This window comes from Ictalurus furcatus, chromosome 22 (genome assembly GCF_023375685.1).
Source record: "Ictalurus furcatus strain D&B chromosome 22, Billie_1.0, whole genome shotgun sequence".
NCBI classification, from domain to species: Eukaryota; Metazoa; Chordata; class Actinopteri; order Siluriformes; family Ictaluridae; genus Ictalurus; species Ictalurus furcatus.
In genome coordinates this window covers 17,087,088-17,209,626 of record NC_071276.1, presented here as the reverse complement: position 1 = coordinate 17,209,626, position 122,539 = coordinate 17,087,088, and the positions used below count along the sequence as shown (strand labels likewise).

At 39.6% G+C, this 122,539-nt stretch overlaps 4 protein-coding genes across 5 annotated transcripts; all 4 read right to left on the bottom strand.

Annotated features, from left to right (window-relative positions):
* Window positions 1–4,305: 4,305 nt before the first annotated feature.
* On the bottom strand, window positions 4,306–23,940 carry castor1 (cytosolic arginine sensor for mTORC1 subunit 1). Its single transcript, XM_053610342.1, has 9 exons — window positions 23,608–23,940; window positions 15,681–15,751; window positions 12,422–12,615; window positions 10,556–10,691; window positions 10,284–10,407; window positions 8,349–8,456; window positions 7,171–7,253; window positions 6,736–6,830; window positions 4,306–4,818 (listed from the first exon to the last, which is right to left on the bottom strand). The coding sequence occupies exons 1-9, from the start codon at window positions 23,718–23,720 to the stop codon at window positions 4,750–4,752; spliced, it is 993 nt and encodes a 330-aa protein (XP_053466317.1). The 5' UTR covers window positions 23,721–23,940; the 3' UTR covers window positions 4,306–4,749.
* Window positions 23,941–25,874: 1,934 nt separating this feature from the next.
* nipsnap1 (nipsnap homolog 1 (C. elegans)) lies at window positions 25,875–35,774 on the bottom strand. Its single transcript, XM_053610565.1, has 10 exons — window positions 35,598–35,774; window positions 32,551–32,678; window positions 32,311–32,356; window positions 31,935–32,029; window positions 31,714–31,784; window positions 30,659–30,799; window positions 29,470–29,501; window positions 29,223–29,317; window positions 28,666–28,749; window positions 25,875–27,173 (listed from the first exon to the last, which is right to left on the bottom strand). Exons 1-10 carry the CDS (start codon window positions 35,681–35,683, stop codon window positions 27,109–27,111), a joined length of 843 nt encoding a protein of 280 aa, XP_053466540.1. The 5' UTR covers window positions 35,684–35,774; the 3' UTR covers window positions 25,875–27,108.
* A 1,353-nt stretch (window positions 35,775–37,127) lies between these two features.
* Window positions 37,128–51,761, bottom strand: lrrc74b (leucine rich repeat containing 74B). 2 transcript variants are annotated; one of them, XM_053610509.1, is made up of 11 exons: window positions 51,571–51,761; window positions 51,302–51,489; window positions 49,013–49,220; window positions 45,869–46,011; window positions 45,613–45,745; window positions 44,140–44,346; window positions 41,462–41,571; window positions 39,756–39,871; window positions 38,737–38,815; window positions 38,526–38,621; window positions 37,128–37,335 (listed from the first exon to the last, which is right to left on the bottom strand). In XM_053610509.1, exons 2-11 carry the CDS (start codon window positions 51,455–51,457, stop codon window positions 37,219–37,221), a joined length of 1,365 nt encoding a protein of 454 aa, XP_053466484.1. In that variant the 5' UTR covers window positions 51,458–51,489; window positions 51,571–51,761; the 3' UTR covers window positions 37,128–37,218. The 2 variants fall into 2 exon arrangements, with proteins under 2 accessions (XP_053466484.1, XP_053466483.1); XM_053610508.1 differs by having other exon boundaries at window positions 51,302–51,471; window positions 51,571–51,760.
* Window positions 51,762–57,636: 5,875 nt separating this feature from the next.
* Window positions 57,637–116,410, bottom strand: nos1 (nitric oxide synthase 1 (neuronal)). Its single transcript, XM_053654144.1, has 29 exons — window positions 116,322–116,410; window positions 114,408–115,111; window positions 108,267–108,393; window positions 100,340–100,471; window positions 97,737–97,879; window positions 97,469–97,631; window positions 97,232–97,323; window positions 95,581–95,722; window positions 94,940–95,079; window positions 90,819–90,993; window positions 87,715–87,816; window positions 86,601–86,795; window positions 85,271–85,356; window positions 83,696–83,840; window positions 81,460–81,564; window positions 80,367–80,422; window positions 78,864–78,980; window positions 78,383–78,557; window positions 75,961–76,099; window positions 74,016–74,094; window positions 69,657–69,850; window positions 67,913–68,082; window positions 64,178–64,388; window positions 63,373–63,460; window positions 62,879–63,000; window positions 62,623–62,771; window positions 60,852–61,046; window positions 59,388–59,506; window positions 57,637–58,548 (listed from the first exon to the last, which is right to left on the bottom strand). Exons 2-29 carry the CDS (start codon window positions 115,079–115,081, stop codon window positions 58,533–58,535), a joined length of 4,251 nt encoding a protein of 1,416 aa, XP_053510119.1. The 5' UTR covers window positions 115,082–115,111; window positions 116,322–116,410; the 3' UTR covers window positions 57,637–58,532.
* Window positions 116,411–122,539: the final 6,129 nt, after the last annotated feature.

Sequence of the window (122,539 nt, the reverse complement as noted above, 5' to 3'; positions counted from 1 at the left end):
TTATAAGAATGACATACTGTACAGAAGAGTCATCACTCATTCATAGAATGAATACCAAGAAATCTATTCAGCATGCCTTGTGACTTCTACGTATATACACAGAAAAATATTATTTACTTAAAGACAATATTCATAAGACCATATGGCACGTACACCAAAATGCCCTTTTATTACAACTGAAAAACATGCACTCACTGGACATTATGGACAAATCAGTGGACTTTATTAGGTACACCTACTCAATTGCGTTGCATCAGCGTATTGTGTAAACTCGTGCAGGTCAACAGGTCCGGTTCATTTCAGAGTGAGGATTTTTCTGTAGCATGACATCTGAGTCATTTATTTATTTTTTTTTTTGCGTGTGTGCAGTGTAATACTGATATTTTATGACTGCTCATGAAATAAGATGTCTGATGCAAGAGAAGCGGAACCCCTGCAATGGTGCATCATTGGCAGTGATGCACTTTTCTGTTGAAAAGCTTGTCTCGATTAATAATTCACCTCATGTCATCAAACATGAAAGCAGTCACCTTGGAACCCTAAGCAGAGCTAAATCTGTACCTGATGTTTGACGTTATTTTCCATCAGGGCCTTTTATGTGGTGAAGAACCGTGGTGTGCTTGCTAAAATTGAGGAAATTCCAAGTGAATGTAGGTGCAAGGTAGGCGTACTTAATAAACTGTGTATTAATGATGAAGGCTAAAGTCTAATATCTGTCAGTGGCTCCACAATGAAACCTTTAGGGTTGAGTAATGGGTTATATTACAAGTTGTCACTGATGGAATAATACGAGTGACGTGGCACAAACTATTACACATACTTTCTTGTGATTTTCATGAGTTAATCTGTAATAACGCCAGATTTCCTCCAAGTACGAAAGATGGAAAATTCATAACCATTTTTTGGGTGCAATTTATACTTTTATTGGACAATGTTTTCACTTTGAGTTTCTCCACCAATGACATTTTGGGGGCGGGGGAGCATTACAGAGTAAATAATCCAATTTGTTCACATGAATTACATCACCTACTATATTTCATGTGAACATTAGTAATTCTGTTGCACCCAGTCCCAGAAAAGTTTAGAATAAGTCACATTTGCCCATAGGAAGTCATCTGACGTGGGTGCCCGAAACCAAACCTTATATTAACGTCTCTTATGTTTGAAAAAAATCTTAGTCCTGCTAGCACATTTATAATCATTTCAAAGATACTTTGATATTATGATAAAATGAAGTTGGATACAATCTTCGTTTTCAAGAATGGCTTCTTGGTGATTAGCGTTGTGCAGAAATGGGCTTTGAGGCTTTGTGTTCGTGCCGCTGGATCTACTGTTTATGTTTCATTATAGGCATTTCCTCATAATTTCTTCATCCCTTTATTGCAGAACAAGCAAAAATAAATCTATAAAGTAAATAACACATGTATTGTGTAATATTTTGAGCTTAAACATATGGACTAATGCTCTCCTTACCCAGTCACTGACTTTTGGTCTCCTCTAGGCAGAGTGTGATTCTGTGATTTTTGTAAGAATATCATTATGAAACCCTGATTGATACCTTTTCCAGAACTTTGTCCCAGAATTCATCATGCTGTTTGCTATAGTATCTTCTCTAAGAAACAGAGCTCTTCCAGGCCCAGGTGTACTTATATGAAGACATTTTAACTGCACACAAGTGAAAGCAATTCAACTAATTATGCAACATCTGCTGGTGACCAGATTTACTGAGAATTTCACAGCAATAGGGGAGGGGGGGGGGAGATACTTATGCAATCATAACATTTTGTTTGTAATTAATTTTGCAAACTATATGGATTTTTCCCTCACTGTTCAATAAGATCAGAGTTTTGAGCATATTCATGACATATAATCCCAATGAATTCCATTTCAGTTCCAGGTTTTAACATTACAAACTAGGGAAAAGTTCAAGGGGGTGAATACTTATGCAAGTCCAGGAGTTTCTGAGAAAAAATCGATTATTGCTGGTTTGGTAAGAAGATTAACTAAATTGTTAAGAGATGTCATATATCCAAAAAAGTGGAATATTCCATGTTTATTTTATACAGTTATCTTGAAGGGTGCCAATAATTCTGATACAGACCTTATTATGACTGCTGTATCTTTTGCTCTAGCGTTTTACTCTTTGCAAATGTTTGCACATGTGTACACTTGCATATTCTTTTTTCTCTGCAAAAAAAAAAAAAAAAAAGTCAGCAAGTATTATTATATATGGTTTATATACTCAGTGGCCACTTTAATAAGAACACCTGTACCAGGCTCTGCAGGCAGAAGTGGCGTGTTGTTGAGAGAGCTCAAAGGAGAATCTCCAGACTGCTTCGAGCTGACAGGAAGGCTACAGGAAGTCAAATAATCATGCTGTACAACCGTGGTGAGCAGAGAAGCATCTCATGACATGCAATACTTCAGACTTTGTAGGCACAAGCTCGCCGAAACTGGACAGTTGAAGATCGGGTGACGTTCAACTGCCAGGTTCGATGCTCAGTGCGTTGCTGCCACATGATTGGCTGACTGGATAATTGCACGAATGAGCAGGTATACTAGTGTTCCTGTTCAAATAAGCGTATACTGGACTACGTGGATATATAACAGTGCACAAAAAAGACAGACTGTGATGTTCACGGTTAATTCTATCAAAAGGTTTATTAGAATACACAAACAGAATGATGCATCTTATAGGACCTGAACAACAACAACAACAGTCTCGCTTTTTAACGTCCAAAATATAGATGGTGAACATTTCCTGCTTTATCAGTGCATTTTGGACTTTATTTCATTATTTATTTATTCATTCATTCAATTCAACAACCCGATAACAGAATAACGTCGTGCAGATATGAATTTTGAATCACTTACATAAATAAGTCTAGTGTGCTTTGATATGGTTAATCGGCTAAACCACTAAAAGTGTATCTGTATGTGTATTTATATTCTGAGCCCATATATGCACAAAGCTACAGGAAAAAAAAAAAAAGAAATCAAACACTGATGTATCAAGATCGGATATAACAGTGAAAGTCACACGTTGCTTAGTAGCTCTGTTGCTATCGTCTCACCAAAAATCCCAAGCCAGTAAGGTGAAAGGTCCACAGCAGGTGAACATGGCGGGGGAAATGAACTAGTTGAACCTATGATGAACTTCCTGTTTTTTAAAGTAAAATACGTTAGAGGTACTTCCCTTCTCTCCCAAATTATACTGGTATAAGAATACAAATAAGAAAACCAGATTGGCTCACTTTTTATATATATATATATATATATATATATATATATATATATATATATATATATATATATATATATATATATATATATATATACACACACACACACACACACACACACACACAAAGACATCCTTTTGGGGACGGGGACGGGGAGGGGGACACCACCCATTTTGAGCAAAGGTAGTTTTCAGTAACCAAGTCTTTTTTTTTTTTTTTTTTAAGTAGACTTCTACCTGGGCGATCAGAAGGAAATCTGCTCAGTATGACACTACATCTTAAATGAAATGTTCATTTGGTGAACTAAATACATTGTAACAATACTGAAAAAAATCTAACACTGATAGTGTTTAACGTGACCGCAAAAAAAAAAAAAAAAAAAAAGACAAAACGAAAATGCTGACGACATCGCTCGTCTCTCGCTGATCTACGGATGATCCAAAACCACTGGAGGCCCACGTGTGCCAGGTCACAAAGAAAAAAAGGAATTTGCATAACATTTATTAATTTTATATATATATATATATATATATATATATATATATATATATATATATATATATATAGAAACAGCAGCATGTCAAAATTCTGACTTATAATATTAAAATTCTAGCTTATTATCTTTCGAACTTGATCTCAAAATAATGTGTACTCTCAAAATGTTAACATTTTGAAAAATTTCCATGCAGATAGCAAGATTATGTCAAAGTGCTTTGAACGTTTGACTTGGTACACCCGAAATAATCATGCATTTCTTTTGAAATAATAGGTCAGGATCTTGAGACCGATCAGAATTTTGAGATAAGTCGAAATTTCGATGTCAAGAATCGCGAGGTGACAGAATTTTGGGGAATAATTCAGACTTTTTCCAAATAAAGTAGAATGTTGAGTCAAACTTTTAAGATGAACAGAATTACGTCAGAATGCTAAGTAAGAAATTCTGAGATGGCTGAGAATAGTAAATCAGAATTTTGAGATAAACAAAATTCTGAGATAAGAAGTCAGAATTTTGAGATGAGCCAGGATTTTAAGAGAACTCGTCATGTTCTGGAATAATAAGTGAAAATTTTGAAAGATTTGACCGGTTCTGCTGCTGCCAAAAACTAATGAATAAAAAAAAAATGGGTTGCCATTCAAAAAAAAAATAAAACAAACAAAAAAACAACAACCTGATAATCTGCAACCAAAAAAATGGCCCAAAATAACAGAACTTCAACGCCTCTGACTCAGAAAATCTGTGGTGCCATTCTAAGCCCTTATCATATTACGATTCATTTGGTCAATAAACTATTCTACAATGTAAAAGCTACTTTTATGTGCAATTAGCATGGCAGCTTCATGGTCTAAAAAAAAAAAAAGCACTTTGCTGCTTTGTGATTAGACCTTGAGTTTGTGCTCTTGTGAGCCAATCCTAGCTTATAGACGTCATCAAAACACTTCCAGTGGTCATTGCAACACTGTCTGTGTTAATGCTCTTCAGGCTGTAGTGTCAGCAATCAGGATTGCATCAGCATCCGGCACCTTTCCTCTGATCCTGAAGCATGTCTGTAACCCTCACTATGTCCTCTTCTGGCACCTAAAGGAGAGAAACGTTTAATAGCCGAGTGTAAAAGGATACTGAAATTCACTGCAAAGTCCTGACATGGGTTTATAACGGGTTTTTAATAGGCTTAAAGGAATATTCCAGCATTTTCTTTTTAACCTAACCTCCCTTTACAGCAAAGATTCTCAAAGTGGGATCTGTGAATCATGACCAGGGGATCCATGTTTTGCTTGTTTTTACAATGTTGGACATTACAACCTTGAAGTTATAAATTTGAAATAATTGTTTTCAAATTTTTTCAGGCGGGGGAGTGGGGAGGGGTTTGGGGGCGACATTTTTTTTGTCTCTTTTTTTGCTATGTAGAAATAATTATATAATATAATATAATAATAATACATTTTATTCATGGGCGCCTTTCAAGACACTCAAGGACACCTTACAATTAATAAAGATACATAAGCAATATATGAAGAAACAACATACAATAATATACAAAAGCTATATCAAACAGAATATTTTTAAATTTTTTCAAAAAAAAAAAATTAGTTTTAAAAAATGATTTAAAACATAGTTCCGTTATCACATGTTGTTGCTATATGGCAACATACAATTAAATTTGTCTATTTAACAGAATACTCCAAATAGATTAACTTTTTAAAAAATGATAAAATGTTAACATTTCAGATAGTATTTTAATTTTTTTTTTTTTTTTAATGTAAGTAGTTTTGCCTAAATATTGAAATATCAAATATTGGCTTTTTTTTTTTTTGGTTATGTCAAAGTTAAAGCCCATTTCTCCAGTTCCATAGGAAAATATTAGTTTTGCATTATTACCTATCAAAAAAAAAATGGAGATAAATGAATTGTTGCCATTTGGCAACATGATGCAGTAAAAGGTCAAGAATAGTTTTGATAAGTCTTTCTCTCGTAGTTTTAGAGTAAACACGTCTTCAGTTATCTGCAGTAGTCTGTGGATAGAGATTAGCACTTTAAAAGAATACTTTAAATAAATTCAGATAAATACATTTATATGTATACGTATAACACGGCTACATTGCTCGTGGTATTTCTTACTGTGCAGAAATGCGATTGCAGTCTCACTTTCTAAGTAGAATTTTACTCGTTAATTCCAAAAAATCTGCCTTACAAGTTACTATCTCAAACCTCAACCACAAGTCTTATCTCTCCTTCCATCTAATGCTATTACTCTGAAATACAGAAGAATATGCCACTTGTAGTGAACTGTCAGCATGATTAAAGATGACTGTCTGACAAATTATGCACCGCTGTGTGCGTCTGAAGTGCTGTTTGTGCAGTGAGGGTTTTTAAAAAAAAAAAAGTTTTATGCACAACTTTTTTTTTTAGTAAGGGTGGAATTACTATATTAAATAAAATAAAATAAAATAATTTTTTTTAAAAAAAAAACAGAAAAAAAAAAGTACTCAAGTGAAAATGTTAGTATAACTCGCGTTTACTGTGTGGAAAATTTATCCACTAATAATAATAATAATAATAATAATAATAATAATAATAATAATAATAATCATCATCATGATCATCCAAGATAAAATGAAACCGCAGATGTCCTGGTAAGAAACACAAATGCTAAAAAGAAGACAAAATCAACAGGAAAAATAGTTTTACATTTTAAATTTTGATGCAAACCTTTATACGGCCTCCTCCTGTTACTTATCATGTAATCCATGAAACCGAACACACTGCATTTATATATTCATATTTCTATATTAAATGTCAATATTAAGCTTGTATTATTATTATTATTATTATTATTATTATTAATATTAATTCTGTTCGGTATGCAAATTTCTTTGTCGTCTTTATTTTCTGCTATGGGTATACGGATTCTCTATAGGTGTGAGACTGAACGAATTTTTTTGAAATAAAAAAAAAATTTAAAAAAAAAAAAAAAAAAAAAAAAGGTTGACTCACCAGGGCATGGTCGAAACTGAATGTACTGATATAGTAAGCTGAGATATCACAGTCTGCTAAGGGCTGAGAAATCTGAGCTACAATCCCACACTCATCTGAAAGAGAGAAAGAAAGAGAGAAAGTGAGAGACGGCAGTTAATCATTAACCGTACACTGACACCGCTCTGTGATAAACCATGTCTCCTGTCTGTTGTACAGAAACACTAAAACGGAAATCTACGATCTAAATTAAAACATAGCCAGCGTCTGGAGCTGTGTTGTTCTGGGACAAAGTTCAACAGCACCCCTTTCCTGCCTAGCACGATTATTTGCTCGATCCTGTCAGTACATTACGCTTGTCGGTTTTTATTATGTTCCATCCCAGCGTAAATGGCCTTGTTAATGTGTGTAAAGACGTCCTGGGGGGGGGGGGGGGGGGGGGGGAATCAGTCTCACCGAAACCGAGCGGCTGGCCTCCGATCCGCACCATCCTCCAGAGCTCGCCGGACGAGCTGGTGAAGAGCAGATCTGCTGGGAATCTGCTCACACACACACACACACACACACACCATTACAGAGTTTAACTACTTTCCCAGAGGGAAGAATTGATGCTTAGGTGTTACCAATGGAGACATGTAAACAAAAGCTATGTATTATTATGTTTACTGATGGATTGGATAAACCTCCTTAACAATAGCTTTGATACGACTTTCTCTCGTGTCTGTGTCATCCCAACACCTTTACTGTTATGGTGCGAGAGTGTTCTAATTTCTAAAGCGTGTATAATCACATGCTTTACTTGTTTGCTGATGAACTGTAACAGCTGCCTATTATGGTGAGTTTACACCTATACACCACGCCCCCATCCCCAAGACAGACGACAACAGGGTAGGTTTCTATAACCCAAAAAGAACGCCGCAGTGTTCAGCTCGTTATGTTTTGAAACGTTCGAAAAATTTGCTTCGGACAGTTTTTGAATACATCTCCGCAAATAACCACAGATATGGTACTTCTTGAATTTAGAAAGGGCAGGTCGAACGATCGTTTTACACCGCCTTAATGAATTCGAATCGCGACGAGGCCACGACGATCCGTTGCCGGGAACCCAAGAGGGCTAAACTGACCGTGCGCTCAGGGAGGGATTGGTGGGAAACTCTCTCTCCGCTATCAGTCATAGAGACGCTAGACAATCACGGGAATCTGTGAGAACCGGGCGAATAGTGGTTCCCTCAGACTTTGTTACGCCACCTCCTGAGGGTGCATGAGCAGCATCTCGAAAAGATGCGATCGGCTGCAGGTATTCAGCCGAACCCTGGGCCGCCACGTGAAGAAATTCATAAGAATACATAAGCATTCTCGTCTCCGAGATGCTTTTCAGCTCACCACGGTTGTAAAAACTGATTGCAAACATTTACTGTAGCTTTCCTGTAAGCTTTACTCGCTTGAGCCGACGTCCCGCCCGCAGAATCGCCGCTCATTGGATGTTTTCTTCCACCCCGCCCTCCCCCCGCCCCCCATAGCATTCTGCGTAACCTCTGGAGAGAAGTGTGTGTTAAAACTTCAAGAACACTGTCTGAACTCCTCAAAGGAGACACAGGAGTGCAGTACGACGTGTGCGGCGATGTGCGCCTTACTGTCGCTGTGCTTCTGTACCCATCACGAGGGAGACGTAGCCATCGATCAGAGAGAAGGAGAAGAACTTGCACTCCAGATCAGCAGTGACATTCGCATCTTCTTTAGGACTGCACACACGATACGAGAAAAGAAACAAAACAAAAACCAAACATTAACACACGAAAACGCACCGTATTTCCTATCGCTCCGGCAAACCGTATTACTCGGGTGGCTACGCGAAAACAGACGTTCGGTGTCGAGCTCAAAATATTCGCAATGCAATTAGCAGTGATACTAAAATGTACTTTGGCTAAAAGAAAATTCAAACTAGGAAAATAAATAAATAAATAAATAAATAAATCACAGGATAGTATAATAAACTATGATAATTCATGCTACTTATATTAGTATTGCACAAAAAGTGGGAGTTTTGTTCCCTTGTTTATCTCGGTTCCCACAAGAAAGGAAGCCACAGTGTCAAAATATGAACGAAGACGCATCAACCTCCCACACGGCCTCAATAACGTGCGAGAGGGAGTAATAAATGGAAGCATGGTGTGATGAGTCAAACATTAAAGATTTTTGCTCGCTTTGGTGCACTGAAAAACATACACACGCATCTCAAAAGTTAGAATATCGTGGAAAAGCTCATTTTTTCCCCGTAATTTAATACAAAAAGTGGAACTTTCCTATATTTTAGATTCATTACATAACGTGAAATATTCCCAGCCTGTTTTTGTTTAAATCTCGATGACTACGGTTTACGGCTCACGGCAATCAAAAATCTTAAAATATTCGAATAAAGGATTTAGAATACTGAAAAGTATGTTCATTTATGCACTCAATGGTGGAGTGTATAAATGAGTGCATAAATCTCTGCACTGGATTCCAGGGTGGAGGAGGGGGGCGCACGGTGGCTTAGTGGTTAGCACGTTCGCCTCACACCTCCAGGGTCGGGGGTTCGGTTTCCTCCGGGTAGTCCGGTTTCCTCCCCCAGTCCAAAGACATGCATGGTAGGCTGATTGACGTGTCTAAAGCGTCCGTAGTGTACGAATGGGTGTGTGGGACCAAATCCATATTAATGCTGATGGGCTTGGAAATGGATGTCCAACAAACTCATATAGAGAGAAAACTCCAACTGCAGCCAAAAACTGAAACATCTGATGGGTTTTCCCAGGCAGTCACCCGTTAATGATTCAGAAGTTTTACTGTATTAACAGTTGTTCCAGACAATCGTAACATTTTTAGACCTCCGGCTACTGACAAACATTCCCACAGTCGAGTGATGTAATGCGGGCAGGAGTGTGTGGGTTTCAGTATTGTCAGCTAAATGCTAGGTTTTATAAAACCACATGGATAATTCCGTGATTATCTGTCCTACTTGTTTTTAAAAAATAGCCTGCAGTGATCACATACTTTTTAGAAAAATAATTTAAATACAAAAGAGGGAGGATGTGCAGGACATGACGGCTGTTACGCAAACCGCTCCTCCATCGGTTATCATCTGATAAGAGGTGTGAACGAATTTCCTCACTCGTAGACGTTCGAAACGCTTAGTGCTTGGTGTAATGAATAAATCTGATAAATGTAGATTAGACTAGTAGTGGGTTTTATAGTTAAAATAAAAACAAAACAAAAAAAAAAACTTAAAAAAACAAAAAACCCCACAGTTTTGGTATATATTGTAAAGTTGAAAAAAACAAAACAACCTAAACATCTGTATACATGAATTCGGAGTGATTTCTTCTTCCTACCGAGCGAACATTCATATAGATACGTTTGCACAAATCTTATTAATCAGCCTGCTTACGTGAGCTAACCTGACAGGAATTTGGGTTATAAATTTGACGTCACAGTCATTCGTGCTCATATATCGACGCGAACCCATCAGACGTGCGTTCACTCGGAGCTGCTGTCATTTCCGTACACGGACTGAAACTTCAAAAGCAGCACACCTGTTGGAGTAGAAGAGGACGTCGATGAGCGTGGTGGCGATGCCTGGCAGCGTGTCAGGATCCAAACTCATCACACAGAACTGGTTCCTTGGGATCAATACTGGGTGTAATGTAGAACGAGGGGCTGAAAGCAAGTGCGCGTGCACGCACGCACACACACACACACACACACACACACACACACACACACACACACACACACACAGTGCACTCAGTGCTACAGATTCGAGTCATGTGTATGAATGTAGAAGGTTGGGTTTGCTCAGTCTCACCCTCTCTGCCGTTCCCATGCAGGCCGTTGTTCACATCCTGGCTATGCACCGGCACGGACTCCCCATCCACCTCCCGAAAAATGTTAAACTCCTCAGCCAGGGTGTGGATCACCACCGACAGGTCTTTCTCTCGCACCTGAGCAACCACACACACACACACACACACATCAGTGCATATACCTTCAAATATAAAGAGTGATTGTAAAGCCGAATAATTATTGGTATTTTAGCTGACCTTTGACCTTGTCAGTTTCTCTCTCACTCACTCTCTCTCACTCTCTTTCTGCCCATTCATATCCATCTATCAAACAATCTCTCTGTTCATCCAACCAACTGTCTGTATCGTTCTATTCGTTCATCCATCTAGCTGTCTATTCATCTACCCGTCTATCCATCCATCCATACTTCCATTAATTCATCTATCTATCTACTTATCCATGTCCATCTATCCATACATTCATGCATATATCCATCCATTTGTCTGTCCATCTATTCATATATCCATTCATATCATCCATACTATAACCATCCAACCATCATATCCAACTATCTATCCATACATCCATTGATTCATCTATCCACTCATTCATCTATCAGCACCGATGCAATCTGAGGAGTGTTGGGCCGACTGATAGATGGATACAAAGATGGATGGATGGGGAGGTAGATAGATGGATGGGTAGGCAGATAAAGAGATGGATGCATAGATGGAGGGGGTGGACAGATGGATGGATGTATAGGTGGAAAGATGGGTAGACAGTTGGATGGATAGATGGCCCATCCATCCATCTATCAATCAAGCTTACCGTCTGCTGCCCATCCATCCATTTAATGATCTGCCTGGCCATCTGTCTACACATCCATCTATCCATCCATCTTACTATCTGCCTGCCTATTCATCCACCCGACCATCTTAACATCTGCTGCCCATCCATCATCCATCCGTCCGTCCGCCCATCCCACTAATTTTATGTGATAGAGAAGAACTTCTACTCAAAAGATTTATAATTTGAAGGAATACAGGTCTATAACGTACAACTGAACACACCTGTGAATAACACCTGAGCAATTATCATGCAGCAACAAGTCAGACAAGAACTGCCAAAACAACAGGAGTACTAAATGCACCGAATTATCACAGCTCGAATGCATATTTAATTTCCTTCACTGTAATTAAACAGTAACGCTGCATTCCTGTTCAACTTTAAAGTTAAAAAAAAAAAAAAAAGTCCCATAATTATAACCTGAAGCACTTTGTTAATAAATCATGTATAAAAGGTACAGCATGCTGACGCGACTATTTAACCGCTCAGGTTTTATCTGCTGCTGTCAGCACCTTCCGTTCCGCCAAGAATGGTAGGAAAACATTTATATTTACGTGACAGCTTCGTCACTAATTCCAAACATTTCCGATGACTACCTGAATCGTTCCGCAGGTTGGTGATCAGCACATTTTCAGGTGTTTTTAAAAAGGTGTTAATAAAAATATTAAGAAATCGATTAAGATGGATGTTTTTAAACGCAGCAAGTGGTCTTGCTAGTAATAAAAAATAAATAAATAAATAAATAAATAATAATAATAAAAAAAAAACAATCTTAATGTACGCTGTATAAATAAATCACAGAAATAAAGATGTCAAATCTAAATCAAATCATGAGGAGCCTGGAAATTCCCAGCCCTCGTTCAGAGCCTGGAGGCAAGATGGAGGAGTTGGAGGCACACTAATGACATCAAGATGGGATTGACTGAAACAACAATTATTCAGGGACTCGGGGACACATCACTGAAATGACATCCGATGAAGAACGTCCATTGGAGGACACTTCTCATTGTAATAATGTTGGGATTCCAATCCACTTCCATACCAGGATGAAGTCCGTCTGATAGGTGGAGAGCATGAAGACGGACACGTGCTGCTCGGCCAGCGGGGCGATGACGGACTTGGCGATCTTGGTGACACCGACGGCCTGAGAGCTGCTGGAAGCGTTGCCATTGGAGACGACATTGAGGGGCAGCCAGGTGGAGCCTTCCACTTGCAGGTGCTCAGAGGGGGGAAGATCTGGAGGAAACAAGGGCAAGGGAGGTGAGGTACGAACGTACAGTTGAAGAAATCAAACAAAAGCAATTGAAATAGTTCAACACAACGAATGCTTCAAGTGCGTGCAGAAGTTACATTTTCAGTTGAATTTGTGGAAACCACTTGAAGCATTGGTTGTGTTGAACTATTTCAATTGCTTTTGTTTGATTCGTTCATTGCAAACAGCTGAAAGTCTGTACATTTGGACAATAAACCTGATTTGCAGTGGTCATTTTGATTGCAACTGTACGTGGGGTATGTGAGCGCTAACATGCAAGTGCAACAAAAAGACGCTGACGCTTTGAAGAAATTTCGAGGGAAGAAAAAAAAAAACAAAAACAAGTGCTGGTAGTCATCATAGAGCGGATCTAATCAGAAGGCAATCAGAGCAACAAGGTTCTCTCAAAGTTCAGATGGTGAAATCTCTCATAGCAAGCTTGTGATCAACCAGAGTAGGTGGCTATTTATAAAAATCAACCAGAGGAAGTCGAAGCAAACGGCTTATAGTGAAAACCGTCACTTCTCACTGGCAAAAAAAAAAAAAAACTGCTGGTGTGCCTTTGAACCAATAACATGGGGAGAGACGCCACCGTCTGGATGTGTCATTGTGTACAGAGGAAAACATACGCATTCATCATCCATACCTCTTTCAAAAACTGTCACGAAGGCCATTTTGACGATTGCCGATAAATATCTTGACACGGACCTGCTTCTACAAAACGAAACAAAAAAACGAAACGCCAGCGCCTAGAGTGCATGTTTTCCGTCGTTGAGAAATTCGTATTCGATGAATATGCAAGTTAGAAGTAGGAATGTAGTATGATTCAATTTACGGAGGTGATTTGAAATAAACAGATGAATCAATTTGACCGGCGGTGAAATGAGGGCCTATTAGCCTAGAGTCAAACTTTACAACAAGCTCTCGTTCCATCTTTCCGGCTGAGCGTTGAATCGTATCGGCCCTCGGGTGTGACTTTTTGAACTAAACAGATTCTTCTGAACTTCGCCTGAAAACTGAATTTCTGAACTCATCGAATGAGTCATTCCAGTCACTCCAGCTGGAACTATTTGTCTTTACTAACGGCCCAAGCTCAAAAACAAGCTAGTTAATGTTTGTACATCATTTTATCTAAAACAAGCACTAGTAAGTGACTAACCTTAGGCCAATGCTGCGTTCAATTTCATATGCATGGCCAACTGCTGTGGTATTAACCCCTTTAAAACTTGTAACGTTTTCATAGCTCTGACTTCACACAGCGTTAATGTTTTTTCAACACGACGGAGATCATAAAAATGAAGTGTAACCGTTGAGTCTCTTAGTTTTTTAGTAATCTACCACCATATCTGAGGTAAATATTGATATTACCTATACTTTTGTGGTGTTTCCACTGTTATTCCGCCTTTACATTGCTTGTATAAGACATAAGTTACATGCTAACTGGTAAACCTTCAGCCTCAGTGCTGAGCATACAGTGTCTCACCTTACCATGTCTGGAGCACCAATTTAGTTTAAGTGTATGCACCATACTGGGGTTCTCAAACCTTAATTAATTAATTAATTAATTAGTTTATTTATTTAACAGCCAATGACCCGTTTAACTGTAAAATAAATTCCACAGATTCCACCGATTTATTTTACCAACACAATGCAGCTATTAAAATATTAGGCTCATTATTAAAACGACCTGCTCTCCAATTTAAGAAACACTGCCATAATTATTATATCGCATAAACCAGGAAGTCAAGGTCACTAGCAAGCAAGCTAACACTAGGCTAACTATTAGAATGTGTAAAACCAAGTACTGGCAAGCTAGTTAATGCTAGGATGAGTATTTAATTGCATGAAACCAAGGCTGAATATTATACCGTGTAAAACCAAGCATTAGCAAGCGGGCTAACACTAGGCTAACTATTATATTGGGTAAAAAAAAAAACACGTACTAACAAACTAGCTAACACGAGGATAACTATAATATAGGGTTAAAAAAAAAAAAAAACAAGTACTAGCAAACTAGCTAACTCTAGGCTAACTATTATATTGGGTGAAAAAAAACAAGTACTAGCAAACTAGCTAACACAAGGATAACTATAATATTGGGTTAAAAAAACAAGTACTAGCAAACTAGCTAACACAAGGATAACTATAATACTGGGTTAAAAAAAACAAGTACTAGCAAACTAGCTAACACAAGGATAACTATAATACTGGGTTAAAAAAAAACAAGTACTAGCAAACTAGCTAACACAAGGATAACTATAATACTGGGTTAAAAAAAAAAACAAGTACTAGCAAACTAGCTAACACAAGGATAACTATAATATTGGGTTTTAAAAAAACAAGTACTAGCAAACTAGCTAACACAAGGATAACTATAATATTGGGTTAAAAAAACAAGTACTAGCAATCTAGCTAACACTAGACTAACTATTAAATTATGTAAAACCAAGCTAGTGCTAGGCTAACTATTATATTATGTAAATCCAAGCACAAGCAAGCGAGTTAACACTAGGCTTACTATTATACACTCGATGTCCACTTTATTAGGAACCTGCACATTCATGCAGTTATACAATCAGCCAATCACGTGGCAGCAGCACGATGCAAAAAAATCACGCAGATACAAGTCCAGAGCTTCGGTTAATGTTCACATCAAACATCAGAATCTCTGTAACTTTGTAACGTGGCGTGATTGCTGGTGCCAGATGGGCTGCTTTGGTTATTTCAGCAACTGCTGATCTCCTGGGATTTTCACACACACACACACACACACACACACACACAACAGTAACTAGCGTGTACACAGAATGGTGCGAAAAACAAAAAACACTGAGTGAGCGACAGTTCTGCGGGTGGAGACGCCTTGTTGATAAGAGAGATCAGAAGAAAACGGCCAGATTGGTTCGAGCTGCCAGGAAGTCTATAGTAACTCATATAATCACTCTTTACAACCACAGATTATATAAAGTATAATTTATTTGTAACATATTTAGCTACAACCAGTAAATAAAAAGCTATATTTTTATCTAAATCTGTGCACGTGTGTTACCTTTAAATCCTTCCTCATCGAGGACGACGGTGTAATTTTCTGGCGTTTCTGTCAGACTGAAGAATTTGCATCTAAAAAGGAGAAAGAGTGAGATAGCAAGAGAGGACAGAAGAAGGGAGAGAGAGAGATAGAGAGAGAGAGATTAGAAGAGTCAGATCGGACATGGTGTAACTAAACAAAAACGATGACAGATTGCTGCTAGGAGTTTTCCCATGGTGCAACAGTTATGGCTGTGAGCTAGACACATGGGCCCAGTCGTTCAAAAAATTTAATCTGGATCAGAATAGTCCGGATTTGAAAATCCCACATTTTGCTATCCAGGATCAAGTAATCCATCTTAGTTTTGTGTCGGTTTTTCAAAGCAATATTGGATTGGATCACCCAGATCCAGATATACTGGTATATATGATATACTGATTACTGGTGCTCTAAATCGGACTACGTGTCACAATGTAAACTACTAGCTACGTAAAGAACAACGGTTGGTTGATTATCCGGAATGGGGTCACTAAGTGTTTTTATTTGAAATGCGTTTTATTTGAAACGCAAATACATAGTGGATATTTTAGACACGTTTTAAATCATAAAAAGTCTGAATGTCCGATAGTTAACGAAATAAGAACGTTCAGCGTCCTTCGTGTGTGGAGAGCAATAAGGGACGCAGTTGTACGAAAATACTTGTGACTGGTTCGTCTCTGATGATTTTTTCATTGTAATTAATATACAGTGAAAATTTTAGTTAAAATTATATATATATATATATATATATGTATTATTTTTGTTTGATATTGACAGCTGTTTGAGGGATTATTTATGAGGACAAAATGGATGGATGGATGGATGGATGGATGGATATACACTATATGATACAAACGTTGTATTATTGGACCAGTTTTATTACATTTTGTTCCCGAAATCCTCCCTGAATGCACCCTTCTGCTGGGGATCGGGATAATCCTGACATTTTTGGATGACAGGTATCCCAATCCTACTAAAAAGTTTTGAACGACACATACTGAAGGTTTGATCCAGATCCAAAGCAAGATTGGATTACGTGATCTAATCATGTGCCGTCTTTCGGAGATGAAGATGCTCCGACTGGCTGTTCTGCTGGAGAATAGGCAAGAAGCCATCTTCTGATTAATACAACATTCAGTGACAACAAGGGGACATGGGGTGCATGTGTGTGTGTGTGTGTGTGTGTGTGTGTGTGTGTGTGATTACATCATCTCAGGCACTGACCCAAATTTTTCAAGGGAAGGCAGTGAAACCGAAGAAAACATGGTCTAATTTATTCAGATCCATTGTCTCAGAACCATTTGGGTTGAACCATGTCTACACAGGGGGTGGGGGTATGGGGGGGTGGGGTGTTTACAAGCGAAATATCTAATGCTAGAAACGTAAATGTTGAACTTTTACTTGTTACTAGGAGTAGCAACGACAGGGGATTCGACTCGTCACGTTATTACATTTTAGCTGTTAGATAGATAGATAGATAGATAGACATTTTAGCTGCGTGTTACATAGCCTAAACGTTTTACATTTTATCGGTCTGGTAGTCATGCAAACAGTAAAACGCAAACATGAACTATCCCCCACGACCGAATCTGATTTTTAATTTTTTTCTTTTTGTGATGAAAATAGACTACGAAATTATTTCCGTCATATTTTGGTCATTGGACTATTAACTTTCGGCTAGATGATGGAAAACGACAACAATCTTACTCAAATAAAACTGAACAGTCAGTGGGTTTAGTGTTTTATTTTTTTTTTTCCCCCCTTCTTCAATTTTTTATAAACATAGAACAGCACGTTTGTACGACTACGAAGAACGTAGAACGTATACGCAGATCAGAGAAGACCATTTAGCATTTCGTCTAATCTAGCAGTTCGGTTCTGACATCCTCGCCTTTGTTTTTATTCGTTGTGGAAAATTATGTCAGGTTTCGTTATATATTTATTTTCACTAGACGGGGTGAATTATTATATTTAGTTATCGTCTAGTTTACATGACGCCAAAAAAAAAAGGTTGCTGAACATGTTTTGTCTTGGTTTTAATCAACGACGTTAAACAACCATGAAGCAAAAACTAAAAAAATTTACTAAACCTCATCATGTACAACACCAATATTAGCGTGTGGCAGGATGTTATGTGATGTTACGACAGGACTGATGTGTTCAATAAAAAAAATAAACATTACAATTTGTCTTCAAGAAAAAGGATTATATATGCAGCAATTTAATTATTATTATTATTATTATTATTATTATAAGGAAGCTTATTGTAAATAAATGTGTTGACTGACTACATACTGTATATTTATAAGGAAACAGTTACATAATCGTAGAATGTAATGATTAATCCTGATCAAATCCTTTCCCTATCTGAAATAAAACTTGTCCAATCTTGTTCGTAAAATGAACCGGTATAAATAATCGTTATTTCAAAATAAAAAAAAGACACAATCACATCATAACATATAAGCACATCGCTCCTCAAAAGTTCCTCTTGTGCACCATTAATCCATTCATCTTTTGCTCTCCCATGAACCGGCGCCCCGCTGAGCAGCTGAATCCTGTTTGAAGCGCGACTCAGCAGAAGCGAGTCCAACAGAACCGGTGTTCAAGCAGAAGGGGAAAGCGTACAGCTCCTCCCGCAGAGCTGACTCGCAGCAACAGCATTGTGTTAGCTACCCTCACACTTCCTGTTCACCCCCGAGAGCCCCTAACGCTGCACTTCCTGCGAGTGCTCCAAGCCCTTCGCACGATCAGAGTCGCAAGAAAACATCCTTTAACACACGAAGATGACGAGAGAGCAGAAAATAAAGTCATGGTGACATGACAGTCTCGTTGTCTTCCTCGTCACGCCATGATCCGAGCGGTTTCATTCTTCAACTCTTTGCATTTCCTCAACGCAAACCTTCTAGTAGCTCACGTCGGCAGTAATGCATACCTGTGTCATGTAAATAAAACAGAGTCGTATAATGTTTCTTGGCGTTCTGAAAAACCCTGGATCAGCTTTTCCAAACAATTTTGCGAAACACACCCAGAAGCAGTGAAGAAAGCATCGACGAGCTTCAAGCCAACCAACTACGCAACAAATATGGTGTTCCTGTGGGCAATTCCATGCAAATAGCAAACTTACGATGGAAAACAAAACCTTCCTTCTGCATACTGCCAATGTTTATAATTACTGAGCTGGAGAAACCAGTGCAAAGTACTTCAAACTGTACTTCCACCTTCAAGATGCGTCACCAGGAAATGGTTTTCTAGTCTAGTACACAGATGCATAACACCAAAAAAGTGTCATCCATTCTGCAAAAATTTCACTTGTGTAAGGCTAAAACATTCCCAAGCGTAGCGTGAAAAATGGGCCATCTTAACGCGAAAAGGTCGCACGCGTAACTACGCACACCTTTTAAAATGGCAGGTTTTCGTGGTGTAAAAAAATTGGACCTCTTCCCACCCTTGACGTTTAAAAATGAAGTGAAATACAAATCAAACATTTTAGGCAATAAATATTCAAAATAAATAAAAAGTTGCAATAAACTGGTTGTATAAGCGTGAACACTCTTTCAGAATTGGGGATGAGGCTGTGTTCGGAATGAACCGATCACATTCGATCTCACGTTCAAAAGTAATCATCATACCTCGGTCAATAATGAAATGATTCTGATTAACCCTAAAAGAAGACCATCTGTTTCTAGGATTTTCTTCACATCTTCTCGGTTTCATCCGACCGCTGAAGCCATGGTCCGCAAAGAGCTTACAAACCAAGCATGCGTGGCTTTGCACATGTTTAAAGACGACCGGGAGACGGGTATTAAAGGATTTTCAAAACGTTAGATGTGCCGTGGAACACAGTAAAGGCCATCATCAACAAATAGAGAAAATAGAGCAGCAGAGTGACATCACCAAGAACAGGACATCCCTCCAAAATTTACAAAAAAACAAGACAAAAACGTACCAGGGAGGCTGCCGAGAGACCTACGGCAAAACTGAAGGAACTGCAGGAATATCCGACAAGGACTGATTACTCTCTGCATCTCACAACATATTCCTGTATTCTTCACATGTCCGGGCTATGGGGTAGGACGGCTAGACGGAAGCCCTTTCTCACAAAAAACACAACAAACAAACATCCCAGCTCATCTAAATCACCCCAAACCATGTGGCAAAATGTGTTATGGTCCGATGAGACCAAATCCAAAAGGTATAATAATTCCATAATTCCAAAAGGTATGTTGTTTGGTACAAAAAAAAACAAGCACATCAGCAAAAGAACACCATACCAACAGTGAAGCATGGTGGTGGCGGCATCATTCAAGGTGGAGGGATTAACGAATAGCTACAAATACCAGTCGATTTTAGTGCAAAACCTCCAGGTGTCTGCTAATAACCTGAAGATGAAAGCAATTTCCCCTTCTTTGCACGACAATGATCCAAAACTTACACCCAAATCAACAAAGGATTGGCTTAACCAAAAGAAGATCGATGTTTTTCATTCATTTCAAAGAAATGTCTTGAAACGTGTCTTCTTTATTATCATATAACGCCTTAAAAAAGTCCACAGGAAATGTGATCTCATGGGTACAAACCCTCACGTCACATCCATACCACCAATCAACTGCAATATATCTTTGATATACAAGTAAATATCGTTCTTTTAAATATTTAGCTGGATGTTCTGGAGTTTCCATGAAAGGCTTCATCATATACACCAACATATAGAGACCGTTATCTATTCCCTTTGTTTGATCCGACGTCCAGAAGTTTGGACTTTCACGTCTAAAATCGCGAAACATGCTGCACTGGTCATCGATGTTGTATTTGAGCCTTAATAATGCTCTTAAACATCATCCGAGGGACAAGCAAACCCGAACACATCCACACATCCACACTGATTACAATGTGAAAGAGTCAAACAAATCCCTCAGTCCGCCCCTGAACTATACCACAAAGCCACAACCTGAATTTCTACAAACCAGTCTTTTATATAAGCATGTTTATTCTGTGCTCGTTCGATTCGCTCTGTTGACTTCAACTATTCACCTTCAAGTCTTCTCAAACTACTGAGTCATCCATCTTCAGAGCAATGCTGTGAAGATATTGTGCTGGTGTTGTGCAACAGGACGTCCCAACAGACGCCAGGACATGTTCGTACATATGATAATAAATGCAATACTGAGCATCAGTGTCATCAGACAAGAAGCACTTCTGTATTGGACATTTTTGCACGGACATTTGCGTTGCAAACATCCGCTAAGTTCTGTGAACTTATCTGAGGAACCCAAGAGGAACGGTCATCAATTTCTGCATTTCTTACTTTAACACACTAGAGTAATCTGTCATAGGTGAATACTCAGATATGGTCGTTGGATTTCTAAGCTACTCTAGCTTCTCAGGACATATTGCTAATGGTGATATTTCGTGAACAAGCTGGAGAATCTTACCCAACGTGGTGCCAGGAGGCAGCTATCTGGTCTACAAACAAAGAAATCTTACTCTACACTACAGTATCACCACTGCAACAGTCAAGTAAGCATGTTTACAACATAGCGATTGCTACATTTTTATTCTGGCCAGAGTTTCCCTTTAACCACGTGAATGTGTAATTTCTATAGTCTGTGTAGAATTGTTCCAAAACACAAAAAGTGTGCCATACCTACCACCAAAAGGTGCCATCAATTACACAAAAAAAAAAGTTCCATCTGTAAGGCTAAAACACGCCAAGCCATAATGCACAAATGTCCCGTCAACAACACACAAATGCCCCACCTGTAACGTACAAATCTCCCACCCATAAGACTAAAATGGTCCCACCGCCAACACACAAACGTCCCACTTATAAAGCGCAAATGTAAAGCGCAAATACCACATGAATGTCCCATCTTTAACGCACAACTGTCCCATATACAGTGCCCTCCAATAATACTGGGATCCTTTCTAAATTTTATCAAAGAAGGCTGTGAAAAAAAATGTCTTTATTGTTTAACCTTTTGATCTTTTGTTCCAAAAATAATCTGCTCTCATGGATATCAAACAATTGCAAACACAACAAAGGTTTATCAAAAAAGAAACATTTGATAAATGTGTGTGCAACAATTATTGGCACCCTTTTAGTCAATATTTTGCGCTACCTCCCTTTGCCAAGATAACAGCTCTGAGTCTTCTCCTATAACGCCTGATGAGGTTGGAGAATACATGGTGAGGGATCCGAGACCGTTCCTCCATACAGAACCTCTCCAGATCCTTCACATTTCGAGGTCCACACTGGTGGACTCTCCTGTTCAGTTCACCCCAAAGGTTTTCTATGGGTTTCAAGTCAGGGGACTGGGATGGCAATGGCAGGACCTTGATTTTATGGTCAGTAAACCATTTTTGTGTTGATTTTGATGTATGTTTTGGATCATTGTCCTGCTGGAAGATCCAACCACGGCCCATTTTAAGCTTTCTGGCAGAGACAGTCAGGTTTTCATTTAACATCTGTAGATATTTGATAGAGTCCATGATGCCATGTATCCTAACAAAATGTCCAGGTCCTCTAACAGCCCGAAAACATTAAAGATCCACCAGCATATTTAACCGTGGGCATGAGGTACTTTTCCATATGGCTACCTCTCTGTGAGCACCAAAACCACCTCTGGTGTTTATTACCAAAAAGCTATATTTTGGTTTCATCTGACCATAGAACCCGATCCCATTTGAAGTTCCAGTAGTGTCTGCACACTGAAGACGCTCGAGTTTGTTTTTGGATGAGAGTAGAGGTTTTTTTTTCTTGAAACCCTTCCAAACTACTTGTGATGTAGGTGACTTCGGATTGTAGTTTTGGAGACTTTCTGACCCCAAGACGCAACTAACTTCTGCGATTCTCCAGCTGTGATCCTTGGAGATTTTTTGTCCACTCGAACCGTCCTCTTCACAGTGCATTGAGACGATATAGACACACGTCCAATTCCAGGTCGATTCATAACATTTATAGTTGACTGGAACTTCTTAATTATTGCCCTGATGGTGGAAATGGGCATTTTCAATGCTTGTGTATTTTCTTATAGCCACTCCCCATTTTGTGAAGCTCAACAACCTTTTGTCGCACATCACAGCTGTATTCCTTGGTCTTACCCATTGTTATGAATCACTAAGGCAATTTCGGCTATGTGTTACCTCATATTTATACCCCTGTGAAACAGGAAGTCATGGTTGAACAATTTCCTGTGTACTTAAAAAAAACAAAAACAAGTCAAATCAAATGGGAATTTACTTCAAATATATTTTTCTCATATAAATTCGTAGGGCTGCCAATAATTGTTGCACACCTATATTTAACAAAGTTTTGTTTTCTGATAAACCTGTGTTGTGTTTGCAATTGTTTGATATCCATGAGAGCAGAGTATTTTTTATGGTTTTTCTGATCAAAAGGGTAAACAATAAAGAGAAGTTTTCACTGCCTTCTTTGCTCATATTTACCAACGGTGCCAAACACCCTACCCATAACTGTCTCGTTCATAAGGAACATATATCCCACCCATAATACACAAACATCCCACCTCTAATTCACAAATGTTCTTCCTATAAGACACACACGTCCCATCTGTAACACACAATATGTATCATCCCTAACACCAAATATCTCATCCCAACTCTATATCTGCAGGCTTTAATCATGGTTTCATATGGAAACTAACCATCAAGATTGGACACAAACATGTTCAAAGCTGTCTCTACAGATGAACAGATCCTATAGAAGTCTGGGGTTGAAGAATCTGGACCCTGGGCAATCATGAGCAAGGTTTCAAAACAAGCTGCTTTGAAGTGAACACACTCCAGTGAAGGCTGAAGGCCACAGAGAGAATCATCAGCAGTAAAGATCATGCAAAAGCACAGGAATGGAGTCATGAAGGTGAGACTCCGAGAAGAACAACCTCACCTGGTTCTGTTCCGCAGGAATATTAGTTTGATCAGTGGGTGGGTGTAATGCTGCAGCCCACTTCTGCTGATGCTCGTTACTCTCAGTCTATGATCTAGTATGTGCAAGTCCATCGCTTCTTCTCGAGAAGGAGAAAGAGAAGAAGAAGAAGAAGAAGAAAACACCACGTGTTCAAGTCCCACAACCACAAGTATCAGCCTTAAGGATGGATCTGCTCGTGTAGCTCCGCATTCCCGAAATATATACTGGCTTGTTTTTTTTGTTTTTTTTTAAACAGCCATTATTATTTGCCAAAGGAGACACGTTGAGACTCAGGAACTCCACAGCAAAAGAAGGAGGACCCAAACCACGCCCCCTGTAGTTAAATCAGTAGTCAAACTAAATCCCGCCCCCTTTCTTTTAAAGAGACAGCGTCCTTCTCCTCCTTTTCTCATGAACGGATTAGCCTACACACCTGTGTGACAACTTACCGCTGTCAAAATTGGACATTTTCTACGATTTATTTCTTAAAAGTCCATATCGTCCTCTAAACTGACATGTTTTCCTGAACTAAAACATGTTTCTCTTGTGTACGTAGTTCATATCACAAGCACAAAGTTCTAGCATTTTTAAGCTAGGTTACACCCGAAAGTGAAAAAGAAAACAATTGCATTTAAAGATTTCATTCCATTTGTAATGTAATGTAAAAGTATTTTAATATATATATATATATATATATATATATATATAGACGTTTTGAATGGGATGTTCTGGCTTTGATTATGAGGCACATCCATAATCAGACTGAGGTAAAATCACCTGAGGTAAAGGTCACACAAAGGGCGTTTGAACCTGAGCCTCAGTGTTGTCTGTACAGAGTGAATAAGCTCTCTTGTTTGTTTTGTTGATGATGGGATGGCACATCACAAAACATTTTGAGAGCAGGCGTCTGATTACGAACTAAGTTGATTCGGCGTATGTCCATTTTGCTATGGCATTTAACTATCCAACAACCTTGATCATGAGAAAAGCACACCTGGCTAGCATAGTTTGGCTAGCAACGACTGTGTTCGTTAAATTTACCCAACGTGACCTTGTAGGAAGATCGCCAAGGCGATGTTAAAAAGAAACGAAGCGAAATAACCTAAATAAAACATTTCCACATTATTTTTGTACGTATTTATGTTTTCCAAAAAGTAAAGATGTCAAAGTATGTCATTGGCAGAAACATTTGGGGCGAAAGCTCCCGTTTTGGGCTGTTTTCTGAAATTCAGAGAAAATGTATGGTTTGTAAAGAAACTTTATTGATTTTTGGTGCGTTTTATTTATTTATTTATTTATTTATTTTTTGTGCTGTGAACACAACTGGACAATATTCTGCACTCTATTCCCTACAAAACACACAGTGCATTAAGTGGTATTCTTTACCTGCTGGGATGCATAACATGGACACCTTTTATAGGGAATCATAGGATCACAGTGCTTTTAACAAGATATACTCTAGCATGCTACGGAATGCCAAAACTCCCAAAAGAATACACCGTATAGCAAATTGGGTGCTGTTTTGAACATACCATTAGGTTATTATACTGTGTACGTTAATACCAGTAAATCCAGTAATAGCAATATATATATTCCAACTCAATGCAATAAGACCAGTTGCACCAAGAAGGCGTACACTTTGTCATGAAATACTGGACGGGTGAGTGAAGTTCCTTAGAATCTCAAATTACACACTTCTATTTTCTACTCCCCAGGAGCTATAATTAAAACCACAATGTACAACACTGTGATGGTTTGCTGCAGAGCAAAGAGTTTGTACAGTTATTATATTTATTATTATAATATAATGTTATAATCTATTATATATTTATTATAATGTAAAATAAGGAAACCAGAATAATCCTAAATCTTTTATGGAGTCAGTGTTTGTACTAGTTTTAAGTGAACTGTGTGGTAATTACAGGAGAGCCAACATTGTTGTACATATAAGCATTATTTGTCAGGCTAAAAAGAAATTATAGATTGATTATTAGATCATTGAAGCATTAGAATGTCCTAAATGTCCGCATGCTGTTAGTATGGACTCTTAACCATATTTTGTTTATTTGCTGATTCTACGTTTAAAAAAAACAACCCTGTTACTCATTTAGCTGCCAAATCCAGCTGTTGTTTTTCCTTAAAAAAAAAAAAAGTTGAACTTTCGCTTCATCGCCATGACAGCAGGCAAAAATGTTTTTACTGAAATGGCTATAACGCTTGAATGAAAGGAGATATTTTCACCAAACTTGGCACATTATATAGATTTATACACACACACACACACACACACACACACATATATAGGCTCCATCTGAGGTCACATGCACAAAATGGCAGAGCTTGTCCACGTGGTGGTGCTATAACAGGACAAAACATAAAAATTGGCATTAAATATAGAACCACTGGTCCAATGGACTTTGTCACGTCAGTGTCTATGAGGACAGTTGTGAATCTTGAAAAACATGACCGCCATCAACCAATCAGTGTTCATCAACTATTAAACAAGGTTAACGAAGGCCGATCAAAACAAAAATTGGTGGGCCTGTTTGACTCCCTGCCCCTGAAGTCTATGCAAAATTTGAAGAAGAAAAAATTGCCACCAGGAGATGCCATTTATATGCTATATGCTATATTGTATAGTATGCGCACACAGTATTGAAATCATATGTTTGATCTCCTCGTTCTGAACAATTTTTCCTCATGACTCACTGGTGCCAATCAAATTGTTCATTAAATGTTTGCGATTTGTTTTGAATGGTTAAATGCATGTTTCCTAGATTAACTGTTGGGAAAATGATTTCATTTTTTAAGAGTTAGGGCTAAATGGCACCCGAATTGTGGAATCAACGATAAATTTTATGTAAGAGTTTTAATACAGTCCGCTGTTAGTCCATTTTTACTCCCAGCTTTTAATTAAGAAAGTTTTTGGTTCTAGAGAGACTTCTAGAGAGACTAAGACTATTTGTTAGGGTCTCATAAGCTTTCTAGATCTTAGCCGTGGTCTTACTTGATAATAAGCAAAATGTGGCCTGGTTGCGCTGGAGCAATGCATCTCCAAACCATCACGATTAACACCGCCATGCTTGACATTGTTCACAACATTTTTATTGTTGACTGCAGTGGTTTTCCTGCAGAGGTATTTTCCTGAACACATTACCCTGCTCCTCTGCAACCTCCAAAAAGACCTGTGCAAATTTCTTATGCAAAAATAAGGCAGCAAATTTGACTGCAGCAGATACCTCTGATATAGTACGTAGCCCTGTTAGAGCTGTACTTCATGATAATACAGAGTAAACACTGGTATCGTTTAAAAACTGTGGACTCACAGGAATATTCATTTTCATTCGATATTTTACGACAGATAAATGATGGTGTAACTGATTGTTCTTGTGGCTGAAGCTGTCAGCTGCAGGTATAATGCAGTCCAGAGGAGATGAGAATCCACCCGATGGTCACCGTGACACATGGCCAGCCTGTGGGTCACTGCAGAGGTGAGCTATTTGTGGGGATCAAGATCCTTGACTCCATACTCTGGATTAAGGGTACTGTAAAGAAAATGAAAGTGTTCAGCTTCAACTAAAGAACGTGTGAAAACAAGCTGTCCCTTTTGGTTGTATATCAACCAAATAAAATGTTAAGGAAGTAGACATACGTGACGCTGAGGCTGTCTTCAATAAATTTGTCAATAAAATTGTAATTGATGGCTGTATGTGAGCAATAATACTCTTTTGGATGTGCTGTTATTTGAAAATAATCAAATTTGGGTGGTAACAGTTGAATATTTTCTTATAACCGCATGTTCACAAGAGTTTTATTCCTTACTTAATGCATTCCTTTTTTTTTAAAAGTAAGATCATGTAGCTTAGTAATGTTATTTGTGTTAAGTCTATGTAGATGTAGGTATGTTTATGAAAAAGACATTGGGTGAGACAGACATCTGGTACTTGATCAGATTTGGAGGTCGAGTCAACACCTTGAACTCTTTGTCAAGTTCCTCAAACCGTTCCTGAGCAATTCTTGCAGTGTAGCAGGGCGCATTATCCTGCTGAAAGAGGCCACTGTGATTAGGTTTGACGTTGCTATGAAGGGGTGTACTCGGCCTGCAACAATGTTTAGGTAGGCGGTAGGTGTAAAATAACATCCACGTGAATGTCAGGACCCAACGTTTCACGGCAGAACATTGCCCTGAGTATCATACTGCCTCTTCTGGCTTGCCTTCTTCCCATAGTGCATCCTGGTGCCATCTCTTCCTCAGGTAAACGACACACACGCACCCGGTCGTCCACGTGATGTAAAAGAAAACGTGATTCATCAGACCAGGCCACCTTCTTCCATTGCTTCATGGTCCAGTTCTGATGCTCACTCACATGCCCATTGTAGGTGGTGGACAGGGGTCAGCATGGGCACTCTGACCAGTCTGTAGATACGCAGCCCTGTACTCAGCAAGCCGTGATGCACTGTGTGTTCATAGCCAGCATGAAGTTTTTCAGCAGTTTGTGACACAGTAGCTCTTCTGTGGGATCGGACCAGACGGGCAAGCCTTCGCTTCCCACGTGCATCAATGAGACTCTGTCTGACTCCCACAGGACCTGCCGTTTTGGATATGCTCCGACCCAGTCATCTAGCCGTCACAATTTGGCGCTTGCCCATTTTTCCTGCTTCCAATACATCAACTTTGAGAACTGATCGTTCACTTGCTGCCTAATAAATACATCCCACCCCTTGACAAGTGCCATTGTAACGAGATAATCAATCCTATTCACCTGTCAGTGGTTTTAATGTCGTGGCTAATCATGTGTACATCAGCCTCATAGCTTTAGTGCAAAACTGACGAATCAAAAATCAGACACCAGACTTTATTTGCCCACATCTGATTAATACCACTAGATGGCACCAACACTTTGTCTAAAACCCACGTCCCACGGCAGTGACGAACACAGTGTGTGTTGAATGATCCAGAATACTAAACACTCAAGGAATGTAGCCCTCCAGGACCTGTAGTTCACATCCCTGTACTTAACAGAGTGTGTGTCTCACCTGTGTAATATACACTGACATCCCAGCCCTCTTTCAGCCACGCCGCGTTCCTCGTCTCCTCTCTGGACTGCAGGTCTTTATAGGCTGAACAAGGGAAATAAATATGCATTAAATATGCATTTATTATTTGGGAATAAAATATATTTTTTTATATAAGTAGGTTACAGGATCAAAACATCATCTAAAACAGTAGTGCCATCAGCATTATATGGAAAACTATGTTAATAAATTAGTATAAATGATTATATGAATAAATATTATAAATGATTAGCTTTTTTTTTTTTTAACCTACCATCTATAAAATTAGTAAGTAATAAGATAATAGTATAACACACTAAAAAAAACAAACACAATGTAGTTTTTAATGAAACCAGTTTTAACGTCTGGTTAATTTTATTATTATTATTATTATTATTATTATTATTATTATTATTATTATCATTAATTTTTATTTTGTTTTGTTACAGTTTATACCGTATGATACCGATACTCATGTTCAGCGTTCTCAACGCACTAAAAGTTGGTTCTGAATTTCAGCAACCCGAAAAATGACATACCCCAAAGATGGTGAACGACATATAGCTCTCCAATCTGAGTGAAAAATCCTCCCACTGCTTCGTTGTTTTCTTGGCGGTATTTGATTGCTCGAGCCCTGTCAAGCAGAAAAGATTTGGCGACTTTAAAACTGGAGTTTTTCCTACAGGACGATATAAAAGAGTTCAAAGAAATGTCACGCAAAACCACATTGAAACCACGCTCGTGCTGAAAAAGTGTCATGCGATAAAGCATATACAGCAGGCTTACCAGTGATTTCCCCATTCTATCATTGTGCCCGGCTTTCACGTTTCACATGCACAAACCAAAAGAAGGAAATTATTACATAATACTGCATTTTGAATCATTTAGATACAAGCAGAACAAAACGAGATCTAATAGTACATATCTACACTGGTACCATTTTACATCAAGGACCCAATACTAACATTAGGAGGTCTAACTTTGTTAAAAGGCACATGGAGTACATTGTTTATTTCATCTACAGAGTGTGTGTGATCACCACAGACAAGAACTGTGGAAGAACAGAAAACCAGGTCTAAGGACAGTTGTTGGAGTGTCGATTTATATGTTCATGTTTATGTCAAATGTCTTTGTATAAATTCTATACAATTCGTATAGTTAAACACAGACGTAAGAGTAATAATGTATCACAGCGAGCGCATCAATATTAATAATAATAATCAGACGTGGATTATTTTCCCGTAACAGTACATCCTGAAATGTTTTATCGCGTCAACTTAATGTTTATTAATGAAAAGTACATTGTGCTTTTTATCCGTTAATAGTTACATTTAATGTTGTAAATGAATGTCCACGAAACATGTTATTACCAGTTACCAATTACAGAAGCTAGAAATATTTGTTCCGTCACCGCTCTGTTTTTGCTCTCACGAAGTTACTAAACACACGTTTGTGAGAAACCAGAAAGCACAAAGTCCTTTGTCTCGAACTATCGGAGTGGTACAATTTGCTGACACTGAAAAGTCCTCGCAGAACATTTAGCAAGGATCGCATGTTTTTTCTTTGTTAAATGACACGTTTCTTATTAGCCATAAATGATAAGCATATTAGAATGAGCGTATTAAAATAACGCTGTGATTTGAATTACGTCCGGCACTACCGTCAGAGCTGCTGTGACCAATCAGCATTGAGAATTCAGTAGGTACAAAGAAAACTTCTGAAGTTCTGAACATAGACTAGTCGTTTGTGGATACAATACTGACGTAAAAAAAAAAAAAAACTACACATTAAAACGACATTTTCATTCAGAAATAAATGTAAACATTGGCATTAATTTCACTATTTTACAAACTATACGTATGCCTTCATCCAAACATGTTTTAAATAGTGAAAAGTATTCATTCATTCAAGTGGGTAGTAGTGTACTGTAACATTTCATAAATGGAGTAAATTAACAGGTTTTTTTTTTGTTTACCTTTAATCTGTATGTTCTCAGTTCGTATATATTCGGACCGGGTCGGGGTATAGGATCATTCCAGAAGCTGAACTCGAGAAGAAGCTGGTTCTGCCTAGAGATCAGCATCTTATTCCTCTCTTTGCGAAACTCAAGATATACCTGGACATATCAGAGAAGTATGCAAGAAACAAGATAAGGAATGGATTAAAACACCATACTGAAAACTCAACAGGATATAGAGATCCATCCATCCATTTTCTATATCGCTTATCCTTCCTTCAGGGTCACGGGGAAACCTGGAGTCTATCCCAGGGAGCATCGGGCACGAGGCGGGGTACACCCTGGACAGGGTGCCAATCCATCACAGGGCACAATCACATACACACTCACACACCCGTTCATACACTACGGACACTTTAGACATGCCAATCAGCCTACCATGCATGTCTTTGGACTGGGGGAGGAAACCGGAGTACCCGGAGGAAACCCCCGCAGCACGGGGAGAACATGCGAACTCCGCACACACATGGCCACGGTGGGGGATATAGAGATGATTAAAAATATTCATTCATTTGTCTTCAGGGAACACTGGGTGTGACACGGAAACATACCCTGAATGCGGTGCCGGTCCGCTATGGAGTACGATGTACACACACATTTATACACCCATTCACACCTACAGTGTTTACCAGCGTGCTGGGAGGAAACTAGAGAACCCAGAGGAAACCCACATGGACATGGTGAGAAAATGTCAAACTCAACGCCACACCACTGAACCATCTTCTGATGAGCACCCGAATGCAACGTTATGCATTTTTTGTCCTCCAGTAGGAGGACAAGGGGATGTATCGAAATTTGCATATCATGCATATTTATAAGCCCAGGCAATTTTTTTTTTCATGATATTAAAGGTTTAGAAATGTTTCTAATCGTTTCCTAGCCAATAAAGAAAAAATATGAAGCAATTTTAATATGATCTCGAATTATTTTTTTGATGTATAGCGATATGTTTTGAGGGGATTTTATTTTGTGCTTACAGACAAAACATTAATGAGTAATACATATTAAAATACCTTGTTTTCTTGGACTTTGTTTAAGCATTCCGTCAGAGCTGGATATCCACCGTAGTATCTCCAGAGATGCACTACGAGAACCAAACATCAGGTGTCACAACAGCACCGTATAACATGTTAAAGCTGATAAAGTATCAAAAAAAATAATACTCAAAATATCTAACTCAAACCAGCTACAGGAATAAAGTTGATGTTATTTTGAAAAAGAAAAAAAACCCCACCTGCTTGGTCCTGTTCTCCGTACCACGTGTTCCAGCTTCCCACAACTTCACAGGGATAATCTGGATCATTGTGCAGCTCTCTCTGAACTTCCGTTCTCACAACACACACACCGCGTTCACTTTCTTAAATGTGTTTCAATGGCTAATGTATTTAAAGCAAACGCTCCTTCTGTACTTCTGGTCCCTTCCTATTTAATCATGCATTCGGCTAGTTAGTAAACTTTGTCTCGTGGATCATGAGACGAAACCGAATGAGGTCATGACGCCGCATGATGTTCTGATAACAACTGCATTAAGCTTGAGTGATAATAACAAACTCAAGGACAGGACATCCTGAAAACTCAAGTGTATTCACATGAAGAGGAGCTCTACTCACGATAGCTCGTTGTAGGCCTCCAAACAGTCGGGCTTGACGTTGTGAACTGGAAGGAAAAATACAACCGTCGTGGATTTTAAGCAATGATTTTTGCCTAATACATTTCTGCATAACTCGCTTTATTCAAATATTCCTGCATGAAAAAAAAAAAATAAATAAATCACACAAGCGCATTTGTTTAATGTCAGGCTAAAATAATTAAGCCCATCTGCTTTGACGGTTTTATAAAAAACAGCTTACACTGGATTTTGTAAAGGCCACTGGTCGCTTTCTTGGACAGCAGATTGGAGTGGGCATCTTTCCTTGCATCCACTTTGTGTTCAAACACAGAGCTCCACCAACCACCATCGCTCTTATCCGCCAAGCTCCTAATCAGTTTCAAAGCAAAGCAAGGTTTATATAGCTTATTAACATTTTTGAAAGTTTATATATATAATGGCTGGAATGATAAAATGTAGGGTTTAAGTTTGCCAAAAAGCCAGATGGAAATGAATAAATAAATAAATTCATTCATTCAGGGCTACAGTGGATCCAGAGTCTATCCCAGGAACACTGAATGAGACACCAGTCACGTTCACACCCTCATTCACACCTAGGTTCAATTTAGACTCGACACGCCACCTAAAGGCATGCTTTTTCGAAAGTGGGAGGAAACCAGAGAACCCAGAGGAGACCCTCGTGGACATGGAGCGAACATGCAAGACTTCGCACAGACAGTAACATGAGCTCAGGATCGAACCCTGGACCCTGGAGCTGTGAGGTGGCAACACTAATTATACGTTCATGTAAGTGGTGAGTCTCAGTAACTACATATAATCTGAAGAGTAATGAAGCGGTAGTTCTGACAGGTGGTTACATGACTGCATAGTAATTTGTAATTATATCCATAGTGCAAGCTATACTGCATACTATTATGATGAATAGCGTGTATAATACAATAGCATGCGCATCCCACCTGTTCGTTCATGCCATTATCTAATCAGCAATTCAAGTGGAAGCAGAACAACGCGTAGAGAGCTTCAGTTAATGTTCACATCGTATATCAGAATAAGGAGAAAATGTGATCTCAGTGACCGAAATTGGACATTTGAGGATTAGAAAAAGACCAGGTGATGTTTTTTTTCCCCCAATGTTCAACTGTCCAGTTTGGGTGACCCTATGCCTACTGTAGCTACTGGTCTTGGCTGACAGGAGTAGAACCTGAGTAGAACCAGGAATAGACCTCAAGATTTGACATGTTGTGCTTTCTGAGATGCTTTTCTGCTCACCACAGTTGTAAAGCGTGGGTATTTGAGTTACCATAGCCTTCCTGTCAGCTTGAACCTTCCTGTCTGGCTATTTGCCTATGAACTCTCTCATCAACTAGACGTTGCTCTCTGCAGAACTGCCACTCAGCATTCCGTGTAAACTCTACAGACTGCTCTGGAGAACATCAGCAGTTTCTGAAATACTCAAACCGTTTTTCTGTTTGGCATTAACAACCATGCCACGGTGAAGGTCAACGAGATCACATTTTTTCTCTCCATTCTTCATCTGCGTGATTTTAAGCATTGAGCTGCTGCTACATGATTGGCCGATTGTACGAACGAGCAGGGGTACAGGTGTTCCTATTAAAGTGGCCAGCGAGTGGATAATGTGTTCAGTAGTAGTTTATAGCAGCTTATGTATATCCTCAAACTTTTCGAACCTCTACAACCTTTAACTTAGTACAGATATGTATACTTTATGAACATTATTTAAATGTGTACAATAATTTGTCTACTTATTAGAACCATGAGGTTTTCTATATACCTGACCGTTCCACAAACAGAACCCTAACCCTAACCCTAACCCTAGGTTACTTGTTTTTGAGTTATTGAGATTTGGATTAAACCCATTCAATTCAAGCGACTAGTCCAAAGGTTAATATTTATAAGAACTGAATAAGAAATCTTTAGTAATGGTGGGTTGTAATTTCCAAACACTGAGACCAAAAAAAAAAAAAAAAAAAAATCCTGGGCCCCACTTTGAGAACCGTTGATGCCACTTGGAACAATTTGGGCTATAATGCAACCAAAACTGCATGCTATCATAGGTTGCTAAATAGTGTGCTAAATAGTACGCGCCACAGGTGCAGTAATTACTGAGTAATTATACTTAAATGAAAGTATAAATAATGTGTCGGAATCTTTCTCAGTTAAAAGTAAAAGTGAAAGTAAAAACGTTTACTTTTTAAATGCTTAAAAAAATTTTTTTTAAAATGTTTTTAAGTAACGAAATGAAGCTAATATCATGTTTTCATGTGGAAATGAAACATTTATCGCGTAACTAAAACTTTCCGAAGGTTATTTTCATTTTAAAGCAGCTACGCTATTTTTGCCTGAAAACATCATTCAATCTCTGTAAGTTTGCTGCTCGTACGTGCGACTAACGCTCCGTAGTTTGCTAATAAATAACCAATAATAAATAACCAATTGCTTCCTAGCTGATTGTTAGCTACTGGAATTTTTGTTAGTCTAATTTGGCATTAGCAATGAAAACAGACTACAGGCAGTTAATGTTAGCAAATTAGCTAAACCTATCTTAACATGCTTAGATGGAGTTCATGCCTTCTCGTGAGGTAAAGGAGACGCCTCATTTTATATATTTAAGTCTTTGTTTATCCAGAATATTGAGGTTGGGCCAGGGGCGCTCGTCCTAAAGTTCCACACTGCAGTCCGGTGGCTTAGCCATATTCAGATGCACATGCACATGGATACTTAGCGTGCTAAGTACATTGTGTAGCATGAGAATGTTACAGCAGATGATGAACTTGCATGGTTCTTGGTCATTAGCTTCTAACCTGAGCCCATTCTATGATATTTTCAATGAGTACTTTGAAGCTTTTTAAGTAGTTCAAAGTAAGCTTTTTCTTTTTTTTTCCTTGGAAATGTACTCAAATGTATTCAATTTCAATAACACTCAAGTAGAGTATAAATATGGTCAAATACCATACTTAAGTATACAACAAAGTACAACTAGTTTCCACTGTTGTACTCTGCTACACACTCTGTAGTATACTGATACATGTAACTTATTAGGATCTAACTATTTATTAGAGCAGTGGGAGGTTTTAGATGGAGCCCCAGCGCTCTGTGACAGCATGAGCCTTGATGACGTGCCGTTTTGACGTAAGGTAGAATTTAGGATGCTAACACACGCTTTGGGATGCAGCCACAGGTATAGGAATCTATAATTAGTGTCACATGTAATAAAACCTGTAACCATGATCCAGTTGTAATCATTCAGAGTGGCAGAGTGGAGTTTACCTGTGCAGCTGAACACCTGGGCGGAAGAAAGTTCTCCATAAACCCCTGGGGTTCCGGAGCAGAGTCAGACAGCTTGTTGGTGCCATGATTTCAGTTTGTCGGTTGCTTTAGAAAAAAAAAAAATCCCTGCTCTTCTGCCCTAACAGGTCGGGGAGGTTTCCAAACACTGAGTGTGAATGATTAACCAGTTTTCTATCTGTGCGTTTAATCACTGAGCCGTGCAGCTACCTTTGCACTTGGGCAACCAATCCTGTGACGTAACACACTTTGCTTACTTTGAACCCAGTGCTTTTACATACAGCGCCCTCCCCTAACACTGGCACCGTCGGTGAATATGAGCAAAGAAGGCTGTGAAAAATCGTCTTTATTGTTTAACCTTTTGAGCTTTTGTTCAACAAATTCCCCAAATTACTCTGCTCTCATGGATATCAAACACAACACAGGTTTATATATATATAAAAAAAAATCTTTGTTAAATATAGGTGTGCAACAGTTATTGGTACCCGTATGAATTCATAAGAGAAAAGTATATTTGAAGTAAATTCCCACTGATATTTAAAAACTTTTTAGTACACCTGGGTGACTGGGAACAGGAAATTGTTCAACCATGACTTCCTGTTTCACAGGAGTATAAATATGAGGTAACACATAGGCCAAATTCCCTTAGTCATTCATAACAATGGGTAAGAGCAAGGAATATAGCTGGGATGTGCGGCAAAAGGTTGTTGAGCACAAGCATTGAAAATGTCCATTTCCACCATCAGGGCAATAATGAAGAAGTTCCAGTCGACTGGAAATGTTATGAATCGACCTGGAATTGGACGTGTGTCTGTATCGTCTCAACGCACTGTGAAGAGGACGGTTCGAGTGGACAAAAAATCTCCAAGGATCACAGCTGGAGAATTGCAGAAGTTAGTTGCGTCTTGGGGTCAGAAAGTCTCCAAAACTACAATCTGAAGTCAACTACATCACCACAAGTTGTTTGGAAGGGTTTCAAGAAAAAAAGCCTCTACTCTCATCCAAAAACAAACTCGAGCGTCTTCAGTTCGCCAGACACTACTGGAACTTCAAATGGGATCGGGTTCTACGGTCAGATGAAACCAAAATAGAGCTTTTTGGCAATAAACACCAGAGCTGTCCGTTCATTGCTGTATATTTTCCAGGGTTTTTTTTTCTATCCTTCAATTTACACTTGTTGCCAATCGACATCTTGGATTATGCTTGGATCACAGTTGAACACTACAGGGAATCTTTTTCAGCGTTTTTAAACGATTTCCTGCTTTTTCTAAGCAACTAAACGATTTTATTCCTTGCTCGATGCCACCCAACGCTGAAGAGGAGAAAAATCAGCTGAATATGTGGATGTGTTGGAAGTCTACCTGAGGTTATAAACGCCATCAGCACGAGAGCTCAGTCATGCGTGGGAACATCGCTGTGTATAACAGCTGTTCGTATTACACACAGCAGGTGCCGCTCTCACTAACCCTTCAGTCAGTTACATAATTGAGAATAGACGTCCATGCTGCTCTGTTTCTTTGCGTATTCTTTGCGGTTTTTAATACATTCAGGAGACACAGGTGTACAGCAAGTGACAGATTAGAATCGACTGCTCTGGCAGAGGTCAGCTCTGTAGATTTTGGAAAGGTCTTATTTTGCCACCGTGTTTCACTTGGAGGTTTGGTAGAGTTTCTTTGATCGAGTTGAACAAGTCTTCAAACTCTTGGTCCACGCTAACGTCCTGTGGAAAAGAATGACAAGAGCATGATGTCATCATGTAGTACTATAAAAGACACAGAACAAGAGGTTAATGCTTTAAAAATGCTCCAAAATGTCTACAATATGAGGACTGAAAGATGGCCAATTTCTCTCGAAGCACCTTTAACAGGAATGTAGAAATCATTGCGAGCTAGTTAGCCAGCTAGCCATCGTGCTATAAAGTGAGCATAGTTTCCTTGGGATCTATTTCAACCAGCAGAGCAAAAGACAAACAAATTATTTGGCCATATTGTGTCTTGCAATGTCAGTTGCTTGATGTTAATTTCTTAATTATGAAACTGTGGTATAAAAGCGATATCGCACTCACAATACTGTGCTGATATTCAGTATCAGTGCACTCTCGCGTGTGCGATAATATTTCATTAGAACAAGTGCATTAATATAAACCTGTGATTTGCCTTCTACCCCTAATGCTTCTATCCCTACAGAGCTTCTGTTTAAGAAAATGATCCAACAGTTTCTGACCAATTCGAATCAAAACATCAACGGCGCCGTGGTTTAAATGATGAAACACAAGGGGGGGATCTGAACATCGCATAAAAACTGATTTTGTGTTATTTCATCACAAGACGTAAGAGCCAATCAGGCTCCGATATGCAAATGCGGACCATATGATAGGGGTTTAGAATGTTGATAGAATCTGGATTTCTTGATGAAGAAAAAAAATAATAAATAAGAATAATAATACATTTAAAAATGTAATTAAAAAATCTGCACTGGCTCTTACACCTCTACTCTGTGCACTTTGCTCCTCTAGAACGCAATTAAAAATCTCGTATGATAGCACTACTCGAATTGTTCTCCGCTTGATGTATCGCTTTGCTTGCGTTTCCTCATTTGTAAGTGTCCTCTATTGAACGTGTCAGCTAAATGAATAAATGTAAATGCAAGAAAATATGTGTTTTTTTTTCTATATCAAGCAATTTCTTAGGCTATTCAATACAGAATTGTCTAAACCAGTGGTCACCAACCCTCTTCCTGCATCTCTAAACACATCTGTTTTAGTTGCACTTCTTAAGGCGATGATTAGATGGTCAGGTGGGCACGATTATAGTTGGAGCTAAAGTCTTCAGGCAGGTAGATCTCCAGGAACAGGGTTGGTGACCATTGGTGTAAACTATTTTGGGCTGACTTTAGAGGAAGATTACATACAGAAAAGTCCAGGTACTCCACTGAAGATGAAGGGTTTCCTTCTATGGCTTTAAGCACCGCAAAACATCCGGCCGACCGAACTGGATTCCGAGCCATCTACAATGCCATGAGAATCATTGGAATATTATTGGGCAAACTCTACGCGTTTAGTTTCGTTGATATGCCACTTTGAGTGTCAAAGTCTAGAGAAACCACATTCCTTCACTCTTACTTTAAGAATCCGAAGGTTGTTGTTTGCTTTGAGACCCACAGCTAAGTGGACTGCTCCTTCAGGAGGTATGCGGTTGATACTGTGAAAAGAGGAATTATATACATAATAAATAATAGTGTTTTATAACGACTGACGTACGTAACAAACTAAACTCGCCTTTTCACTACTGAGTCGATGTGAATAGCTTTGAAATGGGACTGATTCTGTCACTGCAAGAATCCATCAAATCAGGTCAAGACCCGCTTTTTCTGAGCTGTGCCCGAGGCAAATCATACATGACCTTTGTTTTAAGACATGGCTGATAAGTATCAGAAGTCCAATCAAGCTTGCTTTGTCTTCTCTCACTATCTATAATAGATACCAGCCAATCTGTTACACGAAATGCTGCAGAGATCTTATGGGTGATTTGATGATTTGGATAGCACTTTTCTAATCATTTTTTTTTAAACATTGAATTTAAGAAAAATGTTTAATTATTACTAAAAAAAAAAAAAAAAAAAAAAAAATCCTACTTAAAACTAAAAGTTGGGAGCAAAAAGGTACTAGCGACGGACTGTATTAAAACCTTTACATTTTTTCCCCCAATATTAAATCTAAGAATACATGCATTTAACCAAATCTAGTGTGTTAAACCCATCTCAGGCGACAATATTTAATTTTTCACGAAAGGATGACTTGAGGAAAAGGATGTTTCAAGTATAAGATGTGAAACAAGTGTTTTAATGATTATATTTCAAGGTAAAGAGCAGGAAGAGTCAAAAAATACTGTTTTCTAAGTTCAGTAAAGGTGCTATTAATACCTTTATGTTTTTTTTTATTGTTGTTGTGAATGACACTTTACCTGTGTTATTTATTTATTTATTTATTTATTTACTGTCTTTACCTTCGCTTTACATTGCCATTTGTAAACCCTAATCCCGGTATCACCCTTGTACTCATGTTCCAATGAAGTTCCATGTTCCAAGTCATAATGTGGCTTTGATAGTTCAACAGTTAAAGGAAATGATCAAAGAATGTACCTGATGTTCAATTCCTCCAGCGTGTTGTTGTCTTTAAGCCCCTCACCGAGAACCGATGCTCCCTCCTTGCCCAGTCCGTTGTAAGATAAGTCCACAGTTTGCAAGAATATGTTAGCCTTTCAACAGTGACAAAGTCATTGTGAGTGGATTATACTGATTACTGACCTTGCTTCATCAAGGAGTGTAAAAATGAGTCAAAACTATAATCATGCTAATCACGTTAGCTTGCTAACAAAATATCCTGAAGTATAAATGAGTTAAAATACACTGCAAAATACTGCAACTGGAAACTGTATTAAAAAAAAAGAAAGAAAGAAAAAAAAAGAATTGCAAAGATACAGAAATGTACTTTGTAAAGAAAACATGAGATCAGTGGTGCTAATTCGCCTAATATAGCTAGTTTTCTGGTTGATGTTAGCAAACAAAAGCGCTAGGTATCTTTCAGAAACCACACTTGGGATAAATTGTGAGACCTCTTTGGTTTCTAAAATGTTACTGTACTACAAATGTTAGCCTGATGTTATATTTCACTCGTTTGTTGGTAACAATGTGGCAAGATCATAGCTACGTCACGACATCGCTAGCTAGCATCCAACTCGCTGTCTAGCAATAGTGACCATGTGAAAACTTTATAACATTAAAAAAACGTCTATTATACCACAGCACTGTTGAATTCTTGATTCTGATTGGTCAAAAGGTTTGTTTTTTTAGCAGCTCTGATAGTAATTCTAGCTATAAAGGCAAATAACAGGTTTATATCAATGCACTCGTTCTATCATCTCTATATACATGTATAACAGCTTAGACAGTATGGCGGACACGCCATTTAAACCGATTAAAAATGTATATAATTGTTGATATGACGTTTGCTTTAAGATGTTGTCTCCAGTGTAAGCATTATATATTAGTCAGAGGTACATTATACAGCCAAAAGTATGTGGACACCTGACCATCACATCCATGTGTCTTCGTTGAACATTCTATTCCAGATTTAGTCCCCCTTTACAGTCATAATCACCTCCACTCTTCTGGGAAGGCGTTCCACTAGATTTTGGAGCGTAGCTGTGGGGACGTGTCTGTTTAGCCACAAGAGTGTTAGCGAGATCAGGCACTGATGTCGAGTCAAGGAGGCCTGGGGTGCAGTCGGTGTTCCAGTTCATCCTAAAGGTGTTCAGTAGGGTGAGGTCAGGGTTCTGTCCAGGACACTCGAGTTCTTACAATCCAACCTTAACACACCATGTCTTCATGGAGCTCGTGTTGTGCACAGGAGCATTGTCATGCTGGAACAGGTTTGGACCTCTTACTTCCAGTGAAGGGAAATTGTAAAACTACAGCATGTAAAGACATTCTATACAGTCGTGTGCTTCAAATTGCTTGGCAGCAGTTTGGGGAAGAACCACGTATACGTGTGAAGATCAAGTGCCCACAAACTTTTGGCCATATACCGTACATACACATAAACATAAGTATAATCTTCATGCTTTAATAAATATGAAATTGTACTCTTAGGTTAAACTGCTGTTGGATAAGTGTAACTTTTTCACAGCAAAATATTTGCTATGACCATCTAATAGAAACTTTTTCTGAACACCACTGTTTGTGCTGTATGAAGAGCTCTTCAGGATTAAAGTATTCAAAGTTTAATCACGGTTCTTGGGTTGATAAATATCTGAGTGGGTTCCTGAAAAAAGCGCTATCACGTTTACCGCAAGGCCTTTAGCTAAAGCGATGGCTCCTTTTCCACGAATGCAGTTCCAGGCCAGACTGAGTGACTTCATTCCCGTGTTCTCAGCTACAGCGGCGCCCAGAAGTTCCCCTAAGGGCCAGGGAGAGAGAAGAGAGTGAGAAAAAGAGAGAGAAAATGAACTCACACGGATGCTATTGAAGCTTGTGGAATGTGATCACGCTTCGGCATGTGATAATCTGAGCGTTCCCAGGTAAGAAAATGTTCCGAAATTTGCTCAGACATCAGTGGAATGTCCTCAGAAATGAAGAGCTTCGTTACATTTACCTCAGCAACATCTTACTGCTATTATCGAAATGTTTACAAAATGTAAGATTTAATATGTAGTTAGTGAAACGTCTGTCTGACGTTTTCTATGTAACGTCGTCTAGCAGACCAAATCCAGACAAGCACTATCATTATGGGGATGCTCTTTGCTAGCCAGGATAAAGGTACAAACATCCATCCATCCATCCATTCATCCATTTTCTGTTATTATCCTACACAGGGTCATTGGGGAGCCTGGAACCAAACCACTGTAGAGCACAATCACACACTACAAACAATTTGGAAATACTAATCAGCCTACAACGCATGTCTTTGGACTTGGGGAGGAAACCGGAGTACCCCCCTACCCCCATTTTAAACATATTAGGAGAAAATCCAATAATGCAGTTCAGTGTATTTCATTAGATTCTTCATTTCGGGATCCTGTTTACATTTTTTCCCCCAAGGCCAAAGGTTTGCTTGGAACAGTTACAGGATAATCATGTTATCCTGGTCGGTGTCATGGTGGATCCGGAGCCTATCGCAGGAACACTGGACACGAGGCAGGAATACACCCTGGATGGGACATTAGTCCATTTACCCACTTATTCCCTACTTATTTACACTCAAGGCAGTTTAGTGTACCCAGTATACTGTACCTACCAGCATGTTTTTGGGAAGTGGGAGGAAACCAGAGAACCCAGATACATGCTCAGAAACTCCACCTAGACAGTAACCCCGGATCAGGACTGAAAAACTGAAGATCCAGATGTACCACTGTGTTGTAAGGTGATTTCAGTTACGGGAAATTATTCATCACAATTGCAATTCACCTTACAGCCAGCAGAGGGCTCTAAAAATGGCAGCTTTTAAAAACCAATTAAAGTAGAAATAGATGAACTATGTAGTGTTTTTGCTTTATCATATTGCTCTATGTTTGTCACAGTGGCAGGAAGCTAAACATACGGCTCAGTGTATTTGCACGATAGCTTTAGGAAGACACAGATATTGCCATATGTATGATCAAGAGAGAGGTGCCAGTTGGATGTGTTCTGACTGTATGATTCATAGCTCTCTCGTGGAATATTTTTCTTTTTGAATTATACGTATCACAAGACACTCTTGTCATTCAGTGTCTCGGAGCCAGAAGGCTTCCATCCACAATCCTCCCACCTGACACACTTCTACGGCTCATCGTTCATTGTTCAGACTGTTTAAATCACTGCTTATATCGTTCCATACTGTCGTACTGTTACTGTGTTTCATTGAAAGAAAACACCAGTGTTCAGTCAATTCTCCGAAACTGGTAACAACTCCAATAACGGGCGGGGAGAAAAAAATCTGAATGATCCAATAACAAAACCTGTTTCTCGCTTAATTTTCCAGGACAAACAGACCTGGCTTTTGAGGAAGGGGAGCAGACTGCAGATTTTCTTTCCATCAAATCAAATAAATACAGAGGTGTGACGCTGAGGGATTTACCTGCTGCTCTCTGCCTTTGATTTGTGTAAAGGGTATGAGGATATCTGTGGCTCGTCTCAATTAAACAGCACAACTGAACCAAATCTAAATGTCATTGTGGACTTGTCAAGAATGTCTATTTTCACATGATTTATCTTCTTGTCCTGAGACTGCACAGCCTCAGGCCGGTCATCTGGCGAACGACTGGCTCTGTGGAAGCAGTCTGACGATATGGTTTCTCTGAAGTTGTTTTTGCGTTGCTGACAAACCAACAAGGACTTAATGTTTTTAGTGCTACATAATGCTAGTGACTAGCCCCATAATAATTCCTATTTAACGCACCTCAGTCCAAATGAGCGTTTAACTGGCAGTCGAAGAGGTATAAGATGAAGTACTATGAGTACCTTGATGTCTATACTCATTTAGATGATTTGTGACTGAAGGCACTGTACTGATCAGACAAATTGAAGTAATACAGAACTGCTTTTGGAAACTGAACTGTCAGTCATTCACCTTCAGCAATTCATCTTCAATGTCTGGTAACAGATGGCATTTCCACTCAACACTACACCGGACAAGGAGAAACCTTTAAAATGGAATCAGACTGAATTTCATATTTTGCTCCAAACGCCACCTGTAGCTTCCTAAACCTGTGCATAAAACCTCTTAAACGAATATGAAAAGGAGTTTATTTTGCAACTAAGACACAGTTCTGCATTAAAGGAAACTCTTGTGACCCTTGTATCCAAACCTTTGATACCATGAGGTATGAGGCGAGAAGAGACTGGCTGCAATTCGTCCCTAGGAATCTCAAAGGGAAGGACTCTCAAAGTGACAGACCACTACTTTCCTTATAATAAGAGCACAGGACTGTGAATGACTCTGAAATCAGCCTCTCATCGTTAGCTTTCATCTCCCTTCCTCAGGCTGTACCTGCTGCTTCTCCCAGCCGGTTGTGGCTCAGGTCCAGATGCTGCAGGTGCTGGTTTTTGGTCAGCGCCGGAGCCAGGTGTTTAGCCGCTCGCTCGTCCAGATGGTTCCCAGAAAGGTTAAGGGAGATGAGGGAGGTGTTCTCTAGCAGCATGCTGGCCAGAGCCTTTATCCCACACTCACCGAGCCTGTTCTCTGAAAGATCTATTTCTGCAAGAAGGTCAGCAACAAATGCTTTTACTGGAGTGTTTACAAGCACTTTTCAGGCATTTTCATATGATGCTTTCTTTAAAAATTGGTGAACCACAAAGTATTGTTAACTAGCCATGTTCTGTGTCTGAACTAAAAAAGGATAATGCTGCTTCACTGAAATAATAATGATAATTTCTGTAAATATTTTCATGCATCCACGTCTTAGCTGATGTCAAACACACACACTTGCTGATGTGGTTTAGGCCACGGTATGACTTCCTGTCATCTAGAAACAAAACCTCGGGTTGCCCCTGAATGGTGTAACTTTATGGGGGCGGCCATTTTGGACAGGAAGATGACAGAGATGAACTTAAAATGATTTGAAACTTAAAATGATAAGCATGAACTACTATTTTACTAAAAAAAGTTTATCCACAATGGGATTATGTAACGTGTGTAACGCCAGGATTTGTGATTTACAGATTTGGGGAATTCCAACAATCATAGTTGTCATAATTCCAGGCAGGGGTCAGAGATCTAGCAAACAACAGCAAAAAAAAAACCACAGAACAGGTGCACACATTAAGTATCAGCCCAATGACGGGACAGGGGCGGAGTCAGGACCAAAACACACGCCACATGGCATTAAAAAAAGAAATAAATAAAAACAAAAACACATGGAATCAACTCATATCAACTACACCGTGGGCTGAGAGGGGAAATTTATAACAGGTGATATATATTTGACGAAATTATATGAAGATATAAACAAATCCTGCTTAATGAACTACATTTGGAGTACATTTAAAATTCTGTGGAAAACTAATATATGTAAAATAGTATGTGCAGTTTTATAGTATTGTTAAATAAATAAATAAATAAAAATGAGATAGATGAATAGATTAAAAAGGTTTAAGCTTGCACACATAGTAGTAGTGCTTAACGTAAGTTAAGCTTAAGTTAGCCAATCGTCTTTATTCTCTTCAGCCTGAAATCCTTATTAAATAACAACAGTATTTTTTATATCCCTTAGACACTAAAACCAATCTTAGAAAACCAAACTGAGCAGGTAATAAGACGCCAAAAAAAGCAGCTGGAATGAAATGAAAGCTATTTCTGTCTAACTGCTAAAGATATATATTGACTTTTAACAAATGTGAGCAAAGCCAATAAGGTGTGTGTGTGTGTGTGTGTGTGTGTGTGTGTGTGTGTGTTGTGTGTAGACAGGGTTGACGTGTGCTTTGTGTGTACGAAGGAAGACGCTCGTGAAAGACAGAAAAGCACCTGTGATGTAAAGGTTCTCCTTCAGCATGTCAGCTATGGCGGCTCCACCTTCTCCCTCCATTCCATTATCTCGCAGATTCAGCTTCAGAATGGAGGTGTTGGTTACCAAGGGAACTGCCAGGGCTTTGCTACCCTACAGAGTGCACTTTATTATTTAGTCTCTGCTTCAGTCGTATGAATTGTGGGGAGACATCATTTAGATTTAATCTGCTTTAGATGCAATTTTATATACTGTTATCAAGAGTTCCGGGGTCACCTGAGGGCCGAGTCCGTGGTGCATCATGCTCACTTCTGTGCTCTGTATGTTCCTGAGGAAGTAGGACACTGGAACCACGTTGAACATCTCACACGCCTCTCGGTAACGCGCCTCGCCTGTGAGGTCGTACCTCCCTGGCTTATCTGCAAAGTGTTCATGACGTCATCATCATCATCATCATCATCATCAGCGTGGCTTTGTTATGTATGGAATAACACACAAAAGACCAAGCAGTTATCCGACAATTATAAAGAACGGGGTGGCGTGATACGCCACAACACGCATTGGAGTGCCACTCAGTGATGGGAATTCCAGCTCTTTTGATTGAGCCAGATCGTTACGTTCAGCTCAGCAATAAGAACCGGCTCCCCAAACGGCTCTTCATTTAGTACCACTTCTGGCTTTTATAATTCAGCCAAATTTAGCAATATTTTTTGACCTACGATTACTTCATGTGCACAGAGACCACTTAAATGATTCGCTGTGATTACACTACACCTTTAATCGTACATAATTGTGAATTATGCTTAGCAGAAAACCCTGGAATAAAGTAAAAACATCGAACACTATTACACATGTGTACTGAACGTTATATTTATATCGAATATTCCAAAACACAAACCGTTCCAAACAAATCACACACTCACTGCACCGTTGGACGTACAGTTCTGATAATATGGCTGTGAAGGTTGTCAGTAGACCCTGCTCCATGTGATAGTTTTACCTTACAGATTCTACATTTGGCCTTTATGCTGTTTTTTGTCAATATTCGGTCAGTGCGTGGCGTTCGCGTGGCCGAGCAATGTGGCGAAAAGATCATCCTATTAGTCTGTCTTGTATTCATTTACAATGAATAAATAAATCTGCTCTCAGGCGACTCCAATTGTTCACTTAAAGGAGCCGACTCATAGAGCCGACTCGTTCGCGAACGACAAATCACTAGTGCCACTGTCAGATCAGGGAATTCAACCACGCTGTGGTATAATGCTGCCTTTAAGTCCTTTTGGAGAAGTTTGTGCGTATAGTGTAAGTGTAAAGATGGGGATACAAAGTAGTGTGTGTTCAAATGGTTTTTGGTCGGGAAAAAATGGATGGCATGAGAAAACCTCTTCTGCTTAGATTATTTTTGTATCATCGACAACAAAAAGTCTTGTTGAAAGAAAATAAAGAACTGAACAGTTAATATGTATCATTTCCATTTAAATCTTACCGGCTGCTGTAGGCGTCACATTCATATCGGGGGCCACGATGACTTGTTGTTATTTGACACGCCCCCTACTCGGAAAGTCGATAGACTCATAGAAAAATACGGGTTCCTGATTTGTAATTATGACATAACGTAGTGACGTTCACGCGCTTTCACCTCGCAATTACGATAGAGTTGTGCTCATAAATTTACACACCCCTGGCAGAATCTGCAAAATGTTCATCATTAAAAAATGCTATTTATTTAGTACTGCCCTGAATAAGCTATTTCACATAACAGATGTTGTATATATACACTACAGGTCGAACGTGTAGACACACTCATTCTTTATTTTTATTTCCCCCCCCCCCAACATTTTAGAATAATAATGAAGTCATCAAAACTCTGGAGTAACACAAATGGAACTATGGGAATTATGTCGTGATAAAAAAAAAAAAATCCAAAATAAATCTAAATAATTTTAGCATCTAGTAGACATGCTTTTTGTCTAGAATTTCCAGAAATGTATTCTCGGCGTTTTCTCACCCGATTTCTTGAGGAATTCCCCTGAGATGATTTTTAAACAGTATTAAAGGAGTTCACACCGACGCCGGTCTCTTATCGCCTGCTTTTCGGAATATTTCTCTCCGAGTCGTCCATTGGAAAAATAAATAAATATATATATACATATACATACATATATATACACAAACACACACACACACACACATATATATATATATATATATATAGTAAATAAAATGTTAGTTTTCTAATGAAAGAAATGAATATGTCGGCTCGATTATATTTTTGTCTACGACACCGATTTCAAACATTTAATCACACACCTTCAGATGAGAAGCTTTTTAAGATCAAGATTTCAGTCGAGTGTCCACAAACTTTTGACCCGTAGTGTATATATAGTCCACAAGACACAAGACTAACTGAATTTACACAAATGAACCAGTGCAAAAGTTTCCACACGCTCGATTCTTAACCCCGTGTGTCGTTACCTGGATGATCCACGACTGTGTTTATGTTCTGTGAGAGTTCTTCACGAGTCCCTCGTTTGTCCTGAGAAGTTAAACTGCCCACTGTTCTTCAGAAAAATCCTCCAGGTCCTACATGTTATTTACTTTTCCAGCATCTTCTGCATATTTGACCTCTTTCCATCAGAGGCTATATGATGTTCAGATCCATCTTTTACCACTGAGGACGACCTAGGGACTCGTACACGACTATTACAAAAGGTGCGAACATTCACTGATGCTCACGAAAGCAACACTATACATTCATTTAAAAAAGAAAAAGAAGAAGAAGTATTTTTTCATTACTGTTTTTGTCATTGCTCATTGCAGCACTAAGCCTCTTTTTCTATATTCCTCAACACATTTACGACAAATCCGGGGTCTGTTCTCTTTGATTTATATTTGATATTTGATTCGATTCTCACTCGCACAATGAGCCTGATGTTTACGTTTTTTTGTTTTTTTTTAGAAATCGAAAAGAAAGCTCCGTTGTTCGTCATTAAGACGCCAAATTATGATAAATGAAGAAGAATTCCCAAGGCGTTCATTAAGCCATGCAGAGGCGCAGTGCATTAATACAGCAGATGGTCATCTCTAATAAGCTGAATAAACAGCCAGCTAGAGCTAGAGACAGCAGACATGCTACTGAGGGGGTTAAAACAGATTTATGTAGATAGATGTAGGAGACCGCGTAGGCGTCTCTGTATCTTCGGAACGAGCAGGTGAGAAATCGAGAGAGAGGGAACTTTGTTCACACTCTGTCTGAAAACAAAAGTATGACTCATGACTGTTAGGCCGCTTTATTTCCCTGTGGAGCATCGACCACACACTCTCTGGCCCTTAGCTTTCTGACACCATCTATCATAACAGAAATCGCCCACGATCTCACTCTCACTTTTTCACTTTTAATAAGAACTCCTGCTACATAACCTTCAGGCTCCAGCTCCGTGTCATAGTCTTCATCCACAGTGAAACACGCTCCAGCTCCCTCCTGTCCGTCAACCGCTTCACTGCTTCGATCGCATTCCTCCTCCTCCTCCTCCTCCTCCTCCTCCTCCTCATCAGCGCCATCATCATCTTCAGATTTCTCCCCTGCACTCAGCTCTCTCTGGCGGCAGCCACTTGCCCGGACGACTGTCTGAGACACACACGTTTCTTTCATTCCTATTAGTTTTCTGATTAGTTAGTTACGGTCTGCTTCGCCGGCCTTGAACTGATACAAAACCTCGTTTTTATTCCCTTTCGACTCTTATTCAGACTTGACATGAAATGAAACTTGACAAGATTTCATACTCTTGTAGCTTTGAGATGGATGAGACGTGAGATAATAGATTTTACATTATGTTTATTAACTTACACGTGAGGCGGAATCCAGTACAAGCTTAGATAAAGCTTGTTAAAGGAGTATTGTAGTGCAGAAGTTGCGTTTTAACGCTTAACATTAGCTCATAGCTATTAGCCGCTTTGTTCTGTAGTGAACCTCGACGTTAACGTTTGTGACTAGCGCCATGGTCTATGAACAGACGACCTATATCCGTTTTGAAATTGAAGCGGGGGCGGAAATAAACACTGCTTCTGTCATTAACTGTTTTCATCACTTCACTAATAAGACCAGCGAGAATGTATGTGAAATTTTCAAAAATCCTTTCCTTTCCTTTCTTGAGGGGATTGAGCATTTCAGCTGAAGCTAAGCGTATGGATTTGAGGATCTGCTTAGGATCGTGTTTTAAAAAGTGAGTCACGTAAGCTGTTCCCAAGTTGACTTAAGCGTCGACCCCATGTTGACGATCCCTGCTCTATTGGTTTTAGCTACACCATCTGTAGTGTAGAATCCTTATGATATGTGCATTGAAAAGAACAGAAACCTGTTTCATCCAAACTCCAAACTTATAACGGAAGTCTACGGGGCAGACGTTCAACTCTGTCTTTAAACGTTTCAAAATATTTCACAATACGAAACGAGAAATGGTCCAATGTCCTCCAATAATAAAGGTGATAGAATGAGATAGACTTATGATAGACATTTTTATATGTATGTATGTATGTATGTATATTTATATGTATGTATAATGTGATTTTCTTACAATTTGTTTACTTTTTTCCCCATGTACGGCGTCCCTACCCCCCAACCACCCAGCCCCAAAATTTTCTTGATGTCATCTCAGAATTTTTTTTCTTTGCCACTGTCATGTCTGGCCTGCTCCTTAAAGATTCAGGACTCAAATCAGTTTGATTTGTATAGCGCTTTTTAACTATAGACATTGACTACGTTTACATGGACAGCAGTAATCTAATTATCGACCTTAATCTGAGTAAGATAATAATGTGATTAAGGTGTTTACATGAGTTGCTTTTAGAATACTCCTGTCATGTTCCCGTTTTACATGTTTTAGAACATAATTAGATTAACAGCCCGCGTCATTACGTCACCGCGCCACGCCGTCCGACGTCCCTCCAGAATTTCACCTATCAACATACAGTTCGTCTTCGTTATGGTACCGTATACAGTTTTGGGTGTTTTTATTTATTTTTTTTTTACGAACGCTTTAAGTGCAGTTAATTATTTGTCATGCTGTACATGCTAATAGACAGCTGCTTGAAGTGGTGGGTGTGTCCCAAATCGCGTAGTTACCGTCTATATAGTACCGAGATACATGTATTTTTCCCCACTACAGGCCTATAGTAGGAAAGTATGCGATTTGGGACACAACCGAACTCTCTTGTTCGCCGTAAAACGTAAAACTGCCGTGTGTGATCGTGTCCTGTCGCAAAATGCGGTGAAAACGCCCACACGACATTCATAATGTGATTAAGGTGTTTACATGTCACTACTACACGTCCATAATGCGACTAAAACAGGAGTACTCCACTTGTCTTAATTAGATTATTGCTTACTTCGATTATGACCTTAATTAGATTAAGGTAAGTAAAAATTGCTGTTTACATGGTAGTTTCTTAATTAGAGTATGGTCTCAATCGGATTAAGAGCGGATTATTGTTGTCCATGTAAACGCAGCTAATGTCCCAAAGCTGCTTTCACAGATGCTGTAAATTTAGACCTATTTTGAAAAACATGTACAGTACATTTACAAATTTGGATGTAGCTTTAGATCCGTAATAAACGAGCCAGAGGGAACCTAAAATCTCAGCAGGATGTGAAGCTGGGATTTGATCTCACGACCTCCTTGCTATTGTTGCTCATTTCGATGCTGCACTCACCTGGCTGTCCACGCTGCCTCGGCTGTAGATGTTGCGAGGTCGGCTGGGTGGCCTGCTCCTGATCCCTCCTAACGTCTCCTCCTCGTGACCTTCATCACCGTCATCCTCATGAACTGAGGGCAACAGCGTCTCTCTCGCTACCTTTCTACCCACCATCTGAGTCTCGGAGTCTGTGTGCAGGGTTATCACTGTGTTATAAATGAAATTATACTCCACATATCAAATCGTATACATATAGTAGGTGTAAAACTTCCACAGACTTGTCATACCTTCAACCAAAAAGATTTGAAGCGTCCAACCGGTGTGTATTTTAGGACCGCTGTGTAAATAAATCAGTGCAGTGCTACCACAGTGACACACACACACACACACACACACTGACTAACTGCACAGCTTCAGCTCTGAACTTTACACCACATGCTCCAATCAGCAGGGGGTCTGAACAGATGAGGGCGGGGCTTGTGTTCAGCTGGGTTCACTTTGTTGACAGGTTGCCATGGTGCTGATCCTCCACTCACACCTCACTTTCTCATGTTTGGGACTGAGAACAATTGATATGATTTTTTGGAACAACTCAATCGCTAAGAACTGTTACAGGAACTATTTAAGTAATAATAAATGCATAGATCCAGTTCCCTCCAGAATGATTGGAACTTTTCATTTAAAAAAAAAAAAAAAAGTTTTAAAAATCATTTAAAAAGAATTTCATAATTCAAATTTTCCACTCAAACAATAGGAGAAATTGTTTATCATAATTGTTTATTTCACAAAATATTTAACGACATTATAACAGTTATTTTATTTATTTATTTTTTTTTTAAATAATCATATTTTCTCTCCAAAATATGCATGACGAATTATCGACACCAATACTGAATAGTAATTGCAAACAAACTGTTTATGCTGGGGTTGGCAACTCCAGCTAACCAAGATCCCATTGCTCATACACAAACAAACAATACGGCACACGATGATTTCCCACAAGTCACTGTGATGTGATATTTTCAAGCCCTTGCATTTGAAAATATCACATATAAGAGGTACTTGGGGGTATGCTGTTATAGGAAAATGATCAACAGCAGGATGTTTATTATTTCCCATTATCAGCACTTCACGAAGTGTTATTCCTCTTATACCGTCGCAATTTGTGTATGATTGCACTTTTTTAATACATTAAAGAACCCCATACTTTTTTTTATCCATTTATACTTAGTGTTATCACTTACAGTCCCCTCCGAATCTATTGGAACAGCATGGTCAATTCATTTGTTTTTGCTGTACGTTTGGGTTTGAGGTCAAAAGATGACTATTTGAAAAGAGTTTAGATTTTCGGCTTTTATGTCCTGGAATTTACATATAGGACTTTAGCAGGGGGAGAAAAGTGGAAGGTTTTAGACTGGCCAAGTCAATCACCAGACCTTAACCTAACTGAGCAGCATTTCACCTCCTGGAGAGGAAACGGAACAGAGACCCCGCCCCTGAAACAAACATCTGAAAAGAGGCTGTGGTAAAAGCCTGGAAAAGCATCACAAAAGAAGAAACCAACAGTTTGGTGATGTCAGTGAGTCGCAGGTTTGATGCAGTTATTGCAAGCAAGGGATATGCAACCAAATATTAAATGTTATTTACTTTCATTTACGTCAAGCCTTATCTGTTCCTATACTTTTGCTCACCTACAAATTGGGTGGTCTGATACAAAAGGTTCTATGTTCTGTGTTGTTTAACACGTCTAGATGAAAATACCAGGAAATAAAACTGAAATCCTAAACTCTCGTCTCATATCCATCTTTTGATCTCAAACCCAAATGTCTTTGGTGTACAGCACAAACAAAACCGAATCGGCCTTGCCGTTCCAATAATTTAGGAGGGGAAGCTTTAACCAGTCCTTCCCTCATCAGCATCTCGTTCTTTCCCAGTCTTGAAATTAATAAGACAAAAAAAAAAACCAACACAGCTTGTCGTGTCATTGAAGACGCTGAGATCGCAAACTCCTCCATCTTGAAGACTCCCATGGTAGAAAACCTAGTGACTGTTACAAAGCACTGACACTGGAGACTCCTTTACATGATAAACCAACTTTAACTTCATGTCAGTGATTATACACGTTTGTTCAATAAACAAACAACTTTTATTAGGAGTTTTAGATGATGTGGAGCAGCCATCATACAAGTCTCATCAAGTGTAAGTTGCTACTATAGAAATAATAACATATTAGTACGAGAGCATTAATATAAACCTGTGATTTGCCTTGGAGCCGGAACTACTTTCAGAGCTGAGATTCTAGAAAACTAATCAACACCTAATCGAAATCAAGAATTTACCAAAGCAGCAATAAAAGACATGGCACTACAACTCATGACATATAAATGTTATTTTATTATTAAGTAGATGCAAAGTATTCTGGAATATGCAATAAAGAAAATGCGTTAAAATGGCAAACGCTTCAAGGTTCATGTGTTGCACAATTTGCAGGTTCACAGCAGTGACTAGAGTTCTTTTTTTTTTCTTTTTCGTTTAGCAGCAGCGGAAGAAACAAAAACGAAAAACAAAGAAATAGTCCCTCGAGCTTTTTTTCTGTCATGATAGTTGACTAGACACAGTGCTGAATAAGAGGAACAGGACACAGTGGAGTCATGCATTTGCTTCAGATTCTCCAAAAGCAAAAGGAAAAATTAGAGACTAGACATCAGATCTATATCCCCCACCCCATCTTATTTCTAAACGAGCAACATTTGACCAAACCAAAACCCCAATACAGGACCCATAATCAAAATACATTCTTAAAAAAATTCCCATACAGGTCGAATATATTGATGTAGCCTCAAAACATGTATATATAATTAGCGTATATGCACTTTTTATATCATAGAATGGATGGAAACAATCGGTCGCAAAACAGCAATGACAAACAGAGATGCTCGTAACGAAACAAAACGAGTTCATTCAAGAGAACTTGATATTTTGGGTAAAATTAGACTTCAAGGATTTATGATGATACAAAGTAAAGCACGGCCAAAGAAATATATGGCAAAAAATATCACTATACTTGAAAAGCATTTGATTTTTTTTATTATTATTATTATTATTACCATTTATAAGTATGTAACTGAATGCAAGAAAAAATTATATATCAATAAAAATAAAAAAAAAACATCCAATATCTTCTTACTATGAGTAATCATGAAGATCAGGGCTGAAGCTAAAATATTCTTGATGCAATTGGGCAGAAGGCTCCTATTTTTTTCTTTTTTGAGAATATATAAAAAGCAACATGAAAATTAGATAAAACATAAACAAACTAAAATAGATCAGTAAAGGAGAAAATGTCTTCTTTTTATTTTTGCACTTTAGAGAAATGATAAACATGTCATTTATTAACCAAGCCATTATAGCGCCTGTGTGATGGTCTGGTTGTGTGACATTAACTGAATTTCCCTCTGGGAAACTCTGGTGTCTATATATCTTTCGAAAAATAATCTCCAGAACGCCATTATGTCGTAGGAGTGTAGGGAAGAGCCTTCGATATGTCTCAGAGCCCTTGGAGGAAAGATCTAGTTATGTAATTATTGTTGATTCCTCAATGGATTCCATGGCAAAAAATTTAAATAAAATAAATTACAATTATGAACGTATTGCCTTCACACACCTTTTAAAGACGATCGCAATTCAGTTATACACTTTCATTCTAGATCAAATCTTTTGTAGCTCTCAAATTGATATTAGCACTGACCTGTCATGTCATATATTTTCTGCAACATGTTAGATAGTCTAGTAAATTAAATGTTCATAGGGTTAAATTAGGCTTGCATAGGGTCTTGGTGACGTCTGACTTAAAACTACGTAAGCATTTACGAAGGCTTATTCCAACATCTAGAGTCACAAAAAGACTGCTTTTGTCCATTTGTTGTCAAATTGACATAACGCCTAAGTCAAGTGACCTAACACTTCCTGATCTGATTTAAGTTACAATGACAGATGACTTTGTAGCTCACATTAATTCTGGTACAGTTCCCTCTGAAACCATTGGAAAGGCCAGGCCAATTCATCTGTTTGGGCTATGCACCAAAGACATTTAGGTTTGAGATCAAAAGATGGATTTGAGATGAGAGTTTAGGATTTCAGCTTTTATTTCCTGGTGTTTACATGTAGACGTGTTAAACAACATAAAACATAGAATCTTTTGTCTCAGACCACCCAATCTGTAGGCGAGAAAAGGAAGTATAGGAACAGATAAGGCTTGAAGTAAATTCAAGTGAATGACACTTAATATTTGGGTGCATATCCGTTGTTGCAATAACTGAATTAAGCCTGCAACTCACTGACATTTTGAGTTAGCAGTGTGTTTTGGATCGTCGTCTTGCTGCATGATGAAGTTCCTGCCGATTCATTCGGATGCATTTCTCTGTAAACTGGCAGACAAAATGTTCCTGTAAACTTCTGAATTCATTCTGCCGCTACCATCAGGAGTTCCATCATCAATAAAGATTAGTGAGAATGTTCCAGAAGCAGCCATGCAAGCCCAAGCCATAACGCTACCTCCACCATGTTTTACAAATGAGCTTGTATGTTTTGGATCATGAGCAGATCCTTTCTTTCTCCACACACTTTGGCCGTTCCATCACTTTGGTAGAGGTTCATCTTGGTTCCAGAACTTTTGTAGCTCGTCTCTGTATTTCTTTTTGCGAATTCCAATCTGGCTTTCTGATTCTTAATATTTCTGCTATCAAAGTCTTCTTTGAACGGTGGATTGTGAGACCTTCACCCCTGCCCTGTGGAGATTGTTGGTGATGTCACTGACTGTTGTATTTGGATTTATCTTCACAGCTCTCACAATGTTTCTGTCATCAGCTGTTGTTATTTTCCTTAACTCACCCATTCACTGTCTGTTACTCAGTGCACCAGTGGTTTCTTTCTTTTACAGGACATTCCAAATTGTCATATGGTCTACGCCCAATGTTTGTGCAATGGCACTGATAGATTTTCCATCTTTTCTCAGCTTCAAATTTGGCTTGCCTTTCTCCCATAGACAGCTCTCTGCTCTTCATGTCGGCTTATCCTTTTTAACAACATATGCAGTCTTCACAGCAGAAATTGAAGGCTAAAACCAAGAGTAGATGTTCAGAGCTATTTACCGTTTAAAAAAAATCAATCTAACAGGACACACCTGGGTAACAAGAAACGCCTGTCAGTCACATGTTCCAAAAAAAAAAAACATTCTTGCTCACCTACAAATTGGGTGGTTTGATACGTGCTGTGTTCTATGTCGTTTAACACGTCTACATATAAATACCAGGAAATATAAACTGAAATTCTAAACTATCTTCTCTTATTCATCTTTTGATCTCAAACCCAAATGTCTTCAGTCTACAGCAAAAACAAATGAATTGACCTTGCCGAGCCAATAGTTTCGGACGGGACTCTATATAGGAGTCATATAATAATGATGATGATGATGATGATGATGGCATCAAAAACAAATTCATACTGATGTAGTGACAGACACTGTGTAGTATAACTAAAAGCAAATCTTAAAAGCAGAGATATGAAGAACTTTTTTACATAATGGACAGAGACGATATACATAACTCGGTTATTACATCGTAATGATTGATGCTCTGCTACATGATTGTGTTGTAAAGCAGGTTATCATGCCTGAACACTGACCTACAACCTACAGTCAGCTGACATTACCTTCTATGTAGGGAATAAAACATGACAAGGTGTTCTGTTCCCCCTTCCTATCACACCTCTCCATCGCTCATTATTTTTCCACTAACAGTACATCCCGAAGTGTTCTATTCCTCTTACACCACAGGAGGAAAAAACACTGGAGAGCTCCTTCCATACATGTTAAATAAACGAGTCCTAACAGAAAACTTTACCATATCAACAATGAAACGTTTTCTTTGTTAAATAAGGGCACTTTTTTTTTTTTTAAACACTTATTAGTAAGCTTAGATTATGTGGAGCCGTACAAGTCCATGTAAATGAGCTGTTACTATAGAAAGAACATATTAGAGCGAAACTTTTTAGAGACGCTGTAATAGAAAATGAAATCAACACCTTCTGACCAATTAGAGTCAAGAATTCAACAGGGCTTTGTAGAAAATAATAGTAAATATCCTCAAAAATGCCTGGGACAACCTTAATTTTGTAAGAATCCATTACTCGACAGAAGCAGCCTTGAGGTCAAATAATGCTGTTGGAATGCTTTATAAATGCATATGCAATTTTATGTTAATCGTCATAAAAAGTTTATGTACGAGTTGTGTATGGACACTGTGCTTAAGTAAAGTATTACTTACTATTCTTTCAGTTCTTTGTTTTTTTAAAAAAAAAAAAAAAAGAACGACTGAGACAAATCCGAGAAAACACATAGACAACGTGCAAATGTATCACAAAAGCGTTTGACACAAATAATGCCATTCTGAGATGGAAATCTCAGCCTGGCAGAAAACGCTAGATTTTTCTTCCTCCATCCCTTCACCTTTCTTTCACAGACGACCGACTCGAACCAGACACAATATGCTGACTAACAAAAGAGCAGATTTTTTTTTCTTTTCTTTTACGAAATGGTTCTGTTGCACTCCAGTTTGGTTGAATGCACTCATTTGTGATGAAGATCTAGCATCGGTGCTGAAGCTGCCACTATTTCAATCGGAAATCACAGAGCATGCATTTAAATCAGCATTGATAAAACACTCTATCAGTGGTGGCATTTGTAGTTCCTGATCCATACACGATATGATGCGCACAGTGACTAAACTCAAAGCTAAACCATTTATCACCAACACATAATACTTATGTTTATACATGATAATATATCAGGACTTGACATCGTGGGGTCTCGGTCATGCATCCACAATAGGCAGATTGAATTCAGGCGCCTGATGTGCACGGCTTATTTATAAAGAAGAAGGGGGGGAAAAAAACGACATGTACATAACGATACATGAGATAAAAAGTGCATTCCGGAAAAATTCCCAGCGAAGAAAAGAAAGAAAAAAAAGTAATTAATATTATAAATGTTAATTCCGACCACACAAATGCAGTAAAAACTACCAAAGAGTCAAAACATAAGAACCTGAAAAAAAAAAGACAAAGTTGGCACAGTTTTCTTAAGTAGCAGTTGTTTTTGTTTTCTGTCTTTTTTTTTTTTCTTTTTCGGGGTGGGGGGGTCCTTTTTCATTGTTGCTCCTGAACTCCGGAAATCCGATAACAAAACGGGGCTTTATGAACAAAACACCCTGCAATAAACAAAAGACAAAAGAAAAGAGGACAATTAAAACAAGGTTCATCCGCCAGTGCGAGGACTTTGAAGTGACTCGTCTCACAGGAAGCACGGGGGTACGCGCTAATTGCTGCGTTCGGCGCGCAAGCTCTCACAAAGAGTGCCGGGTGAACAAGCTCTTATCTGCGCCGGCACAAGCGAGACAGCTGCCGTAAAGGAGCCACTCGCTCAGCACTAATCCTGTTACAGCACTGTTCTACTCGACAGCACTGTTCTCCATCACTGTTTCTATAGTTACGGCTAACATGAGGCTTCGGAGGTAGCTGTGCTTATGTCAAGAGCGCAGAGCACTCCTACTGGAAACACATTCCCCTCCTTCCTCCAGGTTTCTAACGCAGGGGCAAGATATATACTCTGCGGATACTAGTAGGAATCCATGGAAAATGCTAGTTGTGGACAAATCCTAGCAACTGGAAAAGTGGCACTATGCACAAGCTAGTTATTGAAAAAGCTAGCTAATTTGTCATTTAGTTTAGAAAGATAATGAATTTTTTTCGTCAGGAATATAATCGGTTCCCTTCAATATGTTGACAAAGTACTAAGAAAATCTCACAACATGTAAAATTACACTTTAATTACACGTAGCTGCAACTATAACTTCTCTAACTTCCACGTGCAATATTTCAGCCATATTAAGAAGGACAATATATCCTATTGTTACGTTGTGGTGTAACACGCTAGCATATATAGTCCGTTACAATAGAACCTCGTGGACGGTAAACGTAGACCTGTCAGCATCATGTGAAATAGAACAAATGAGATATTGAACCAGACTAAAGAAAGAGAAACACTTACTCATCTGAGTCTTTCTTGCTCTCTTCGATGTACGCGATGGACTCTGACCTCAGCCGGTTCGTCACCTCGTAAGTACGCAGAGTAACGCCAAAAATGTCTTCGTGGTAACGATTTTCATCCTGCATAAGATATGAAGAGACACAAGCCTATGTCACAAATTCTGCTTCTCTTATTAAACTAGGTTCACGGGTTGTGAAATTACACAATAACATTGTCATTTATAAAAGATTATAAGCAGCGAAAGATTCAATATGATATGATTTACAGCTGTTTTGAAGCACTGTGATATAATGTGATATTTTTGTGCAAACAGTTTGATTTTAAATCAGAAAAATATGTGAAGCAGTTTAACAATTGAGAGCAAATAGGCCACGCCTCCTTCAGTTAGATTGAAAGGCAAAAGGGCACACCTCCTTCAATGCAAATATCGGGTAGAGAGGCCACATCATCCTTGGGACTGAAAGGCATAAATGCCATACCTCCTTCAGTGGGACTGGCCAACACAGAGGCCACACCTCCTTCAGTGAGACTGACCAACACAGAGGCCACTCCTCCTTCAGTGGGATTGACCAACACAGAGGCCACACCTCCTTCAGTGGGACTGACCAACACAGAGGCCACACCTCCTTCAGTGAGACTGACCAACACAGAGGCCACACCTCCTTCAGTGGGACTTACCAACACAGAGGCCACACCTCCTTCAGTGAGACTGACCAGCACAGTGGCCACACGTCATTCAGTGAGACTGACCAACACAGAGGCCACACCTCCTTCAGTGGGATTGACAAACCCATAGGCCACACCTCCTTCAGTGGGACTGACAAACACAGAGGCCACACCTCCTTCAGTGGGACTGACAAACACAGAGGCCACACCTCCTTCAGTGGGACTGACAAACACAGAGGCCACACCTCCTTCAGCGGGACTGACCACACAGAGGCCACACCTCCTTCAGTGGATTGCCAAACACAGAGGCCACATAATCCACACAATTAATTTAAAAGTAAAAAGTGCTACGTTATTTTCTGCAAATGCTGTGAGCAGCCATGTTGATTTGATGTCACATGCTGAACTCCAAGTTGAGAAGACTGTGTGTGTGACTGAGTTAACAAGTAGTGGGGCGTTTTTTCTAGTCAGACGTCTGAAATTACGAGTTACAACCTTTAGTCAAATGCAGCATAACAGGCATAGAAGCCACACCTCCATCACAGCTATGTTGCAAGGACTGAGACAGAGCAGTGTATCTTTACACCCAAACAGTAAACTACTTTAATCAAATATCAAGAAGAGGTAGTCGCCCGGTTACCACTAAGCACCGACACCGACACCGACACAATAAATGACTCTTATTTTTCCTGCATTCATATGGATGTAATTATTACATTTGGCTCCATGCACTGCTAATACATTTAACACAATTACTCTGGAAGATCAATTAAACTAGCAATCTGAAGCAGATCTGACCCTCAGTTTGCTGATGTAGAACCCAGCATCCTCCAGAGGCATGTTGCCGTGTAGTTTGATGATCTGCTGGATGGTCTTCAGCACGTCTCCAGCCATGGTCACGTCCCCACACACGTAAATGTGTCCCCCCTCCTCTTTCAAATATCGATACACCGTCTCAGATAACTGCTCGCGAAGGACGTCCTGAACATATTTCTGAGGAAGAAAAAGAAGATGTGAAGATAGAAAGGGAGAAAGATGGTAATGAAAACCTTGAAAGTGTCAGTGTTGGTGATAAGACCATATATATTACACTGAAGAGAAGACCTTTTGCATCATCACTGTTCCCATTCAACAATTTTATACTGTGAATGAGACACCTGTATCTTTCATTCGGTCACATTTCATGGTGTTGTTTTCTTCAAAGCGCTCATATTTTTCAGACTATATCAAACTTGCCCGTGTTATACAAGGACACTCGTATTGGACACGTGTTCCAATATGAAAACAGTTACCTGTATAGGCAGCATTTCAGAAAGACGTCTCATTTAGAACCTGTACGAGGTTGATTATTCTGACCACATATGAGAATGGTATTGGGTCTCCATCTTAGCGTAGCAAATCCCATAATCCTTTTAAGTGCACAAGTGGCTCGACAAATATGGCATGGCTTTCCAAACTGTCACTCCAGCTGAGGAGTATGTTTACAAAAGTAAATGAATTGAAAATGGTCTCCTAGCTTGTTAGCTTAGCTTAGTTTGGAGATAGCCAAAAGCTGTTCTGAGGTTAAAACAAGCCAGCTAACGTAACATGAACAAATCAATTGCACATTGTGTGAAACTGCAATACTGTACAGATTGGTTGTACAGGGACGTGTATGGGGACAAGACCAGAACAACACTCAATCCAAACCAGAATGAGCACAAAAGCAACTAGGACAGTTTGAGGACACAAGTGATCAAGTAGTGTTACACAACTACATATTCATTTTTAAACATATTTTTAGTAAATTCAGAACTTTTTCCCGGTACATTCTGGTTTGTTGCGTGTTGGAAGGTGCCTGTGTGAACATATGCTCATCCATGATGATGGCTGTAGGTGTTCCTAAATCATCAGAACTAAAATAAATAAGTGAGCAGTGCTTTTGAAACATCCATCCATCTATCCATCTTCTATACCGCTGGTATAGGTCATGGGGAACCTGGAGCCTATCCCAGGAAGCATCGGGCACAAGGCAGGGTACACCCTGGACAGGGTGCCAATCCATCGCAGGGCACAATCACATACACATTCACACACTACGGACACTTTGGACACGCCAATCAGCCTACCATGCATGTCTTTGGACTGGGGGAGGTAACCGGATTACCCGGAGGAAACCCCCGCAGCACGGGGAGAACATGCAAACCCCGCAAACACAGGGCCACGGTGGGAATCGAACCCCCGACCCTGGAGGTGTGATGCGAACATGCTAACCACTAAGTCACCGTGCGCCCCGCTTTTGAAACAAATGTTACAATTTCCGTATAATAACAGTTACACTATACCAACACCCCAACTACAGTCACGGGTGTTCTTTAATCTGAAACCTACCAAGGATTCCTTTCAGTTAAAATGCCCCCAAAAAGACCGGGACCTTTGAACCATACAGTTACCAAGCCAGTTGTCTCTATAAAGGAGCACAGCTACTCTAGTCCAGTTTAATCATCTTGAAATGAACAGAATTACTGCATATTTCACTGAATTTCACAGGCCTTTGAAAATTCTTCTCAGTATTTCTTTATGTTTTTACCTTTGGTCTTCCAGGCTCTCGTGAGTACGCAGTGTAGAGTTCTTGAAACACTTCCTTGTTCTTGGCCTGGATGGTCTCCTCCTTGTAGATGTGGTCCATTTGCGATTGTCGACAACCGAACACCAGGAGCATTGGGCAAGACTTGATGCCTGTTTGATGAGATCCATAAAGCACTTATTCTTAGTCGCATCATGACTGTGTACTTTCTAGAAACTGTGTCATGGATGCTCAAGGGAATTTCAGGTTTAAAACTTGCCTTTATTTTCAAGGTCGTAAAGTCTCTGTTGCCAGAAGCTTCTGAAAGGGGCGATGCCTGTTCCTGGTCCAATAAGGATGCATGGGACTTTGCTGTCCTTTGGCATGCGGAAGGTTGGGGCTCTGGAAATGAACGCAAACTTCTCATCGTCAAACAAATAACAAATCTGATTTATTAAGCTGTGATGACTAATTTTACTGTTCATCTCCAACACTTAAAGGCTGTATATTTATGTACTGATCACAAAATTCAGATTATTTGGCTACGTTACGGGTGCAGTTATAAAAATCTTTACACTTTTTTTTTTAACCAAGCAGTATTTAGGAAATGGCTAATATTTCCAGTCCTGAAATTAGCTCCACCCACAGTGGGTGGCAAATTAAAAAGCATTTGTTGTGGTTTCAATAGACCAGGTGGGTCAATTGGAGAGAACTGCTCCTTCAACAGAAAACAATCCAAAGTAGACATATCACCGATATGGAAAAGATCGTTACCCTCTGACGAAGCACGGCACCATTTCGTCCGCCTCCAAGCTGTTGAGCCAGGACGAGCACACTCCGTGGTGTATGGGACCGGCTCCGTCTGCACAGAATTAAACATACACTTGTTTGACTGAACACCTCTCCAGCACAGATCTGATGCCTAGTGATTAAGCCAGCTGGGGTCTCACGGAGCATATCTCAGATGGATTGGGATGGCTATAATTTAACCGGCAATTATGCTATTATGTACATCATTTGATGTTTACAATGCATTTAGTGAGAAGGGCGAGGAGAACGAGTGGAGGAGTGCGAGAGGTCACCTCATAAGTGCGAGAGATGATTACCATCTTTATTTTGATCAAATCAGTCGTAACAAATCAACTAAATGATCCAGTTTCTGGCAAAAGAGCTGCTGAAAGTGAGAAGGCTCTTAGCGTATTGCACTTCATGTAAAATTGCCAGTAATTGCTAAGTTCCAAGAACAGCAGTCTGGACTCAGTGACAGGTTCAATGGGCGTATAAGAGTTTAGAAGTGCCATTTTTTGTTACATTGATCTATGTATTCTAAATTTACTTAATTATAGCTTTATAGGTTGACAGGGATATTTCTCACTTAACTGGATAGTACGTATTGCCAAAAAATGAACCATCTTATTTATTAGTTCACTCCTTCGTAGTGAATACCTAGTTGTTTTGTTTTGTGTTTTTGTGTGTGTGAGATTCTATTTTTTGTTTTGTTTTGTTTTACCATTTCGGACAACCCCTCTCTAAATCCAATGGACGTCTGTAAGAGTTTGCGAGGTTCAAACGGTCTTACCCCGAGTGCGGTAGGAGACCACAGCCACGGTGAGATGGATCTCGCCTGGGTGGAGGTCTGGTGAAGAACTGATGGAGTAGTAGCGCGGCTGGAGCAGGGGTAGCTGGGTAAGGAGAAGTGTACAGGGCACCTGCAGAGATGGAAACTCCTCTAAAACCTCCACCATGGTGGGGTTATTGTACCACTTCCACTCTTCATACTCCTGTAGACCCTGCATACACACAAACACGACAGTGTGATAGAACACCGTGAACATCATTGTATTTATTTGTTTGTGTGTTTGCTATTTACGTATTTTTTTTGAGAAACATTCTCATTTAAACGCTAGCACATTGAACAACATTCTAAACTCTGGATGACACTTAGGACAATTTTTGTATTTAATTTTAATTTAATATTTGTATTAAACACCTTCATACTAATACTTGGTAGAACCTTGATTTGCTGCAACACCAGCTTTAAGTCTGCTTTGCGATGTTTGAGAGTGATTTTCACCCATTCTTCCTGGCAGATTTGCTCCGGGTTCTTCAGGTTGGTTGGATGCAGTTTGTTGAGTGCAATTTTGTTGTGTGCCACAGATTCTCAATGGGATTCAGATTTGAACTGTGACACCTTTATGTTTTCACTGACTCCTTCTCCAAACCTTTAGTTTTTTATTTTTATTAGTATTTTTAATCTGTATTTTGCTCCATCAATTCTCCCTTCAATTTTGATAAAAAACACAGGTTCTCAGGATGAAAAGTGTCCCCAGAGCATGATGGTGCCACAACCATATTTCACTTTAGGGATGGTGTTATTTAAGGTACTTGATGGCTTGCTTTTAATTTGCGGCACACATAGCACTTTCCCAAATACTGTATCTCAATCTGGGTCTCATCAAACCAAAACCACACATCTTCACTGGTCACTCTCATGGCCTAGTGAAGTATGGTTCTTCTTGAGCAGTGATTGATTTTCTATCCACGCCTCCCATTCAGTCCTCAATTATGCAGAGCTCTTGAAATGGTTGTCTGGTGCACCTTTACTCCACTCTCAGCCACTGTACTCTGTAACTCCTTCAGAGTGACTGTTGGCCTGTCTTGTATTTGTATTTGGAATCTGACCGATTCCAGGGGGTTGGAATACTTTTGCAAGCCACGCTATCGAAATACTTCACTTAAGTAACTGTTTCTTCAGCCTTGAAAAACTTTAGTCCGATTTCCCTCCATAAATATGAATGGTACAGTACTTAACATACCCGCTTTGTTCTGTCATGAGCTCATATGCATATAAATAGACCCAGTATTCTCAGGTGCTTGCACAGCGATTATATCTTCCACACTGGCTCCAATTTAAAACACAGCTCCAAGAGGATGACCCTCTGGATTTGAACATGGATCATATGTCTGTCATCATCATGAGCCAAAAAGCCCTTGTGGTGAAGTCCTCAGCTTCACAATTGGCATTGTGCCCAAAAAGCGCCAACGCATCTATTGTCCGTTCTTCTCCCACACCAACACACCACTTTTTGTAGCCAAAACACACTCATGACTTTATTGGAAAGGACTTCACATGTATTTATGAACAAGGAATTATGCCTTAAATCTGATTGGAGCACTTAACTCTGTGGTGATATCACTGAAAAGCATTCAAGTTTTTTGGAATTTGGGACACATGCCAAAAGCGTGTGTACACATTGGTAAGGTTATACATTTACTGTTTCCGGTTGCAGACGGATCGGTGCAGCATCAGCAGTTATGCGTACATTGTACCGGTCTGTCCTGGCAAAGAGTTGAGCCAAAAGGCAAAGCTATCGATTTACCGGTCAAGCTACGTCCTAACCCTCACCTACTGTACATTAGTGACCGAAAGAATGAGGTCGCGGATACAAGTGGCGCAAATGAGCTTCCTTTGCAGGGTGGCTGGGCTCAGCCTTAGAGATAGGGTGAGGAGCTCGGACATTCGGGCGGAGCTCAAGGTAGAGTCGCTGCTCCTCTGCATCAAAAGGAGCCAGTTAAGGTAGTTCGGGCATCTACTGTAGCTAGGAAGCCTTCTGGATGCCTCCCTGAGGAGGTGTTTCAGGCATGTCCAATGGGGAGAACACCCTGGGACAGACCGATGATTAGATGGAAAGATTCAATCTTTTGTCTAGCCTGGGAGTGTCTGGGCATCTCTGTGGAGAAGCTGGAGGAAGTGGGTAGGGAGAGGGAGGTCCCTGCTTAGACTGCTGACCCTGCGACTTGGACCCAGATAAGCAGAAGAAATTGGATGGATGGATGGATCGATGGATATTTTTACACAAGTTTAAAAAAAATTCTATTAAAAAAAGCACCAAAAAAAACAATTTAGAAAAAGAATAAATCACAGTTATGACATGACAGGGTGTGCTGTTACAGAAAAATCAACGTTGGTCGAAGTTGTTCAACATTTTTTCTTTCTTCACGTACTACAAAAATGCAGCTTGTCACGTTACTAAGAATCCTGTTACAGCTTTACCTCTGTGTCTGACTGTTACAAAGCGCTGACACTGGAGACTCCTTCCAAAAATGGAAGAGACTCCTTCCATCTGTCTTTCTTAAACATCGACACGTTTCCTTTTAATCTGTTTACTATATGTGCAGTGTCCAGCATACAAGTCAATGTGTTATTATAGAAATGATACCTTATAAAAAAAAGAAGCTTAACTTATTAATATAAACCTGTAATTTGCATTACAGTGAGCACTACTGTCGGAGTCGCTCTTATAGAAAATTAATCCACACATTCTGATCAGTTGCATATCCCAGCTTGTTAGGAAGCTGGGGTCAGAGAGCAGGCTATGGCAACCTTGGAGTATATAGGGTTAAGGGTCTGGCTTGGTGGTGCTGGGTCTTGAGTTCCCGACCTTCTGATCACTAACCCAGAGCCTTGACCATTGTATATAAATAATATACATCAGTGCAGCACATACAAGAATAATGAACACAATTAATTTGTAGGCTTTTGAACCACTAGCACAAACAGAGGAGAACATTTTACAAACACACCAGTTCAAGTTGGTTGAAGTTTGGGTCAATGTGCTCTGGGATTAACCTTAAATGTTCAAAATGTGTCTTTGAATCATACAGAATTGAAGGCAAGCCTAAAATGAGCCTATAATAATATAATCATTCATAGACAGCTCTTGCAGTCCTCTGCAACATGCATGCTGCAGGAGTGAACATATTCATTCTCTGCTCCTCTCCAGCCATTCCCATCGCTTTGGCTTTTCTCTTTCCCTCTATGTTCCCTTTACCAATCATTCAGTCCTTTCCTTCAGAGTCAGCTGAACCAGAATGGGGGTGACTCAGAGCCTTGGCAGCCATTTTTAGCAACACTGCGCCGAACTGCAAAGCCCGCGTTACAGTGGGAGGAAGTGAGAGGGAAATATTTCTGAGGCAGCAGAAAATGGCATTGACACTGAGTGATTGGCAAGGGGAAGCGAGACAGTTGGAGGGGTAATGAAGGATCTGACTGAGAAAATTGCTGCTAATTTGAAAAGCAAAGCCGGAGTCATGTGCGGCGGAGGCGGCAGCGTCTTTAGCCGCGCGCAGAGGAAGTGTCGGACAACGGATCGGAATACATTAATGAAACGAGTAAAACTGGCAAATTAGGCTGAAAATAAAAAAAAAATACAAAAAACCCCACACAACACTCTTTCAAGAGGTTTTTGCGAGATTGAACTATGATCGCATTGCATGCGTTGTTTGATCGTTTGTTTGCGTTTGTTCTTCCTACCTTGCTGAGCACTTCTAGTCGCTTCCTCTGTTTCTCGTTGGTGGCCAAAAGAGCGAACTGTTGCAGAAGCAGAGGGCTGGGAGAGGTCGTGATGTCCAGAAAGTATTTAAACGCTTGATAAATGGTGCACGGAGGAATCCGATTCTCATCCATCCAGTTACTGATCACTCCTGTGGAGGAGAGTAAATGGAGGAGAGTAAAGTTATGTTCAAGACTGCAAAGAAGAAAGACAGTCCTAATATCACTTGCATTGAGAGCAACATCAAATGGTTAAGAGTCAGATATGCTTTCATACACTTCTATAATGTGTACGTCTGAGATGAGGGGATCGTGCCTGGGCCTGCCCTTTGCATTTCTGTCTAGACTGTATTTAATTATTGAATAAATAAACACAAATGAGCGACTGACCTCCTGCATCTAGACAGTGCTACATACTGAGAGGCTGAGATAATTATGGTCCTTATGAATTTATGTTTACGCCAACTAGCAGGTTGCATTTCCAGCATCTCTGATTTGCAGTTCTTTAAAAGAGACAAAGATGCACAGTATGTTGTCCCTTATACCATAATACACTATACCATATTAGATACCATTATATTACTGTTGAATTCTCGATTCTGATTGGCCAGAAGGTGTTGATTAGTTTTCTATAGCAGCAGCTCTGAGAGTCACAAGTTTAGATTAATTCTAATATGTTATCGTTTAATATAAACCGACTTTTTAAAATGTCTGTAATTGTTAATATGGTGAAGTTTACGGTAAGGAGGCATTTATTCAGAGTTTTTATAAGGAGTCTCCAGTGTCAGTGATATGTTATAACAGTTCAAGATAAAGCTGTAACTTAAATTTTTTATTATATTTTTTTTTCCAACATGGAAAAAGTTCTCAAGATGGAAGGATTTGTGGTGTCTGGGGGGAAAAATAATCAAGAGAGAAATAAAGAGAGACGCTGGTGAGGGAATGAATGTTCTTCTATATCTTCTATAACTTAACTGATAACATGTTGATAATAACTAACTTGTCATTAAATGCAACTATAAATGGACAAAAAAAATGATGTATCTTTATTTAATTTATTAAAAATATAATCACTAGTTATTATATCGCTGTGGTATAAGAGGAATAAAACACTTCGGGATGTGCCGATAGAGCAACATGATCAACTTTCAGGCAGTAACAGTGACACTGTTGATTATTTTCCCATAGCAGCGCCCGGACTCGTGTTTTATTCCTTACATAAATGAACACAAATGTACCACTTAACTCTTGAATCTAGACAGCTCTACATGCTGAGAGGCTGAGATAATTATGCTCTTTATTCATTTATTATTTAACCTACTGGCAGAATGAAATTCCAGGTTGCATTTACAGCTTCTCTGCTTCTCAATTCTTGAAATAGGAGAGGTTGATGAGATTAAAACTTCCATGTCTTTCTATTTCATGTAAACTGATATAAATTTCATTGAATATGTTAATATTTTGTACTTTGTCCTGATACCTGGCACATTTCCTACATTCGTGGTTTGTATAGAGGTCAATTTACGTCCACCATCTTGGCTGGTTGTGTATAGAGTGGCGATTAGACACATTTTTTAATAGTTGGTCTCTGTCAAAATGTACCACATCCAACTGTAGTGTCTTATTCAGGAGAATTCGATCAGCTTTGGTCCTTGCATCCTCTTCGGACTGACTAACTTGCCTAATCTGTGATGAAGAATCTACCTGTCATCTACTATGTCATTACCCAATGCTGTGTTCCTCTCCTCAAGAAACTCCACCCTCACGATTTGATTGACAGGAGGCGCATCCTCTAGTTTGTCGATCAGAGCTGTCACCAGGTCTTCGTTGTTGCCGGGGAAGATGCCCAAATGGTCTCCAGGCAGGTATTTGAGACTCTCGTGGTTGTTGGCGTGGAGCTGGACGTAGATAGTAGATCGACTAAGAGTCAGGAGAACACAACATGCAATTGTGAATGGTTAGAGCGCCGCTAATGGGCCTCCGTTATCTTTTAATAAAGTTCTGTAAATGTTTTCGTTGGTCAAACGAAACTAAAATTCCTTCTAGATTTCCAAACGTTTTGGTAGCAACTGATTTTTTTTTTTTTTTTACATTTAGTGACCCATACGAAACTCAGAAAGCTCACAGAGAGCTGAAAATGTCTGAAAATGTCTGAAAATATTGACCAAGCACCTCCTAAGCTCGGCATGCGCTAAATCCTCCAGCAATGCAGCTCGGCCATTGCAGCGAGTCTTCTACAATAGATACACACGGACTCTTCCTCCTTCTGAAGAGCGTCATTACGTTGGTCCTAATTGATTGGCTAGTTTTATTTGTTCATCGATAGCAAACATGTTTCACAATTTAAAAAAATAATTAATTAATTAAACTCATGTGTATAATTGAAATAAATAACAAAATCTAAACCCGACAGCTAAATCTGTATATAAAATTCTACTAACTCATCAGCAATTATTTTATTTGTAGCTAAACAATGACATTACCGTCCTCAGTTGACATAAACCCAGGCGCTCTTGTAGGACACGAACTAGATTTTCATGAATACCATATTTCTTGTGTTAATGCTCTTGTATTCAGCTTGATATACTGTAAGAGGCTCACTGTTCAGCATTATGAGCCGTGTTCCTGCGTTTCTGTACTTTGCACTTAGAGAATGAAAATGTAAGCACTGAACAAAAATGCTTCTCTCATGTAACCCCACCTCAAATCAGGGTCATTGGAACATTGGATTGAAAATGAGCACAGTCAGTCCACTGCATCATCAGGAAAGATGTCATTCCGTCCCTACAGCAAAGGTTTGTAGAACCTTTATGAGTACTTTGTTAGAAAATGTTCAGAAATAGACATTTATTTATTTGTTTGTTGTATTTGCAACAGCAGACATCAATGCACATCATTAAACCGTGATTCACTACAGACAACATTTGCTTGTTGAGAATTCTTACTGACTCAGATGACGTAGTCTGGTTGGGGGAGGAGCTAGGTCTCCACAGCTGCAATGAATCATTGATTAGCCACCTATGTTTGGTGTGTGTGTGTAGCAAGCAGTTGAGGCAAACATTCCTTTTCCTGGAATTGCTGTGTGCATGACTTTATACCACCACTGCTATTGTCAAATAAATGATCATTGGATGAGAATGGGCTTTATTGTGTTTTAATGGACAGACCATCCTGGTGGCACCTTACCTGAACAAAATCCTTCAAACATCACTTTCATTGCTATCTCTAGAAAATTGGATATTTCTTGTACGTAATTCGTCCTTCACACAGACCTAAATCTGCTTCTGAACATCGTGTGTTTCATACCACCTGGTTGTAACGTTTGTTGGAGAATTTTGCTTCACTGGGTTAACTCTTTCATTTAAAAAATTTGTTTTTATATGATGGTTCTTTCAATAGCTAAGTTTCCATTCATGTATTTTTTGGGATATCACATTAGAAAGAAAAAAAAAAACACTGGATGCAAATAAAATCTCCAAAAATGCGCATAAAAAACTTGCGTACTCAATTGAGGAGGATAATTTTTTTTTTGTTATTCGTTTTTGATTTGTTTTTATACATTTACTGAATAAATTGTTCGATGCACATCAAAAAACTCAGGTGACTTTGCCCCAACAAATCATGTGCTTGGATAATTGACTCAAAAAAGTACCAATTTCGGAGAGCGAGAGGCGCCAGTTTCCCCGGGAGTGACGATTTTATTCTTTTGAACACATGGGATTCGCAAATGTTTTATGCGACGTTTCAAATTTTCACATAAGTTAAATTCGCAACTTGGAATTGAACTAGTGCATCTAGTGAGTGTTCCTGTGCAGATTAGTTGCTCAAGGTTATAGGGAAGAACCTCTGAAGCTGTTATTGCCTACTAAAGAGATGTAAAATCATTAATACGCCCTTTCTATACAATTATGAATATTCATTATATTTAAACCTATAGAGAGTTCTATTGTTTATACATCACTTTAAAAGAGCTGTGCCTGCTCTGATCATGGGCTCACTCCTGGTATACAGCTGAAGTGATAAGTCACTGCTGCTGTATTGCCGAGGTGTGTTTCCTCTGCGGAAGAAGAATAAACGTCTCTCCTTTTGATCTAGAAGATTGTCTGCTGTTTGTTTGCTGAATTGGGTTTTTTCCCCAACAAACTTCATCTTTATGTAACGGTTTAAAATGATCCGATGTCAACTCTGCCGCATTTGTAGTTGTAGGGATGTTAACATGTTAAAACATTACCATTATATTCATTTTTCTCTTGTAAACAACGTTCTAATGTTGCATTCAACAGAATAAAAAAATCTGCAAACACACATCACACTCGCTGTTTAAAAGTTAAAAGTCGTAAGAACACTAATGCTAGAAACTTGCTCATGGCTGAGGCTAATTTATTTAGCGCACACATTGTTAATAAAGACCATGTAAAGGCATAATAACAGTGAAAACAAAATAAAATCATCAAAATGATCAAGATTTACCTGAAATTGATCAATTAATACATTACTAAAAACGACTCGAGTTAAAACTACACTGTATTTACACTTAGCATCCACTTGCACCCTTGTGTCGAACGCAACATTAGCGGTCAGAAAATGGTCATTTCTGGAGTAATCAACGAAAGCATTAGAGCCACATGTCCTCTGTTAGCTCGGAATATTCCTCAGGCTGTTTCTGGAAACTTATAGTAACTTACAAACAGAGAGTATAAGCTAGCTATAAAGTGACCATTTTTATTCTAGCTAACAATCATGCTAGCTAGAACGTAGCGGGAGAGTTTCTATGTTCCCAGGGTCCTACTCAGTGTTCCCAAGATTTATATGCCACATAATGAACACATGGTGATTTAAAGCTGGAGTTAGGCTTCAACATAAGTAAGAGCTGGGACATGTTCATACTTAACAGTTTGTTCCTTTTATGTGTTTTATAGGCTACAGTATGGAATTTCTTCACTTTAGTGTAAGAACACATTTCAGTATTGTTCACGCATAGTTCATTTACCTCAAAAAATCTGAGGAAACTAATGACCTCAAAATTTTTAAGTTGATAAATCAATTTCTTTAAGCCAAATACACTTAAATATAACAAGTTTGAGTAAAATTTTTGTGATATTTAAGTGTATTTGGCTTAGAGAAATTGATTTATCAACTTAAAAATTTTGAGGTCATTAGTTTCCTCAGATTTTTTGAGGTAAATGAACTAAATCAGTGTGGATGTATGAATTTAGACCAACAGCCATTCTTAGAGCAGCACTAATGAGAGTTTGGCATGTCCGTAGTTCATAACTTTCAAAAAATTTCAAGTTTGGATGAAGGATGGATTTTAAACTAACGTATGTTGTTATACGTTTAAATATGTCTTTGGTGTTTAAAGTTAAAAGGTAATAAAGTTAATAGGGATCTGGGAACATGAGTCCTGAATACAGAAAACCTTTGGGAAATTTACTTAATGTGTGTTAACAGAATAGTGAACTGGGTAACACAGGACCCTGGGAACATAGGAATGACCCCGAACGTAGCTGCTAAATAATTAATACGAACAATGAAAAGTTCAATACTCAGTGACCATAATATCAACGAAAAATATGTTGAGAAATTTACTAAGGCTCCTCGGCTAAACTGATCTAATTACATTTAGCATGGACTACAAACAAAACGTCAATGGGATTCCACTTTATTGAAAAACCCCGAACTCATTAGCTCTGAGCTATATAGTGATTTCTAAATTAAACCATTAAAACCATTTTTAGGATGAATTTATTACTAAGCAATAGTTCAGGATATTCCTCAGGCTTTCAAACAACATTAGGAATTTTTTCTCTTCCGCTTCTCTTTCAACCTGTGTAGACTTTACATGTTTCACACATTGTATAACGCATAACAACAAGACAGAGCTAGATCTTAGTGCTGGTAATGCAACGTGATCTGAAAGCACACCGCTCTTACACCTCACAGAGGTCGCGAACAGCTCGCAGCTTGCTATCAACGTGAGTGTGTGGAAAACATGAACCCGACGGTCTCTTTGGTGCGCACTGCATTAGCGCACTTAATGCTTTTAAAGTACTCTGAGGACCAGCCATGAAATCAGATCACTTACTTTGACTTGACACTCTGAAGATTCTGTCTCATCAGGAACTTGGCACCGTACACCTTCTTCCTGTGAATGCTGTAAAGAGCTGAGGAGGGAATACAAGCCTCAGTCAACAGCTTGAAGCACACAACCACTTAAGAAATTCAAAATGACCGCCCTGCCTTTAAAAAAAAAAAAATATATATATATATATATATATATATATATATATATATATATATATATATATATATTTCTTTACACCATAAAAGGAAGGTGTGGAAGTATGAAGATTCTTTGGAAATCCATTTTGGAGCTATTTTATTGCTGATTAAGTTGAATTAGCAAGCTCTGTACCCCACTGTAAAACCAGATAAGTTCATTTACCTCAAAAAATTTGAGGAAATTAATTACCTCAAAATTTTTAAGTTGATAAATCAATTTCTTTAAGCCAAATACAGTTAAATATAACAAAAATGAACTCAAACTTTGTAATTTAAAATGAATTTTTGTTATATTTAAGTGTATTTGGCTTAAAGAAATTGATTTATCAACGAAAAATTTTTGAGGTAATTAGTTTCCTCAAATTTTTTGAGGTAAATGAACTTATCCGGTTTTACAGTGTAGCATTATAAACTTGTAAGAGAATAACCAGATAAGAAAAGTCCCATGCCAGGCACCAGCACTGATTTAGATACTAGCTCACTTATAATCGCAAGCTAGTGTGTTGTACAAAAGGAGCTAGCATATAGCTAACTTTAATCTGCACAACCCACCCACTCTGGAGCACAGACCAGGAAATGACACACCCAAATGTAAATAGCTGTCATTCAAGAATCCTTTAGACAGCATGCATAATAGTCTGAGCTCCCGTTTTGTCTAGCAGGTTTTGATTTGTACTCCTGACACAAATGACCAAATTACAGATGCTAATTGATATAAATGTTGATATGTTACAGCGGTCATATGAAGCCGTAAGTTTGAGATCTTTCGATAGATGTGATTTTTGTCAAGCTTTAATAAGTATACGTTGGTTAATTTCTGCTGTAAATGACAGTAAACATAGAAAGGGGTCAGTGGTGACGTCATACGGCACAACAGGTTATAATATAGCTAGACCCATCAACAAAAAAAACTCTAAACATCACACCATAAAAATACACACTCGTGTGGCTCAAGTGACACGACATCATATGAATTTAAAAACGAAATAAATATGACGACGTGTTTGGCTTTCATTCTGTTTCTGAAAAAGGAAAACACGATCTTTTCATACAACTTGAGATATGCAAATCGCATGCAAATTGTACGACCGTGTTGGAGATTCCCGCTGTTAAAATGAATGGTGAGGGTACGGAGATATTTTTCGAATGAGCTATGAATTAGTAATGCCATAAGATTTAATATATCACAAAATTGATATTCAACCATTTTAATTCAGAATAGCCAAATACCACCATCTGTAATCAGAACTCTAGCATACAGATGTGTCTGAGCAAAAAGTAAAATAAATAAATAAATAAATAAGCATCTCTAAAGCGTAAGTCGAAACTCTGAACTATAAATGTGGATTTGTTTATTTATTTGCTTGATAGTTTGTTTGTTTATTGGTCAACAAATTCTGCTCTTCACTCAGATAGTAACATAACACTAAAGTCACAAAATCTAGCTAACCAAGGATACTATCTGCTAGCTACTTAATTCTATTCAAGACTCCACAACATGCACCTCACATAACTTGCTGTTGACGTGTATCGAGCAGTTCAGTTTAACATTTCACATGAAAATGTATTAATCAATAAAACATCACACATCAGGGTCAGTATGTAGGTTATTATGTTAGATGGTTTTGAATAACTCTTCATAATTAAAATCAAAACACTGGCTTCGTGGAATGAAGAATCACTGTGTGTGTGTGTGTGTGTGTGTGTGTGTGTGTGTGGTCTTGGTGGATCCCGAGGCTGCACTATACCTTGTGTTAGTGTCGGCGCTTCAGCTGTGTATGTCATGCGGAACTTGCTCTTTTTCCAGCTGCGGTCGTTACTAATCAGCGAATCGTTCGCCTTTTCAATGTTCACGTCGTCGCCGACACAGAAAACGTCGCAGGCGGCCTGGAGGATCAGATATTAAATGTTAGAGCTTAGTGTCTAAATACATTTGCTGGAAGAAATACATTTCAAGTATTGATTTATATCCATCCATCCATCCATCTTCTATACCGCTTACTCCTTCTTCAGGGTCACGGGGAACCTGGAGCCTATCCCAGGGAGCATCGGGTACGAGGCTGGGTACACCCTGGACAGGGTGCCAATACATCGCAGGGCACACTCACATACACACTCACACACCCATTCGTACACTACGGACACTTTAGACACGCCAATCAGCCTACCATGCATGTCTTTGGACTGGGGGAGGAAACCGGAGTACCCGGAGGAAACCCCCGCAGCACGGGGAGAACACGCAAACTCCGCACACACAGGGCCACGGTGGGAAGTATTGATTTATATTCCATGATAATATAAATAAAGTCAAATCATCAATTCCTGATGTTGCTCATGTCACTGATTGTGGTACTGTGGTGATCGAGTGTAAGTTCTCTGATGGATTTGAGATATAAGTTCAAAGTTTTTGTTTTATTTCCTGCCAGGGGTAGCACAAGCACAAGTCTTTTAGGCCATGTGACAGAACAGGACTTGCCAGACATCTTTATGTAAAAGGTCGTACCTTTGAGCCAGTAGGTCCTATTGTCCCCAGCTTTCTCACCTTATTTCTACCAGTTCCTGCTTCCTGTTTTCCTTCTGTTCTAGCTCCGCCCCACTTGTCTCTTGTCTGATTTTGTCTTGTTAGTCTGTATATACACATTCCTGAGTTTGTTTGTGTGCTTTGCCAAATCTTGTTGCAGCTTTTCATTTTTGCGTTTTTATTTGTAGTTATATTTAATTACTCGTTTACAATTTTCACACGCAGCTATTCATCCATCCATCCATCTACCAATTTAACATGCATCCATCCATCCATCCATCTATCCCTCAATCCATCTCTTCATCCATCCATCCATCTACCAATTTAACATGCACCCATCCATCCAGCCATCTATCCCTCAATCCATCCATCCATCTCTTCACCTATCCATCCATCCATCTACCAATTCAACATGCATCCATCCATCTAGCCCTCCATCTCTTCATCCATCCATCTACCAATTCAACATGCATCCATCCATCTAGACCTCCATCTCTTCATCCATCCATCTACCAATTCAACATGCATCCATCCATCTAGCCCTCCATCTCATCATTCATTCATCTACCAATTTAACATGCATCCATCCATGCATCTCTTCATCCATCTATCTACCAATTCAACAGGCATCCATTCATCCATGTAGCAATCCATCCATCCACACAGCAATCCATCCATCCAGCAACCCAGCCATCCATCAGTCCATTCATCTATCCATCCATCCATGCACCAACACAACATCCATAAATCTATCTACAGTACAAATTCAACATGCATCCATTCATCCATTCATCAAGCAATCCATCCATCCAGCAATCCATCCATCCACCCAACCAACCATGCGCCAGTCCATCCATTCATCTATCCAGCAATCCATGCACCAATCCATCCATCCATCAATCCATCCATCCATCCAACCAGCAATCCATCCATCCATACACTAATACAACATGCATCCATCCATCCATCCATCCATCCACCCAATTCCTGACTCTTGTCTATAATTGCACTCTTGCTCCCTAATTCCTACAAAGTGTACTGTGGCTGCTGCCTTTATAGTTTTTTTTTTTCCTACTTCTTCTGTTTCTAATTTCCTTATAGTATGTACACAATCTTAGAAAAATGGGTTCCTTTGGAATTCTTTGGATAGTTAATCAGTCTAGTTTTCTAGAGGGGTACTACATACAACAGTTTCTGAAAGTAAGATCCTTCATAGAATCTTTGAAGTTTTTCACAATCAAAAGAAGCATTTAGGGTGCTAGGTCGATTTTTTTCTAAAAATGTAATACCCTTTTCTTTTCTGTGTGTTGGATTCTTATATATATATATATATATATATATATATATATATATATATATATATATGCTGTTGATTATGATGCCTGCATGTGTTCTGGCCACTGCTATGTACTTTAACCTTTGATTCTTGGATATACATAAATAAAAAGAAAAGTTTCAGATTTATTATAGTGTGGTTTCACATGGTAACGTCTTACAAATCATCTTATATAATACTAAAAGAGCTTCATATATGAATAAGAGAGTCTGCAAACAATTACCCTGGATCTAGCCGAGCCAACACTGATTCTTAAAAAAACGTAATCTCATTACTATGATGTCCACAGGGCATACGTGTTCATTGCAAGTACCTTGAAGACTTTCTTGGCCCAGGTTCTAAAGGCTTCCTCTTGGCCACACAGTTCGTCTCCCTCGCCCATGCGGAGTATGCGCTCTCCTCCGAGCTCCTCGAACAGCGTGTCCACAGCGTGGGCAAACGCACAGAAGTGTGGGTAGGCCCGGGAGCCAAGGCCAAACACAGAGAACCTATCAGAGACATTCAGAAAATGAAAAAAACTAAAGTGTGGGCAGGCCCTGCGGCTCCAAGGCCAGTAACAGAGAAGCTACAGGAGAGGGATATGCACATAAACACACAAGTAAGAGGGTTGCTGGCCTGGAACCTGGAACAAACCCACTTAAATCACACAGATAAAGAGTGTGGGTGTAGCCAAGGCTGGAGATTTAGATACGAAAACATAACACACAAAAACACACACATTGCAACGGGATATAGTGTATATAAATTTAACGACATTGATGTACGACAAAAACGCACACTCTGTTTGGGAATACCTGACGTTAGCGAGCGGTCCTGTGCTCTCAAAGTGGGCTTTATGCTCAGGTTCATCGCTGGAGGACTTCCGAGTGTCCGAGTATGAAGAGACGCTGTTGAAGCGCACCTTGTAGCTCCTTCGAAAGAGCAAACATTACTTACTGAGTAGAACATGGACGTGAAACAATAATGGAAGGAAACAACAATTCAGGTTGGATTTTGGTTGCTAATTACAAATTTCACACTCTTAAGGATTAAATTAAAGGAGCGATTTGTCCTTTTAGCACCTTCTGCTGCTTTAATTGCGACGGCAATGAAAACATTCGCCTTCCATCCACAACCCCTCTGCAGAAATGACACGTTTCTTGAGGTTTCTTTTCAGGAAAAGGGACAGAGCTATACAGCACTGTTTCACCTGGAGGCAAGGCTGATTTCAGGGCCAGAAAAATGTCAACAGAATCCTAAAAGCCAGATGCATTGCATGGCAATATTGTTGATAGTAATAATAATAATAATAATAATAATAATAATACATTTTATTATTCCTATTATTTATGATTCTTTTATTAGTATTTTTGAAGTGTAATATTATTATAGCTTTAAACACCTTTAAAGTTCACAATCTGCCGCTTTAATGCACAGTTTGTGTTTACACGTATTTGTAATTCGTGATTGCTTTCTGAAAGCATCCATTTCTGCTACACAAATGAGCCAGATAGTAAGATTGGTTTACTTATTCCTCCTTTGAGGAAGAAGATACTGTCTTTAGAAAGAAAACATAAACAGGGAGAGGTCATATTTACAACAACTGCAATGGTAACTAGTGTAAGTACTACACTGATCTGGTCACTATGTATGAGTGAGGTCAACTGGGAGCTTATTGACATGCGGTCTGACACAGAAGGTGACTATAATGAGTAGCCGTATATTTTGAAAACACCATCTATCTATGCATAAAGGGTAGGTTATATAAGGTTTAACTCTACAAACCTTTTTGGTTTGTCCAGCTAAGGAAGCCATGTAAATGACCTTTCGCTTGTCCTTTGTGTAAAACGTGTGTTTAATTTGACCTACTGGAGGAAAAGTTTCTATCTAGAACCTTACAGCAGACATAGTTTCAAATAAAACCCTTTTACAACAGGTAAGAGCCCTTAACTTAAAATGTCACACCAAAATGCTTTACTCAATACACTGCAGCGTCACTCACCACGATGCGATCGAACACGTCTCAAAATTAGCATGACAATCTGTTTCAAAACCCTTCACAGTGTGGAAACACATGTAGGAAAAAAATCCCGAACCCGCAACTTACCGCCTGCTTTTGGTGTTTTATAACGACTGCATGAATATTCGAGTGTGTGTCTGCAAAGGACACTGTACAAATTAATGATGGCAAAGCTACTGGGTGGGAGGAAGAGAAGAGAACCACTTGTGCATGTGTGTGTGTGTGTGTGTGTGTGTGTGTGTTTAAACACGCACACACACACACACACACATGCACACACATACACACACACACTCACTTTCTCTCTGTGCTGGTGGTTGGGTGTCTCATCTCCATCAATGCCGTACCAAATTTCTGCATCAGAGAAGCAAAAGGGGGGGTGGGGGGGGGCAGGGAGACAGAAACAGAGAGCAAAAGTCAGAGAGAATAAAGAAAGAAAGGAAGAAAACAGAGACAGAGAGACCGAAACAGAGAGATAGAAAGAGAGATAAAGACAGAGAGAGAGAGAGATAGACAGACAGGCGGAGAGAAAGACAGACAGAGAAACAGAGATTGAGAGAGGGAGACAGAGAAAGGGAGAAAGGGAGAGAGACGACAGGGAAAGCGAGACAGAAAGAGAGAGAAGCAGAAAGACAAAGACAGAAAGCAAGAAAAACAGAAAGACGTATAGACAGACAGAGCAAGACAGACAGAGAGAAAGTGAGAAAGACAGGCAGAAAGACAGACAGAGAGAGATTGACAGAGAGAAAGACAGACAGAGAAACAGAGATTGAGCGGCAGAGACGGAGAAAGGGAGAAAGAAAGAGAGATGATAGGGAGAGCGAGACAAAGAGGCAGAAAGACAAAGACCGAGAGCAAGAAAAACAGAGAGACATACAGAGACAGACAGACAGAGAGAGACAGAGTGAGAAAGACAGAGAGAATGTGAGAAAGACAGAGAGATGATGGGGGAGAGAGAGAGACAGAAAGAGAGAGAGGCAAAAAGACAAAGACAGAGAGCAAGAAAAACAGAGAGACATACAGAGACAGACAGACAGAGAGAGACAGAGTGAGAAAGACAGAGAGAATGTGAGAAAGACAGAGAGATGATGGGGGAGAGAGAGACAGAAAGAAAGAGAGGCAAAAAGACAAAGACAGAGAGCAAGAAAAACAGAAAGACATACAGACGGACAGAGAGAGACAGAGTGAGAAAGACAGACAGACAGAGAGAAAATGAGAAAGACAGGCAGAAAGACAGACAGAGAGAGAGAGCGAGAGAGAGAGAGAGAGAGAGAGAGAGAGAGAGATTGTCACTTAATGAAGACCACCTCAGCCTGTGTTGAGTGTGATTCCCAGCAATCATAAGTGTAGAAATGAAAGAGGATCATGTGAATGAAACAGCATTCGCTCACCTCTCCGTTCTCAGGCGGGTCTCCGTTACCGAACGTACTGGTGACCGCCAAAACCAACGTCTCGTGCTCCAAGTGCACAACGTCGTAATCTTCCATTGACATGACCTGTGAATACGCAGTCAAAGACTAAAGCACACACTCCGTACCTCAGCTTTAACACATACACACCCTTACCTGGCTAACACAGAACAGTCATCTATACTGTACGTTCATTTGTATTACACACAAACACAGTACGTTACATCAATACAAAGTCATTTAGAAATAGCTCAAATGGACAGAAACGCATCGTCAGGAGCCAATGAAGCAAAATAGGATGACCTCCTCTCTCTCGCCTGTCAATCACGGTGAAACACTAGCCGATCGTGTGCGTCTGTGAGCTCGTGTATGTCAAGGAGGGCAGATAGAGCTTTAATCCCTGTGACTCACAGTTTTAAGAAGTTGCAGCTGGCTCCTCGCATTAACATTACATTTACGGCATTTGGCAGATGACTTTATCCAGAGCGACTTACAATGATCAGAAAAAAATTTTATAAGAGCGCAGTTGAGGGTTAAGGGCCTTGCTCAAGGGTCCAGCAGTGGCAGCTTGGTGGTGCTGGTGGTGATGTTGGGATCTGAAGTCCAATGGCCTAACCAGTTCCTTGGTTTGTAGCTGTCATGTTGAATGAACGATAATGAGTCTTTATTGATCACATATACATATGCACAGTGAAATTCTTTTTTTACTTCCTGTATTCTGACTTCCTGTAAATAAAACTTAGGGTTTTATCCTGAGAGGATGAGTCTACTGGCGTTTGCGTAATTTCCACGACATAGGTTAACAGCAACGGAACCAATGGGAATGTGTTGAGCAAAATCGGCAAAGACATGATACACCGGCTGAGAAAATACGTAGCGGGTAAGAGCGAGCACATGTTGTGAATAATAAAAACAAAACGAAGTACATGTAGTTTTATTCTCAGTGGTTTGTGGTTTTTCAGACACCCTGTGGGTACATTTCAGTTGATGCTTTCTACGTCTTCAGTCTTTCCTGTCTCAAAACTCTGAGCAGATTCGCCCGAGATTCGTAGCAACCGTGATCTGTAAAGGGTTCCCTGGGAATAAACTGCTCGAGAATCTCTGCTCTCATGACTCAGCAACAGCAATCTTCCAAGAACAAACATTTACTTACTGGCTACATGTTTGGTTTGCGTATCTTCCTGTCAGACTGACATTTGCGTTTAGTTTACAAGTTCACGTCCTTCTAGACGTGGAAGGAGGACGGGCTTCTTAAAGGTCCGTGTGCCTTTAATAGAGAAGAAGTAGGAATAAGCAGCTCAGTTCCAGCTGTGGGCGGGGCTAATTTCTGGGCTGAATCTGAACTATCCTCGTGCGTTTCATGCCTTGCGAGTTCTTCTAAGGAATCTTCGAAATGATATGATTATTACAGGCTTGGAGGCGATTTTAAAGATTACAAACTGCACCTTCAAGAGCCGTAATTCCGCTCCAGGGCATGTGACTGTTAATTCAAGCTAATATCCATTAAGCCGGATTAAAATGACAATGACGCTGGCAGCTCAGAGCAGCGTAGCATTGATGAACTCTTCACTCAGCACTTTAACAAGGTGCTAATACGCCGCCATGCAATTACGAGTGAAGACGTGGCAGTGTGTGTGGATTAGTGAATGCCTTCAGGACATGATGAGACAGAGAATGCGAACGACAAAAAAAACCAAACAAACAAACAAACCGAGCTCTCACGCCCAGGTCATGTTTATTCAATCACATATCACCAGCACTGTCAGAACGAAAAATCTATATTCCTGTCCTCCATGAAAAGTCCACGCTATGTCACACAATCGTGCCTTTTTTATTTTCTTATTTTCTCTGAAGCCTCACACAGCCTGGGGTGTCTTTTGATCTTATCTTAAACTACAGCGCACCACTTGGCTGAGTAAATTCTCGCGTGTCTCTTGGCGATTTACTGCATGGGAGGAAAAGAGATTGTGACAAAAGACACATTCGCGCCGTCCAAGCTCTGCGCTCGGCTCTCCTCGGTGTGAAAACAGATCTGACGCTCGCTCTGCAATCTGCAAGGCACCGAGAACCGACCGTGCCGTGGCCGAATCGAAATGAAACGTCTGGGGTGTTTTACCGCTGAGAACTGAAGCCGTTCGAAACACAACTGCTTTGTTTTGAACAGGTTCTAAGCACTGTTTCGTTCCAAGACTGCAACGTGGTCAACGTGCAATGTTACCTTCGCATCGAAAGCGTGCTTGAAAATCTCACAGAGGGTCTTTGCATAGTCCTGCGATTTCCCCGTCTCGGTGGCGAACAATATGGTGGCCTTGACTCGCTTGGCCATGGCCTGACCCATCAGCTTAGCCGAGAACTTCACAGCCCTACACAAAACACACAGATAAGCACAAAAAATGATTGAATTTCTCTCCTCTAGCAAGATAAGATCTTTTCAGTTAAATCTTTCATGTTCCGTGTCCTGGAACAACTTGACCGCTGACCTGACCTCGATTGTGTAAGCACTGAAACCATTAAGACCTGCAAAATAGCTCCAGACTTTCAATATGGTTTATATAACAAAGTTGCTGAAGTCTTGAATCTGATTGGTCAGAAGGTGTTTTATTCATTTTCTTTAACGGTAGCGCTGATCATAGTGATGGGTGCGATGTACTTGCTCGAATACGTTATCATTTCTATAGTAACAAGTTATCCACAGGGACACTTACGGCAGATGTTCCCCATAATCTAAGCCTAATAATAAACGTATATAAAAAATGTCTTGTTATTTGATATATATATATAAAATAAGAAAAACATATCATTCTCTTTTCTTTTTTTTTTTTTTTTAAAGTTGAGGCTAGTGAAGGAACGACTTTTTATAGCTTCTATAGCATAAGTGATTACACGAACTAACAGTGAAGTTACGCAACTTTATACGGACGAAAAAAAATATAACGTTGTGTATTAATTAATAAATTGACGATTGTCGGAAAATTGCTGTGGGATAAGAGGAATAAAACACTCTGGAATGTGCTGTTGTAGGAAAACATTCAACTGGATTCACTGAGGGTGACAGAAGCCCAGGCCACATCACATCACAACGATGCATCGTGGATTATCTTCCCGTAACAGCATGTCCCGAAGTGTTTAATTCCTTATACAATATCCCTCTGCCTCACGTCTCAGTGAGTGGACCTGTCAGAGAAGTGTGCACGAGTAACGTAATGTAAATAAAAGAAATGAATCAACGTCTCTTTGTATAATTTAAACAGGAACCTAAAGCGTTTCTCCTTTCAGACAATATTCTCATTCTATACACTGTGTCATATCAACACGAGCCTTTTCTTTAACAATGACGCCACCACAAAGATCCATCTGCTTACATCCTGCATGTAATTACAACAGTTAAAGCGAAGTGGGAGTCCAAATTAAAAAAAGAATGAAAACACATTAAACTAAGTCCTGATTAGGAACCTTGAAGATGATTGAGTGAGCTACACTGCTGTTTCATTTCCTCACTTTCCGCTACCATTGCGATGCGTAATAACGCAAATGTGGTGCAGGAACACACGGAGGATACACTCTCGCTCTCGCACACACACGAGCACAGACGAAACCTGTCTCAAAGGCAATGGCTGTCAATCATAATCACAATCAAATGGCCAATCAAGGCTGTGGAATGCAGAGCGAGCAGGATGGAGCTCCTTGTGGCATATAGTAAAAAAAAAACACAACACATTTTACATTATAGATTATATAAGGAGAAAAAAAAAAACAGGAAGAAAATGATGGAAGCGTTTCCATGCGCACTCACTTGGCGAGTTTCTTAAAGCCGATCGCTCTTTTCTTGGTGGGAGTGCCGTTCACTCCTTTCCACACATGAGTGTTCCAGGGGTCAGTCTGCAGAGAGGTATAATCATAATTCATCAGCAGTAAACCTGCATTCTATCCAGGGTGCTTCCGGATCCATCCGGATCCATCGATACACTGATCTGGATAAAGTGCTTGGATGAATAAATGAATGAATGAATCAGTGAATCATTATGGAAAGAATGAATCAACTCTTCCAGACCTACAGTCTTTTACAGCCGTTCTGCTTTGCTTTAAAATGAGTTTTGCCTTTTGTTTTCGCCTAATACACTGTATACAATGATATACTATAAATAGTATAAGTCCATATATACATTACTAGTCCATAAACATTTATTGATTGTGGTACAAACTAACGTCGCATAAAAGGATTTGAACTACTCAGGTCAAAACGGGTTAAAAATAATACTAATGATAATTTCATGGCTTTATATGAGAGGATTCCTGAACAGTTGACGTTTTTTGTTTTTTTTTTAAATTCAAGAATAATGGCAACAATACACTTTCCACAGACTTTATCTAGATTTTTAAAATGTTTTAGATATTATATGTTAAAAAAAGTTATTGTGTAATTGTGTATCATAAAATGGGGAAATATTCTGTTAAATACTGTTATGCTACAGTATACAGAGGGGGAAATAAGTATTGAACGCGTCAACATTTTCTTCAGGAAATATATTTCCAATGAGGTTATCCACATGAAATTTTCACCAGACGTCGGTATTAACTCAAGAAATCCGGAAATATAAAGAATTCACAACATCAAAGTCCGTAAATGAAGTCGTGTGGAATAAAGTGGAATGACACGGGAAAAAAGTATTGAACACGCTAACTGAAATGTATTTAATACTTAGCGGAGAAGCCTTTGTTTGTAATGACGGCTTCAGGATGCTTCCTGTATGAAGAGATTAATGGGCCACAGTATTCAGGTGTGATTTTTGGCCCGTTCTTCTAAACGTATTGTCTTTAAATCCTGTTCAACTGGATTCGAGTCAGGTGATTGACTGGGCCATTCTAACACCTTGATTTTTTTCTGTGAAACCAATTGAGAGTTTCCTTTGCTGTATGCTTATTAATGCTTCTTAATCACATTTTTACCTGTATATCTTCAAATGTTAAATAATTTCCAGACGATAAACACTGTCCCATTTATATATACAGTACATACAGTATACAGTGTGTTGCACAATTGATTTCTTATGATAATTTCAGAAAGCTTCATTTTACAGTGCTGGCAAGGACAAATGTAGGAAAGTCTTTCCCCTTGTGTTTACCTGGTATTCGAAGGAAGGTGTGAGGCGGTAGTTGAGCAGCTCCTGGTGGAAGACGGGCGTTATGCTGCCCGACATTGGAGGAACGATCCACACCCAGTCACCCGGGCATCCACCTCTCACCCGGTACTCGTTCTCCATGTGCTTCATGAAGGACTCTGTGGCTGAGTGATGGTCCACGATGGTCACCTTGGACATCTGAACATGTGAGATTATGGTAGAGTACATATCTGAATTATGAGGTAATGATAATAACCGAATTATATGATTTGGACACCTAGGTGTAACTGTCAATAAAGGATTATTTTAAAAACGCTTTAAAATCAACCAGCGAATAAATAGTACTTGTTTATAATGAGAATTTTTTTCCAATCGCTGAACTGTGACGCTACAGTTTGGATTGCAATTGCGATCCACGGATCTCTGCGACAAGATGCAATTTATAGTCTATGCAACAAATAATTCCTAAACTAAGCAATGTGTAAGGCAGGATCATCGCAGACTTTTAAAGGTCAATAACTTTGTGAGAAGAAATGGATCCAGGGACCAGTGAAAAAACACAGCTCATTGAATTTCACTTCATTCAAATGCGTACATCGGTTCCACGTGAATGAACGGAGCTACATTAACACAATTACAAAATACATCCAGCATGATTTGATCATGTATTTTCAAAGCCCTGGATAAAAATCAAACCTTGTGCTCTCGATCAAACCCAAGTTGGTGGTATTGCGAGGCAGCCACCACACCTGAGTTGGCCAGGTCAGTTTAATTCTCGAGTCATTTCTTCTCGTCAGCGGCAAGATTTTACAACGTAACTGTATCACGTTAAAATGAGATGAATTGATCGTGCTCACTCTATACAATTTAAACTAGTAATTAAAAACTCATTTAAACTCAATTTCGTATGAGCAACGAAATCGCATTTTGATGCCTAAATATCTTCACGTAAACTACCGACCATATATGATCTTTTCTTCAGTGTCATTTCTGGAGCCAAACATTCCTTACGCATAATCAGACCATAAACTCCATATGATTAACCCCTTAACGAGTACAAATAATGCACTTTGTTAAGAATTAATAGACACAATCGGCAATCCGTCCTCAACAGCACCTGGTAACTGTAAAGAACGGCAATATTGATTTCCACCAGTGCCTGGTCTTTCCACAGAGAGGATGTCTTCCTGGTGTCCAACCCCATCATGGTGGCTACTTCCTGTTAAAACAAGAAGGTGCAAGGTTTAAAACATGGCTGACTTGAAACCATTTATAAAGTGTTTCCGTCACTGATTACGTTTACATGGACAGCAGTAATCCTTAATCTGAGTAAGATAATAATGTGATTAAGGTGTTTACATGAGTCGCTTTTAGAATATTCCTGTCATGTTCCTGTTTTACATGTTTTAGAACATAATTAGATTAACAGCCCGCGTCATTACGTCACCGCGCCTCCGACGTCCCTCCAGAATTTCACGTATCAACATACAGTTCGTCTTTGTTATGGTACCGTATACAGTTTTGGGTGTTTTTTTTATTTATTTATTTTTTACAAACGCTTTAAGTGCAGTTAATCATTTGTCATGCTGTACGTGCTAATAGACAACTGCTTGAAGCGATGGGTGTCTCCCAAATCGTGTAGTTACCGTCTATATAGTAGCCGAGATATACGTATTTTTCCCCACTACAGGCCTATAGTAGGAAAGTATGCGATTTGGGACACAGCCGTACGTAAAACTGCCGTGCGTGATCGTGTCCTGTCACAAAATGCGGTGAAAACTCTCACACGACGTTCATAATGTGATTAAGGTGTTTACATGTCACTACTACACGTCCACAATGCGACTAAAACAGGAGTACTCCACCTGTCTTAATTTGATTATTGCTTACTTCGGTTATGACCTTAATTAGATTAAGGTAAGTAAAAACTGCTGTTTACATGGTAGTTTCTTAATTAGAGTATGGTCTCAATCGGATTAAGAGTGGATTATTGTTGTCCATGTAAACGCAGCTACTGAAATCATCTGAAACGACTCATTCGTCTCATTGTCTCGTTAACAAGCCAATCCGAAAGTTACACGCCATCCTTCAATGGGGAGGAGCTTGGTGCGACGGAGTGGAGAAAACACCACGACAGACTGCAAGGAAACTCTTCACGTCTGTGCCATGGAGTAATTTTGCTAACACTATGAATTCTGTATTCACATTGCATTTTAACGTTAGAATTCACACATAATATATTATAATGCCTAAATTAAGCGCGTAGAAATGCACATTAGTTGTTATACACACTTTACAAAGCATGAGTATATGACACAAGTGCTTATAAAATGTATATAACACACTAGGGCATGATTCTAGATCATTGCAGGCTTTAGAGGAAGTAAATGATTTTTTTTTTAAACAATAAAAAGTCTTTCAGAAGGCTTACGCTAGGCATTATACGGTATTTTGCATGCTATACATGCTTTATAATGCAAGCCAGCGTAAGTACTACTTAAGTGTTTATAAAAGGTATAGAACACATACTGTAGTAAGGTATGATAACAGATCATTAAATGAAGTTAAATCAAGCTTTATAGCGTATTACGTATACCATATTATGCAATGCTGTGTTATGCATTATATTATTTTACAAATGCTTTAAAATGCAAGATTATATGTATGAACTGTACTTTTTTTTTGTTGTTGTTTTCAGAGCACCGTGATAGGTCATTACAGGCCTTGGGTGAAGTGGACTTTTTAAAATGCATGCAACAAGTACTTATAAGCGTTCATGTAGGTTTATGACAGCTGTTATAAGGTATACGGCATGGTCTATAAGACGTTATGAATGCTATATACATATAAATGATGTCCACGCTGTATGTTCTATATATGTTCTGTTTAAGTGCTTATAAAGGTAAGGAATAACAAAGTAACACTTCCTATGAATACTGCATTCATAATGTATTATAACATTTAAAACGCTTGGAAAATATACGATTATATAAACACTTGCGAAGCTTCTTCAATCAAGCGTTCCTATGAACAGATATAATGCGTTACGTAAGCTTACTTTAAGAACTCACATACGTACTATCGATTAAAAAAGTGTCGCTAGAGCTACTTACGTGCATTTATATAGGCGTATGTCAGGAGTCGTAACGAATTATTCATGCTACACGACATTATAATACGTTATGATTACAGGATTCATAGGATGTGTTACCGGTAAATATATTTTACTCTAATAACATGATAAAACTGTCATCATTGCTGTCATTCTGTGCTCAGTCATGCAGATAAAGGTAGTGGACATTAATGCGCACACAGGTGGGTGTTGTGTAACATTCCACAACCTTCTTCACTTCCTCCTCCACATAATGGTTATGGAAATGAGATCTCTGAGCCTGAAAGGAACGATGTGTCATAAATGATTACTTTTTTTTTATTGTTTAAATAATGCATCTCAAACTATGTCTCATTTCAACACCTTCAGTTCTGCCAACTTCGTACATATAAGTGATCATCTCAGGTCCTGGAAGCATTAGAAAACAGCATAGGGAGCAGCTGTGGCTCAGGTGGTAGAGCGGGTTGCCCGCTAAACGTAGGGTTGGCGGTTCGATTCCTGGCCCACGTGACTCCACATGCCGAAGTGAAAGACACTGAACCCCGAGTTGCTCCCGATGGCAAGCTAGCGCCTTGCGTGGCAGCTCTGCTACCACTGGTGTAAGAGTGTGTGTGTGTGTGTGTGAATGTAAAGCACAGTGTAAAGCACTTTGTCGAACTATAAGTGCAGATCATTTACCTTCAGTGGTAGTAGTGGGATAACTTAATAACTATATCTCAGGTCGATATAGTTGGCAGGATAATTCTGCTATAGAACATAAGACGATAAACGTGTGTCATCAGTGAATGTGTTAATGTAAAGAGTGAGCCGTGGGGAATTTAAATTCACCTGGACTAATATAAGGTCATGGTTTAATCAGAAAAATGTATGAACAATGAATTATAATTGGTGCATTAACATATTTCTGAATTAGTATGTTGTACCCCAGCAAATGGGTTAAGATAATAGAAAATCAACCACTGTCATTATGCTAATGACAGCCGTGTGGGATAATATTGGATTTAGTTTAACTGATATTCATAATACAGAGTGCTGCATTAGGCACGATAATAGCTAATTAGAGTGTGTAGATGTGAGGTTCCACAGCCTCAGGCTTTAGAGATTAATACCTCTAAGATGTTGTAGCGTGAACTGTCACAGAAGTCCCGGACGCCGATTTCGGTACCCATGTACCATCCACTGAAGGGGCAGGCAGGGAACTCCAAGCCTCCGATCTCTAACAGCATGTTAGACACAGCGGGCAAGCCGTACCACTTCAGATTCAGCTCCTTGAACCATTCGAACCTGGATGATGGAAGGAAAAGAAGTTCAGATGGTAAGGCAACATTGGGCTTCATTTGAAACAAATTTACTCATAAATAGCTCTTAGGAGCAGGGTCATGGTGGCTTAGTGGTTAGGACGTTTGCCGCGCACCTCTGGGGTTGGGGGATCGAATTGTGTCTCCAGATTTTAGCCTTTTCAGCCTTTTTTTTTGCTATGCTTCTAAATAATATTTTTCTATCAGACTAGACGTGAGTCAAAACAACTTCCACTTCCTCCTCTGAGAAATTTCTTTTCAAAAACAAAAAAACAAAACAAAGCAAACAAACAAACAAAAAAAAACCCCACCATTTGCCAAAAGATGCATTAAGCACACCCAAATTAGCATCTTAATTTAAATATCCTGTTGTTTACAACTTCATCTTGCAGGAAGCCACTGGTTTGTCTTAATGTGCCCATGACTAAATGCGTTCACTGTGAACTGTGCCAAAACTTTCATTATCACTTTACCAGCACCTGCAGGATTCTCAGGTGTTTGCACATGTGGCCAAATTGGCCTCTGGCTGCTTTTGAGCATCTGCTGAGCTCAGAAAAGCTCCTCACTAGACAGCTCAACATTTACAACCTGACTCTGCCAAAGTGCCGTGTTACACCTTGTTCCAATTTGTTTCTTCCCCACTTAAAGATCCTGTACTGACAATTACATAAAATAACAGAAGAAACACCTCTGTGATGATTAGATCATTTCAACAAGTGGCAAATGTTCTTCTTTAACGTTTCATTGTTATCGCTAAGATTTGACCGATCTTATCATGACCTCCACCTGTCATAGTTTCCCCATTTGCATTGCATCCCAGTTCAAAGGTAATGAACACCTTGTAATGTAATCATGTGTTGTTGTTTTTATTTCCTTGTCCGGTCTCCGCCTCGCTTTGCTGCCCGAGTGTGTTCACCTGTTGCGTGTCACTCCTTGATAAGTTTTTCTCTCAATACCCTGATGTATCATTGTCTTCTTCACCATCCTCGCCACTGACTATGGTTCCTAAAATAAATATCACACCAATCTCACACACTCGCATCTACTCACCACATGTCCACACATGTACCACCCTAGTAGTTCCTGGTCTGTAGATTAGAACGAACCTACTCTGGAGCAGGAGTTAAAAGGGTTCCTAAAACTACAACCCAGGAACCAAACTCTGATAGTCTGATAGAAATGTTGTATGTAGAAATGTTTTTGTTTAAGCTACGTGCATTTATGTAAATCCTGAGCTTATAGGTCATCATTAGTCTTGTTTAAACATCAATCCCTTTTAAATGATACTGTTTCAAAATCAACGTAAGTAGCACAGGTTGCGCTTCTCTCAGCTTGTCTGAGGCATTATCAGTGCCCATGGAGGCTGACAAACTGGCACTGTCTCTCATGTCGAATCTGGGGGAAGGGCCAGTTTTATGCTGCCTTGGCTTGTGTCCCTGACTTACGCATGCAGGCCACTTGTTCTCAGCATGACTCTCGTGATGCTAATACTCTGCCAGCCTCTCAGATTCACAGCACCACATTCACAGTTTCATCATTTGGGTACAGGCATAAATGTAACAGAATATGCTAGAAACTGTCTGTTTACGACAGTGACATATATAATGGTCCTGTATACCAGGAGTACACCAGGACTCTTTCCAGAGTAAAAAAAAAATCCAAGAATTTTAAGAACAATATTGCAAATATGCACAATCATGTTCATTTATTCGAAACATTAGAGTTTTTATTATTTCTGAACTTTTAGATATCAGCAGCATTCCTAGGTTTATTAAAAATACAGTTAGATTTAAGTTAATATTTTTTATACTTGGTTATTAGTTGAATTTTAACCACTTTCATTTCAAGTGACCAGTCAGTTAGGCTATCTATGATAGAAGTTGATATCAAGTTATCAGTAATCCACCACAGTCATGGTGGTGGAAAAAAGGCAATGCAGTCCCTGGACCCTGGACCCCACTTTGAGAACACTGTTAAAAAAAATTTTTTAGCTACCATCCAAGCAGCACTGGCCAGATTTGAGAGCAGCACTGAATGCATCCTTCTCCATTTAGGTAATCCCATAATTCTGTTCACTTGACCAGAGGTCTATGAAGTTTTGACAAACATGGTGGATCAAATGGTAGCACTTACCTTTACAAATGCAAAAAATAAAACAATCCCATGTTGCCAGGATCCTCCATATTTACACGGCACATAATGTAACGATATCACTGCATTGTTATTTGGACGTGTCAGCAATAAGATGTCAGTCACAGCTAAAAAAATTTTTTAAAAAACTAACTTAATTAAAATGAATGCAGAAAAAATACACTGGCATATTTTAGAAGCAAAAACAAACTGGATTAAATTAGATGCATAAGTCATGATGTCATGAGAGTTCGATTCAAAAACAGCTAGTTTTCACCTAAGGAAGCTATGACATTTTGTGGTTCCATGACTCCAACCATTTGTTTACTGTAGTTCCCTCAAGTCTACAGCTTTGACGAGTTCCCACAATAGCCCATGTAATATTAAGCGAATACAGAGATAGGAACATGTTTTTCAGGTTCCCATTATGTGCTATATAGAGCTGGGGAACACAGGACCCTGGGAACTGGGGAACACAGGACTTTGGGAACTGGGGAACACATGACTCTGGGAACTGGGGAACACAGGACCCTGGGAACTGGGGAACACATGACTCTGGGAACTGGGGAACACAGGACCCTGGGAACTGGGGAACACATGACTCTGGGAACTGGGGAACACAGGACCCTGGGAACTGGGGAACACATGACTCTGGGAGCTGGGGAACACAGGACCCTGGGAACTGGGGAACACATGACTCTGGGAGCTGGGGAACACAGGACCCTGGGAACTGGGGAACACATGACTCTGGGAACTGGGGAACACATGACTCTGGGAACTGGGGAACACAGGACCCTGGGAACTGGGGAACACATGACTCTGGGAACTGGGGAACATAGGACTCTGGGAACTGGGGAACACATGACTCTGGGAACTGGGGAACACATGACTCTGGGATCTGAGGAACATAGGACTCTGGGAACTGGGGAACACAGGACCCTGGGAACTGGGGAACACATGACTCTGGGAACTGGGGAACACAGGACCCTGGGAACTGGGGAACACATGACTCTGGGAACTGGGGAACATAGGACTCTGGGAACTGGGGAACACATGACTCTGGGAACTGGGGAACACATGACTCTGGGATCTGAGGAACATAGGACCCTGGGAACTGGGGAACACAGGACTCTGGGGACTGGGGAACACAGGACTCTGGGAACTGGGGAACACATGACTCTGGGAGCTGAGGAACATAGGACCCTGGGAACTGGGGAACACAGGACTCTGGGGACTGGGGAACACAGGACTCTGGTAGCTGAGGAACATAGGACCCTGGGAACTGGGGAACACAGGACTCTGGGAACTGGGGAACACAGGACCCTGGGAACTGGGGAACATAGGACTCTGGGAACTGGGGAACACAGGACTGTGGGAACTGGGGAACATAGGACTCTGGGAACTGGGGAACACAGGACTGTGGGAACTGGGGAACATAGGACCCTGGGAACTGGGGAACGCAGGACTGTGGGAACTGGGGAACACAGGACCCTGGGAACCGGGGAACATAGGACCCTTGGAACTGGGGAACATAGAACCCTTTGCCATATGTTCATTATGTGCCATATAAATCTAGGGAACATTGGACCCTTTTTCATGTGTTCATTATGTGCCATATAAATCTAAGGAACACTGGACCGTGGGAAGATAGTTATCCTTCAACTCAATGTATGTCACTAGCTAACACTCATTTGTATTGGATTAGTCTGGGCAGTTTGCCTGAAGTGATTAATTGACTGGCTAAAATGTAAGCCTATTAAAAACCATTCACTTTAGCGCATCTTGTTGAACATCTCACTTACTTTGGGTGTGTGATGTCGACTTCCAGCACGAGGTCATCGGGGATCTCAAACAGCTCTGGATCATTGCCGTTTGCTTGAAGCAAAAGGGGCAAGATATCGAACCGGCCTCTGGGCGCTTTCCATCCCTGCTGTATACAGATCTACAGTGTGGCCGGAGGAGACCACACACACACACACACACACCTACATTAGGACTAGACAAGTGGGACTAATATAGAAGCAGTTTATAGGTCTTTTAATGTCTCTTTTGTTCTGGGTAATGGTGTCTGGGACAGCTCTAAGAAGTGACTTCATAAATTTCCAGCAGACCCATGGACAGATATTTAGGGTACATTTCGAATTTTCCATAAATAAATGGATGGGTGTTTTTTTTTTTTGGAAAGCCACAAGTTCTTCTTGCCGTAATTATCAAAAATGACGCACCAGATAATCAGCCCCACAGCAGGAGGCTTGAGGACACATGCTGTCTCTTCTGACAAATGAGTTATAGCATTTTAATCATTTCACTCCACAGTGCTCGTATTTTTCATTGTTATTAACTAGACACTATATCGCAGACAGCCTCCTTGCTCTTTCAGTACTCCCAGGCGGGTGAAGCCATTATAATTTTGTCTCTAGAAGGCGATGATTTAAAGTCTCACCTCAGTGAGCTCCAGAGAAGCAGGATCTCCCAGAACAGAGCCATCAGGCTGCTTGTAGCCAGCGTAGCGAATCAGTTGGCTATTCCACACCCGGAAATCATGTTTCCCATCTGTCCTCTGGGGGAAAATGGTGATAGCTGACCTGCGGATAAAATTGGAAATCGGAAGATGAGGATGTTAACGCAAGGATGCCTCTGACAGATTGATGCTATCCATTGGATTCCAGCTGAGATGTTTAAAAAGGATATTTCACTTTGAAAAAAAATGGTACTATTTTTTAAAAAAAATAAGAACACTACATCAATGGAAAATATGCTCCCTGATTTGGAAAAAGTTCACCACAGAACTCTTGATGGAACTTTTGACTGCACTTGATCTATTCTGACATGACCATGAGTCAGCCAATAGAAGTCGGAGCAGCAGTGGTCATTCAAGTCATGGAACGTGGAAGTCTCTCACAACGAGAGCTGTACAATCCAAGTCATAATATTTTTAAGGAGCTAACGGCAAGCCACCTCAAAGCTCATGGGTCACTGGTTCAATCCTGAGATCTCTGTGCAGAATTTTGTGCATGTTCTCCCCATGTTCCTGTTCAAACTCTCCGGTTTTTCTGGTTTCCTCCCACCTCCCAAAAATTGTCCAGTAGGTCGACTGGCTACACTAAAATTCTCCCAAGGGTGAATAAGTGTGTGCATAGTGGCCTATAATGGACTGGTGTACCATCCAGGATGTGTTCCCATCTCATGCACAGTAGTGCTCATACGATCCAGAGCCTGAGCATGAGGCAGGAATACACCCTGGAGGAAACCCTTATGCTAGTACATTTTCTGATGGATGCCAAAAATGTGATTGCAGCCATGTACTGTATATCAAGAGACGCATGCAACTCCAAAAATAAACACAGTCTGTTGGGGTTTTTTTTTTTTTTTACCTTATTTGACATTTCTTATTACAATTCAAAGATATATGAATGTCACAGAGAGTGACATGGATAAATCTGGGTCATGATACTGTTTAAAAAAGCATCATGAACATTTCCTGATAAACAATAAGAGCATTTCTTACAAGCAGAACAGCAGGTGGGGGACCACCTGTGTCTCAATGAGACGTCCCGATGATGTAATGAAGGAACACTGGATCATGTTTGTCACCGGAGATCAGGAAAACGACACTTTCTGAGGGAAAGTGGATAAAAGGGTTTTCCCTCTGCATCTCGATGTCTCTGTCTCACTTCCTGTCTTCCTTCAACCAAACCCCTTCACTCTCTGATTGCTCCTCTCTTCCAACCTCTGATCAATGCATAACGTGACACTAATTAAGCTGAACACCGAGTAGGTGTCATGTATGATTAGCTTTGTAGTCAGGCAGAGATAGAATTCGACTCCGCAGTGGCAGGTGCCGCCCACAAGGAGCTCTTGAGAAAGGTGATGAAAAGAGGTAGATAAGCAAAGCCGCAAAAGTATATAGATGAGAGGATTATGAGGGGGAAAATACAGAGCTAGAGAAGACGTGGAGGCGGAAACAAATGAGTAATCGATATAACAATAACGTATGAGTAATAAGTTTCTCAGTGCTCAGGAAAAAATTAGTAATTCCTAAACCCCCCACCCCCCCACCCCAACCCAAAAAAGAACCTATTTCCATCACTTACCTGAGGTTGCCTTTGTTAGTGGCATATTTGATGTGATTGCAGATGTAATTAAACATTCCATGTGCTGTTGTGCAGTCTCGAGCATCGAACACCTAGTCAAAAACAACTCCCTTATTATCATCATAATCATCATATAATTGCTGTAATTCTGGGTTTGTTTTTGCGCATACAGATGGCTCTCACCAAAGTAAACAAAATATCTAGAGCAGCAACGAAACTAAAGCTTAAGGTTTCTACCTGCAGTTTGGACCACTGGATCCTCCCTACGCAGCGAGCGGCGTTCCTCCAAGCGTGTTTGGCTCCGTAGATTAGCTCCGTGTCTTTAAGCTGGTATGTTCCAGACGTTTCAATCTCCTTCTTCACCTCCTCCAGTCTGTCCTCATGTGCTTTCGATCCACACCTGCAAGCCACCCATGGATGGAGCATTAGCCAAAAGAAAAAAGAAAAAAAAAGACCAGTACGTATTGCTCTTTATGTGAACTTATGACATGATGCACGAGCCTGCCTTTTTATTGACGTGTAGTACTGGTTGATGAAGTCTGTAGCCAATGGTAGCAGCTCATCTTTGGTTTGAACTTCATCTGGTTTACTTCTCATGTTCGGTATCATCACTGAGCCTATACACACGCTTTCGTTGCAAATTGGCACCTGCAATTGACAAGCGGTCCCTTAAATACAGAGAGATTTTGACATCTTTATCAGCAAATGGGATATAGTGGTGTCTCAGTGGTTAAAACTTTGAGCTACTGATTGGAAGGTTGTGAGGTCAAATCCTAGTGTTGATATTCCATTATTTCCTCCACAATTTGGTCCCACCAATCAGCCAGCTCTCTCCTATCATGAGATCGCTACCAACTGGGAAGAGTAAAGGCTAACATATGCTTCTTCTGATACACTTTGGAATTGCTGCTCATGATGCATCACTGCGCAGTGTAACACCATCATAGGTAAGATCTATCCACTCCTGTTCGGCATGCATGAGCTTGCAGATTCCCATGGTTGGCAAGTGTCACTGTGATTGACAGGGGAGACAGATTGTGTTGTCCATCCCTTCCACAGAGCATGGACACGTTTGCTCTTAGACTCCTGGCCACAGATGGCTGTGGCGTCAGCTGCTGTGCTTGTGTCCTTGAGTAAATTTCTTAAGTTTTGAGGTCCCATGCAGCCTCATACGCAGCAAGCTGTGATGTACTGTGTTCTGACACCTTTCTATCAGAGCCAGTATTAACTTTTTCAGCAATTTGTGCTATAGTAGCTCTTCTGTGGGTTCGGACCAGATGGGCTAGCCTTCGCTCCCCACATGCATCAATGAGCCTTGGGCGCGCATGACCGTGTCTCCGGTTCACCGGTTCCCCTTCCCTGGACCACGTTTGGTTGGTACTAACCACTGCATACCAGGAACACTCCACAAGACCTGCCGTTTTGGAGATGCTCTGACCCAGTCGTCTAACCGTCACAATTTAGCCCTTGTCAAAGTCGCTCAGATCCTTACACTTGCCCATTTTTCCTGCTTCCAACACGTCAACTTCGAGAACTGACTGATCACTTGCAGCCTAATATATAATGTCATTAACTAAAACTTACCTGGGATCTCAAGGGCTCTTTCTAGGTTTTTAAAGGGGTCTACTTGGAACGTTTACTGAAAAGGAAATTCTGTGTGTTGAAGGATTCCACTTAAAATCTTTAAGGGTTCCACAAATCAATATGTTCTTAAAGTATACAACGAGATGAGATAAACCTTGTCATCTGACTACTGATGATATAAAGGAGCATAAAATCCTGTAAGCAATAGGTTAGCATAAAATGATTCGGGGGGGGGGGGGGGGGTCACAAGGTGTTTCAGGTCCCTTAAAAGAAACTCCACTGGCCAGTCTTTGTTTAAATTGGCTTCCAAAAAAAAAAAAAAAAAGATCACATGACCTAAATGCAGAGTCATCTTAACCGTTAATGCGTTTGTTAAACTTAGATGCGTTCTTCCAATTGCGTAAAGACATGCACACTTCAGACATCAGAGATAATACAAGCAGCATTGGGAGGAAGGAAGGAGAAACAGAGAGAGCGAAAGCCAGCTTGGTTCTTGCCCTGAGCAAGCTCATATGGTCAGTGGAATAAGATTAGAGTTGAAACACACTGTCACTTTGGGTAGCCACTAATGCGGTCACTATGGTTGAGGCCAAGCAGAAATTTAATGACAGTCCGGCGCCGGCTTGGGCTGCTAAAACAGGTGCAGTATCCTGAACCGCCCACTCAAAACTGCTGAAGCGTAGCGAGCCTCAGCCCACTGACCCTTCATGCTATCCGAGAGAACTTGGCCCAGATTTCACCAAAGAGCAAGAATGAGAACAAATGACCAAGGAGGAGTCTAAACCGATAGTAAACAACAGAAACTGAGGTAAGATGGCTAACTCTCTCCAGTAGTCGGGACCATTGATTGATTGATGGATGGATGGATGGTTCTTAGCGTCAGCATGTTAAAAATAAAACTTTCATTTGCCTGTGCACATCCGCTAGCCCTGAGGCACCATGAATTCAGTCATGCAGCTGTCTCTTTCTGCAGAGCAACCCAAAAAAAAAAAATAAATAAAATCCTGTGTGATATATTATAAATCATATGATCTGTAATTAATGGTGATTAGCATGCAACACCAAGCGCTCATGAAAGCGTGTAGAACCTCGCGTCCCTCTCTTCCACTTGGTTGCAGGAAACCAAGAGACGTGAAGATGTTTGTGAGGGTCCTCATGCTCAATTCCAACACTCACTCATGTCTCCAAAAAGAACCGAATCTAAATTTGAAATTCTGCTTGACGTATGGAAAGGAGAGAGAGAGAGAGAGAGAGAGAGAGAGAGAGAGACGGATAGACGTCAAGCAGTACGGACAATCCTCCTGACGTGTGTGATTTTATATCGTCCTAATTGAATTAGATACTAAACGAGAAATCACAGAAAACTGAAAAAAAATATTCAAGCACGCTGTTCCTTATCTTCTTTAATTTTGTCCCATTATTAAATTCTTTAATGGCATCCAAATGTAAAATGAACTGTATATGCTATACTGCTATGAGTGAGAGTGTTAATGATCTGGAGTGTGTTGTGTTTCAGTTTATTACCTTGCTGCAGCTGTGATGGAGTACGTCATTGTACACCACCCCAGTCTCCCAATTCTTTACCTTCATGAACCTGGGGCATTTTGTTGGGCTCCCATTTTGTGGGGTCTTAGTTGGAGACACTTGGGACGGTGGCTGTGGAGGAACAAAGGAGACAAGGACAAACTGATGTATGTACTAACTGGAGATGAGGAACATTGATAAAGTTGATACTCCATTTTCTTTGGAATTAAATAGAAGCATAAATTATTAAGAATCAACGTGCAGAAATAGAAATAGAAATAGAAAAGAATACAACGGAAGAAATCGTCAAAAGTACAGGGTATGAAAATATATTTAGCTGCATTTTTGATTGCGATGGGTGAACTTTTTAGTTATATATAATGTATACGATAACATCTGCGCATTTAATATTACAGATTTTTATTTATTTATTTATTTATTTATTTATTTATTTATTTTTAAAATAAACACTTCTATTCCATTGCTTCGTATTATAAACTTATTATTAAGACAATTTTGACATCAGGCGATCAGAAAACACTGGAGCTTTTTTACTCTACTCTATTCGAACACATCCATTGCAATAAATCCATGACTTTGGTTGGACAGAACTCACGGCCATGCTCAAGTTTAAGTCTAACTTCGGATTCAAGATATTTTCTACTTACGCGCTGAGCGAAACATTTTTCAAGAAAATAAATAAATAAAATCAATTCTTGTACTCCTTGCTTGTAATTCCTTTAATCTCGAGTCATTATTCTGTTTCCTGTCATAACTGTGAAAGAAGGAAATTACATTCTTACTCGCAACGCCAGTCAAGACAATTAAGTAGCCTTTGTAATTGAGCTCCGATTTGACTCTGCCATGGGAACGAGGAACGCCAATATCGTCTTTGCATTCAAAAGCTGCCTGTAAGTTGTTTTTGGGGTCAGTAGTGATGAAGAGCTTGACTGTGTAGGAAAAGGAAATCAATCTAATTGCCCTTACACATCTCTAGCATTTCAGACAGTGGCTGCTTTTCAGCATGCAGACCCATCAGGGAGTGTGGAATTGTGTCATTTTCTATGGACATGAATGAACATTTCAATCAGCGCCCATCGGCATCTCTTCTCTTCTGTAATGGCAGGTGATCTTTTCTTGAATGGACCGGATTCTTTAAACACAAAAACAGGGCCGGGCATTTCAGAGCTAAAGAACACTGTGCGGTTATGATTATGTCTCACAGCAATCATGCACTTTTCCTGATATGGAGTAAGAAAAGACAAACGGTAAGAGCTCGTCTCATTGAACCGTCTCAAAAAATGGTTGCAAAGATAGATAAATAAATAAATAAATAAATAAATAAATAAATAAATAAAAGCGGGATTTTCATTTCTCTCAAACTCTGAACGTATTCTATGCTCCTTTAAAAGTTTCTGTACAGCACTATTATTATAAATAAAAATTTTTTACAAAAAATCTATTCAGATTGTATCTAAATTTGGAAAGTGTTGTGTAATAGCTTGTCACAACTTTCCATAAACAACAACTCATTAATATTCCATATGATAATTCATTCCGAGGTAATTTTCTCTTAATGGCGTTAAGATGAGATAAACCGCTACACAGAGCTTACTGTTTCATCAGTTCTAGTTGGTAGCCCTTTCGCTGGTCTGTTTCTATTTCCGGCTCCTCCTTGGAGGGGTTTAAATGAATTCCATCATTTATCCAGGATGATTTTTTTTTTCTTCACAAAACAAAACAAACATCTGGATGCATCTGTCTAAAATCCTTCAGATTACAGTATCTCTGTTGGGTTGTTCTTGTCTGACGTGCCTCAGGGTTTTGCCATTCTTTCACTCATGTGTGGGTTTAGCAAAAAGATCCCACATGGTGTTTTGTATTTCATTTCCGTCCTCAGAGTCCGGTGGCAGAGGGATATACATGACAAAAATCACTGCATGACATCTTTAAGATGAAATGAGGTCAAATCTGGAGAAAATCGAAAAGCTTCATCCTGGTCAGGGGCGCGGTGGATCCGGAGCCTATCCCGTGAACAGTGGATGTGAGGTGGGAATAATCCCTGGATAGGATGCCAGTCCACACACACACACACACACACGTCCATCACACGATCATTCATCCTTAGGGAAAATTCATCTTAGGCAATTCACCTACTGGCATGATTTCGGAAGGACGGAGGATAGACACGGTCGCGGGGAGAACACGCTGCACCACCGTTCCTACTGTGGCACACTGATTTATAACTATACACATTCATTACACTCATTTATTCATTTTCCTTGTGTATACTGCAGCCTAAAGAAGCATTAATGCTGGAAATGTAATCTATAACCTGGGTATGGATGTTAATTAAAGTGCAGTTTGTCTGCTGTTGTTTATCAGCATTTAACTACATTAATAAAAATTTTAAAAAGCTTAAAACTGTTGAAAAGACTACTTGTCGACTAGTAAAAATGAATACTTCTCTCACGTACTTGCTTCGAAATGAAAACTGAGGCCAGATTTTACATAAATAATGTTGTAAAATGGTAATTATAGGCATTATTTACAAATGCGAACAAAAAATCCCTTCCAGCTGTTCTGTAAATATTACCATGAAGAATCACTGAAGAAACGGACGTGCAGGTGTATACAAATATATGAATTATTTCATTTTTAGCAAACGCTTTAACGAGTCTTGGATATAATTCGGTGCATTTGTGGGCCTGCAGTCTCGTAAGTGAATGAAATGATTGAGCTGAAACATCAGAAGCTTTTTGCCTGCAAAATGGCAGCAGATTTAGCAGAACAGACAGGCCAAGCAAGTCAAGTACAACTCAGAGCGTGTAGTTTTACAGCGTTTAGACCGACACGAGGGTCAGTATGTGCGGATTTTATTTGAAAAAGTTCCATTTAGCGACGTTTTTTCTTTGAGCTGAATTAAAAAAGGCACAATTCGAGAATGTTTACCCCCTGGAAAAACAAGCAAGTCTTCTGGTATGTGTTCACAAATTTGATAACTCTCACCAGATTGAAATCATGCTGAATCCTTTCCATGAGCAAATACAGGATGGTGTTGCCATGTAAGTTAAACTGTCACTGTAGTAATGTTGTGAACAGTGTAATTATTTCTTCAGCACGCAGAGCTTCCGAGACTTCAAGGCTCCTCGGTTCGAGTTCACCGAGCCCTTCAACTGCATGAGTGCTCCTTATTAGCCACGAAATTATGCGGGATTCGGCTTTCGGCGCACAATCTTCTCCAGATAGGAGAAATACCCCGCTATTGCACACGAGCCCATTAGACTAACAAACAGAAATCTGACGTCTGACGCAATCCATTAGACATATTCTTCAGTAACATTCATTATCTTCTGATCACTGGGAGAGAGAAGAAGAAAAAAAAAAGCGAATTGTGTTTACAGACGTCAGATAGAAACGCTCGCTCGCCTTAATAAGTCGATTCTCCATCAGCACATCAGCAATGTGACCATTAAGGACACACGAAAGGTTGCTTGACTAGAACGCTCGGTGATAGGGGGTTTCAGTTCGAATGTTAATTAGAAGTATTGTGCACCAAAAAAGAAAAAGAAGAACAATAATAATTTTGGGGGGTAAAATCAGCAACGCATGAACAAGTCCAGAACTGTCAGACAGAAATAGTGAAAGAAGGCAAAATGTATAGATAACCATCTCAATCTTAAATAGCTAGGGCTCTGAGGGTCAAACTGAGACCTTTTACAGCGTGTCAGCACGGATCTCTTCACAACAGACGTGGCCCGACTCTGAGTAACTCAAGCATCAAATAGCTTTCTGATACACATTGCAATGCCACATGACAACTATGACAACGTGAGCTAGCATTCACCTCACCTCAGCTCACCTCACCTCACTAGATACTGTTATTTATTTATGTTGTATTTCATCCATCTTCCATCACACACACACACACACACACACACACACACGTACGTCCTTCTTCCTTTCACCCTCATGATGTACAATGTGTAAAGATAGCCCTTACTGTAAATAGCATCTTATTGATGCTAAATACAGGATCTGAGTGATATATTGCGTATCCACTTTCCTCCTAAAGGGTGCCAATAATTCTGGAGTTGAGTATTTAAGGAACAAACACGATGGGGTGTGCCGTGAGAGGAAAACCCATCGTGACAGCGGTCCTGAAATATTTTTATTTAAATTTGCCCGTTAGTTTGTTTGCCAATTAATTCAAGAAAGATGCGCTTTTTATCCATTTACAGTTACGTTCAACGTTGTGGAACGTCCGCAAGACAAGTTAGTTTGTGTGTTCTTCTTTTGTACGTTCTCCGTCGTTAAATAATCCGAATGGTTGTCCGAGACGCTGTAGAAAATTAAGATGAAGTAGAATCAACCTAAGATTAAGAAAAGTCGTCAACACATTCTGACCTATCAGAATTAAGCATCCAACAGTGCTGTGGCATAGAGAGACACAGCCTAAACGTAAATATGCGTATATCACTTCAGGGATTTGCTACAGTGTAATTATTAAACTCGGTAATAAATGTAGAGCAAAATGTAACACAATGTTTCTATAGAAACAGGATGTCGCAGACAAAAATCCAATCATCTGAGCAATTGAAGTGCTTCTGAAGCTGCAGGAGGTGACATCGCTTGATATTCTTGAATGTCTGAAGTGATCTCATTATCTAAGGTTTCAATCTGATGGACGCTTTCTCAATGATTTAAAAAAAATAATTAAAAAAAAAAAAAACCCCAGAAGACAAATTCGTCAAGGTACAAGGTTACCATAGCGACTTTTGAAGAAAAAAAAAAACTTCACCTGGTGTCTTTCCAATCATCAACTGTACAGTTTCAGATTCGTGTTCTTAGCTGACAGGAGTAGAACCTAACGTGATCTCCTGCTCTAGCCCATCCGCCTCAAGGCTTTATATGTTGTGCATTCTGAGATGCTTTTCTGCTCACCACCGCTGTAAAGAGTGCTTATTTGAGTTTCTGTCGCCTTCCTGTTCCTCAAACCAGTCTGCCCATTCTCCTGACCTCACTCATCAACGAGGTGTTTCTGCCCGCAGAACTGCTTCTAACTGGACGGTTTTTGTTTTTCACACCATTCTGTGTAAACTCTACAGACTGTTGAGTGTAAAAAAAACAACAACAACAAAAAAAAAACAGGAGATTTCTGAGATATCCAAACCATCCAATCTGGCACCAACAACCATGCCCCGATCGAACTTACTGAGATCACATTATTTCGCTATTCTGATGTTTGATGTAAACATTACCTGAAGCTCTTCACCTATATCTGCATGATTTGATGCATTACGCATAGCTGCATGAGCGAGCAGGTGTGCAGATGTTCCTATTAATGTGGCCGGTGAGTGTAGATGAGCATGCAGAGGCTGCAGCTTAACATTTCCCGTTCCCACTGCATCCTCGAATACATCCTCTAATTTCAAATGAAAAAAATAAAAATAAAACCATTATATTGACGTATTTGACTAATTTGAACTAATGCACTGCTGATAAGCTAAAGGAAACAGTTGGGGGGGGGGGGGGGGCATATTGTGTAAATTTGAAGGATACCACCGAAAAAACACCATGTCAAAGAAGTGCCTCTCTTTTTCTTTTCTTTTTCCCTTCTCTGCTCCAACTCTGACCCATACACTCCTCAGCTGTCACGCAACCAAAGGGATTAATCACCCAGAAGCTGTGTATTACTCCAGCGAACGACAGAATGACTCGGTCCCTCTCAACCCCTATGTGACCACACAGCTGCACTCATTCATTTATCTCTCTCTTGGATCGGCTCCCTTCATCCGGTTGCTTTCAGCGAGCTAACACGTCACCAGTGCCACGTGCTGGGCCACAGGGTGAACATCGTGCCCTCTGCCTCCACCCGGCTCTCTGTACGCCTCAGTGACGCTCTGCCGCAGGTGAAACGCACACGTGCTTAAACAAACACACACACACACACACACACACACGAGACGTGCAGCGGCACAAATGCATAACCACACACTTCGCTACGCTATAATGAGTAACGTTATAGTCGTGATGAGCTGGTCAGTATTGAAACACCAATTATTTAGAAGAAAATTAGGAACAAAGCAGATCTATCCTCATTTCCAGTCAAGTGAACGTCTGCTTTTCATTAGACTATAATCTGATATTTCTATAAAACCAAATCAGGTTAACCGAGTATGAATAAAAAGCGGCAGTCGATTAAAAACGATATGTAATGTTAGCCAACTAGCATGAATATATGGCTGCTTAGAAAATGTGAATTAATATGAATATATATATATATATATATATATATATATATATATATATATATATATATATATATAGGAATAACGGATAAATAATTGGTTTAAACAATAGAAGAGTTAAGAGAATGGCTATGCAGTACTGAGGTACTTTTTACCTCAGGAAACAAAAAAAAAAGCATTACTTAACTCTTAGCTTAGCTAGCAGAGGATTTTCCTCCCACCAAAAGTCATTCCATTGCTTCAGAATTCATGTCACATGCACACATACATACAAATAAATGAATCAACAACAATCAAAACAACAACAAAACCCACATGGACAAGCTAGTTAGCAAGCTAGCACTTTAGCTTACTATTATAACCGCCAAAGGAGAGTAAACTGATTTCTTTCTTTGTTTTTTTTTTAGCATCTCGGTCTGAGAGAAACGATATTTTGTTCGGCAGTTTTCCACAATAAAGTTAACTTGAACTTGAACTAAACAAATCTTGCTGATGTGTTCCTCTCTGAAGTTCATCGGTGATACACGCCTCAGCCGAGGGCACAGAAGGGGATGGAAAAGGAAGCGCTGCTAGTTTTAGGGATGATTTGTGTCATATTTTTTTTTTACACTTGAAGGACAGTATCTATTTTATCTCTCCTCAATACACCTCCTCAGAAGGTCTCACTGCAGGTGTTTGAGTATGTGGTACTAAATGTAGTGTCGATATTGAACATTAAGGGATTACAGTACAGAAGTCAGCGGAGTGTATTGTAATGTATAATATATTGCAGTACAGTTCTAGTTTTGTGGAAAACTGAGCACGAGACTGATCTATTTAGACTCTGAATGAAAGGCGTTTTTTCATTTTCAGGCACATCTATTGCTGTTTAACATCTTTTTACGTTTTTATCACTTAAATTATAGCAGCTATAAACTTTCATTCCCTCATCTTTAGTCTCTCTCTCGAAGTTAAAAAGGACAATTTGTCCTGATGCTGAGAAACCAGAAAGTCCTGAAAACTTACCTTTACAGCTTTACCTCTGACTGCTACAAAGTGCTCACACTGGAGACTCCTTACAAAAATGCTAAATTAACAACTTCATCATCTCTAGAATGACATATATGTTCCGTTTTAAATAGCAAGGGTTTTTAAAAAAATATATACATATTATTACGCTTACGTTATGAGGGTCGTCTACCATGCAAGTCCTGTGAATTAGCTGTTACTATAGAAACGATAACGTATGATTTGCCTAGAAGCCAGAACTCCTGTCAGAGCTGCTTTTATAGATAATGAATCAACACTTTCTGACCAATCAGAATTGAGAGTTCGACCGTGCTGTGAGAGAAATAAAACATTAAACACTACTTGTCGAAGTCTTAGGAATGGCAACACAATCAAGCATCGTTGTTAATGTTATATGGGACACAGTATAATACAGATAGGATTATTAGCAAATCTGGTTTTTATCATAGAGTTAAAAGTACAGAGAGATTAATTTACTCTGATTAGCTATACATTAGGAGCATCAAGTAAACTGCATGTACTTAGTATACAGTCCTATCGATTCATTTTCAACTTTTTATTGAAAGTAGACCTCTCTGAGCACGCTCTTTGAATACACCATGTTAAAAAAAAAAGTCAAATACATCAGGAGATGGACGCGTGTGTGGTAAAGACTGGTTTTGTTGTACCTTGTCACTTTCTGAGTACGGGTTGTTGAGCACCGTAGGCATGTTGTCCTTCCTCCAGAGGTCCTCAAATACTCTGTCATTATCGGAGGCCAGTTGGGCATTGCTGTTTATTCCCACACCGAGGTCTCTGAAAGTAGAAACCCTTCACATCAGGACTCGTACACTTGGGGGGGGGGGGGGGGCATGCCTACACATATAATTATACATCTACAGTACACACGTCCTGCTTCTCTCTTTCCTTCTCACTTAAAAGATTAACTAGGTCTCAATGAAACATGAATAATGAGAATGAGAATGCTAAAGCAACAAGTAGTAGAGGTTGGGTAAATTGCGTTTAAGTTTGTTCTTGCAAATAATTCAATCAATAAATGCAAAACTCTCTTGCTTCACTATGAGCTAAAACACAAGGGTTTTATTATGTTGATCGCAAACCAAACAAATGAATACAAAGCAATTTAATTTGAATAGTATTAAAGCAAAGCATTTTCATATTTAATATTAATAAAAGCAATTTCATGTTATAAATATATATATATATATATAGTTAGTCACTTATGAAAAATATAAGTACTTTTATTGCGACTTTTTGAACCTCCTCATGTTAGATCGTAACAGTACACTAAAAAATTTTTAAAAATATTGCATTTTACAACTTAATTTCTCCCATAACCTTTTTTATATACATATATATATATATATATATATATATATATATATATATATATATATATATATATATAAACACCATTTGAGACACCAACGAAATAAAACTGGAACGATATCATGTAATATGTATGCATATTATACATTTCCTATATTATATTATAAAATGATACTTTTTTCATATATAGTGACTAGGTGGAAAAAAAACGAACGTCCCTTTATTTCACAATTTTATCTACAAAATACAAATCTAGGATGTTGGTAAGTCTTGTAACAAGACAACAATCAAAGAAAAAAAAAGAATAAAGAAAAGAAAGAAGTTTAAAAACAAGTTTTACTCTGACTCTGTCTATGAATCATTTGAAGAAAACCTTTTGCCCTGATGTAAGGAAGTAACTGATAAAAACATTCACGGGGCATGCTGTTACAGTAAAATAATCAACCCCAGGGTGTGTGATGCAGCGCTACACAGTAGGGATAGCTGATTATTTTCCAACGACACTTCCAAAGTCCTGAAGTGTTTTCATGCTCTTACTGTATATGCCAGCAATTTGTCCATGCTAAGAACATGTAATACCTTTTATCCATTTATAGTTACATTTAACGTTGTAGAACGTCCCTGTTATCACTTACATTATAGCAGCTATAAACAGGCCGTTTCTCTCTCCTGAAGTTACTAACACACGTTTCGTCACGTTACTGACAAGCCACAGACTGTCCTGTGTCTGACAACGTAACGTTACAGCTTGTTGCAAAGCACTGACACTGGAGACTCCTTCCAAAAATGTGAAATAAACCTCCTCGTCGAAAAACTTCACCATATTAACAATCACACACGGGTTTTTCTTTTCATGTGGAACATTACACAATATAAACCGTGAAGCCGGAACTACTGTCAGAGCTGCTGTGATGGAAAATGAATCAATCGACAATAAATCCCGACCAATCAGAATAGAGCATTAAACAACATATACTGTCGTTTGAATTATGTACTATTAATAAATATTCATTTATGTACCGTATTATTGATGTTAACTGTTGTATTAAAGGAACATATCTGAAACAAAATCACTAAAGGTCTTAAAGAAGATCTTTTTATTATTATTATTATTGTCTTAATTGTATGAAGATTTTACACTCGATTATCTTAATTTTTATTTTGATTTTATAGCTCAGGACACACACAAGTACTAAAGACAAACCCGGACTATCGCTCACCACCTGCAGGCAATGATTATTTAAACACGATCGTGCTAACTTCCAGTACGTCAGGGTTAAAAACAGTAATCAGGAATCTCCCAGCGTAGCCTTGAATGAGCGCGAGATACGTGACGTCATCGTGTAAACAAACACTCGCGCTATAAATTCTTCACACTCTGCTTTCCAGAGTTGCATGATGGGAGAGTAGTGACACATGCACCACAAATGTGATAGGAGTGACTAAACGTGTGCGGCGTGTAGGAGACGTTTGTTTTGGACTCGGGTGACGGGCGCTGCGATGACAGACTGAACACACGGGTCACATTACTGACTCTGATTCACAGATTAGTGGACATTAAGGTCAGCTATATTTTGTTATGATTAAACTCAGAAGAGATGACCTCTGACCTCTGAAACGCGCAATGAAATGGTGAGCCAAATTCGGTTCCTAGTTCATAGACATAAACATGAAGAGCAATCACTCCCTTTGTGTCATTTAAAAAAAAAAAAATAGTCATTGAATGTTTGGGAAATCCTTCATACGGTCAGATGTTGAGATTACACGTCACGCTCTCTCACGCACACTCTCTTTTCTTTCTTTCTCTCATTCTCATTCATTCTTTGTCTCTATTTCTCTCGGTTGCTCACCCATCCTCTCTCTCTCTACTTCTCCCTCTTTTCTGTTTCCCCTTGTCTCTCTTTCTCTTCACTCTTTCTTTATGTCTCTCATCCACCTGACTCTCTCACCCTCTTTTTCAAACCCTCTTCCTTTCTGTCTCTCTGCTACTCATCTCTCTTGCTCTCTCTCTCTCTCATTTTAACCCTCTTACTATCGGTCTCTCCTCCCCCCGTCTCTCTCCTTCTCTTTTAACCGTCCACATGTCTCTCTTTCCAGCTCTCTTTCTAGCCCTCTTTCTCATTCTCTCACCCATTTTTTCTCTCTACCTCTTCCTCTCTCTCTTGCTCTCTTCCTTTCTGTCTCTCTTCCACCTCTCCTTATAGAGCCTTCTTTTTCTAACTCTTAATTTCTGGCTCTCTTCCCATCTCTTTTTCTAACCCTCTTCCTTTCAGTATCCCCTTCTCTCCCCCCTCTCTCTCTCTCTCTCTCTCTCTCTCACTCTTCCTTTCCAGCTCTCCTACACCTATCTCGCCTTCCCTGTCTCTCTCTCTTCACTCTTTCTCTTTCTTAGTGTCTCTCCCCCACCTGTCTTTCTCGCCCTCTCTTTCAAACCCTCTTCTTTTCTGTCTCTCCTCTATTCATCTCTCTCCCTCTATTTTTTATTCACCCTCTTACTGTCTGTCTGTCCTCCACCAGTCTCTCTCCTTCTCTTTTAACCCTCCACCTGTCTCTTTCCAACCTTCTTTCTCATTCTCTCTCCTATCTTTTCTCTCTACTTCTTCCTCTGTCTCTCTCTCCCACTCTCACATACATATATACATATATATATATATAGAGAGAGAGAGAGAGAGAGACAGAGAGAGAGAGAGAGAGAGATAGAGAGAGAGCATATATTGTCCTTGAATTCTTTTAACAAAGTGAGAATTGATAGGACAAGTTTTTAGTAATTGTCTTTTGAAAATTCGAATTCTCTCTCTCTCTCTGTCTCTCTCTCTCTCTCTCTCTTCCTCTCCCAAATTGTCTGCCACTTACACGCTTTGTCACTTCCTCTATTTGTCATTCTCTCTCTCCTCCCTCTTTCCCCTCCTTTCTTCTTCTCTCGCCTCCCTTTCTTACCCTGTTCTCTCCCTCTCTTTTTAATTGTCTTCCATTTAGTCCCCCCACCCCTTTTTTTTTCTCTCTCTCCTCTGCCTTTCACCAGTTCCCTTTTTCTCTCTCTCCCTCTCTCATTACTGGCTGTGAATGTGGCTCCCTGAAGCTACCCGAGTTCACTAAAGTTTATCGTGCATATCACTCACAGCAGTAAGCTCAGGTGCGGAGAGAAATAACCTCGGTGTGAAATCTTAATGAAACTCACATGTTTGAAACGGGAATCTTCGGCGCAGACGTCGTGATTTTCACGCGACGAAAACGCATGATAAGACGCCATTTATAGCTTCAGCAAAGAGTCATTAGCACAACAAGCAGAGATTCAAATATACAAATTCTTCAGCTGTGTGTCACTTTTGCCTTTTCAATAGTATCATTTTCAAGTATCACTTTTTTTTTTTTTTTTTTTTTTTTAGACACTCAGGAGGAAGCCTTAAGTGTTTGATGAGCTCCTACAGCATTGCAGCGTTTTCCTGCCGAGTTTAATTTGCTTCTGTTCGCAGTGGTAGAGGACTTAATTAAATAATGGGAATTTTACTGTGTACATGTCTACAATGTTTTGTCAATGCTTTCTCTGTCTTTAATCAGTAAAATAAAACATTGAAGAAATTGCACTCAGAGACATTTGGGCTCGTAGATCGATACGACTCCTTCATTTGGTGCGTTTGCTTTCTATAATCCTCTGCCTACAGATGCATGCTTTTAAAAACAATCTTTAATATTTAATGGCATTTCTGTTTAAAACAGCTTTCCAAACAGCTACTTTGGGTTTGCAGACTCACTCGGCCGTCTGTCAGAAATGTGCATGGTAATATTTTTATTTTTCCCCAAGCACACTTATCTGAAATATGATTTGCCTTGGAAATACACAGCGAGCTCCAGGAAACCTCTGACTCATGCCCTGGGGATGGCAGTGAGCTAGTCTGGAGAACCGATGCCTACAGATTTTGCAGGTAAATCAGATTTCTATCAGCAGCCCCCAACTATTAGGCTAATTGTCTAATCCAGATCAGGTACAAACTAATAAGATCATCATCTAATAAGAGGAAATGGCTGCAGTCTGGTCATATTTCCAACAAACCACTAACTAAACTCGTTTATAAACTCTGTGCATTTCAGTATTGGATGATGATGATAATGATGATGATGATGATGGTAATCACAGAACATTTATTTGCATAATAACACATTCAGAAAGTATAGACGTTCATTAATATATTAATATTATTAATAGCTTTCCGAAATCATTTTTATTAAATATTTAATAATGGAGTTAGTTTGATTTTGGGCAGCTGTACAATTGTCTGATTTTTCAGATATTTTTCCTACATAACTCCTAAAATCTGGAATAAATTTCTAAAGAACATTAGAAACACAAGTTTCTACCTAGGACACTTGTGTTTTTTCCCTCTAGGGGAATCCATAAGGTTATAATAATAATAAATAATAACAATAATAATAATAATAATAATAATAATAATAATAAAAATAATAATAATAATAACAACAACAATACCAATAACAACAATTATTATTGTTGTTATTGCTATTATTCTTATTTCTATTATTCTTCTTCTTCTTCTTATTATTATTATTGTTGTTGTTGTTGTTATTGTTATTGTTGTTGTTGGTGGTGGTGGTGCTTATGGTGGCATTAGTATTATTATTACTATTCTTATTCTTCTTATTCTGCTTATTATTATTAATATCAATATCAATGTTATTATTGTTATTATTATTATTATTATTATTATTATTATTTAGTGGTGGTGGTGCAGTTATTATTACTATTCTTTTTCTTCTTCTTTTATTATTATTATTATTATTATTATTATTATTATTATTATTATTATTATTGGTGGTGGTTGTGGTATAGTAATTATTATTACTATTCTTGTTTTTCTTATTGTTTTGTTGTTGTAAATCTATTACACCCCTTTTGTTTGTTTTAACCCCTTAAAGTTCCCATTAATGCCCTCACACCAGTGGCCACTAGCTATAAGTTTCATTGCAGATACTAAATCATTTATAGACTATTAGAAAAATCTAACACCCTAAAGCGTGCTTTGGTTTGTTCCTCCTGGTGAACTCTTAAACATCTATGGAGAACCCTACAGCAGAAGGACTTCAGAAAGGACAGAACCCTTAACTATCCATCCTTTTCCAACCCTTTCAGATGGATTCATTCTGTCCTGCTGCATCCGTGTGAATGATGGTGTGCCTTCAGTTGCTTTCATAAAACAAACTAAACAAATTTCATGACACAAGTATTTTCCTTAACTATTTAAACTTCCAGTTTCCTTAACTATTTAAACTTCCAGGTTATTCATTCAGGCATCACTAGGAATTATTCTCTAGCTAAAGTGAAACTAATAGGAAAAGGAATGAGTGAGGAATCTGGGACATGGTGTGGACATGGGACTTTAATACATTAAATGCAATGTTCCCAATAAAGGGTTAAATGATCAGTGTTTACATGTGTCCTCATTCTCCATCTCGCCTCCTCTTACCTTTCCACCTGCACTTCGGCGTCCCTCTTCTCCACACTCCTCTGTCCCTCTCCATTCACGTCCCTCTTGTTGTTGTTCTTGATCAGCTTAAGCACGGGCTCGATCTCCTTCAGCAGCTCATTGCTTTCCTCCACACCATTAAGCAACGCGTCCGGCCCGCTCAGCGGAATCAAACTTTTGGGCTCCTTGCGTGCCGTAGACGAGGTGGTGGAAGAGGACGAAGTGGAGGACGATGACGCCAGGTTCTCGATGGCCCTCAGCTCCTTGGGTGTGCAGCGCTGACACGCCCGGGCTGACACCGGCTTGGTGACACGCACTGTCCGAGGCCGCCCGTCTCCACTCAGCGTGGTCTCCAGGTGCGTACTGAAGCCCTCTGGGCCGCGAAGAATTAGGACGGCATGGCTCTCGGGTGAGACGTTCTTGAGCGTCTCCAGTGCTCGCTCGTAGCTCATGTCCACCAGAGGCTTGTTGTTGACGGCGAGTACGATGTCGCCTACCTGTACCAGGCCGCACTCCTCGGCCGCGCCACCCCGGATTAGATCCGAGATGATGACGGGGGGTTTGCACACGCGCTGCTTCACCAGGAATCCCAGACCACCCACTCTGCGCTTGAACAGGCGCACGGAGATGATGTTGGGCTGGAGCTCACACACACTCACGTCTGTGTCTTGCATGGTGATGCCACTCTGTACAGTAACACCACTCTGCAAATACGCACCAAAAAAAAACATTAGAATCCATGCACGTTTATGAAAACTGATCTCTTTTCAAAGCATGATTTTTTCAAAGCAGCATATCTGGCTGGGGATCTTATATATCAGATATACGAGAGGTTAGGAAATCCATGGACACACCAGAGAACTTTCAGGACACTGCATGCTTTCGTGCCAAATCCAAAAGTGCTACTGTCACCCACTGCTTATCTCCAAAAGCAATAAGTGGAGACGCCGGTGCAGTTTTGCTGTGGTCCAACACATAAGCAACGAGTAACCTACTTTAAAAACACACACTCAAGGCTCCCCACTTACCCTCTACAATAAGCTTGAAGAGAAATATAAATAATCACAGTAATCCATGATGCACAGTGAAGGCAAAACACCCAGATGGCTCAACAATTCCGAAGAATAAACCTGATGAGTCTGGCAGTTTGCTCAGTGATTAATCAAATTAACACCAGTGCATGTTAGGAGCATGATGTTCTCAAGAAATTATTGTGGTTGTGTGTGTGTGTGTGTGTGTGTGTGTGTGTGTGTGTGTGTTTAATATAACATCATTAAGCAATGCTCTGATTTTATTCAAAGATCCGTCTGGCATTTTTCTGTAACACCGACTCTCCTAAAGCAACAAGTGCACGCGACATCAAAATCAATAAAACCATCACGCCTGTAGCCTATAAATATAAAAAAAAATAAAATATAAATAAAGTCTAAATAAATTTTTTTTTAAAAATGCGTATACAGTTTCTCAAAAAAAAAAGAAAGAAAAGAAAACTTTCAGAAATATAAAAACCAAAAAATATCTATAGGCTTGTTTTATATATATATATATATATATATATATATATATATATATATATATATATAAGCTGAATGCACGCGCAAAATCACTCATGCACGAGTTCATTCTGAAGCCGAAGGCACGAAATGCACGCGCAGTTTCGGAATTTTGTTGTGGGTTTTTCTTTCTTTCTTTCTTTCTTTCTTTCTTGTCGCGAGAGGAATCAACAGGAGCGCGCGCACAACACAAAGTTGCGCCTCGGTCGCGATTAGCTCGGAGTTTGGCAGCATGACACATTCAAAAACCATGTAAAGCTTCTCATCACGTTCTATAAATGTAAAAAAAATAAAATAAATAATAATAATAATAATAATAATAATAATAAACATAAAGATGAAATGATGCATATAAGCTTACCGTTTGGAAAACGCGCGCGCAGCTACTGAGTGCGTGTGTAGTGTGTTATGTCTTCTCTCCTCAGTCCTCAGTGTGTGTGTGTGTGTGAGAGAGAGAGAGAGAGAGAGGGAGAGAGAGAGAGTTCAGCTTTTTTGTAGTGAGTCCCGTCAGAACAGCAGCCGCAACGGCATCCTCCGCAAACACGGAGCGCACGCGACAGAGCGAGAGAGAGAGAGAGAGAGAGAGGAGGGGAAAAAACGCCTGCGCGGTGCACCATCGCCGGTTTTTATCTCCCGTCATCACCGAGCTCCCCCTCCCGCTCTGCTCCAATTAAATGGCGACTTGCATTTCTGAACATTTGTGTGTGTGTGTGTGTGTGTTTTGGGCGGTTGTTCTTTTGCCAAACGTTTTGCGCACCTGCTCTCCAACAAGAGCGCATGACTTAAACGCGTGCCATGCCGCGCGCGCTGTTCCATATGGAGGAATAAAATTGGCATTTTGTCTCAGAGTATACAGGACCATCCAGTATTACAATATCAGGTGCACATCAACACGTGCCACGATTAAATTCTCATTGGAAGTCATGTGACCTACAGGGCAAATCGCTACACAACACAACAATCGTTGTAACTGTCAACAGTTCCTAAGAAATCGTGTAGATTGTGTAAGTTGTTTGTTACAGATTTGCTTTAATTGTGCTCATGGCCGCAGTAGGCTATAACATCCTGTACATTTCAGTGAAAGTGTATATGCTGGGCAGGGTTGTGGGCAACCCAGGGAGAATCCACTGGGCGTGAGGCAGGAACACACCCTTGGGAATGGGAGTACATTCCATCACAGGGCACCATGCATACACACACACACACACATATCCACACACGCATTCACACCTAGGGACAATTTAGGTTGTTTGTGAACACAAACCGGTCCAGATATCCGATCCATGGTGCTCTTGAAATGGGGGTCTGCTTCAACCGAACCACAACAGGTGTGGAATCTATGGCCTCAGGGGCGGCTGTGGATCAGGTGGTAGAGCGGGTTGTCCACTAATCGTAGGGTTGGCGGTTCACATGACTCCACATGCCGAAGTGTCCTTGGGAAAGACACTGAATCCCAAGTTGCTCCCGATGGCAAGTTAGCACCATGCATGGCAGCTCTACTACCATTGGTGTGTGAGAGTGTGTGTGAATGGGTGAATGAGACACAGTGTAAAGTGCTTTGGATAAAAGTGCTATATAAGTGCAGACCATTTACCATCTATCCACGTTCTGTGCTGATCACAGAGTAATGTGATTGGTTTAATTCGTCATGTAGTGTAACTCACACTACACTGCACACTTCCCCTATACTTAGTGTATATATATATATATATATATATATATATATATATATATATATATATATATATATATACTGTACATATATTTTCAGATAACCTTTAAGAACACCTTTGACAGAAGAAGAACGTACTGAAATCATTCTCACGGCTGGATCGGGACTCCGTCGCAAGGTTGCGGTGAACATGCGTAACACCAGATGTGTTAACACCAGTTCATCATGAGTGACAGACTCCATGTGTGTGTTTTAAAGAAATGGCATTCTGCTAGACTAGAGGATGTTTCGAGAATAAAGTTACATTTAGCTAAAAAGCTAAAAATTCATTTCCCAGATGCATGGGGACTTTTGGGACACCCTGTACTTTTGTGAATCCAGGGAAATAGTTGTTATGGTTACTCATATATAAAATATGCATCTGAATAGCGCTGTGCTTCGCCGTTCGAGTGTCGGTATCAAGAAAATGAATAATATAAAAAAAAAAAAAAACCAGATAAACTTAGTGCTTATCATTTTGCAAACCTGTGCGCATAAAAGTGGCGTATGGAATTGTGCAATCGCTGCATGGTTTGGAACAAATTCGTCTATGTGAACGTAAACCTGCAATTATAAGCCCTGCCCCCCCCCCCCCCCAAACGAGCCCAGAATCAGTCCCGAGTGCAGTCATGAGGATGTAAACACTCTTAGAGTAGTTAATCCACCTGCAGGCATGTGTGTTTTGGAGAACACCGGCGAACCCAGAGCAAACCCATATGGACCATATGGAGAGGATGTGATACACCACACAGACGGTAACCCGAACTCAGGATCGAGCCAGAAACCGAGAGGTGTGAGCTATGAGATGGCAAAGATCCCCAGAGCACACTGCGCCACTCCACAGTATAATATCTGAAGTCAAATGGAACTGTTTGTCATTTTAGTTTACATTCCTCTGATGGATTTTGTTTAGACAACTTCAATTGGCCTAATAGTACAGATATAGTCCAGTACATTCATGACGTGGCGTCTACTATACACGGTCCTGTTAAACTGCTAAAAACAGCGGTATATCTTATTCATCTTGGACAGCTTTCTACTCTAAGTGCAGCACACACTACTTTACTGTTACAGCACATGCCATTGATCAATGTCTGCAAGTCCCTGCAGGTTGATGTCCCTCCACATGATGCCGTAAACAAGTCTGTTGTTTGTTTTTGCAGACAAATTTGAAAAAAACAGGTAAAAAAAAAAACCCATATCTAATTTTTAAAAAAGTGGCTCAGATTAAAATTGTAATTTTAACATGACACCACTATCATTGTGTGTGTGTGTGTGTTAGCAAGAGATTCAAACGGTAATCAATATTCGAATTCACGTTACACTTATTTCGCTTCAGATGGTGCAAATTGGTTCCGGTCCAGATTTTAGATTGACGTCTGAAAATTCTAAGAATTGTTAAAAAAAAAAAAAAAACTGCTTCTGCAATCAATGAACAAGTCTAAGAAACTGATTGGACGCTAATTTTTATGTTCAAAAGACACAGGTTCTAAAATATAGTTCATAGTTTATAAAATATACCGCCATAGTTTACTAGAGCAGGGGTTCCCAAACTTTTCCAGGGCAAGGCCCCCCAAATGGCATTAACATTTGACCGAGGCCCCCCTTTTGCAAGATGTCTTTAAAACACATTAAAAATACAGACTTCTGAATATATTCCCCTTTTTTATTAAATTAATAATTACATCTTACATCTTTACATTACATTACATTAGGAATTGATTGTGTGTGTGTGTGTGTGTGTGTGTGTGTGTGGTTGTCTGAGAGTGAGAATTTATTTTTCACACCAAATTGTTGAGGCCCCCCGGGCGCCCCCTGGTGGCCCCCAAGGGGACCACGGCCCCGACTTTGAAAACCACTGAGCTAGAGAGTCTCTAATCAGTCCGGGCAGGATTTCATAGCATTTTTATTATTATTTTTTTGTGTGGTTGTTGCGGCCAAAAATGCTTGATTTTGCTGTGGCTTTTTTTCCCTAATTTGCGAAATTGCAATTGCATGAAATCGTTTCGCACTGTGATGTTTTTCGGTAAATCAGACCTTTCCGCTGTACACGTGTTTGACATACGTGAATCGATGAGCGCTTTGACTGCATGCGTGTTGTGATGGGATCACATGACGTGTCTTGGCCCAAATCTGCGAAAAATCTGCGGTAATTTAGAAAAATTGCAAGCTCCTCAGAATATCGCAGAGTTTGCTTGATTTTGCGTTCATTTCTGGGATCGCATAATCCTGAAGGGACTTCCTAATGGACCTACTGTTTCTTGTTTTATAAACAGTACACAGTCATAATCCTGTTACATTTACGGCATTGGGCAGACACCCTTATCCAAAGAGACTTATATATATATATATATATATATATCTCATTTATACATCTGAGCAGGTAATGGTTAAAGGCCTTGCTCAAGGGACCAACAATGGCAGCTTGGTGGTGCTGGGATTTGAACTCATAACCTTCTGGTCAGAAGTCCTTAACCACCGAGCTACCACTGCCTCCTGAACTGTAAGTGGTCAATGGCAGCCATGTTTTTCTGATGAATACAATATATTAAATAAGCAGTTCCTGACAAACACTTACTGAAATATTATGTGTTCATACTCCTGTATAATGATGAACTCACCTCACTCGTCTTCTCACAGTCATCTGCAGTGTATAACTATCACGTCTCCTTAAAAACCCCGAAAGCAGTTGTTAGTTGTTTCAGTCAGTCAAGCTTCTCCCCCAAAGGGTTTATTTACCTGAATGAACATTTTTTATTTTTTTTTTAAATAACTACTGAATTCCAAACCTTTCAAAGTACTGTGTTCGTAATTGAATTGGCATTAGATTAAAAATAAATAAATAAATAAATCCGAGATTGATTTTTACACAATTTACCTCCACGTTTAAGTTGTTTATTTAAATCAAGAGTTGTGGAAAGCCCACCCATACAACGATTTGTCTTTTCCTTGTTCGAACCCGCCAAATTGCGCCCGAGGCAGTGTTGATCAAGAGTGATTCGAATAAGGTGTGTTATTAAGTTCAAATAGAACTCTGCAGTGCGTTTCCCCTTCAGGGCTGGCGACGGAAAAAGGTCACGGAAAGAGTTAAAGAGTACAAACGTCCTGTACAGTATATTTGGTCAGTGAATCAGGATTATATGACTGGATAACTCACCGTTCAGGAGATACGGGATCAAAACAGAGAATGTTTTGTTCATTATAGCATCACTATGAGGTTTCCTTATGTTCATGAGTAGTTGAGGGAAAACAGAACATTTCCACCAATTTCCACCAACATTTCCCCAGGTCTTACGTCCGGACAAAAGATCGATTCATTCCTGCACGTAACATGATTCTGACTCACTTTGTTCAAAAAGAGATTTTATTCCCTCATCAAATGCTCATCACTCGGGTTAATTTGGGAAAATTCCTAGAACTCATACAAATTTTTGCTTCATTTAATTTAAAGGTAATCAATCAGCTGTTTTCCTCACATACACACTGATTGATAACTCATGACGTCGGTATTATAAAGATCTACCTGGGTAGACAGCTATTTTGCGGTACGGTATGCAAGTGCTGATTTGAGTCGAGTGCGTGATAATCCGATATGAACCCGATCAAGACGATACTCTGATTAAGAAACTAGCACGTAAACAGAGATTATTGAGGACCTTAATCCGATTAAAATCATACTCGAAGTCAACACGAATTGAATTAGGACGTGTGGAGTATTCCTGTTTTAGTCGCATTATCAACGTGTATTACAGACATGTACACACCTTAATCACACTATTAACGTCGTGTGGGAGTTTTCACCGCATTGTGCGACAGGACACGTACACACACGGCAGCGCTCAACCGTTTGACGGCAAACAAGAGAGCACGGCTGCGTCCCAAACCGCGTACTTACCTGCTACCGTATATAGTAGGTCAAATACACGTATCTCAGCTACGATATAGATGGTAAGTACGCGGTTTGGGACGCAGCCCACGGCTTCAAGCGGTCGTCTATTAGCACGTACAGCATGACAAATAATTAACCGAACTTGAAGCGTTCGTAAAACTTAAAAATACAAACACCCAAAACTGTATACGGTCCCATAACGAAGCCAAACTATACACCGATACGTGAAATTCTGGAGGGAACGTCGGACGGCGTGACGTGGGGACGTAACGACGTGTCACGTTAATCGCTCTATGTTCTATAACACGTAAAACAGGAAGATGAAAGGAGTATTCTAAAAGCGACTCATGTAAACACCTTAATCAGAATATTGTCTTATTCAGAATAAGCTCGATAATTAGATCACTGCTGTCCGTGTAAACGAAGTCAATGTAACAAAATAAACTTGGTAGAAGAGTAAGTGGAAGAGCAAGGCAGGGGTCAAACGCAGTAACAGCACTAATCGTCGAGATAATGGAGCAATCAAGAGATAGCAAGAGAGGCTCAGTACTTACTCAACAGGAGATATTGGCAAGACTTCGCGACGCATGTTTAAAAAGTAAACAGGAAATGAACTGATAGCTTGACGGTAATTGGCGGTTATTGACTCCATTCAAGGACTAAAGAAGCAAAGACTTCTAAGCTGGCTGAGTGAGAAACCTGAGTTTCTTTTCTCTGAATCATCCATTCGGAGCATGCAAGGTGCAAGTGATGTTTGGTTTGAGTTTTTGTACGAGTTCTTGTGTGTTTTCCTTATCTGGTGCTGTGCACAAAGACCTTCCAGTCACGAAAATGAGTATAGCATTGTGCACATAGAGATCAAAAGAAAGTGAATAACTTCATGGTGGTAATGTTTGGAGCTTGTTCTTTCTTTTGTTCTTTTTTTTAAAAAAAAAAAAAAAAACACATTTTTTTCAACAGTCTCATTCTCTCCAGGTCG

Coding starts and splice junctions, on each gene's coding strand:
- lrrc74b (XM_053610509.1), bottom strand. CDS start 51,457: ATGGTGGGTAGAAAGGTAGCGAGAGAGACGCTGTTGCCCTCAGTTCAT. Junction 44,347..45,612: donor GGAGAACCTTTACATCACAG/GTGCTTTTCTGT, acceptor ACCTTCTTGCAG/AAATAGATCTTTCAGAGAAC. Junction 41,572..44,139: donor CCGGCTGGGAGAAGCAGCAG/GTACAGCCTGAG, acceptor CCTGGCCCTTAG/GGGAACTTCTGGGCGCCGCT.
- nos1 (XM_053654144.1), bottom strand. CDS start 115,081: ATGCAAGACACAGACGTGAGTGTGTGTGAGCTCCAGCCCAACATCATC. Junction 81,565..83,695: donor AGCACGCTTTCGATGCGAAG/GTAACATTGCAC, acceptor GCGTATTCACAG/GTCATGTCAATGGAAGATTA. Junction 59,507..60,851: donor TCTACATCAGCAAACTGAGG/GTCAGATCTGCT, acceptor TATCTTATGCAG/GATGAAAATCGTTACCACGA.
- castor1 (XM_053610342.1), bottom strand. CDS start 23,720: ATGGACTTGCACATACTAGATCATAGACTGAGAGTAACGAGCATCAGC. Junction 6,831..7,170: donor AGGCCAGCCGCTCGGTTTCG/GTGAGACTGATT, acceptor TCTCTCTTTCAG/ATGAGTGTGGGATTGTAGCT. Junction 4,819..6,735: donor TCAGTTTCGACCATGCCCTG/GTGAGTCAACCT, acceptor TCTCTCCTTTAG/GTGCCAGAAGAGGACATAGT.
- nipsnap1 (XM_053610565.1), bottom strand. CDS start 35,683: ATGGCACCAACAAGCTGTCTGACTCTGCTCCGGAACCCCAGGGGTTTA. Junction 30,800..31,713: donor ACAAAGTCCAAGAAAACAAG/GTATTTTAATAT, acceptor TGATATGTCCAG/GTATATCTTGAGTTTCGCAA. Junction 28,750..29,222: donor TGTCGTTCACCATCTTTGGG/GTATGTCATTTT, acceptor TCCCTTGTTCAG/CCTATAAAGACCTGCAGTCC.